Genomic DNA, 125,041 nt, shown 5'->3' with positions numbered 1-125,041 from the left:
AACATGGGCACTGGAGTTTATTTTGTGCCAGTCCATCCTGTTGCAGTAAATATTCCCCGCAGCCAGGTATGCTGGGCTTTTATTTTTATGAAACTGAAACATGTTCATGAGCTGTTTGTTATTATCGTGACAGAAGAGCTATACACAGGGAAAAAATGCCATGGAGGCATGCAACCACATTATGCCTTGAAAACAGATTTATTTGTAGAGCACCAAATCATAACAAAAGTTACATCAAGGTACAAGTACAAGCTACATATCACCAGATTAAAGAGTTTTACTTCCTTTCTCCCTGACTTGCTTCAGGTATTTCAATCAGGTCCTCAGTATTAAACAAAGAGCACACTTTGCCCAATAGGTGGGCCCTGTACTATTCTGTACACTTTCTGTCCCATTTTAAAAAATCACTGTAAATGACAGTGCCAAGCATCACCCTCCTCCAGATATGGCACGGTGCTTATGGATATAAACTCTGGCTGGGAATGTCTGCTGACCTTTTCCTTTCCACGCTGATAGAGTGGATGTGACTCTGACGCGAGTGTGCTGTGCTGTGCCCCCCGGCTTTGTACAGTAACCTTAAAAAATCTGGTATTTAAAACGCTGGGTTATATCGTACGAACACTTGAATTCCAGGAACTGTAACACAAAACCAGCGCAAAGTGGAGCGCTGATAAGAAAAACCCTCACCTGACACAAGTGCTATCAGCGAGTGGATATGACCAACAACCCAATCTCTCTAAAACACTTCCTCTGTCATGCCTATTTCTTTGAAGTGCTTCAAAGTTTCATTGAGCAGGATTCATCCCCCCATGTCGGTATCCATAGAAACAGATTAGGGCTATTCCTCAAGAGATAAGAGGAGACATGGGAACATGAAAGTTGTACTGTATGTGTGTGCGTGTGTGCGTGTTTGAGGTAAGTAGTAATCCACGGGTTGGCCTTTACAAAATATATTTTGCCACCAATACATCTCAGCTGTGTTTCCATGGCGACCTTATCCAGTGTTGAGGAGGGAGGTAAGGAAGATTCATCGAGAATGAAAGGAGATAATGGTGAAAAACTTCTAAAAAGAACAAGACAAGAGGTTTTTTTTAGCAAAAAAAGGCAATGAATGGAGAATGTGAAGCGTTTGGGGAGGTTAACATGCTAATCAGGGCATCAAGGAATAAATTTACAGTGTAGTAAATGTATTTATTGCACAACAGGTTTATTTTGTTCTCGTGTAAGTGCTGAGGCATCCATATGACTGCCTGCAGACACCTGAGGCAATTACAACACAGGCTGTACGACAGGCGAGTCACACAAAGTGTATGTGCATATCCAGGCAGGTGCACTTCAGTGAAAGAGTGGTGAGGCATGTTGCTAAGCACTGACAGATACTCAGCGATAGGAAGGGAAAAAGGATGGAGGGAGGAGAAGGAGCTGGGGGAGAAGAGAGCAGACGGATGCGGTTGCACAGTTTTATTTCACAAAATTCAATTTTATCCGCATTTTCATATGTCTTGAAAATGAATTTAACCCCATTAGACGCAAATTTTCTTTTATTGCCATTATATTCTTTTATGCCATTGTATTTTTCATTGTAAGTCTGTCATTTTTCACATATTCAGTATCAACACAAACTAAGTGAATTCTATATTTTCACTTAATAGAGACTAGAATGAACTAGAATGAAAATACAGGATTGATCCCATTTATGTTGTTATGCTTGTTTATGCAAGCAGCTGACAGCAAGGCCTCTGGAAGAGGCAATAATGTGCAGCCAACAGGACTGTCATATGTACAGTACAGACCTGACTTTGGACTTCAAAAAAGATTTGAATGTGAGAAGAGTCATACTGTAAGCAGAAGGAAACAGCTCATCTGGTTTAGTTTGGAGGTCACAATCTCATTAATTAATTAGCACGTTGTGTGTTGCTGGTTGTGGGAGCCCGACAACCTCGCAATGACTGATGTGCTGCTGTCCTGATCCTGTAAAACTCATTGTTTTCACCTTTTAATTTGAGTAAGAATCAAATCCAAAGGCATAGTCGCATAGCACGCAACATCCATTTAGGCACATGCTGTTGTTTTGAAGACGAACGGGATGTTACTATCAAATTGGTGCCATTATGGTCATTATGCTAAGCCATGCAAATCAACTCTGTGCTCCAGCTCAACATACAGACATACGATTGGTTGTTATGTCAAGTACTTTCAGAGCACAAAGCACAACTTATAAATGCATATTGTCCACAACGGCGGTGCCAGGGGGAAGCTAGGTGGTGCTGTAGCTCCCCCTATAATAGCCATACCACCCGCCTAGCACACCTAAGAAAAGTCTGTATATATGTATATGCTTATAGTCACATAATTAAATGCCCCAAAATTCACCTTCTCTTGAGTGCTGCACATCCACCTGCAACAGAAAATCTCTGGAGCTGCCGCTGATTGTCCAGGAATTAAAGAACCAAACCGTGTCATAGGGAACAGCATGGAGGACAAAAAGCAGATGACACACTGGTATGTGGCAATAAGATTAATAAACAGAGAAGAAAAGGTATGCAGAAAGAAGCAATGTGTTGAAAAGGTGTGCCGGTGATGTTAGCAAGAAGAAGCAGTAGCAAAAACTAAAGAGAGTCAACCAACACAAACTGACACACAAAGTTAATTAAACAGTAACTAAAGAAATATATTAAGTTAAAAAAAGTCAAAGTGTCCAAAATCGGTGATAAACAATTAATGATTAATTATTCTCTCTCAGTGCTGTAATATAAATGAAATGATCCTTAATTTGAGTTTTAAAGTAGATTTTGATTAAACCAACGCTGATTGTCCAGGAATTAAACATGCATTTTCAAAAGGTTTTTTGGTGAAAAGTAGGACATATAGTCACAATATATTCAAGTTTCACTGCTATTATGGTAATATAAGCACTAAAAAATGTTATCTTAAAAAGTATATCGATAAATATATTCACATTCAGAAAATGTGCTAAATTCTTCATAGTTTATATAGTATTTCACAGACTGACCCTTAGTCAGAATTCATTTTAATTGTCTGTGGATTCAGCACAGTGCCCACATATAAAACTGTGATGTCCAATGCATGTGTTTTTCCATCCAGCTGTAGATGGCTGCATTACGAAAAAGACAAGACAAGAGGCTCTCATTATTACAGCAGGGGTCATAAAATCAAATCTCATCAGGCGTTATTGATTTAATGTTATTTATTACTCCATATTGATGCATACTGGCCAAATTAAGTGTGAGCACCTGGGAGTGTGAACGGTATTATTTGTATTTGATGCATAATTAGTTTCACTTGCCAACAGAGCATCAATTATGTAGAGCGGACTTTTAAAAACAGCATACTAATGAATTGGTGAGGTGTGTTGAACATCAGACTCACAGTGGTACAGGAGAACAAGCCCATTCAAAGACAGGAGCAGCAAGCCAGACACAGAGCTGTCATTTTTTCACTTTTCTAGAGCACTGCTGTGACACAAGACTGATCCATTATAAAGTTGCAAAAGTGCAAAACATTATTTGCCTCACTCCCTCCCCTGGGGGGCTGCCGGCAAGCTGCCAGATTCCTAATGGCAATATTTAAAATACTGCCTGAATTTTTATTGTGAAAAGACATTTCTAGCAGTATTTTGAACTCCAGTGAGTGAATTGCCGAAAGTTCGAAATTCTGAAATTAAACGTATTTCTGTTTTTGTTTGATTCATGCAGAACGGTTTGTAAAAAAAAAAAAAACATGACTTTCACATTTAAGTTGACTTTTCAAGAATTGATTCTACTGTATGTCCAGACTGTCTGTGGAAACAGCCAGCCTTGAAAATGTGAGCCGATGAGCCAATGCCAAATGATTTTCTGTATAGAGATTATCTTGCTCATCAGGTTCTTCGGTCAGGACCCCAACTCAGACTCTAAGTGAGAGGTAATAAGATCAGAAAATCTAATATGCATTATACTTTCAGCTGTCTGCCGTTCGCTCTCATTGATATGCAGCATTACCCTCAGTCAGGACTACGAAGACCACAGACAGATCAATCCATCATACATAATACAGTAGACTGTGTATAGAAGTGGACATGCGGACTCCTTAAGCCTGCAATTTATCTAGTACCCATGAGTGGGCGACTCCACTGGTTGTAAAAAGAGGTCAGATTGTATTGAAGCCTATATGAAAATGGTCTGATTTGGACTCACTTTTATTATCAGCTAGGTAAATGTTTTTCTAATGAGTTCATGGTCTCTTCCTTCCCTCCCGTTGTTCTTTAGTTTCTTCAATACAACATGATGTTTTTCATTTTTAAAAGGGTGGTCCCATTTTTTGGAAAATGGGTCATAAAATCAGAATTTGCATTACTGTGTGGCTACTGTAATGAAAGTACACACAATCAGGACAGAGTACAGACCAGGTCCGATCCCTCACTCCTCCTCAGTGACCTTCTCCTCCAAAAATGGTTTCTTCTGGTTTAAAAAACCAAAACTTTCCCACTTGAATAGCACTAAAATGTTTTGAAAAGTATTCATGAAGTTATGTAATAGTAATTTGTTGAATTTAGTTTTTTATTCAATTTATTTTTCTTACAAAGTCATGCCCGAAAAATAAGAGCATTTCAAATTTGAAATAAATGCCATTGTCTGCGGACTTGTGCCTGAAAATAAACAAAAGTAGGTTTCATTTGTGTGTTTTTTTTTACTCGCCAAAATCCAGTGTTTATCCCTATTGTCTATAAACAAAGGTGTTAAATGAGTTTCTAAATTTCTCAGAGCTTTGACGATGAGCAAATTGACAAGACACAAGGTTACACCCAGCTTCAGTGAGTCGCTTTTGGATACATGAAATGACGGGTTAGCATGCTAAAGCCATGTAGAAGACAGGTGAGGGTGGAGGGAGGTTCAGTATCGTAAGACTTGATTGGCTGGAGTTAGGGAAACAATTAGGTTCAGACTGAAGGATAAATGACTTCAAAGAACAAAAAGAATCTACTCTTAAGTCTTGGACTTGAACGCTAACTCCTGTTCGTCTCCATGAATAGACTTATTACTTGGCAGACCTTCTCTGATTTTGTCAGCACATTGGCATGTATCATGGTGCATTACAGCCAAGTGTGGGAGCCACTCATTAAATTTAAGGAATGATTACACTTTCATTTAGTAGTTAATCATTTTGAGTTCTGTATTAATAGTAATATTGCTTTGTTTCATTTTTAAATGGTTGCCTTGATTCCACTGGGTCTTTGTTCACGACGGTGGAGTTGTCACCAGTTGCCAGCATTCATCCTAATTACATGTCCCCAGCCTCCCATAACAGCGTGTTCATCGAGCATCCATGAAGACAGAAATTAAGCCGCTAAAAAATCTGATGGAACAAAATAGCAGTAACAGATCTGAGGAGGACAGATAAATTGTGAGGCAGCAGTTTTTTGGGGATAATGCCTGTGGCTATGCTGTGTCTCAGGTTGTTACTGATGACCTTTCAAACGTATGCTGAAGTAAAAAAAAAAAACAAAACAAAACAAAACAATGCTTTCAGATAAATCGGACAGAAAATTCAATGAACACAAATGTTGTCAACTGTTGACACTGTGGATCGCCTAAATTACTTGCAGTATGTTTAGATTTCTCTGACTTGCAATTTTCTGCACATTGACAGGATCACCTGCAGTTACCATAGCAACACCTCAACATAATCTGGTTTCGTAAAAACTGAAGTGTTTCAGTAAATGGGTACAGGCTTCCCTCGGTGATTGCACACATACTTGTAATTTAATCAGAATCTGCTAAATGTGATCTTGGAAACTGAAGCAATGTAGAAAATCCTCTAGCAATGAGTGGGCTATCATAGCATGGACTCAATCAACACCTCTGTTGTGGGTGTAAAAAAAGGGATATACCATCTGGTGTTGTCTGCTGAAACGTTGGCTTGTAACTCAGGCTAATTAGGTTTACGTGTTCAGTGTCCCTTTGCTTCTCACTGACTGCTCTGGGTTTATAGAAAGCGGAACATTTCTTTTCTCATTCTCTTTTTTTTTCTCTCTAATGGCAAAGGGTTAACTGCACTCCGATGGTCTAAAATGCCCTGAATTTGCTGAGTACATGTACACTGTGTGTGTGTGGCCTGATAATTAGAAGAGACTGACTACGTGTGTGACTTTGTGTGAAAACAGAAGACACACACACACACAAGAAGCCATTCACCACTGGGAGATACACTCAAAAAAAAAAAAAAAAAAAAAACAACAACAACAACGTTCTTTTCGGTCTTTGTGACAACCAGTCGTTTCAGGAAAATTGTGGCAATAGTTTAATTTAAATAAAGTGACAAGCACATCAACCAGTGCAATTCATTTTTGTGTTTTGAATAGTTTTTGGGTGAGGGTGGAGATGTCTGGCTCAGAGGAATAATTGATTACTTGATACAAAAGCGTTACTTATTCGGATTAGCTCCTTGTTGGTTTTGTGGATCTCATTGGAATAACTATCGACAAGAAAAATATTCAACTCTTTGTGTCTGATTCAACCCTAACAACCTCCGGCTATAGAATCAAACTTAATTCCTAGTGCAGAAAGAATGCAGAAATAACACACTAAAATTCCTGTAACTATTACTGTGAGAACACTTGCTCCTCACCCACAGGAAGGTGGAGACACACACAGAGTCAGGGGTATGAGTCACAGAGCAGGGCTGGCATACAGATGACATATAGAATGAAGGATATTGGAGAGTAAGGACATTTCGATTTGAAGAAAGCCAAGAGGTGAAGGTATTAAGGGAATTGGCAAATACAAGGTGAGGAGTAAAAGGAGCAGCGAGGGTTGAGCGTTAGGGACGAGACAATTTTTTATTTTTTTTGTCCTGTGGAACTTGGCAGGGTTTTATCCTGAGATGAATCATCCAGCTGTCACTCCCGCAACAACCAGTATAACCCGCCAGTCACACACATTCATTTATTTACATGAACATTCATGTTCAGTTGTGCACAAACATGTGCACTACTTAGTGTGCTCAGGCTGTGGAGATGGTTTCATGCAGAAGGTTTTACATTCTGGGATGTCTTTTGACTGATTAAAGTCTAGAGTTATGTCACATATACAGTAAAGACACAGTAACAAATTAAACACCACTTTAAGCCCCGCAGACGCACTTCCAGTGTCTTTATTATGTACACACACACACACAGTGGGCTGTGCTTCGAAAACACAACCTCAAACCTCATCAATGGACCCAAAGACCAGAGCAGCTTCATCATATTATTTCCAGCGGTGATTAATGTCAGTATCTCCACAGTCGTTCACACTAAAAGGCTAATTTTACTTTTGGCAAGTCAAAGAGCTTCTTACTGCAGCTTTGACCTTCCTGCAGTAGCTTTGCTTGAAATCCAGGTCTTCATTCAGACCCTTTGGTGCATATCTCTCCCTCTCACACTGTCTCTCTCTCGCTCTGTCTCTCTATTATAAGGAATGGCCAAAATTTAAACACAATATGTTTGCAGTGTTGCCAATATTTGAACAAAACTACAGCATTTAATATAACATACATCACTGCAACTGGCAGGGCTGCACCAGCTATCCATAAATGTTTTGTCAGTGTCAATTTCAAATCAGTGACAAAATCTTGTTGCATTATTAAAGGTCAAACCACAATCCACTCCAGTTACTATCTTTTTTTCTAAGTTTATGTATATTTGAATAGTGCCACCAGGCAACGTTTATAGTGATTGAGAACAATGCAAATAGCAACTGAGGTGGTTCTTTGAAATAGAAACTTGCATGAGAACAGACAGCTGTTGTCTGTGTGCGTCTGTATGTCTGTCTCAAACTTTAATTTCAATTTTATTTTAAGATTCTTTCATTCGTCCAAAAAAATGGTGTAAAAATGTGCTTTTATTCCTCTTATTTCAGATTTTTTTGGTTTGTTTTCTTCTTGTTAATGCCATTTTGACATTATTGAAATTATGTTCATCTTTAAAAATAAAGGAACAAACCTAATGAGCACCTCGATATTCAAAATATATACTAATATAGATTTTGTTTTAACATTGTTTTGGATATATTTTTTTTACCTTGTCATTGTGGGAGATTGTAATTTTTGTCCTGGATTTTACAGCAAGATCATAATGTATTTTATGATGATAATAATTAAAACTGAAATTTTTAAGATGCAAGCTCGAGCTTTTCCCCTTTGACTTAATTTATACATTAAAGTAGGTGTTAATATTATTGTGGTCCAATTCAACATCCTGAACTACAACAAACCAAACATGGCATTTTTTTATTTTTATTTTTATTTTTATTTTTTTTCAAAGATTAAAGAGGAGAGGACAGGAAAGAAAGAAAGGAGAGAGGAGAGGAGAGGTGAGAAAGGAAAGAGAAAGGAGAGAACAGGAGAGGAGAGGAGAGAAATGGAAAAACTCTCCATGAACCTCAAAGAGGGCAAAGCATCATGGGAAGAAACCTTCCCAGGTTCAGGTTGACATGAACAGATGTTTTTGTTCTTCTGGATGGTGGAGTTCTGGAGCTGGGCTCAGAAGAATTTTCGGTACCACTTCTTTTTCTTTTTGGTGATTCTATGCTCCAGTTCTTCCGGCTGGATCTTTTGCTCTTTGTCCTCCAGACTCTTCATCAGGTTGTCTTTGATCTGGAGACGATGCTGAAGTTCTTCCTCTTTCTTGTTTAAAGTTGTTTTGAGGCAGGTGTTCTCTTCTTGCAGGGAAGTTTTCTCCTGCTGAAACTGGACACAGTGATTCTGAAGTTCTTCCTGCTTCTTGTTCAGAGTTGTTTTGAGGGAAGTGTTCTCTTCTTGCAGGGATGTTTTCTCCTGCTGAAACTGGAGACGATGATGGTGAAGTTCTTCTTCCTTCTTGTTCAGAGTTGTTTTGAGGGAAGTGTTCTCTTCTTGCAGGGAGGTTTTCTCCTGCTGAAACTGGAGACGATGATGGTGAAGTTCTTCCTCCTTCTTGTTCAGATTTGTTTTGAGGAAGGTGTTCTCTTTTTGCAAGGAGGTTTTCTCCTGCTGAAATTGGAGACGATGGTGGTGAAGTTCTTCCTCCTTCTTGTTCAGAGTTGTTTTGAGGGAGGTGTTCTCTTTTTGCAAGAAAGTTTTCTCCTGCTGAAACTGGAGACGATGATGGTGAAGTTCTTCCTGCTTCTTGTTCAGAGTTGTTTTGAGGGAGGTGTTCTCATTTTGCAGGAAGGTTTTCTCCTGCTGAAAATGGAGACGATGATGGTGAAGTTCTTCCTGCTTCAGGTTCAGATTTGTTTTGAGGGAGGTGTTCTCTTTTAGCAGGGAGGCTTTCTCCTGCTGAAACTGGAGATGATGATGGTGAAGTTCTTCCTGCTTCTTGTTCAAAGTTGTTTTGAGGGAGGTGTTCTCTTTTAGCAGGGAGGCTTTCTCCTGCTGAAACTGGAGATGACGATGCTGAAGCTCTTCCTCCTTCTTGTTTAGAGTTGTTTTGAGGGAGGTGTTCTCTTTTTGCATGGAGGCTTTCTCCTGCTGAAACTGGAGGCGCAGATGGTGAAGTTCTCCCTCTTTCTTGTTCAGATTTGTTTTGAGGTGGGTGTTCTCTTTTAGCAGGGAGGTTTTTTCCTGCTGAAACTTGAGATGATACTGGCGAAGTTCTTGCTCCTTCTTGTTCAGAGTAGCTTTGAGGAGGTTCTTCTCTTTTTCCAGCAAGGTTTTGTTTTGTTGGAAGTGACGCTCTGTCTTCACCTGATCTTGTGCCTTTTTGAGGGCGGCTCGGACTTCAGTGGTCTCTATTCTGGCTTCCTCCAGCTGGACTTGATGGGACTCCTGGAATTTCTCCAGGGCTGTCTTTGCGTCCTCCTTCTCTTTCTGAAGTGTGGCCTGAGCGTTGTCCAGCAGGGCTTTCAGGCCACAGATCTCAATCTCCATCTCCTTCTTCTCCTGGCTCCAGATGTTGTTGATGCCATTTTTGGCATCTTGAACCATGTCCAGGAAGTTGGTTAGTGTGTCCTCTTGGATTTCAAGAAGGACCATCCCGTCTTTGTTACTCTGTGTGAGTCTGGCTTTGCTGTCCTTCAGCTCAGATCTTACCTGTGCTTCGAGTGAGTTGAGGTAGAAATCTATTTTCTCTTCAACGTTTTCCATTTCTGATAGTTCGACCTTTGTGTGGCGCTCTCAGGTGTTCACTGACTATCTGGCAGTTTTACAGAGTTTCTTCAGTATGTAAGGTAAGTATGTAAGGTTTGATCACAAAGTCACAATGATGCTTCCATTCATCATCATCACAATCATATGACATCATATGATATATGACATCATCAGGAATTCTACGCCTTCATCTGTTGTTGCTATTGGAAACAAGTTTGTTTATATAGAATTGTCTAAAGATCTAAGATGGATGACAAATTGATACTCCAGGGAAAACTCCAGGGAAATTTTGATAGGCTGAGCAAAAGTCCTTTTTTCCCCGGACAAATCCACTTTTTACGTTCCGTCCGGGACGTCCAGGGGGTTTTATAGATTGATGATTTCCTTCTGTGTGTGTATATGTGTGTGCTCCCCCTCCACCGGTTGTCATTGTTTAGGTTAGCATGTGTGACCTAAACTCCGAGAGGCTGCCCTGTGGGCGGATCTCCAAAACTCACAACAAGAAAGCAGCAGACAGCCGCGGTGCAGCGGAAGCGTTCAAGATGCCGAAGCGCAAATGCGCGTTCACAGATGAACTGCGAAAAACATTCCCAGTTTACCGAGCCGGCCGGGACATATAGGAGGCTGAGAAACATAAAAAGGCAGTGCGAGGTGAGAGTAGTTCAGCAAAGTTGACTAAGTTCTTTTCGAAAGGTTGATTTTTTTTCTAACACAGAAGATACATTATTTCTATCATTATTTTATTCCAGAGATTTTACATTTATTTCACACATACACACACACACACACGATGTGTGAGAGATATTATTTTGTAATACAAAAAATATTCTATCCATACATATAAACTTTAAATATATTAAAATTATAAGGAATCTTTGAATAAACTGTGAGTATCATTTAAGTAGGCTGTGGCCGGACCTAGTGGATTTAAAGATGGATTTATTTCCAGTGTTCAGAAGTCACCCTGCTGTAGCGCCGCCTGTTTGCAAAAAGGGCTCAAACACGACACACCTCCGGGTAGGCTAATGTAGCCTTCTGCTAACATCTAAAATGACAAATGATTTCTCAGAATTAGAGAAGAAATTATTAAAACTAATGACCATAACGTTAACCGATTATATTGTTGAGCTACAATATCAAGGACACTTTCGTGTTTATGTGTTGAGAAACGTTAACGATGTCACTAAAATTGACAGTGAGGAAAACGCTTATAGGCAGCGGGTTCTCTCCGGTCCTAGACTGATAGAATTAAAATAAAGAAATAAAACAAGGATTTAATCTCGTGATCAAATGTTGAGTAATGTAGCCGTCTTATTAAAAAAATAAGAAATAAAGAAAAAAACTGTGAAGCTTTTACGCTCCCGAGTTCAGACTGACAGAAAGAAAGATATACACACGTCTGTCTCTTTAGAGTTGGGGGGGGGGTCCTGATTGTCCCTTCTCCTCCCAATCCCACACACTTGTGCATCGGCGTAGGAATCGGGGTGGGAGACAGGCCCATTTGTCCAACGCAAAAATTATACCGCGGAGGAGGAAAATATTTGATTTTGAAATTTTTGACTCACGTGTTTTTATTTTGAAAGCGCAACACAGCGACACGTCACTGGCCCGCCCCCTCTCTCACCCGCTCTGAGGAGAGAGACCGCAGCCTGTCTAATGACGGGAACGCCTCAGAACGTTGCCATGGATATGGCTTGTTTACAACGTAATGTTAGTTTTACGTTCATATGTGTACAGAGCTCCGGACGTCACGTGACTTCTTTTGTTTACGCCGCCATTTTGGCAGTAAATGGAACAGAAAATAGCCGCGGATTTTAAGTCTTTTGAATTCACTTCTCACCTTAACTCGGATGAAATTGATCTTACATTAGAAAATTAAGTAGATTGAACATTACCGACTCGTATAATGCGCCCGGGGTGCTCTTTACTCGTCGGACGTCCCAGACCTGCAATATCCGAGACATATGTAACTGTTGTGATAAACCTCCCCTAGTCCTACACAGGGGACTCCCTAAGGCCATACAAAGGTCTGCATGGCTACAAATGGACACAGTCTGGCTTTGTAACGACTCTTCAGCTGTGGAAACTACCAGCTAAAGAATGCTGTATCCTTACTAGAAGGGTTTGAACGTTAAAACTGAGCTCATGGGCAGTGTAACAGTTAGCCAGTTAGGCTAACGTTAGGTAGCCAAGGTACCGTTATCTGATGACAATAATATATTGCATTAGAGTGCTTTTCCATCTAAAAATATGCTCAAAGCGGTGTCGGAGAGGGAGAAGGGCTACACAGCTAATCACAACCAATGTGTAACACCCACCTGGGTGATGCCAAGGCTGATGTTAAATTCCTAAACAATAGATATGTCCTAGCTGCAGAAAAGTAATCAATCCCCCCCCCCCAAAAAAAAGAAAAAGAAAACCTGTGGTGAGACTCATCAATGAGTCATCTGTAGCTGATACTGTAATCTACTTTAATAAATCAACAATTTTTTAACTAATGTTCTCTCCTTATCGTTGGTATTAAGCATGTATCTGAATATCATTGATTTCCAGGGCTGTTATCAAGTGCAGACCCAAATGCCAGACCTGCCACAAATCACAGCAGTGAAACATGGGTTAGTCATAGCAAACCCGCCAAATATCAGAGGTTGGAATTAGCTCAGGAAATATCTGGTCAGGGGAAACCTGTTTAAATGGATGACGTGCCCTCACCAGCACCAATCACTGCTATTCAGTGGACAGGCGCAGCTAATCAAGGTGACCAAGAGGTGCACTCCAACCACAGGAGGGAGAGGGGCAGACCCACAAAGCACATACACTTTGTGTCACCATTCTAAAATCTGAGAAGGGCTGACATTTTCAGAAAACATGAACTGCGATTGTGTTATAACCGTAGTAGCTATCAAAAAGCCTGTTTACATCAACGGAGTTCAAAGTCTTGTGACCCGTTGAAACCTTGAACCATGTTTCTGTGACAAAGTAGTGTGGCTCCAAAGAGGGGTGGGTTTGATCCATTTTGGTTCCAACAGAGGTCAGCTCGGGACCTGCGGTTGCCACGGTGATATGAGAGTCTGCTTGGTTCAGGAGTCAAAATCCCCCCCAGAATGTGGCTTCTGACAAGGTCCCTCAATACTGCAAACTGTGAGAAATATGTAACCCCTGTCTAAAAAGCAAAAACAGAGTCAGTGACGGAGAAGCCGGCAGATTTTGAGTCTTTATTTGAATCAGATATTCTTTAAAATTAGTGAGTGAGCTCAGTGCTGCACACCTGTGGCACTAAATTAAACAGTGAGCACATGAAAACATTGTTATTCTCCAGCATATGCAGAAAGGGAAAAGACCAAAAGGTAGTTGTATTAACATAATTCCAGTGATGCCTCATACCACCATTCGTAGTTTGGATCTGAATATTTGGACAAAAAGTGCATTTTAGCAAAAATAGATTCATAAACATTTCTTAAACATTTGAAAAGCCTGCTTTTTGGTTTGACAAACACAGCCGAGTAGTATATTCTCACAGTAACTTACATCTGAGTTAACCAAAATTGTAAGCACTATTGCTCATCTATTTGCAACTCTCAATGGGAGACCAAACCATAAAATGCCTTATTGACAATTGGAAGCAGAAGAAAAACAACTGCAACAAAATAATGCACATCTTGTACAGAGCTTTTCAACCTGGCCTTGTATGAAGCCAAACAATATGTGACAGATGATGATGCCTCCCTCGCTGTGGCATAAAGCTTCAGTATTGAACGCGACTTGTCACAGGAGGGGAATGAGTGTATGTTAGTGCATCCATTAGCCAGCTGGCCACGTTGTTTTTTCTACCTGGGGGGTTGAACTCACAGTGGAGGCCACCTTGATAATCACTAGTATGCACTGAGGGTCCACGTGCACATCGATTAGCTGCTTGGTCAATATGTGTTAAGTTTGCTTGGGTTGTCAATGATATATCTAATGGCTCAGGTGGTGCAAAAGATGGCTTTAGGAGATGATCTAGAAATCTATTTCATGTTTTCCTTTGGTGTTGCATCAGATTAGTTTGATATGTATTTCATATTTTGCACTTCACCTACTTTCAGTAGCAGAAATGTATATGAAAAAGTAGCTGCATTTCCACTGTTATATGAAATATGAAATACGATCACAGCTCATAAATATGCAACCATGGTGGTGTGCTGCACATAACAGAATCATTTTATTATAACTACATTGTCTACATTGTTGATCTTCAGGTCAATCTTTGTTCCTACCCTCACGTATGGTCTTGAGAACTGGATCATGACTGAAAGAACGAGATGAGAAAGAACAAGTACAGACGGCCGAAATGGCTGGCTTCTCCCTTAGGGAAAGGGTGATGAGCTCAGTCATCCAAGAGGAGTTCAGAGTTGAGCCGCTGCTGCTTTGCATCAAGAGGAACCAGTTGACGTGGTTCGGGCATCTGGTCAGGATGCCACCTGGGTGCCTCCCTTTGGAGGTGTTCCAGGTCTAGCTGAGAGGAGACCCCGGGGCAGACCAAGGACCAGGTGGAGATTTCTGCTTTGGTCTGGGAATGCCTGGGGATCCCCCATTCAGAGCTGGTTTGTGTGGCCAGGGAGAGGGATGTCTGGGGCTTCCTGTTGACTGACTCCAGATGAAGATGGATGGATGTCTGAGCAAAATGAACTAAATGCCACACGCCCTTTTATCTGTTTTGTTGCGTTCACTTTCTGTCATTGGATTCTCCAGTAAGCCCTGCCCCACTCTCCTTAGTCTTAGCCTTAGCTTTTTTTGACCACTCTCCTGGTTTATCTTCCTATTCAGCTACAAGAAGACAAAATAGCCTGTGTTTTCACAAAATATCAAAAACTGTATGGTTGTCATGAAGCTATAGACCCAGATATCTTCTTTTATAAGTAATCTTTATATGTTAACATTTATTTCTCCTGTATAGTTGGACACTTTTGGAGTTTATGGCGATGGACCCACTTTTGAAGCCTTCCTTATTGAAACATTCAAACACTTTTTAGCACATCGGTGGTGGCTTCATTATTTAGTAGGGTAAAGTTGCCTAGTTGCTTAAAAAGAAAACACCCTTCCTAAATTTTTGAATACCGAATATCTCTGTAGCCACAAATTTCTGTAGAAGAAAGAGACAAAGTGGGCCTTTCACACAATCTCTCTTACTACTTCCTGTTTTTCAGGGGGCGGGTTGGGAAACTGAAGTACTGCAGAGCTGATGGAAAGCTGTTTCTGCTTCACCCCCATATGACGCACCGACAGTTCCTCCAGGAGAACATGCCAGATGTGTTGTTTGAAACCTACCTGGCAACAGCTGGAGTCATTCAGTCTCCTCTGCTCCCTGCTGCACTTATCACAACAGATGACATGGTGGAAACCTCCCTCATCCCACACCCTGTGGGAACAGTTCTCTAAATGGCCCTTCAAATGGAGAGAAGTGGCGCTGTCAATTGTATACTGGAGCATATTTTGTTGTTCAGTTACCAGTCATTATGTTTCATTTGAAGTAGCTGTTCAGTCAGGGGTTGAAAAGAAATTGTATCTGCACACAGTCAACAGATGTCATTCTACTTAATGGCCCTTGATACAAAATGTGTTACACACATTTAAAAACACTTTTGTTATACTTTGATACTTTGTTGAACGTTTAACTTTAGATCAGCTCAACTTTTCAACATGCACGCAGTACGTTCATCAATGTTGTATAGCTGATGATGTAACACCTGCTTGCTGCTGGTGGACACTGAATATCTTTGTAAACTGCCACGAAACGATCCTTCAATTCACAAATACAGTGAATTGGCTAGGAAGGTTGGTGAAGAGCATGTATGAATAAAGTCCAAGTTTAATTCAAACTTCAACCTGGACCGTCTTCACGAAGGATTGGATTTTACTCATTAACATGAAGCACAGCGTCCTCTGCCTTAATGTTGAGGCATTTAGCCCCTGACGTTAAATCAGTTGATGACCACACGCCTTCATAACCATCCTCCCGCCAGCCCAGTCCCTTTCCTGGCGCAACAGAGCTGCTATATTTAGATTCAGGAGCCAGAATACAGTAGCTAAGTAATCACCCTCATCCTGTGTGAGTGATGAACTGCTCCCAGATTCCCCTCCAAGGCTCTATGGGGGGCTGAGAACCCTCTGCCAAACACTGTGGTGGCCTGTATCAGCTGGCAAAGATCTGCAATCAGAGGTTCATACACACATTAACGAGCACAAGGTCCAAGGGCAGTGAGTGAAATAATCTTAAACGTGCTCATAGGTGAGCACATAAACCCACAGACACGCCAGGTGAAGTTTAGACAAGCACAGATACCTGGCTGTAATGTTCGAATGCTGCTACCATGATAGATTTTACCTTGAGTTCACAGCCCACACATAATAAGTTTTCATGATCAAAAGTCATGATAATTATCAGAAGCATTCACTTTCATTGGAACATATGAAAATAGGGGAAAATACATCAAATACAGGCTTTGTGTCCACATGACAAGCTGGTTCAAATGACAAGAGTGCAAAACCATTTGAGAAAATTGTGGGAAATGTTCCCCTTTAAGATGACTCAAGATCTCAATCTACCCAAACTTGGTTACCACGGTAACAGTCCCCTCCTCTTTCTCACTCGCTCTCTCTCTCTCTCCATCTCCAATCTATTTTAATTAAAGCGTGCGAGATGCCAAAGGCCAGTCAGCCTGTCTCATTGCTGCCTCCTTTACTCTGTCCTTTCATGTTTGCTCTGACTCAGATGGACGTTTTCCACCCCATCATTCACGAATGTGTTCACAATTTCCCTTTGTTTAACGCCCATGTGCGCCGACTGATCCATTTTTAACACCATCCTCCTGCAGCACAAGTTAATGTACAGCAATCCTTTTATTCGGCTGTGTTTTGGCAGCATGAGGCAAATAAAAAAGCAAATGGTCCAAACAAACAGAGAACATAAGAATGCAAAAGTAGCAAAAATCTTCTCACTGATTTGTCATTGAGTCTATGAAATGAAATGTTTTTAAAAACCGTGAAAATAATTGCAATGTTTAATGGTTTGTTTATTGTTTCTGGAAACATGACCAAGAGTCTAACCCCCCCCCCCCCCCCCCCCTTTTTTTTTTTGTCATGTGTTCAGTCCACAACATTTTCTGGGCTTTTGCAAAAAAAAAAAAAAAAAATCAAAGAAGTTTGACAACAGCAATAATTATGGACAAAAAAAAACAAAAACCCTGAGAAATAGGTTCCAAGAGGCTAAAGACAGATTTTTGTGTGTTTGCCACAAAGAAAGCTATGATGCTATTTATTATTAGAGAGATTTTAGATCAATTAAATCAATCTTCTCTCAGATCAGCTAATCCATTCTTCTTGCATTCATCACTAGTTCATTTTGTGTTTGGAAACTCAAACTAAAACAACTTCAAACTCAAACTCAAAGCATTCCTTCTGCGTTTCTTCCTCGCCATTCGATCTGCAGCTGTCACTTAAAAAATCTCCTTTCCGACAATTTTGCTCAAAAAAAAAAAGAAGAAAAATCCCAAATTAAAAGAAGAGTAAAGGTTTAAGTGACACTCAGAGCCTGAATATAAGATGATTATGATAATCACATGTGCAAAACAAACTGTTTTGCCTTCTAACAACATGCCCTCCCCTCCCCCGACATCCCTGGAGGTAAGATAGGAGGAATTAGATATCAGACCACTCATCTGTCACATCTTGTTCTTTACGCAAGCAAATTCCAGCTAATTAATGTGCAGAGAGAAACTTGGAAACAGCTGACCTTCTCTAGCTTAAAAATAAGCCCCACAATCCTTGGGGTTGGCATAACTTCCCAACGAGATGTCCCGATTTCCAGCACATAAATGTGTATGATAATTACTGCAGTGCAGAGGCTAATTGGGCCAATGCATAAAAATTCATTAAAATGTCTCCCCTGCTGGTATCATCTTCAAATCTGGGCCTCATCTGTTGGAAGGATAGGTGTCCTAGCAGGTTCCTGAGAGAGATACAAAGGATTTATTCTCAGTTAATAACCAGAGGTACCACGATGTCTGTCAGAGCAGAGCACAGACTCTCAAAGGTCTACTGGGCAGCATATTTTCAAAAGGAACATCTCATCTTTATGACACCATTTGTTCTCGGAATTCTTTCCTGCAATGACAATGTTTTTTGACAACCGACGTCCATGTGGCAAAAGGTCCTAAAGCTCTATGTGTGTGTCTGGACATAGAGACACAACTAAAGGCTACGAGGGCCCATAGGACGTGGATTGAAAATGGTTTCCATAGTGAACTGCTTAGTATTGACTTCTGGTAAAGATTAAGATCCTCTGTTTTTCGTCCAATCCCTGTCCCGTGTGTGTGCGCGTTTGTGTGTGTGTTTTTGCCTTTTATTACATGTTAAATGAGCCAAATGAGCAGATAGTAATCAGCTAAAGGGCAAAATGAAACACAGAAACATGGAATGCAATAGAGTCAGTCTGTGACCTTAAGCCAAAGTGAGAATGCATGTTTGTTTTCAGCCCACCTGAGTTCTGTATAACAATCATGCACCAAGGAATGGATAGTTTTTCTTGAAATAATGCATAATTTAACTTGTAGTCAATGCCTCTAAGATGAAATAAGAGCCTGGAAACAAATTATGGCTAATCAAGGATCTCAAAATACACTGAGGATATATATAACTGGGGAGAGAGCAAAAGCGAAAGGGTTAGCAAGAGACATATGATGTGAGTTGTGACAGGGGGTACGGAAGAAATGCCTGACCGGGTCATTTATGACAGGTGAAGAACGGGTTGATGGTGAGGGGAAGGAAAAAACCAAGTTGAAGTGGGGGAAGAGGAGGAGGAGGAGGAGGAGGAAGGAGGAGTGGGTGCTTTGGAAGGACATATAAATGAGCTCCTGCCTCTACTTGTTATTACTAAGAGATGAACGGACAAAACACATCTTTTTATCTATTCCACATGACCTGCGCCAGCCTTTTACATGGAATTATATATTTATTTCCAAAGGAAGAAGGAAATATCTGAATATAATAATAATATCTGTCTGTGTACATGATATCTAAAATCTTACAATGGCAATTGGGCTAAAAAAAAAAAAAGAGCATGTCGTGTCGAAGGCTCCTCTCTAATCAAAAACCTAAAATGTTGGGCACCAGACAGACAAGGTTCCAAATCGACCCACTTCAGCCTGTTCAGTCTGGTACATTTTTTACCTGACACAAGAGAACTTACACTCTATCGCTACCAAAAGAACATGTAGCAAAAAAACCAATCAAGGTTTATTATCATCTTCATTTTTCAAAGATCAAATTCCCAGGCAGGGCAGCACGGCGGCGTAGTGGGTAACACTGTCGCCCTCAGAAATGCATGTTTGTCTCTAAACTGTCTGTAGGTCTGAGTGTGAGTGTGAGTGGTTGTCGGTCTCTGTCTGTCTCTCTGTGTTGGCCCTGTGATGGACTGGTGACCTGTGCAGGGTGTACCCCGCCCTCACCCAGTGCGACCTGGGATTGGATGCAGAATCCCGTGACCTGGAAACGGAAAAGCGGTAGAAGATGGATGGATGGATGAAATTCCCAGGGGTAGCCTTCCAAAGAAAACTTCTGTAAAATAAATTAATGCAAAGTGTGTGTGTGTGTGTGTGTGTGTGTATGCGGAAGAGTGAATGTATATCATTGTGTGGGAGTTGGGGAGAGAATGAGTAGTCTTCATTTCAGCACAGTTTCGGGGTGAGGCGTGTGTGTTTTTTTAGTCGGAAAGGAAGATCCGAAGGTCAGGAGAGTGTGGGTTGTGGGTCTGAGCAGGTGTCCGACTCAGAGAGTGAGTGGCTGGCACAGGACCCTCAGCTCCAGGGTTTCACACACCTCCCTTTCAGATTCTTAGGTCAGAGTTCACTTCAATTCCACCTGTGTTTTTCTTTCCCCTTCTTTCCTCCTTTCTTTTACGTCCTCCTTCCATTCCCCCTGTTTGCGTTTTCCCTCTTCCGCTCAGTTCTCAGGTGTGCTACATTTATAATTTCCCTTCCCCCTCATTACCATTTAGGCAATTTCCCGTTTCCTGCTGCAAGCATACACTTGATATAAACAGCAACTTGATAGGAGCTACTTTCTTGTTGCTCGTTGCTCAATTGCACAATTCCACACTAACCCGGCTCGGTCAGTCAATCCTATCTGTCAGTTTCCACCACCTTCATTCATTTAAAATGCTGCCCTCTGGCAAACGGGGAAGACTTTTCCCTGTAGAGGCAGGAGATGCAGACACACATTCATTTTTATTTTCCGTATGAACTTAGATAGGATTGGTAGAAGAATTGTATCGTGCCCAGTGGATGATATATTCCTTTTCGTGCATAACTGTAATCCTTAAATCTTAATCAAACCTCAGCGCAATTATCAGCAATTATAGATAAGGAGCCTTTATACCCCCATAACACATAATTGGAAGGTGGTGTTGTAGTTGAGTACTTACTGTATACTGATGACTTTACTGAGAATTTTGGTTTCAAAACCCACCTTCCTTTCTTCCTTTAGACTTACATACGACTTACATATATAATCTGTTACACACTTACATCTCCATGCTACATTGTATACAAATGACATACTGGTCCATGCTCCAAAGGTTGTGGGCTTCATTGCATCCCGGCACTCAACTCAACAACAACTTTGCTATTTACTTGTCTTTTCCAGCATCCTCCTGTAAGGAGATGTACAGCTGAACCTCAGCTGAAGAGTCAAGCATAGGGATGAGTGCTGAGTTTGGGATATTACTTATCCATGAAAACATAATTTTGTTTGAAGTCGGCTTCTTGTTTCGTGGAAGAGGTTTGTAGAGGAGCCATTGGCACATTCCCAACTATCCACCCATACAAAGCTCAACTGACCTTTGCAAAATAATCCCATTCCCTTTTGCCAGGATGCAACTTCCTTCTTATTTGGTGCTTACGACATTAGAAAAAAAGACTCCGAAGTGTGGGGAACGAGATATCAGCATTGCAATAGTCACAACCCATGAGTGGGGGGAATAAAATGTAGGTCAAAAGAAGTGAAAGGAGACAAGTATACTGTAACTGAGAGCTGAAGTGAGGAGGGAGATAAGGAATGAGGAGGCAAAAGACAGTGATCAGATTAGCTGCAGGTGAAGCAGGTGTTCACTCCTTCATCAGATCTGTGCTTCATGCAGTGTGAAAACAGCAGAGGGATCAATACAGATGACAGATAGCCCTGGACAGCCTCCAGCTCGGCCCTCAGGTTGCCGCTTCAATATTCTGGCAGCTTTCCTGAAAACTGAAAACGCACATTGAAGATGCTGAAACATTGAAGAGAGGCACCCCAGAAGTCAAAGCTCTGCCACTGTGATCATATGATGTGAGCGAAGCCCAGAAGTTGTTTTATTTATTTATTTTTTTTTTTTTTCCATTTTTAATGGTGCCACTCGGGAACACACTCAGGCAAAGTGTGCATTACTGCCTCTGTATAATTGATGTGTCACATTCACCACACAGAGCTCTAACTGGGTTGGCTGCGTAAAAGGATACGCTGCACACTACAGAGTGAAATGAATGTATTCTGCACCGCAGGCATACCCACAAACAACACACACACACACACACCATGAACACTCACATGCACAAGAAGATGCTTCTGTTACCACTGTATAGTTTCCTTTCACCACCTTCCACTCTTGGTGCTCAGTGCTCATTAACGCAACTCTTAACCAAACCTCATCATGATTTATGGATATTTTAAATGAGCGAGGAAATGCTGCAAAATTTTACAACCCCGAAGTGCCGCAGGACCATAAGCTGCTCAGAATGTAGGGTTGTGTATGAACACACAAACAGAGAGGCAAATGTTTTGACGACTGTATTTTTTTAATTCAATTCATTTCTATTAAAGTCCAACTTTAACACTTTAATGAAAGTTGTGCCTTTTCGTGCATAACTGTAATCCTTAATTCTTAATCAAACCTCAGCGCAATTATCAGCAATTATAGATAAGGAGCCTTTATACCCCCATAACACATAATTGGAAGGTGGTGTTGTAGTTGCATACTTACTGTATACTGATGACTTTACTGAGAATTTTGGTTTCAAAACCCACCTTCCTTTCTGCAGTCAATTGGGGCACCAAGATACACTAAATATTTTAGAGAGGACTGAGATAGGAGAAAAAGAGATGAAATGTGAATGGTCTCAGATTGGATTTGAACCAAAAGGTTTTCTGCAGTTAGGGAATACTGACACTAAGGGAAATAGACCGTCAGGTTTTTAGATACACAAAACAATACAAAAAAGAACCGAGTGTTGAAAATACAGATTTTAACATCAGACCTCAAACTCCAGGACAGCTCAGTTATGGAAGCACAAGAATCACCCATCTCCTTTATTTTATGGAGCTCATCAATGTTTCATGTCCGTTTTTTGTTTTTCTTTTTTGGACTTTCCTTTTTGTTCTAAATTCATGAACTAGTTTGTGATATTTCCAAACTAAGTATTCAAACCCCTTCACTTTTTGATTCAATTTTATATGGACAAACTTTCCATATTGCCCAACAGTGAGCTGATGAAATAAAATTTTCATCAGAGCCTGTGCAATAAGTGAAGGTGTTGGAATACTTTTTGAAATCAATTAGACGATGAAAGGTAAAACAATTTTTCATATTCAGGACGATAACATGGCTAAACATTGTTTTCAATTCTGTGGTGTAATCTAGCATTAATAGTTACAGCAGATTGCTTAGTTATAAAGTAATATTGTTGTTTCATTCATAAATTACTTGGAAAAACAATTTGTAAAATTTTTCATACCATAGTCACTGAAAGTTGGAATGCCAGCAGAATGATGACGCATGTGGCTCAGACCCTAAATTAACTTCTCATCATCTGTAGATGAGTTTTTCATTTACTAGAAATAAGTGTGTTAAAGCAAATCCACACATGCACACACACACACACAGAAAGACAGACTCACCCAAACCAGGAACATTTAATCCAGCTGAATCCCAGAAAGTGAGAGTAAAGTCTATGCACTGTTAGGGCTGGTTGGCAATATTAGCGCTGGTCTATTTTGGCAGGGGGGGGCAACAGACAACTGCATCCTCCTGAACACATTCAATTTCCAAATGAGGAACCTTCATCAAGGGACCTGTCTTGTATATATGCACACACAAACACACTGAAATCACTTGTGGAGAGTGTGATGTGTGATCAACTGTCCACAGTGCTAATGAGTTGCTATTATAGGATGCAGCTGGGTGACCTGTCCCTGACTCTCTACAACACAGCTATGAGCGGATTATGCTAATGCACATGCTCAAAAACAAGGAATAGGACAACAGTGAGTTATTTTGATACGCTTTGTTGCACTACAGGACACATTTGATCAAAAGTGGAAAGTTACAGCACTTTCTCTGGCGGCCGCATCAACCTAGTCTGAGCCAAAGAGACCGCATGTGTCAATTTCTCACATAGAGTTTGTTTTTCCTGTGATTGTTGAAGAATAAAATTAAGCTAGAGAAAAGCAAGGGGGGCAGTAAAAGTGAATTCTGCCTCTAATCTGATTGTCAAAGCATTGGCCCTAAAATCAAACTAATTGTTACTCACCAAAGGGTCCCTCAAAACCAGACCCCGTTAATTTTAACGAAAAAATGAGTTCATCTGGTGGATTACTTGTGAATTTCATCAGCACGGTTCTCTTATTCCTGTCTCTGGTATGTTGGCAGCTACAGTATGACTCAGCGTAGATGACCGTCTTACCACCTCCAGCGGTAATCACTGGAGGTCCCCTGTGCTCTGGGTGTTGCCTGGAGCCCTGGTGGCTTGGTCCCGACCTGCCTGCAATCCTGGGCCGAGGGGCGTGCTGTTCCAGCCCCCCACGTCAGCTACGGTCAGCTACCCACAGCGTCCAATGACGAACCGTAGCATACGCATACAAACACATACACAAGGTGCACAACTGATACATAATCACACACTCATACATGAATTTTAAATAATATTCACAAACCTCATTGTTTCCGTTGATGTTGTTTTCTTACTATGGTGTCTGCATTTTTATGCCTGGATGCCTTCTGTTAAGCATGCTGTTGCATGTCTGTGCTCACCAGTTTTTCCTCATTCATGGCGTTTCTGCCATTTGGTTTAGGGAGGGACTGAGTGCTACATCTCAGACAGTACCAGGGTGCAGTTCAATGTCTCAAATTTGGAATGATGGCAACAAATAAAATCTTTCAGAATTCATATTAGTTTATCAACTGAAGTACTAGAGTCTCAGAGGGGGGGCTTGTCAAAAAAACTTCATGACACCTAAAGAAGACCTCCTTTAACCATCTTCAAAGTTTTTGAAAAATGAGTGCAGTCTCTTGTGCTGAGGTCCAGCACCTTGTTAATTTAGCCAAATATCATAATTCACATGCCTACTGGTGCTTTAGGTTTCCCTGGGAGAACAGTTATAGTTAAGAGCTATGAGCATACTGCATACATAATGATGCTCTGGGTTATGTTTGCTATTGAATCATTTTGTGCACAAAAGAAGCCAAACTGACCATCACCATGCTGCGATTTCTACACATAATAAAATAATAAAATCTGCGTCAGGAAACCTTAGTATTATCCACACAGTGTTGGTAATTTAGGGTTAGTACTTAAAAGAACCTTTTCCCATTTGTCTAATATTTTAAGTGGAATGTCCCATAATGATCTGATGGAAAAGTATTTAAAGAGCTTAAGGAAGAAAATAAAATGAATCCGAACCATAAAATTTGAGAGAATTGCCAGGATGATTACAATCGGTCATTGAATTTGTCAACATCCATTTGTCTTGTGTCACTTCTCGTTGGTTTGCATGCTGATATGATGTCCCAGGGCAGGCCACAAAATGGCTGATGTGCTGTAGCATGCTAATGAGGTGGAAATCCAATTTTTCAGGAGCCATGGCTGCAGGCTCTCAACGTTTCAGCTCTTTAATTGGAATGTCAAACCAGAGGTATGTGTGTGCATTAAGGGAATGTGGGTAACATACTGTTTAAAAGCACCCAAAGGCACAAACACACACAAAAATGATTAGGTGATACCAGGACTATATTTTCAATACAGTCATCATTCAGGGATTACTTTTATGTCAGATCACAGAAGCCATGTCTCTTAAAAATAACAGGTTGTTTAATTTTTTTTAGAAAACAAAGACTTGGTTTGGATTTTTTCCTGATCTCCTCTGTAAGTAATGATATCAATGCTGCAACCAAAGTAATCAAAGAGCTCCAAAAGCTGCAGAAGCCTGATGGACACCAGAGCAGTCAAACTGACTAAACAATAGAGTTTACAACAAAATGTATCACTTTTTCAGTCCTTTCATTGTATCACTATAAATAGAAACAGATTAGTTTTATTTTCATATTTTAGTGCTGTCTGCTCAGTAAGGCTTATGTAGAAGCAGCTGCAGCCCAGGAACAGCTCAAATCATTAGTCTGAGAACTCATCTAAAGCAGCCATCAGGAAACTACATCACAGCATATATTGCCCATCCTCTGGCCAGTGCTGTGTCGTCTTTGATCACTGTGTGGGCCAAAACTACATTATTGTGAACACATGGCAATCAGCTATTGTTTTAAACTACTTGTGTCGCAACCAAGTGCAGGTGTGTGATGGTATAGTGTATTACAAGGTCCCCAGGCCCAGCACAGTGACACACTGATTGTTACAAGAACATGCTCCCAACATGCATCATCACAAATGTAAATTTACACATTGATCTGTTTTCTTCAGGCTGTTTAACTGAGCCTGCAGCTGCTGGAAAACGAATTTCAACATAACGATTTTCAAGTTAAATCGCCTGTTCTCTGCCGAGGAAGAACCACTGCCAGAGGGGTTTCATCTTATCAGCACATTTTCCTCTCATGGTTATAAAATCAACTTCCTGTTTCCCTTTGAGTAAACATCATCATTTAAATCTTTAACCCTCTGTAGTGCTAAATGTGTATGAATATGTCAGTATGGTAATAGTGACAGCTTTTTGTAAATCTCACGAAATGTAAGACTTGACAAATGAGCTCCCAAATCAAAGTGTCAAACCCAATAACAGCAAAATGGTCACTCTGGCACATGTAAAGCTTCATGATGGGTCCTCTCAATGCTGACTGCTTTACAAAAGCACATGAATGTGAACAACCTTCAGAGGACGAAATCTGTTTATACAGCTGCCTTCCATCCAGGACGGGTGCTCCGTAAGAGTGAGGAAACGGCCACAAATCCATCACACCCCTCTCACAACCTGTTCCCACCTCTCCCTTCTGGACGGCAACACAGGCCACCGTACGCCAAAACAAGCAGACACAGTTTTTCCCTCCCAGGGCTATCGCTCTGATAAACACAGTACAGTACAATACAGTATCGATAACCCTCTGATACCAAACAGATGCTGTAATTCATGCAAATAATAATGTATGTAAAAAGAAAATTAATGGACTTCGATGTACATACTCATCCATCCCCTGCTTATAGTTCTTACTATTTTTTCCAGTACAATCATGCTGTCACAATGTACAAGCCATCAGTGTTACTGGCAGTATTGTTATTATTTCAGATTCTGATATTTTTAGATGGATTTGAATGACATTACCTGTTGGTCTCAGCTTTGACAATGTGCTCCTCAAACAATGATGTACGGTTAGCCTGTGGGCAGCAGTGCGGTAGAAATATTTATCTTTTGCATGATGTTGAGTGAGGTGAGGCGCCACTGTAACTGAAAGTACATAACCAACACAAGCTGTGGGGCACCATGAAAGATAGCATGTCGACTTGCAGCATGAGCACATAAAATCAGTCCACTGCAGCCACAGGAAATACCAGCCAGGTACCCAAAAATAGTTTCATCACTGCAGTATCATCATAGTGTAGTTTATATACTGTATCTGTACATATGAACATTGCATCACAAAGAAGAATGGTCATATTTAAATACTGCGATATTTGGGGCTTGAGGCAATAACTGCAAAGATTGTACTGTTAAATCTTTTCATCTCCAGCTCGAGATGACTCATTCCCGCTGCACTCAACTCATCAATATTGCAAAGCCCTCCCTCTGCCTGCTAACAGGCCCAAGCCACATTACTAATTTAACTTTTATTTTTCTGTTTTCTCTGCCGTCTGAGATGAGTCAAGGTTGTGCATGTGAAATAATGATGAGCTGTTGGTCCTGGGAAACGGCAGGAGTTTTAAACCACGCTGTCGAGCCATTGATTCATTGCCTGTTCGCATCCACGACAGCCATATGAGACAGTTTAATTCAAAAATGTAAGGTGAAAAAAATGAATCACGGAATTATAAAAATTTGAAAGGCTATTTCTTTACATACTTGAACAGTATCATCAACCAGCATCTCCAGAGTTGTGGATATCTGTTGCTCTTTTACGCACATAGTCACTCTCCGCCCTTCGTCATTGTAATTAGATGGCCTGCATTTGTTTCGCTTGAATTGAACCTGTACTTTGAGGCCACCTCTTTAGAAAATAAAAAGTTACAGTCCAAAGGTGAAGTATTATTATCGATCGGCGGGTTCGTGTGATTCCTCCCTCTGTATTGAAAAGTCGGCAAATACAACACTTTTGATGCCATCGCTGAGTTGGCTTCCACCAATAGTGTGCGCGTGTGTGTGTGTGTTTGAGGTTACCACCTTGCAGCCTTGGTGTATTCTTTACTGGATGCCATTAACTCACCCTGGGCCTGTGGCCAAGTGTAATCTCCTCCTACAGTTTGTGGTGCCGTCATATATTGTGTGTGAGCAACAGTCGTATCAAATGCTACTCATGTCATAGTACTCCATGATGAATTATAAATGTATTATGGATAGTAAAGCTTATTATTTATGTACAGATATATCGTAGTGTTAATATTTCAAGTAAAAAATAATTATAGCTTCAAACGAAGAGTGCAAATGTAGTCTGCATTAAAGAAAGTGCTCATTTGCGTTGGAACATAAGCTTCTTTCCATCTATCTATCTATCCATACATAAATAAATGGACACACTTTCACATTCTGACTGGTCCTGTATAGTGTATACATACATATTTGCATATGGTGGATCATTTTATTTAGCTGAATTTCTAATTCACAACTGAAGAAAACCAAAGAGTGAACCGATGAGTGTTTTCATCTAGTATATGAGCAAAGTGTTTTCACAGCCACGATGCCAAAGACATTCACAGTGAAAAGCCTCATTATATCGGGGAAACTTTCATCGCGACGGGGGTGAATCTCGCTCGTAGGTTTATTAGTACAAATTTCAAGGATGCGTGCAGCTGAGCGTAGTGATTCATCACCTCTGGATCAGTCACAGCTCCCCGCCCTCTTCCACACTCAGTGAGTCCTCCGGGGTTGATCTTACAGGTGAGAACATTCTCCCCTCACACCTAAAGGAGATTAAGGGGAAGCATTAGAGTGTGCAGTCAAAGCATTAGTGAGACTTGCTACGTGCATTAAAACTAGCCGTCTTAGTCTGGTTGGATTTTGGTGATTAGCTCTATGAAATTAAGTCTCGAGAAACTGAAATATGAACCTCTTAAGACATTTTAGAGCCTGACTGGGTCCATGGACCATTATGTTGTCACTGCTTCTCTTAATTAGTTGCAAAATTTTGACTACAACCACTTTTCTTTTCCAGCCTTTTTCTTTTTTTTCCCCTTTTACAGCAGCTTTGTGTTTCACGCAGTCACGACTCACTACAGGAAGTTCTTGCATATTTATAACAGCTTGTGCGGAATGGCTTCCAGGAATGATTTTCACTGGGATTGGAAAAAAGAGAGTCCCTCTTCCTTCAGAAATAGCTGCAGCTATAATCCTTCTGTCTGAACACAGGTGATGTTAGTGGCTGCAGGATTAACTGTCACACAGCAGGCAGGTGCTCAGGGGAAAACTACTGATAAATCATCTGGTCAGTGAAGTTTCAAATCCCCTCTCTCATTATGTGATCACCCTCTGCTGAAAATGCCAATCTAATATAGCGTGGACAGACATTATTGAATTAGTTAAGCTTGTCAAATATTTAATTTGGCTAATTGTGATTGACCAGGGAATAATAATGTTTTCCCTATTGGGATAGTATATTAGCATGCACTTACATGTATTACCAATGGTATGCATTATATTGGGCTCCAGCCAGAAAGCAGTAGAAGATGGATGGATGGATGGACTGTTTGTCCTTGATAGACAGTTCTATTAATATTCTGAGACAATTACATATGCATGTGCAGTCAAATTATAATTGCAGTAAAATTGTATTCATGAGGAAAAATCATATCACATGCAAAATGTATTTTAAGCAGTTAATCTCTCCTCAAGGCGATTCATCATCAGCAGACGAGGTTTGGTCTGTAGTAACAGCTATGGTGTGTAAAGTGCAAGCATTGGCACCAGTTTCAAAGGCCTCAGATGAGATCATCTGACTCACATTATTTTGATAGGAGCATTAGAAAATGTAAAAAATTTCCTTGAAATAGACTGACTCAGTATTTCTACAAAAACTGATGGCTTTAGCTGATGTGGAAGTTGACTTTTTGCCCAGTGACTTTAGCTTTAGCTTTTTCTTTTCTTTTTTTTTCTTTTAGCCTTTGGCCTTTGGCCTTAGGTCCCTATTTTGAAGTTTGAAAATGAGCGTGCTGGGGGACGCATTAAAATAAAAGCACGATTTCATGTTATTAGCTATCTCACCATATTGGAAAATCTGCCAGATGCCATAATTACCAGAAGAACACCAAAGTCATCAGCTACAGTGACATTTTCTCCTTCTCTGACTGGATTTCCTGAAATTTGTCATTTGAGATTTAAATAGGGTTGCATGCATTAGGAAGCTGCCAAATTAGGGTGAAAGAAAAATGTGTGTTTATTGTTAGCAACAGCAGTTTTGGGTCCTGGAGATACATCACATCTTACAAATTATTGGATGTTTTTGTTGGGACATCAGAATTGTATAATATGCAAATTTCTCCCAAACCCTATGCTTTTAAATGTTCCCTTAAATTTATTGGTGTATAGTAGTGCTATATTTATTCTGCCACAAACCTTCAGATGGATTCACAGATGCCTGTCATCACAGACCGTCTACAGCTGCACATTCCAACCCACAACCACAGTGACCCTGCACAGATTTATGTTACTTTAGCACGCACATAGCCAGACATATTTCAAATGCAAGCCAAATGGACAGAGGTGAGTTTCTGCAGAAGGTCTCGCTGAGTGAACACTGCAGATATATGAACTTGTCCTCCGACAACCTCAGCATGAGCGGAGACAGCGGTGAGTGAGTTCCTTTGAAACATGGAACTTTTGCTCAAACTCGGAACACTGTGTGGACCTCGGCCATGACTTGTAGTCTAGTTTGTCCTACTGGAATTGGTTGGAGAGCAGGACTGAAGTCAAAGCAAGCTCAGAAACTGATGGGAAAAAAAAAAAAAAAAAAAAAAAAAACACACATAGTGATATTATGTTCAAACTTTTGATTGACTGAACTTTTGGGAAAAAAAATCGATTTAGATCAGTTATGATCTACAAGAAAGAGCTGGTGACATTAATGGTACATTAGTTGAATGAATGTCAGGTCAGGTATTAGGATTGCACAGTTGACAGAAAACACCAGCTATTTACACTTTGGTGTAGGCACCTGACAGCAAAATAAGCTTCCTGTTCAAATAATTATATTGGATATAATGTATTAAAACAAACGTCACGTTCCTTTTTCTTTCTTTTTTTTTTCGCTGAATTTCTTAAAATGTGGAAACTTTGCTCTACGCTCAGGTTGCAAATCCACAAGTAAGGCTATTTGTGACAAAATAGCCTTACTTGAACTATTATGTGCGCTTTATTGAAACTCAGTGTTGGAGGCAGAGCTCCCCTGCGGAGCTAGTTTCTGCTGCAGATACAGGTGAGGTTCTCGGCAACAGTAGCACCATTGTGTTTCCTGAAAAGACAGATATCCAATTACATGTCCAGCTCCATTCATTGATTTTCCACGTGACCTGGTGCTTGGGTCAAATGAAACAGTGGAAACTTCCCTGATAGGCACCAATAATGTATTTTTGTTTTCTGTTTTTTTTTTTTATTATAACCACCAGTCATGAAAGAACACGTAGTTGGTGATTAATTTGAACAATAAAAAACTAAATGGGCTAGAGCTCTTTCAGTTTTCATTGGTGTGCTTCTCTTTTTTTTTTTTTTTTTCTTTTTTTTGGCAGTAGCTGCAATAAGCATGATCCCAAGCTGTTTCCTAGCAACGCAATTATACTGAAATGGTCAATAAACTGCATGTAGGTCCTTGAATGCACCATATAGGTATATTAGGTTGGCGTGTTTGTGTGTGTGTGTGTGTGTGTGTGTGTGCACATCTCTGGTTTACTGCTGACAGCAGCAGTGTACTGTGAGGTGGAAAACGGACCCCAAGCATTTCAGCTTGGTAATAAAAGTTTGCTCTGATAGTGATGCCTGCAGGGTGCACTGTAAACACTGAAGAGCCTGATGGTTACTCTCAGGAGACTGCTTCTCGAGACACAAACCTGCTGCTCAAGGTGTTGATGCGATGCGTGGAGCGAGAGTGGGTTTGTGTAGTTGTAAATTTTAACACATGCGTCAGATTCACTCCTTTGAAAGAAAATTCAAACCTTGGTTAATTTAGCAGATATTCTGAATTGGCACGATGAGCAATATGCAAATCATATTGTTTTTGAAAGCATCTTACATTTGTGTTGGCAAAGACTAATCTGAACGGAACAATGAGAACGTTAGTGGTTGTCTTTGACAGATCCAAGCTCATAAGTACTGTTGTTCCACGACTGATTCCAGTAACATTTCTCCCATGGATTTGAACTACTCACTTGTTGTGCTAGGAGCACTGCCAGAAAAAAGCCTTAGATAACAATCATGACTGAGTTCTTTGTGTCTGTCAACAAAAACTAGGAACTAGCTATTAATATTATTATTTATTTTTTTTTTTGTTTTTTTGCATGAAAATAAAAAAACAGTATATATTGAAAATCAGGCTTAAATCAGTTTCTAAACATTTAATTAGCCATAGCAATTGTTCATGTTTTCTTGTCATCTTGTTATCATTGTCACTTTATCACATTTATAGGCAATACAGGAGTGTGCACTAGCTTGGGTGTAACACTGTAATCGACATGGAAGTGAAAATTATAACCTAACCTGATGGACTGATAGAACTGAAGAAAGACATTTCTTCCTAGTCACCAATAATATTTTTCCCATAGATGAATAACCCACATCAGTTCCAGCACCCTTTTCCCTCCACAGGCAGACTGTCTTAACCTCTGTCTTTGCAATCCCAGCTTACTTTATTTTTTTATCCTTCATCAGTACTGAAATCCTCACTGCGGTTTTGTCCCAGCTCTCACCTTGTGAGCGCTAACAGTGTTTTTAAAGCTGGTCTGAGGAGGAGCACGCTCAGGATGAAAGAGCACCACATAAAGTCCGACTGGAAATTATACTGACAGCGTTTCCTCTTGCCGCACAGCAAGGGACACTGATATAGAGGATTTCACAGTGAAGTAACTTTGACATAGGAAAACCTGTTAGATTTTAGGCTGTCATCAGCTGAGCTTTAGTGGGAAACACGAGACAGAATATCAGAAACATTTTGCCCCTTATTAAGATGTGTATATTTCTGCAGTTCTTTTCCCTGGAAACACCCCTATAAAATTTTATTCAATCTGCAAGTATACAGGAATTTTGCTATGCTGCCAAATCAGTTTGAAAATGAAATTTGATTAATTTAGTTTCCACTGTTTCAGCTTTATTCATCAGCTGGACCATAAGACTTAGTTGACATAGTTATATGCAGGTGCATTGTTAACACACAGTGTTTTTTTTCTTTTCCTCCTGTTGCTCCCTTTGCTTTATTTTCCTGATTTGTTTAAATAGAACACAGAAATACGCCAGGCAGAGATGTGAACCTTGTTTTGAAGAATTCAATTGGTACTTGTCATTTCATTCATGCACCGTCATCACTGGCTCATTTGTAGCACTGTGCAGCTGTACTCTGTTGACTTGTACATCCGGTCCTACTCATACAACCTGACACATCTCAATACGTCAACCACTCAACCTCAAACTTCTCGCTCCGTTGATTTAACGAAGATGCTGCCTGAAATTGTTGAGAGTTCCCAGCGTAGGTCTCATAAGAGCACGTATTTTTACCTCCACATGCCAATATTGTTTTCATCTTCAAACTTGCAGTCCTCAGCCCCCAACTGACACTGTGTCAAGCAGCAGCGCTGGAATCAATTCATCCAGACTCTTCCGGACATGTAAACAAACTCTGAGGAGCAAGGAAGTCATCCTCATAAGATCCCTGCTATGAATCTGAAACTGAATAGTCAGGAACAATCTACACAAATCCATTTGCTGCGTTTCGGTATTCATAGAGAATAACTGTGCCCATAGAGAAATGTGCTATATGACACATGATGATGTATGTTAACAATAAGGGGATATAGGCTACAAGATGTAGTGGTAGTATCTGGTTAACTTTTATTCAAAGTATCATGTATCATATAATGAGACCAGATACATGTTGCCTATGTTCTGTCCTCACTCTAATTCAGGACAACAGTATATTGTATCATTTTATATTTGTAGGCTTTTGGATGGATAACATTGCATAATAGTTCCAATCTCCCCACTGAGGGCCTAATGAAGGATTAGGTTATTTTATATGAATGTAAGATATGTCTTCACGTGTTTTAATGCTACATGTATGTAACATATCTTGAAACTTAATATTTGTACATATATGGTTTGAGTGCAGAAAAGCAAATCTATCAAAGTCTGGCTTATGGTGTGCAGAGGGATTTGGCGGTAGACTTCCCTGATGCTCACGACTGGCAGCCAATCAGTTTCCCTCTCAGGGCACGGAAAGAATATGCCAGAACGTTGTCCATTACAGATGCTAGCTGATTTGCAATTCTAGCTGTCCTTGCAATGTAAAGGGGAGGCACCTGGGAGGAAAACTGGCTGGGTGACCCCTCGCCGAGCTTGATTTCTCTCTGTCCCAGGGTGATTTCCCTCTACAGCAATCAGCCTCTCTTCCTTCTTTGTCTTTCTGGGTTCTGTGTTTCTGAGTAATGTTGTTGTGTTTACAAATACAAAGAATTGTGTGTACATTCTGTTCTCTCCTCTTTTGTTAATTTGCTTTGATTGCGAGGAAACACTGCATCATTGCCACCCTCTGAACTCCTGTATTTAAACGCCTGGGTGTCCCTCAGTGGTGAAGGACATAGAAAGCAACAGAAAGGTGAAACACTTCTATAAATAAGTAATGAAATAAACTGATTGTGGCTTCTGTCATTTAGGAGTGCGAGTCTTTGTCTGAAGCGGCTCCTGACGCGTTATCCTACTTCAGCAAAGGTCAAAGCGGTCTAATGAAACTCTCCTTTGGGGAGTGCAGCTCCACACACCGCGAGGAAAGTCTTTCTAGAATACTGAAATGAAGGCCAGCTTTCTGGGCCGCTGTTCCCCACAGTGACCATCTCGCCTGGGGAAGAGGAGATGGAGGATGCAAGGCGACACGCCCGCCGCACGGTTATGCAAGAGCAGAAAAAGTGCAGCAACATCATTGAGCCCTGGCTCGGAGGAGGGAAAGTGCCAACAGTACACAAAAAACAAAGGAGCGAGAGAGGGAAAAGAGAGGGAATGGGAGGAGGGGGTAATTCAATCACATCAGCGTCCTCGTTCACAGGACAGAGAGACAGAGAGCCAGAGTTATGAACAACTAATGAAATAAGCAAAAGCTGACTCAGATATTTGTCTTCTTCATATTCTCATGGAAACAACACTGAGGTGAGACAAGAAGAGGAAAGAAGGCGTGCGCAGACACAACACCAAGACACAAAAGAACTCAACTGTACCGCACCAACTCCTGCGTTCCTTTGGATCAAAAGGTCACGGGTACAAGTTGAGAGAGAACTTCCCCAATCCAGCTCCCCATCCACCCCAGTCCCTTTGAGCTGGGCAGAGCATGCATGATCGCACAAACATACACACTATCAGGCTTTAAACACACAATACCGCAAACTTCTCCTGATCATCTACACTTCCATGATCCTGCCCCGGTGCCTCAGGTCTCTTGTTACCCTCCAGCCTGAGATCTCTCTCCTCCTCGAGATGTAACAACACTCACGGACACTCAACAAACCACTGAAACGTTACACAAACGTGCAAGTAATGACGCTCCACTGCAGAGACTTGCACCAGCCGCCAAGCCTGTAGTGAGGACAGAGCGAGGAACTACTGGATATGATGTGCAGTGTATGGAAACACTGCACATACATATGTTGGAAACATGCGCCTGTGTTTTACTTTCCAGAATTAAAGACGAATGACGTTCCATTACTGAGAGTTACAATTTGAAGCCTTTGTAATCATAACTACATTAAACAGCAATTAATTACTGAATAAACAAGAGCTCCCATGATAATCTTTCAGCACAGCCATGTGTATTCTGTCAGTAAAGGTGTTTCTCCCCTGTCCATAGCCTTTTTTCTTTCTTACTACAGCTCTGATGTCTGGGCAGCACGGCAGCAGAACGGTTAGCGCTGTTGCCCCACAATAAGAAGATCGTTGGTTCTGTTCCCGGCCTGGTGCCTTTCTGTTGAGTTTGCATGTTGTCTCTGTGCCTGCGTTTCCTCCGGGTACTCCGGTTTCCTCCCACCATCCAAAGACATCATGTTTGGGTTAACTGGTGACTCTAAAATGTCTGTAGGTCTGAGTGTGAGTGTGAGTGGTTGTTGGTCTCTGTCTGTCTCTGTGTGTTGGCCCTGTGATGGACTGGTGACCTGTCCAGGGTGACCCCGCCCTCACCCAGAGTGAGCTGGGATTGGCTCCAGCATTCCCCATGACCCGGAAACAGACAAGTGGTTGAAGATGAATGGATGAATGTGATCTCTCCTGTCTACACTGCGCCATCCTCCATTTTCACACTCTCATCTCTCTGCTTCCCTTTCCTCAGCCATTTCACCTGCAACGATCTTGGACTTTTGGGAAAGTATGTTAGTTAAAGTCAGCTATAACATTTTTGCAGTTGAGAAAAAGCATAGGTCACAGAATATTTAAATGTTTGATTTTTCTCAATATATACATCTTTTTTTATTGCCACTGTGTTGCAAGAACTGCTAAAACTGTTGACATTATATTATATATTTCATTCTGCAAGAGAACATGATCACCATCCAATTACCTGTGCAGACATAAAACGCAATACACAACATCAACCCATTTGTGCATGATATGAAATTCATGCTGTGCATGGCAATTGTAATTCCACTCCTTTCATCCTCCACTAATATTTTACTATGCATTTTATTTGTCCATCCTTGCTGTGAATCTTTCTCCTCATTTTCATTTACATGCTTGATATGTTGGCAATAACAACATTTATAAATGATTCCTTCTAATCACGGACGTAACTTTAAACCTCTGATGTGCGCCAGCCCCCTCCTTGTGTTCACAATCATTATGTTAAAGTGGGTGTTAGTGTGCTTTAAAAAGGTAGTGCATCCATTGTGTTGCTCTGATCTCTAGCTACACCAGACACACAAGTAGAGGAGAATGTGAGGGTGCACAAATAAGCCACGTCAACAAAATACACATTTGGTTAAATGACTAAGAGCTAATTAGACATGATCATCAAATGCTGCTGAGGTTAATTAAGAAGCTGACCATCCTTGCAAAACGTAGGCATCACATTCCTGCTCTAAAATGAGTCAGACGAGATTGTCTGAGGAGACGGCTGCTGTTCCAAGCGCTCATCTGCTCCCTATAGGTGCATGTCATTTTTGATTTTCCTGTTGGGGTAGTACTAGTTATGCAGGCCAGCTGTCCTTTCAGTCAGCAGCCAGACATAGTCCAGAGAGACCACCAAGCATGAGTCATCTCCAACCTTTGGAGTTAATAAAAAAAAAAAAACCTTCCCACAGCTCTCTCAAGTTCTGTGAGGTGTGATAAAGTACAGCTGATGTCTGGCTCAGATGTGTGTGTGTGTGTGTGATCCTCTGAGCATGTGTTTGTGTGTATGTGTCAGAGCTGGTACTCCCATCACAGATAAGACGGAGTGCGTCACAGTTTGTGAGGTTTGCCTCTGACGGATGTGCATGCGCCTCCATATGAAAAATAGGTTAAAAACAGTTAGCTGACAATCAGCCTGATCTTTGGGCATTTCAGAGTTCTGCAAAATAACTATCAGGTGTGTGGAGCACTTAGAAGACTGTAACCTTCCTCAAGTTGACACACGCATTCAACATAAATATCACATTTCCATCAAATTTTTTATTAATGAATGAATGAGAACATTGAAAGATGGCTCCTATTCATCGCTACAAAACATCAGGTGGATTCCATTACAAATATATAGCCATTTTAAATGGGCCGTTTCCCACTACGACAAAAAAAAATGTCCACACAATCATTGTTTAAAAAAAAATCCTCTCAAGAGCATCTGAATCAAACCAGCAATGACATGACTTTAAAGCCCTGTTGGCTAATCATAAGGCCTCATCACTGGTTTTGGTAGGCTAACGACAATATAGCAAGGCAAAGGTTCAACGGTGAAGATGAAGCTCATCACAGGTCACCTCTCTATCACAGGACAGCCAGATGCATACAAGAACTCACACAGGAACGTCAAAGTCCCCAGTAAACCTGATGTGCAAGTCTTTGGGCTGTTGGAGGACGCCGGAGAAGACAGACACAGGTAGAAAGTCACAAACAACAAAAGCCCCAAGCCTGGGCTTCAACCCCAAAACTCTCTCTGTCTGAGGCAAAAATGCTAACCGTCGACACGTGCTGTGAATTATACTGTATTTTCCCTCTTTTCTCTTTGTCTCTTATGAAAAGACATTCAAATTTCACAGTCCATAAAGCGGAACATTGAGATCGGCCTAGACCGTCTGAACATCTTCAGACATCTTCGGGTGTCATGCAGCTAACTCAGTATTCAGTGGCATAAAATAGAGCTGTGCTGCAGATTAAATAGTATGGCTGCGTTTCCAAATGAGCACGAGGGCCAGGCCCCTGCAGCTTTTCTTAAAATTGTGTAAGACGAATACTTACTGGGCCGATGTGTGTCACATGATGCAGCTGGATGCTGCAGTACCGACTGCGGCCACTGCGAGGGCGAAGGTTTCCACAACAATGCGCTGAGCTCCTGGTTGTAGAAGGAAACATTTAACCTGATAATGGATTTGGATAGAACTTGAATTCGTGTTTTTTCTTCATTTATGCTGTGTTGCAATAAGCAAGGGCATAGTGGGTTATTTTTGTGTATAGTGGGGATTGCAGCTGGAGTAAACGCTCTTGTTTGTGACCCCTGTGAGGTCCTCATCGCCAATCACTGTCAACAGACATGTGGCGCAGTGAGCTAGATTATTATACACGGGGCTGGGTGCACCATCGTTCTCTGCTGTGGCACACACACATCTATCTGTCTCAGTGTGTGTGTGTGTGTGTGTGTGAGACAGGATGAGGAAAAATAGGAGGAGGGCTGTGCGCAACGTCGGTGCCAATAGGCGCAGCGCTATCTAATTAAACCCCTACCACGTAATCCAGGCGACACCATCCCCCCCCATTTAAATCCACTCCACCGGCTCACACCGCTTTAACACGCTGTCCTCCGCTGCCGTCCCGTCCCGGCCCCTGGAGGAGAGAGGAGAGGAGTCTCCGGCAGCAGCCGCTCCGCACCGCAGCACATCCCGCGCTATACTAACATGGTGTGCGGGGCTCGGCTGCTGTAGCCACCAAGCGCCGCTCAGTCAGCCGGTCGGTGTGAGTCTGTGTGTGAGTGTGTGAGTGTGCACTGAGGAGCAGGCGGAGAGGCGACCGGCCGGACGGAGAAGCTCGAGCGGTCCAGCACCACCAGCCTCCCGGAGTGAAGGTGGGGGCAGGCAGGGGAGAAGCGTTGTAGAGCGAGCCCGGCGTTCCTGCGCGCCAGCCCGCGGTGAACCGGAGCAGGGACACCCCAGGAACAACAAGCCACCCCCCCCCTCCCCCCCTTCGACCTCATCCCCCAGCTGCACCGAGGCTGGATCTGCTTTATCGGGTAAGGGAAGGCGGGCTGACAGCCGCCACACACACACACACACACACACACACACACACCGCAGATGTTGATCCGACACAGATCCATCGGCTTCATGTTTTCTCTCGTTTTCCCTGGGCGTTCCTGCGGCTTTGTTCACCCGCAGAAATGGCGCGGATTCCGGCTGTGCGTTGACAATAACCCGCCGAGTAGCCTTCAGCACAGCCGGGAGTGTGTGATCTGAAAGCCCCCAACGCACACACAAACACACACAAACACACACACAGACACACACTTCCTGCACTGAGTTTCTTTGCACCGAGACAGATACTTTGCGTTTCCCTCTCCGGATCACAGTCATTGTGTTTCAGCTAATGGGCGTTCAAAAACTCGCAGAAATATGAAAAAAGAAAAAAGAAAAAGAATGAATGTGTTTTTAGCCAATGGTGTGACAGCGGCACAGGCCTGTCCTTTTTTTTTTTTTTTTTTTTATGAATGATCTCAAAGCGGGACAATCGGAATGAGAGGAAGGTGGTACAGTAGCTGGACCGTGCAGGTGTCCTGCTGAGTCTCAGCGAAAATAGGAAGAGGAAAGCAGTTATTATTTCTTCTCTGGTAATTACCCAGGCTGTGTGTGCGCTGAAGTACACTGAGCCTAGTGGACCTTTTACACGCTGACAGGCTGTGGGATTGTGCATGTTAACTTTAAGCAGTGAGTTTATGTTCTTTTACTCCCAGAAGTGTAATGATCCAACGCCTTCATAGACTCTATGAATTATGTATTATACATAACATATGATTGAACATTTCATCCGTACAGATTGTGTGCTGTGTGTGTGACTGAGTGTTGGCTGACAGTGAGTGATGGGACTACATAAATAAAATCAGAGACGGGCCAGTTGGCTATCTGCCTGTACAACGTGCCATCTTTGATGAGCTGTCGCTGAGCTGTGTACGACCTCCGCTCTCCTTTTCTTTGACACAGCAAGCCAAAGCACAACAGATTCAGGCCCTGTGCTACCGTCAACTGATGCATTTGGCCCGCCGTTTTTTTTTTTTTTTTTTTTTTTTCCTAAACGACACCCAAACTTGGATATACTCCTTTCGTGTAACTGGTTTCTGTCAGGCTTGGCATTCGCGCACCAAGAAGTGTGGACTTGTGTAAAATGTGGCCCAGTATTGTGGCTGTTGTGGGGTCTGACCTTACGCCAGTCGGGAGTGTAGTGCACAGTGGCCGCAGGAACGGAGACACATTTAGCTTAGGTCGCTCGGGTTCCACTGTCCCCCTGCTGATGTTTTGGTGGGAAGAGGCAGTGTTTAGCCTGCATGCGCTGGTCTAGTTGTTACATAAGAAGATAAATGTTTTTTCTGGTGCACTACTCCCTCAGTCACTCTGGCTCAGAAACAGACTCGGTCGCACACACTCACAGGCCCACTCATAACTTGTATACACATTAGCAGAGGTTTTAACCCTGAAGCATTAATCATCCTTCAAATTATAGATATAGTAGCCAAGGTCTGTGCCATTGTGGCAGGTGGTAAGAGAGAGGGAAGTGGTTTCATTATCATCACTTACTCTCTGTTTCATGCCCTTCTCCACTGTGTGCAGTGTACTGTTTCTGTTTTTTTCACCATAGGCTCCTACAGGAACAATGCAGCGTTGCTCTTATAGACGACCTTGCCATTGTATGATGGTGGAAATTCTTGACAAGATGCCCCAACTGCACGACTGCGCGCAATACATAAGTGCACAACCTCAAAGTCACTTTGAATTAGGTTTGTTCATTTTTTTTTTTTTTTTTTTTAAATACTATCATGTGAACATAGGCCTGCAGTGGATCATGGGATACAAACACAGGCACAACACAACGGAGGCCCCCCTCCCCCATTTTCTTCCAGGAAAACAAGTGAAATCTTTCACATGAAACCATGAAGCCTCCAGGCTTGTCTTAGCAAATCAGCTTAGTAAATGGTAATTTTGTTTGCTTTGAGCAAAATGTAGCATTACATCTTAAAAGTGACATTTCTGACTGAAGGTTGTTACAAAAACCTGAAGTCGAATTTCAGGACTACTGAGGCCATAGTTTCTCAAAGTTTTATTACCTCGACATTTTAAGGGGGGACAGTCAGCTCAAAATTTAGCCCACAGAGGCAGAGAAACCATGACTGCGACATAATTGCATCTTTCACCTGACCCACCCTGACTGCATGAAATACAAAATCATGTATTAGATGCAGTCAGGGATGTTTGTGAAAAAAAAAATTGTCTCAAGCTTTTGCCAAAATAACCCCAGAGAGTTCATCACTCGAAAATCTCCTTAAACGAGCGCAGAGGGCATTACACAACTGCTTTCACTTATTCCTCATGATGAGTAAACTGAAGTTAACTTGTTAAATCTGAGGAGTGTTTCCTGGTCAGCCTACTCTCCGTGTGGCTGTGTTTTCATACGTAGGGGAGCGAGATGAGCATGATGTGGCTTGCGTGGATTGACACAAGGTCTGCGTTTCCCATGCGGGCTGTCAGTCCTATAATCTGCCCTGATCCTACCGGGGAGGGGCATCTCCTGCCCGTCGGACATGCAGTCTGATGATGCCCATGATAAGGTTGACGGAGAAGCAGCTCTGCGGGGGTTGAACATGCTGGAAGCCAAACCAAAGATTTTGAACCACGAGGTGATGCTCGATTGAGAATAGCATATGAGTGAACCCTGAGATAGTGATCATTTGCTTTTAAATGAGTCTGAACAAATCAGAAGTTTATGCAACGTGACAGTAAGGTGGTGTAGTTACTCTGTGTCTCCGGTGAATCCAATCAAGTGCAGTGGACTAAAACGAGGGGGGGAAATGGATGAAAGAAATCATGAAAAAGCAAGCCATAAAACAACTCCAGAGTGGTGGTTTAAAAAAAAAAAAAAAAAAAAAAAAATGAGTTCACTGTTCACCTCCTGTCCTCTCCTCTTCTCTCTTCTCCTCTCCGTTCCTCTCCTCTAGCCATTAGGACGCTGAAAGGGCAGCCAATTACTCCCAGAGCTCGGCATGTGGTTTGACTAATGAAGTCAGGGGGAAGAAAAGAGTGTATGTGTGTACGCAGCTCTCAACTGATAAGGCGTGGTGGAAAACACACATTCACCACATACTTTACCGGTACCTGTTGAGATCAAATCTCAGAAGCATTGCTCTTTTTGCCATCTTTCCCTTCCCTCCCAGGGCCTAACATTCCTCCTCTCACCTTCTCACAATATTTATTCCTGCACCTCTCCCACTTGGTCATCCAATCCTTTCTTGCCCATGGTTGAAATGCCTTTAATCTTCTTTCATTATGATTTATTTATTTTTTTTTTTTTTTAGCTGTTCTTGCATCGCTCGGCCCATTTTAAATGGCTCCCAGAGTAGTAAGAGCTCTTTAATTGGTCCCTTCACTCTAAGATTCTATACAGTAGGCATAAAAAATATTTTTTTTATTTCATGCTAATCCCCTCACTCTCCACTCCTCAAGAGTTTCACTCTCAGTTCTCAACCCTTGCTTGCCCCTTGAGCATTGAAATAACCACCAGCTGTGTCTCCGCCTCTGCTGGAAAAATATAAACAGAGTGGTGGATATTGTGCTTGTAATTCTATTTGTTGAGATGTATATATTTTGGCGAGTTGAGTTGTATTGCCACAGTGAAAAGGGTGAGGTAAAATGGTCAGGGTGAAAAATTATAACTTGCTTCATACTGTGACAGCATCAATTAAAGTCAGCACTCACCCTTTCCCTCTTCCCCCCCAGCTGCCTCTCTGGGCAATAGCAGAGGGCCAATCAGAAATAGAAAAATCGATCTGGCGCCGGCTGGCTCAGATGCATTTACAAGCAGCTGTAATGACTGCAGACTCATTTCTCTGCTGCTGGTGCAATCATGTAGCAACCTATTATTATTATAGAGCTGTGAGCTAGGGCTGGGTGATATGGCTTAAAAATGAAATCTCTTTTCACACCCAACTCGTTTTATGATTTGAATATATTCTTTATCCTTCTAAAAACAAATTAAAATGACAAAGAAATGATTCAAAATAAGTTTTGGTTTTATTTTCATTTATCTATTCTTTTTATTTTCCCTACTGGCAAAAAAAAAAAAAGTACCTTTTTGGAGTTGCCGTAGATAGCATGCTAAGATGGCGGAACCAACTGCATATTCATTGCGCTTGTGCGAATCACATCGGATAACAACAAACTCAGCTTGATCTGAACTACGGGAGCCCAAGGTGAGCGTTGCAGTGGAAGGTAAAGAGAAAACTGATTTTCATTCAAAAGACATCTAACCTACAAATTCAAATTAATCGATTAAATCAATTTGAATCAATGGTTACAGTAGTTACTGACTAATTGGATTGGCATTCTCTGCTGTTTATGCATCAGTGCTAAAGCTGCTGTTTACTGGAATCTCAGTTGGTCATCAAGGGTGTTCCGTGTCTGACTGACAGAGCTGGGCAGGCGCACAGAGAGTAAGAGTTATTAGACTGTGGACATGACTTTTGTTTCTAGCAGCATAAAATAATCAATTTAAAATTCTTCCGTAAAAGGGCTTGTAGTTTTCTGGAAATCAAACAAGTTTGTTTACATTTAGTCTTTAATGCATTTCCTTTCTCATAAAGCATGATATTTTTAATATTCTTAACTGATGATGATTGTGTCCATGTTCACTGCCTAATAGTCCACCTCTTACATCCACCTCTTTGTTTTTGGATTTTGTTTTTTTTTTCACAGCTTAGCAACACAAATGTGGATCAACTTATATTAATTGATTGATAAAACAGGCTCTGGAAGCTAATCCAGGCTTTTTGGTTAATTTAAAAATTCTTGATCAGACATTGAACCCCACCCGCCACAGGTGCTTACATCCGGTTGACCAGGAGTATGAACACGGTTAATGAGGAAACTGAGCGAGTCAGCCTCATGTTTGAGCCCAAGTCTGGCCCTGACTGATGACACATCATAACAGTTAGAATAACAGGCACCAGGTTTGTGTCATATGGATGGCTGAATCCATTTTATAAGACTCTTTGGTTCACAGCAGTTCAATTATGCAGCTTACGTTCATTCATATTATGGCTTTATATTAGATAAGAAACATGATTTTCGACAGGGCCGGTCTTGAAGACAGACGATAAAGGAAGTGCCAGCTCCGACCAAACGCTGCTCAAATAAACTGTTTACATAACTCTCAAAAGAAATGATGCTTGGTGACAATATGTGCTCTCAACTGGAGCTGATCAGTTTAACTCATGGGAACATCTTTCCACTGCATGCCACAATTAACTCGACTCTTGTCTGTGGAGCAGTTTATTCTCTGACAGGGCAGTTTTATATAATTGGACTGCCCAACATAGCTAAAACGATGGCTCCATTTAAGACTCTCCGGGTCCCTGTTCCCTCAAAGGTCAGGACTGTCAAATCAATTTGCAAGTTGGCCCGTGTTGTGAGGATACACCAAAGTTGAAATGAATCACTGCCAGTCCGACAAAATACATTTGGTATAGTTTTTGGTATTATCGCACAAGAATTCATTCTATTTACTCACTAATATTTATTTAATCGTTGTTCCATAGTTACCAGGACCAGCTGTAACAGACTCTTAAAGCTGCATAAGAATGCCCTGTGATGAGAAGTAAGGAAGTCAGCTGAATCCATCTGGGATGTTCTCATTTGTTCATTTTCTTTGTGTTGCTGTGATCTTGGCTGACCTGTCAGCAGTGGCCTGATTTTGCTCAGTAGGCAGAGAATTCACACTGTTTTTGTCAGAATAATACTGTTTACCCTGATTAAACACAGTATAGTTTCATAAACCCTCCAGATGTGGCAGAACCTGGACTGGAATTATGTTTAAGTCTGAGTTTTGAACAGGATCACATGAACCCTGCACTCAGGTCAACAACCCAATCTCATTTTCCTCCATGTTTCTCACCGCCTGGGAGGAGCAGGTTGGTTGTCAGCAGTAAAAAGCTTCTGTCATGTGCATATGGTAGATCCTTAGCAGAGTACTGTTAGCAGATCAAAATAGAGTAGATGGTAGCTCAAGTGCAAACACTGACGGAGTCCTATGCTGTCACCGTTCAGTGCTGTGCTGCTGCGACTACATGGAGGGGAGAGGAGCTGGTAAATGGACAAAAATTAAAGGGGAAATAAATGAAAGAGTCAGGTACAAGCGTCGAACTTGTTGAGCTTTCCTAAATACCAGTATCCTAATTCATGGGTTTCTACCTGTGTGGGAATTACACAGAAAGGTGTAATTTGTGATACAAGCAACTGTTAATCATGTATGTCTACAAGATCTACGGTAACAACTGTAAACACAGCTATCCTTCTGTTTGACTTCATCAGAGGATATCTTAACTGTTATTATGACCCTGTAGACAGCGTTGTCTCACTCATGTTATATCCTCCATATTCATTTGGCTCTGAGCTAGCCGATAATACACAACATGTTGTTTTATATTTGGCTTAATGTTTTTCAGTAGCATTCCACAGAATACGTAGATCACAGTATAGATCAATAATGACAAACTGATAATGGCTGATATCGATATGAACTGAAAAAGCCCAACATAATTTGTAAAAAGGCAGAGATGTTACATGTGGTCGAGTACAGACTTTAGACAAAATCCCCACAATTTCAACAAACAAGAATTAACGTATAAAACTTTGTAACCAAATTAGGGCACAATCTAGTAATCCTAATTAATGGTAAAATGTGTAATGAATGACATCTAATTAACGGCATTTTCAATTGTGGCGCCTGTGCTGCCTCACATCAAGGCAACTGTGGTGACTTTACACTTTAGAATCTGTTTAGAACAGCTTTTTCACATTGTTCTTTCTTCACACCCTTCACATAATTTTTCTCCCATCGATGAGTCCAAAAATTTTTTTTTTTTTGGCATTTAGCAATCCTCCATTTAGCATGGCAGGCTAGTTTTCTGTGCTTTTACACTAACAAAGAGAACAACAACATGAACAGGGCGTATATGCAACGCAGACTTTTTCACCAATATTCCATTTTTGTCAGATGGTCAAAAGCTAGTTTGCTGCAGCGTGGAGATAAGACAAACAGGATTTACGTGGTTAATGATTACAAAAATATTGTTGTAAAATGCTTCTGTATGTCCTTTTGTATGATGCATTTTCAGTCAGAAATGAATTGCAACACATATGATACACAATGAACATCTATATATATATTCATCAATAACTCCCATCAGACATTCAGTGGTGATGAACTCTTTGCCTTAACTGGTTGAACCTTCTTTGGCAGCAGTAGGCCCGGTGGTAACCGCTGTCTTTGGGTCATTCCTAAGCATTTCCATGGGGTTAAAGTCAGGCTCTGACTGAGCAGATTTAGGCTTTGTTTTTGTTTTGTTTTTATCCATTCTGTAATGGATTTACTCTGACGGTTAGGGCATTGACCTGCTGCATCACCCGGCTTCTATTGAGCTTCAGCTGGTGGCCAGACACCCCGTGGGTTTATCCCATAGGATCCTTTATCCCCTTCTCTGATGGCAAGCTGTCCAGACCTGAGGCTGCAAAGCAGATCCCTTCACAGTAACTCAGAGTTCGGATAATGTTTTCATGCTGCTATACGGTGCCATTTGTTGTGCTGCATGTTCTCTCCAAACACTTCAAATTAAGTTACATCAGTCCACAAACCACTTTCCCAGTGGTGTTGTTTTGGAGACTGTGCATCGTTGATTCCTAAAAAGGGATTTTCATCAGTCTGGCTTCTTCTTACCTCAATGAATATTCTGTATTGCGTTTTTTTTTTTTTTTTTTTGATTAGTCCTTGAACTAAATAATTTTTCCAGCTCCAGACTGATGATATCTGAGCTCTAATCTGCACCTTCATATTGGTTTCATCTATTTGACTTCACGATCAATATCCATTATTGCAATATTGATGAAGGCCATATTTATGTATAATACAGCTAAGGGTTAATTACTTTTTCTTCTGCTGCTGTTTATGATTCAACCTGAGTGAAATGTTGTAATAGTCACTCACTCAGTGATGTTCTGGAGGTCTTGTTTAAGCATATTGCACTGTGAACTGGTAAATTATGAAGTGCTAAAATAAGAAAATACAACAAAAATTTTCCTCACCAAGGTAAAGAATCACACATCCACCACTAGTAACCCAAAGCCCTGTGGTAGAAATGAGAAATGAGAGGGAGGCTGCTCAGTAGCAGCAGACTGATGTGTGAACTTCACAGCTGAGCCTGCAGGAGACAAGGAGGGAGGAGGAAGAGCAGGAGAGTCTTTGAGCCAGAGGAAGAGTTGTCTTAACGTGTGATCTTTCCATCTGAGCCCAGAGCGAGTGCCACACGCCAGCACTGCATAAATCACTGCATTGCATTGTGGGGGTATCTCCATCATACAACTCGCGGGCCTCTGCCACTGCAACACGATCACCTGCGAAAGGGAAATTCTCACTGACTTTTCTCTTTCTCTTTACCTGTGCAGGAAGTGTGCAAAATTAGACAGATGTAACATGGCAAGGTGGTTGTGCGGCGTGGCTTCCTTTTCCAGTCACTTCTCGGAACACCTCAATGAAGCATGACATTCCCACGCTCATACACCGCATGTCCCTGCCTCATTCAGTACCTTTTCCAATATGTTCTTGACACTGACTTAACATTATGCCAGCTCCACTCTTTAAATACCGTCACAGTGTCTGACATTTCCCGACCCTAACCCTTCAAAAAGCCTCCTTTCAAGCTGAAACCTGCTGCAGATGCCGAGATGTGTCATCAGCTGCATTAGATCAAATCTTCCCAGGTCAGAGAGAAGTTGCACAAAATAAGCAAGGCTGGCTGAGAGTTAGATTATGGTTCTGCCAAAGCGAAGTGGAGACTAAATCCCCTTTTATGTAAGTATTTTAGAGCGCAACGTCCATTGCCTTATACTAATGTGATGACTTTTAAGCAAGAGCACCCAGGCCTGTTATTCCAACACACACAGATTTCACTTCTGCTGCAGGGATATAAATCAGCGCCCCAGTCATTGTAATCACCAAGTGCAACACACCAAAAGGATTTGTGGATCTTCTCAGGCCAATTTTGTGTTACGTAAAAACTATGATTTAATGTACAGGGTGCAAAAGAACGGCGTCCAATTGGCTGAGAAATAATATTTGTAACTATTATGCTATGGGAAAATGTACCACAATGGCAAACACACACCAACAGTCCACCTACACATACATGGATTGTAAACACAACCCTGGCCAAAGTTGTGGTTATTTTGATAGACTCATTCAAAACACTTTGAGTCACTTTGAAGGAAGCGTGAGGGTCACTTGTTGGATGCGAGATGAAGTGGAGGATAGGACCATAGACTGTGCTGGTATTTTTCAATCGCCTGCAGTATAGATGTGCTGGGTGGAAAAGGGAGTTGAGCAAATCAGGGAGTGTCTGAAAATGAAACGGAAAGACAGAGGGAGGAAGACAAAATGGAAGAGGCAGAAAGGTTGTAACCTTGTCATCTGTGTGTGCTAGCAAGCAGCTGGAAAAGACTGATGCCACCGCCTCCCCTCGTCTGCTTCGTCACACCATCAGCGCTTTGTCTTTTGTTCTTACTCACCATCCTCTCTGTAGCATTTCTACCTCATCACAAACGCTGGTCTGCTTCTTAAAAGAAAGAAAAAGAACAAGCCTGATATTTGTCCTGCGTCACTTCATTAAGTTCGTGTGACTCACAAAAGGTTTTGTCAAATACTGCAAAATCCACTTCTGGTGACTGTCTCTGGGATAAATCGTTTAGTCTGAATGAAATGTCTAAATACTTTTAGTGTTAGCTAAAATATACGTAGTTTCAGGTGAGTTATTCAAAGAGTTTTGTTGTTTTTTTTTTGGTTTGTTTGTCTTTTTACAAATGTACAAAGCAAGTATGTGAAGCCTAGCACTGTCACACATCCAAAGCAATCGACTACAAACAGGAAGTGGCTGTAGCAAGAATCGTACACTCTATCATGGCTCTGAAAAGAACAGAACCACCTATTAAATGCAGAAGGACAGTTTGACTGCCTTAGAGTCACATCGGTTGCTGTAGAATTAAAAATGTTTTGCTTTGGTGGTTTCTTGAATGAAATGCCCCAGAAGTATCTAAGCAGCAGACATGATGCGGACTAGACATATGCTTTCTTAGCTCCTTTAACCTAGAAAACTCTGGGCTTTACTTTAGAAAAAGGAGGAGAAAATGTCATTCCACAATTCCTCGCCTCTGCAACATTTTAAAGCAGCGCACCATCTTATTTAGTTTCGCTAAATAAGATGGATTTAGTTTCGCTATAAGCAAGACAGGGAAGGGTTATTTCTGAAAGTGACAAATTCTTTCAATTAGTGCTAAAACACTGGAAGAATTGGTTTTAGGAATTAGTTTTTCTTACTAATATGTTCTGTTTGATGCCAGAAACTGAAGTTATTTACTGATTAAATCTGATTTTAAACATTTCGGAAAATATAATTGTCCATTTTCACATTTCTGAATTATTATTTTGATATTGCCAGATCAATTTTTTCCCCCCACATATCTCTCTTGCACTCTCTTAAAAATAAAAAATACATTTTGGAAGTAGTGTTATTAGTAGCAAGTAAGGACTCCTTTGTTTGATGTGACCCATTTAGATTTAGCATTGTAAATCTGCACTAAAACTTAAGTGAAGCTTGACCTCACAATCAGCTTTGTGCTTCTTTGAAGTCTAAACCTTTGTTCTTGATCATAATAAAACAATGGCAAATGATCATTTTAAAAACAAAAAATTGTACTCACTTAGGATAAATAAATGTGAAGTGCCATAGCTCATCAAACTGTTAATGGCCATGTAGCTGTCTGTCATTTTTTTATTTTTTTATTTTTTTTACAACTAATTTCCCATCAGAGAAGAATCCTTGACCTGAATGAGTGAATAATTGCCTCCAGCAACAAAGGAAGGAAGTTCATGCTGGGAGAATAATTACCATCCTCATCTTAGGAAGTGTGTGTCCCTTCCACAGTGTGTGTTTTTGCGACTGTGTGCAGATGGGTGCATGTGGCTCCGGCGCAGCATGCTGCTCTGGGACATGAGCTAAAATACACGTTGGTGCCTCGAAAGCCCTTCACCCTGGAGGCCTCTTGGTGGAGGATGTTGCCTTTTTCAGGGCCCTTTGAGAGCTTAAAATCCAATACAGTAACCCTTTAAGCGCTCAGCGCATATGGGTCAATTCACTTCCCAGGCAACGTGATACTGTTGGCAGGTTGAAAGAAGAGAGGTTTGATTCAGTGTCCTGTTTAACCTTCCCTTATAAAAGCATGTACACTGGAATAACAGCTGTCCAAACTGGCCTTCAGAGAATACGTTTTCTGATGATTAACTTGCTGAATGATAGCATTTGCATTGTTGCTGAAAGCTGGAACCCTTCGTGGTAATGTGCGGGGTATTAAAGACTGCCTGCCCTCAGCCTCCGTTATGCCTTTGATATCTTGTCCAAGGAGCCAGGCAGTGAAACCAGGACATTGTGACTGCTCTCATGTGTCCCAGCACACTATGCATCTGAACCTACTTTTGGGTTAGTTTAGTAACAAGGAGAAAGGCCAGGGGGCTATGTTCTAGCGGTCCCGATGCCAGTTTACATTGGCAGGAGCAGGACAGAAAGATCTAGTGCAGTGACGCCAGGGGAGCTCAGGCAGCACCAAGCCAGGCCCAGGGCGTTTAGCAAAGATCAAGGGCTGTTGAAAATGACAAAATGACACTGGAGATGGTCTGAGGAGATGGAGGAGGGAGGGAGGAAAAGAAAAAGGAGCGGATAGTAAGAGGATAGGGGAGACGGCTGTTGTGTGTCAGCAGATCGATTGCACCTAAAGATGGAACTATATATGGATTCTCCTCAGCAGCAGGAATAGCTGCAGTGTTGACCCCTGAGCATACAGATTTGTTTAGTAATCAGTTTTCTCAGACAGAATGTCAATTATAACTTCAACAATTTTATGTGTGTCCGGGAAGAGGCTGAATACACTTTTTTTTTTTTTTTTTTTTTTTTCCTTCACACTAGCAATTGTCCCCAGTTGCACTTTATTGTAAAAACAGAAACTACAGTTGGAATGAAAGCCAAATTTCATTGGTTCAGTGTGTGTGTGTGTGTGTGTGTGTGTGTGTGTATAATTTATTCATGATTAAGTGAGGAAAAAACACCCGAAAACATTCTATCCACAGACTGTCTGTAAAAGCAGATGCAGACTGGGTCTGGAACGTGAACCTAATGGAGAAGAGTTTTAAACCTGCAGTCTATGTAATGGCCATCTGGGGGCGACTCCTCTAGTTGTAAAAATAAATCTGATTTGAATTGAAGTTTACGTGAGAACGGCACCACCTCTCACTTAATTTACTGGCTCAGTGAATGCTTTCCTAATGTGTTCATGGTCTCATTCTGTAATTTTAAGTGTTTTTTTTTTTTGTTTTTTTTTCAGTTCAACATGATGTTCATATTTTAGAGGAAAATAGACCATAAGGCAGGGGATGGATTAGGGCATGACTACTGTGATTGACAGATTGTACTACACATGACAACCTACCTGACGATCAGGTCAGATCCAGCCGTCACTCCTCCTCAGCTTCTCCTTCTCCAAATATAGTTTCTTCTGGTTTCAAGAAACTGAAATGGCCGACGGAAATTTAATATACTTGAGGTAGTTCAGTGTTTCACATTCAGCTTTTTGATCATATTCTCAGATATTGTTTATCAAGGTGTTCACACCCAAGAACTAATCTATAGTCATAAAAACTGTGTTGTGTGGTTTAATCACATTTGATAGACACTGATCTGGCAACAACATTCAACCGGCCTTGGGACTGAAAAGTATTGAAAGACATGAGCGAATTCAAACAAGTTTTATTTATCAAACTGACACTGATCATCAGCAGCGGAAGCAGCATAGGAAGTTTTGTTACAAACAGTAAATCTATCACAAAATGCAACAAAAAAAAAAACAAGACAATGAACGACACCATGAATCTGAGAGAGATTCTTAATTTGGTTGATTTATGCACAGTATGAGCATGGACCCCATATCAATGCTGAGAGCTGCTCCAATAATCTTCCTATAATCCAGCCTTCATCCACAGGATTACCATGATACCTGCACTCTACGGCTGTTAGCATGAAGCTAGCTTCATATCAGGGTTCAGATTATGATTTGGATTGAATTCAGTAGGAATGTGGTGTAAGCTTAATTTTTTTTTTCTTTTTCTTTTTCTTCAAAAAAACAACACAATGGTTTATTACTTCAGCCAGTGGTAAAGGAAACAACGACGGAATATTTTAGTCATGTTTGGTCTTGTTTGGGGCCGAGCAGCTAAAATGCAAAGACAAATGACAATTTGTTGGATTATCTCAAAACACAGAGCAGTACATGTGTCTTCAATGGTCATCTAAAAATATCCATGTACTCTAGAAGATCTCACACACTCTGGGACAAGCTCAGCAGCTGAGGTCAAGCTGTCAGGGGGAGCGAACTTGTGTCTGTACCCTCCCCGTGGGAGTCAGGCTACTGCTGATACCATAGGCTGCCCGTTTGAGCAGCTGAGTTTCCTGTCTTCAGTTTGCTCAGTGTGCACCAGACTCTATGGATGTTTTTTATATATTATTACACCCGGGCCTTGTGTGGAGACGGAGGAAGGTAGAGCGAGTGGGACAGTGATTATCCATCGCTGTTTCCTTTTGCTTTGTTGCATCTTTGTGCTGCTCTTATCTCTCCTTCTCTTCATCATATGGCGTGATCGCCTAATGTAGTAGCTCGACTCCCTTTGATGCACCAACTGTGCAGACACTCGACTCGTCTCCTCTAACCTTCCCTTTCCGCACCCTTCCCACACAAACACATGGCGCGCTACAGTTGGGAAGCTAGCTCAAGCGCCCTCGGCCCCCCCCCCGCCCCCCTCCTGCTGTGAATGCACTGACAGATGCACCGCTGACCTGGGCCGTATGTCTAGCGAGCGCCAGTCTTTCTCAGAGCAGCAGCACCAAAGGAAATGCTTAATTTCCTGCTGCAACCAAAACAATGCGGTGGTCTTTATGAATGCACACCATGCTGTGCTAGTGTCCTGCTGCATTCACTGTATTTTTCTGAGTGTTCATCTTTAAAGCATATTGCTTTTGAATTCGACTCATACTGGAGTTCAGTGTGCATTTGTTATTGTCAAATGCAAATGTCCAATTTAATTGAACACTGCAGAAATGCCTCGCATACGTATGAATGCAGCAGATAAAAGATTGAACTCTTTAATGAATGTGCTGGCTACACAGCAAATTTTTTTTTTTTGTTACCAACTGTGAGGAAGATCTTCACAGTGTAAATATTTCATAAGGATGTGCTTCAAGGAGCCTTTACACAAGTCCCTCGTCTTGAAAAATATTATTTAAATATGACATCAATGAATATCCTCGCTCCCCTCTGGCATGACTGGTTTGTATTTCTCCCTTGCCATATGTGTGCATCATTCATTCTTGCATGCTGCCCTATTTGCACATGTGTATGTTGTGTATGTAAAGATCAAACAGCCCAAGCAGATAGTTTTTTTTTTTTTTTTTTTTTTTTTTCTCTTTTTGTGAAGGACATCATTTCCAAAGAAGAAAGCTGTGTGCTTTGCCTGATTGGGGAGCAGTGGCATGCTACTGACGTGATCCGAATCTTTTAGCTGTATCTGTATTCAGGTGCTGCACAGACGGAGACACGGGTCCGTGATTAACAGGAACATGAATGATGTGTCCAGTGCCAAGAAAGCTATTAACACAAACTATCTTATTCCCCACAGACACATGTAAGGATGGATTTATGTGTGTGACTTCAGGGTGCTGGATGGATCTGGATCTGTATGGTGCTGTATGGTGCTGCTTGGGTAATGGATACGTGGCAACACTCGCGCTGCGTGGAAGCGTTCGGTCATATTCTGAAGATTGTTGCTTCTGTGTGACCCAGATGGAAATAGCTTTGCCCTCCCTATTATGAATGAGGTCAGGCTCCTCCCAGATGGAGGTCAGAGGTCAGAGTTCACCCTAACCCTGCTGCTGATGTTCTGCGGGGCCTGAAGGAAAGGTTTCAGAGGCTCCAGCGGGAGATTTGTTTGGTATGATGCTGGTGCTTTATCGCATGCTACAGGATGTCATTCTGTTCAGAAATTTTCGGTTTTGTTGTTGCAATTCCAACCAGCAGGTGGCACAAAATGGCTCCCCGGTTCCAGAGTTTTTCTAACCATCTTTTGACAACTGGTGGAATAAATTCATGCAGCAATTAAGAGGCCAGTTCTCTCTGACATTTTATGCCCGTTATTAAGTGTGTATGATGTAATAATAAAATTGTTGCTGCAATAACGCTGAATGATTGATTAGAATAAAATAAATTGATGACTATATTCACTTTATCATTTCAATAGTTTATATATATTTCAATGGTTTGTAGTCCAAACATTGAATTGATTACTTACATAAGCAATGGAGTGAGTAATGATGAAAATAATAAATAATTGCACCTCATGAGACTAACTTGTTGAACATGTTTGATCCATGTGCAGTAAAAGATAATCCAATATTCAGTGTTTTTGAAAATGGAGAGTCCTTATTCAAGAGAACAGGACAGTGCAAATCCTTTTATCAATTTTATTGTAATAATCTCTTTTTTTTTTTTTTTTTTTTCCATTGGTAGTTATCTCACCACACTCAAAAAAGACTATTTGGGCCCCATGCTTTCCTGTCTGTCTGTCTGTCTGTCCTTCATCCTGCTTCTGAAGTCAATAACACATAAGCCTTTTAAGCCCTCTGCATTTATGTGACCTTAAATGTTACTTCATCACATCCTTCTCTTTCCCTTTCACATTAGGCCTATAAAAGAAAATGGAAACTTTCTACATCATGCTGTGCTGTCACTATAAAGTGTGTGTGTGTGTGTGCATGCATGCAGGTGTGAATATGGGAGTACCTGTGTGCTCCCTGTTTGACAGAGAGTTATTATCAGAATTTGGACATGCTCTGAAAACACTCTGAGTGCAGCAGGGGAGACAGAGCTCCACACTGAGGACCAGTCCTCATTCTTATTTTTAACCACTCCATTAACGTCTTTTTTCTTTCTGACTCCTTGTGTCTTCATCAATCCCTCCAAACTTTTACCTGCTCTACAACTCATCCTTGCTGTTAATTCTGTCCACATGACCTTTGATTGATCAGCAGCCTCTTTGTAGGCTAAAAGTGGGACTAAGGGCAGAAAGTGGGGAAGTTGGTGTAAGGAAAAGCACTCTTTAGAAGGAACATGGCTACACATAGCATTTAGTTAGTTGGATGTCCATGCAGTTACAGTACTGTGGAATTTGTAATTGCTGACGTTAAACTAACAGCTAATGTTTGTACTTTCATTCTTACAAACATTATTTTTCAAAAATAATTTTGTCTTTGCCATTATTCTTCTAAAGCACCGAAGAAGAACTGTCCTGCAGCTTTTCACTGGAGAGTCCCACTAGAAACAGGCAATGTGTACAATACGAAATGCTGGAATGTTGTTGTGCAGCATTGGTGTTGCCAATTTCCTCACAGGTAATAATGGAAATCATTTGAAGCAACTAGCTTTTGATCATAGTGTAGCAGCTTTTAACACGTGGAAGTTTAACAGCCACATATTTTTCCTGACGTCGGGGGGAGGCCAAAGCAGCCATGTAGAATCTGACTCCAGACCATTCTGTGCTTGCTGGTGCTCTCCACTTCTGGATGTATTGAGGAGTTGTACTGTCAGAAAAAGTAGGAATGGGCAAAGAAAAACTGTTTTTGTTGTTTTTTTCTTTTTCATATGGGGACAGTCAGATCTGAAAGGCCATAGTCCGTCCACTCATAGGTGGAGCAGACCTCTGGGGTCAGTGATGACTGTAGCTCTTGGGAAAGCTGGGTTCAAGGATGCAGCAAGTAGTCAATTGATCTTTCAGTTGAACAATATTTGGTCAGTCATCAGTTAATTTGAAACTGGCTTTGATTTAACATAAATGCAAATTTTCCATTTTTGCTTTGCATCATGCTCTTTGGAAGTAGAGCTAATGTCCGCTGTTTCCGCTGCTGATTCAGGGCAACACAACCTTGCAATGAACCAGTCAGGAAAGTGCCACCAGAGGGTTCCTATGTTTTTTGCCAGTCAAAGGGGCAACATGGTGTGCTGGTGATCTTCGTTTTGGTTAAACATCGAAAGAGTCAGGAACTTGCGATGAAAATTTTTCACTCCTCGCTCCATCCATGATTTATGGATGACACCATAACAGCGGAGGAAATTACTGGCAACAAACAACAGAGGACCAAGTACAAGCTCACGTTGAAAGCATGCCCACGTGTAGCCAGGTATATCATGTGACTGTTTTGTTTTGGTCTTTTTACACCCCACAATATTCCGCTCACTGCCTCCGTGACATGAGTACTGAATGTCGTAATCATCACTCCATTAGAGAGGAAGAAAAATGATCTGCAAATTTTCAAATGAACACGAGCTCAGATAGAGGGCTTTCATTTCTCCCCAGCGTGTGATGGAAAGAAGCGTTAGGTCATCAGGATGGGAGTTCCAGGAGAATAAAAGGCAAATTGCAGGGTGTAAAAATGGCAAGGGAGATAAAAACATGAAGAGTAGCAGGGCTAAAAAGGAAAGAGAAGAAAAATGGATGAGCAGTGTAAGTCGTCTGGCTTCTCAGATTGCTGTGAAATAAGAATATGCAACGGGGGGCTGAAAGCACTTGAATGAAGGGGAGAAAAAAAATCAATGATGCCTGCTGTTTTTGTTTTGTTTTTTTTTAGCTGCCATTTTATTCACATGGCACCATCTCTGTGTGCTTGATTCTAGTGCCGCATATCATTTTTACCCCATCCACCCTCTTCCTCCACCATCCATCTTCACTCCATCCCTCCTCCTCCCTAATGACCAAGCTGTTGGCAGGCGATATGAAGGCAGTATTTTCTCATCTTATAAGCACATTAAACACTGGAGAGGAAAAAAAAAGCCTGTTAAACTAGACGTCAGACCCGCCTAATGCCCTCTCTCACTCTCCCTGCTTCCCTCACTCCATCTCAATCTTTCCTCCAATGCTTTCTGTGTCCCCTCAGTTGGACTGATGCGCTTTAACAGGCCCTTTATTAAAAACCTGATATTGGTCCGCCAGTGTCTTCTGCCTCTGCAATGGTGCCAGCACCTCCCGAACTGCAGCAAGTCAATACACTTTTAATATCCCTCATTTCACGTGGCTGCCTGGACGAATCATTCCAGCCCGGTGTGAGAGGGTTTTTACGCAAAAGTCTGTAAAATCTGCAGCGAACCCTGCTTCAATCCTCCTCCAGGAGAAAAGAAGGCAACTCACTGAGTTAAATTACTTTTATGATCCACTGATGTGCTGTAAGGTGCTTCCGAGTGGTTTCTTGGCAATAAACTGGCCTCATAAAAAAAAAAAAAAAAAATCCAATTCTATTGTTGGCACAGACTTGCATCTACTGGCAGCTTAAATGACAAATTCAACACCAGGCTCTAAGGGTTTTATCTTAAAATTTGCACCACGTAGATTCTTAGCTCTCACTATTTAATGTTACACTCAATCCTAAACAATATTTTACTGCATAATAAATCCTCACAGAAAATCAAAGTTTAACAATTAAAGCTTTCACCACAGAGATCTAGATATTTTTTTTTGTATTGATTGTATTTCGTAGTTACTAGTTTTTTGTTTTTTTTTTTGTGTATTTCAGTCTTCAAGCCGTTTTATAGTTTGAACTTATGTCAATTGAAATCCCTATATTCATCGTGATTTTTCCAGTGCTCTGTAAATCACTTTGTAGTTTTTATTTTCAAAAGTCCATAAGTTACTTTTGATTATTTCTAAAGAAATAACATAAGATAATAAGATAACATTTAAGTTACCATAAGAAAAAAAAAAAAAAATCAACTCATCTGGTCGGCCTGTGAAAAGCTGACACGTACCATCACAGCCTGTTAATTTAATGCACAGAGATGGAACTGACAACACCCCCCAATCGAGCTGAATAACAAACAGAATTACTATTAGCAGTTTTTAAATTGTGATTCCATTACCTAACACTACTTTTCCTTGGATCAAGGACAATGAGCCACAACTTTGGAACAGGAGCTGTGTCTGATTTGTCAAAAAGAGCTGTGTTTTATTAATCTTGACTAAAATGTGATGATCATACACAAGCGGTCGTCTTTGGAAAAGACTTTCAACCGCCAAATCACATCATTTTCTGCTGGAAGCACCGCTCGTCCTTGGATCTAATTTTCTCTTACCTTTGCCCTCTGTGGTGTTGCATCATTGTGTGTCTCTCTCCTCTCTCTGTTTTTCTACCCTCCCTTCCCCCCTTACTGCCATTCTGTGCAAGGATCACCAGCCCAGGGGTTGGTGACCTTCTTAGTACCACTGGAACAGATGTTCATGGTACAGAGTCTGTGAATGCCTTGTGGTTGGTCGTCCGCCTCTGTGTGTGCGTTTTGTGTTTGTGTGTGTGTGTGTGTGCGCGCGCACATTGACTTATGATGGGTCTGGACAACGACTAACAAGCACTGTGCACTTAGACTGTGGAGATGGATTAGTGTTTTATGGCTCAGGATGGACAGATGAACGATAAAGGGATAGTATGAACGATTTGGGTTTTGGGGGCCGTGGGGGATTAAAACTATAGCTGGTGAGAGCAGTAGCATTTTTATGATGCTACGATTCAGGGATCAATAGGGAGGCATCCAGGGGAGATTTCATTGGTCAAAGCCAGGTCAAGGAAAGAATAAAAACAGGGAGGGAGAGATTACACCTTCACTTTCTGTGAGTTGGTTTCCTGGGGCTGTGTTGAACCCGTAGAAATGATCACCTCCTCTGGCAGATGGGGCTAATCCTCATTGAACAGCTATTTTCATTATATGTTCGGGTCAATTTTTTGATAACGCTCTCTTCTTACACTAATTGGGTTGCCATTTAATGCTGTTTGTAGAGAATAACTTGCGGTAGCAGTGGCTGCTAGCTGTTAGCTTTGGAAATTTGGCTAAATTAGGTGCACAGACACATTGCTGTCTTGACATGCACCTTTATAAAAAAAAAAAAAAAAAAAAAAGCAGCTGCTGACTTTCTGGGTTATTTGCTATATACTGAAAATGGATGGCATTTGTCCAGTTGGCATGTAGCTCAAACTGTGTTTTTTTTTTTTTTTTTTTTTTTTTTAGTTTTTTTTTTTCTCCACAGTACTTGGTGTATTTGTTACATAATAGAAGTGCAGTTACTATTTTACCTGCAAAGGCTTGCATCCCTCTTATTTTATTTAATTTATTTAATGTAGCTCTGAAGGATGGAGCTGTCTGACAAGCTAAAGCACTGACAACAAAGTTCACTTCAACTGTTTTTTTTTTTTTTTCTTTTTTTCTCAGTAGACATTAATATACACAGTGTACTAATGCATAGTTTCAAGAAAGGCTAATTGGTCTGATTCATTTAAAATCAGCTCTTATGATCACTCAGCATAGATTCAGCATAAATGTCTGTTGTCTCATGTACACACTTTTCCTTTTATGCACTTACTTCGTTCACTTTTGCCTCAAGCCAATTAATGCGAAGGACTACTCAGTTCTCTCTCTCTGAGTGCCATCAGGAAGCATTAGTTGCTGCATTTTAAGCATCTTTGTCTTTCCAATTGAATGTCATCTTCTTCTCCATGTTCTTCATGCACACCCACAACCCCACCAACCCACACAATGACACACATAAAGTGGCGCAGCCTGTTTGTTTTGCAGCTGTGCTCTCCACCTGACGATCGGGCAGTGTTGGCAGCTATTATTAATTTCTGCAGGTATTGAAAAGTGGGTGCATGTTGGGTGTGTTTTTCAAAAGCTCATCTGAAGTGCAGTGCTGCACTCAACCTGCTGTAACACAGAAATTACCTACTGATTTTATTATAATAATAATAATAATAATGAATGTTATTTATAGAGCACAGCGTTACAAAGTGCTTTACAAGGCAGCAAACAGTTTGGAGTACAAAATAAAAAGCTACACCACTGAAGAAACAGAACAATAAAACATGAAATGGGTAAAAAGATTTAATTCAAATAAAATCAGGAAAGGATAAAAGTATGTTTATAACAAGGGATTTAAAAACATTACTGACTCAGCTCTACCTCTGGAACAGCCAGCAGACCTTTGTCTAAGAATCTCAAGGTATGCACTGGCACATAGGGTATTAAAAGGTCAGAAATGTAGCAAGCGGCAAGACCATGAAGACATTTAAAAGTAATCAATAAAAATTAAAATCTGTCCTAAAACATATTGGGAGCAAGTGTAAAGATGCTAAAACAGGTGTGATATGATCCTGCCTCTTTGTCCTGGTTAAAAGTCAATTTATAGACTTTAGCTCAGGCAAGTAAAAAGACTGTTGCAATAATCTGGGCAGGACGAGATGAAAGCATGTAAATTGGTCTGTGCGATTCCAAGTTAAAACCTTAACTCTCTAATTTTGGCAATATTTCTAGGATGATAAAAACATGATTGCACATACTTTGGGGTGTGCTGCTAATAATTTAAAGTGGAATCAAACCACGCACTGACAGACTTGCAACAGACAGCACCAACAGATGGCAGGATTTGTTCCCTCATGTGCTGGGACCCAATGACAATGACCTCTGTCTTATCAGAGTTCAACTGTAAGACTGTTCGCCATCCATTTCTTCAGGTCCATAAGGCAGTTGGCAAGGGAACTAAGAGATCCAGGGTCGCTGGGTTTCACAGGCAGGTGTAGCTGTGCGTCATTGGCATAAAAATGAAAAACACCATACGTTTCGGTGATCCATCCAAGAGGGGGCGAGTATAATGAGAATAAAATTGTTCCAACAACTGACCCCTGAAGCACTCCATACTTGACATGGGAAAATGAATAGACATAGTTGTATTGTGACTGAGACACAGAATCTCCTATTTGACAAATAGGAATCAAACCAATTCAAGACTCAGATAATCCCACCCAAAGTCTCAGTCTGTCCAGCAGGATGCCCTGATCGATAGTGTCGAATGCTGCACATTGTATATGTAATCTCACCACTGCAGGCACTACGCAGTTACTAGTGTCGGCTTTTGTCCTTGGATGGCGTATTTGGCTTAACGCTGACCCATTAAGATGGGTGGTTTAGTGGTATTTGACTTGTTAAAAAAAAAAAAACAAGATTTGTTGTGAACGCTGAAAACAGCTCCTCACTATATTAGAGGAAATTATGGGAAATATCCCCATTTACCACAGTAAACAATTAATCATTGTCTGAAGGAAATTGAAATGAGGTGTATGCTGTTTGTTTATTAGAAGAGAAACAGAAGCACATAAAATGAGATTTTCTTGTGTTTGGGGGAAGGAAGAAACATTGAACAGTTGGAAATGCAAATTATACTGAGGTACAGTCTGGACACAAGCTCTTTATTCCAGGCGGGAGAGGGCCGTTGTATTGTTTCCTAATCCTCAGTGAGTGCACCATTCACAAGTCCCCAAGCGGAGAAGAGGAGATCATAATTGATGGCTACACTTCTCCCTTCAGTAACCTGGGAATAGGCTGGAAGCATTACTGTCAGTGTACAAGCATTTGCTCTAATGACTTCAGGATGAGGAGCTTAATGATATTAGCAGAGGAAAGAGACCGCTGGGTGTATGGATTTTGCCTGTGTGTATGTGAAGCTCTCACCAGGCCGTAATAAACACCCGCGGCACTCGCACCGCCCACCTCCACGCACCACACATACTCTCTGACTTCCAGTTAATATAAACACAAACAGTCCTATGCTTGTTCTCACTCCACCCCCCCTAGCTCAAACTGTAACCCTAACCCCCCCCCACCAGACACACACAGACAGATATTCACATGAAGTTGGTGGCGTAATTGCCTAGCATGAGTGTGGAAAGATTGGAGGTCAGGAAGGTCAGACAAGTCTCATCAGGAGGTGCACGAAGCGTGGTGGTACTGTATTTTTAATCACCATTCACACACACACACACACACACAAAACACACATTATCTGGTACAATAGTGAAGCAAAAGTTTGCTCTTCTTTCTGCACAAAGCTGGTGCAGTACATATGAACAAGTCCTATAAGGATCCACATATACAGTGCAGGACAAAAGTTTGGACACACTTTCCTATTTATTTGAATGAGAAGGTGTGGCCTATACTGTATGTTTGATAGGTGTCAGCAATAGAGACAAATTTTGGAACAAATGAAATTCCTACTTCATGCACATTTCTATCGATAAAAATAAAAAAAAATCTATGAAACCACACATATTTTTACTAAAAGAGAAAATTTGATTATTTCATTAATTTATTTTTTAATTATAGCCTTCTATTAGATACAACCTTCAAACCATAAGATCGTTACCCTGATTTTCAAATTTACCAGGAAATAAAGGCTATCTTCAAGTTTAAATTGATGAGAGTTTTATGATGCTCTGCTAATTTTGTGGGACTTGAGCTCTTAAATTTGCCCTTTGATGGAACTTTGCATTGAAAGTAACAAATACCACTCCCATACCACTCTAGGGAGAAATTTGTTCCCATTGAACAGGCTCTTTCTTTGTAGGTCTGTTTCCAGTCTTTATGCTAAGGTAGGTGAACAGGGTGGGCATATTTCCCCAAACGGCCTTTAAAAATATTGTCATATATTCTAATCTGATAATTATCCTCTAAAAATCCCATTAAAAATGCATAAATGGCATCATTAGTAATGCGTAAATGAATGGAATTTAGGGTAAAAAAAGAAAAAAGGGAGGAATAAAAAAAAAAAGAAAGAATTAAATTTGGTTTCCTTCTCTTCTAATACGTTGTTGCATCACTGCAATCGTGTTTCATCAGGCAGTTTGAGTAGAGGGAAGATTAGGAAATCTGGACAACCACACATACACACTCATGCCACGCGCTGATTTGACACACAAACACACAGCTGGCCAGATAAACTCATAAATGTGATCAGCGGGCCAACGGTTGGCGTAACAGGGGTGCGCTTGGGATTATTTAATGTTTTGCAAATGTAATTCAGCAGTTTAAAGAGTTGCTGAGTTGCATAACATCTCGTGTCAAGGGAACTGGGCTACAGTGCTGTGACAGGGCTCATTTTGATTTCATTAAAAAGAGGCTGAAAGTCATTGTGGGGCTACACAGAGTCGTGTTGTCAATTTGTCCCTTTCTTGTATGAAATAGCTTTTGGCAATTTAATTGGAAGAAGCAAACCCCGTTTGTTGCAGAACTATTGCTGAGGAGTCAAATGTCCTTACTCTTGTTAATTTATATTTCCTGATGCTCGGCTCCTGTGACGGGCTGCTGTTTGCTGACCAACCTGTTTTCTGTTCTCATTTGTCACCAGAGTTCATCCTCCTCTCTCCTCAATTTCTGCTGACGTCCTGTTTTCTTTATCTCTGACTGACAGGTGTGAAAGGCGGCCTGGCTGGAGCTACGGTTGCTGCTGTTGTCAAGGAAACTGAGAGCCCTGTCCCGTTACCATGGGGAAACAGAACAGCAAGCTGCGGCCCGAGATGCTGCAGGACCTCCGAGAGAATACCGAATTCTCTGACCATGAGTTGCAGGAGTGGTACAAGGTACAACTCACAAAACCAGCAGTAGAAAAATTATATTTACATTTAATGGTGTCCTGGGCCTGCTTTAGGTTTTGGGTTCTTAAAATGTTCAACTTCTGCAAAAAAAAACAAAACAAAAAAACATCCACGTCCATCAATCAGATCTGTTGGGCTGAAGTTATTGACACTTTCAGTGGGTAACATCAACTGCGTTAAAACCTGCATACTAGCGTTGTCACACATTTACACCTGTCAAGTTTAATTCAGTCAGTCAGGTTGAGCTACAAAAATCTGTCAACACTTGCCAACTTATATCAACACTTAATGACAAATGAAGACTCTGCCGAAACATAAAGAAAGTACAGAACAGTATCCCATGCTGTAATAGAAGAAATTTTTAAGACCAGGGTCGTCTCATAAAAATGGATCTCTCAGAGCCCTCCTCCCTCAGCAAAGTCATGTTTCACCAGTAATTAGTAATACCAACAGCCGCAATGAATGTGATGTTTGTTACTGAGCATAACCCAGTCTGGTAATCCACAAGGAATACTGGATTAGATCTTGGTGTGATGAAGTGCCCCAGTGGACTGACTGCCGGAATTATCTGATCTTGTTTGCTGATGTTTGTGTAATGGCTATATGGCTTTATGCATGGATTAGACCTACTGAACAGCTGTGTGAGCTGTCCTGAATAAGGGCTGTACATGTTAAAACGTCACCCCCCTGGATTGCGACTTAAGCTTCGCTGACCCCAGGTCCCCTCACGCTGACAACGGTCATGATGGTGTTTGCTCTCGGTGGATTAACAGCTCCAGCAAGGTGGAGATGTCAAAAATTGCATAGTATATTCACCAGGATGTCCAGGGGCCCGAGGTCTTCTATAATAAATCCAACTTGTCTTTTTTGCAGGATTTATTGGCACTAAATCTGAGTTTCAAGTCAGAAAGCCAGACTACATTTAGTGAAATGTCAGAAACACAGACCGTACATCTTTTTCTCTGATCAGAGCAAAGTCGCATTGGCCCTCCAACAGCACCTATGTTTATAATGATAAAAATTAATTCAAGGCTTTAAATCAGAACAATGACTTCCCACTAACTCCATCTTAAGTCTTTGTAAAGAATGGCTACATCTCTGCTAAACGCATAGAGAGACTGGCACGACATTTCCCGTTCGCAGTGCTGCTTTGTGAATCAACTGACTGACTGATCGAATGACTGAACTATGACTGAGATGCTTTTGAAGAAGTACTTTGTCACCTTAAAATGGAGTATGACATGAATGAGGCATTTTTGCTGGCCATAGTTTTGTTACAGAAATTTGAAAACTAACTAACTAAAAGGTTTTGTCCCTGTATGGTAAGCGTTTCAGCTAATGTAAAAATTGTATCCGTGATGTGTGTTGTATTGTTCTGGAGACCATTAAATGAACTACTGTCACCCTTGTCTTGTCTCATATTGTCAACCAGGGTTTCTTGAAGGATTGCCCCAGTGGCACCTTGAACGTAGAGGAGTTCAAGAAGATTTATGCCAATTTCTTCCCCTACGGTGACGCCTCCAAGTTTGCTGAACATGTCTTCCGAACCTTTGACACCAATGGAGATGGGACGATAGACTTCCGGGAGTTCATCATTGCCTTGAGCGTGACATCTCGTGGCAAGCTTGAGCAGAAGTTGAAATGGGCCTTCAGCATGTACGACCTGGACGGAAATGGGTACATCAGCCGTGAAGAAATGCTGGAGATCGTTCAGGTGAGCAAGGGCTGAGTTGAGTCATCTGGATTTGGAAAGGATAATGGGCATCTTTAAGGGCCGCTGTTCACCTCAGAGACAATGTGCGAACCAAACACGACAGTATATATCAAAAATATCAATCAAAATTACCAATGCCAAACACCACCGATGAGATATTTCAGCTTGAAGCAAAGAGGTGGACTGACTGACTGACTGACCAAACAGAGGCTGAAATGTCCTGAGGTTTAGTCCCTGGAACACCAAAAGAACACTTCCAATATCCCATAATTGAACCAATTTCATTTTCCCCCAATATTTGGAAAATAGACTGCCATCATTTCTATCTTTAGCTATGATATCCTCAATAACAGTCCTCAAACCAAGCTTTTCAGAAACAGTTAGGGAGCAATTTAAAGTAAAAAGTTGGTCTATATTTATTCCAAGCAGGCACTCACATTCTACATGGACCAAAATAGAGTTCTTAGTAAAACTGTGAAAATTATATATTTGTTTCAGTATGCATAGGGAACTAAAATACAAATAGTTTAATGGTCATATTTAACGTGCTGATTGCAACACTGGACTGTACTTCTACAGTGACTCCTAACATTTGTGCGACGTGTAACCCTTTCACTGTTAAAGAGGAGAAACAGAGAGACTAATACACTGAGATACCAGACTCAGGACCTGACTGTGTGATGTCCCTGGGCTTGTTTCTATATCCTGGTGGAGACTTCAGTCTGAATACACACTAACCCGTAGAGACTTGTGTCACTGTGGGGATGAATGTCGGCGTCCCTATGGGTAGACACTGCTTAAGACTTGGCTGTAGGGTTAGGGTAAGGCATTCAATTGTGATGATTAAGGTTTGGTTAACGGGCCGTAGGATGTATTATGTCAGTGAGTGAACCCCACAGGAATAGTGCAACAAGTGCAAGTGTTTGCGTGCGTGCGTGTGTATGTGTTTCTGAGTTCTCATGGATTAGTGAGTTAAATTTAACTGGAGTTTATCCCTGAGTGTGCAGAATGCTGGGATTATCCACAAGATCATTGAGGTTACGCACCGCTGGATGAGAGAGGAGGGGCCCATTGTGTCACTGTAGACTGAGGGAGACAGAGAAATTGTTTCAGGGTAGTCAAGTTTGTTTCATAGCACATTTTCGGACTTCACCTTACATGCCCAGTTCCGACAAGATTTAAAGGAAAATATTCTTTCCAGCTGTTTCGAGTGATTGAAAAGTGCTTCCCCAGCTACTTACATAGCAATTTGAAAGAATATTTTCGATGATATTTAGACACAGGTGTTTAGACACACCTTCTCATTCAAATGAATCGGAAAGTGTGTTCAAACTTTTGGCCTGTACTGTAGTACACTAAGCCTCGTTGTTATATGGCTCAGTATTTTTCAATACATAACCTGCTAAACATCCTTTCTGAAGGTACACAAGAACTTCCATTTTATAGTCCAGGAGATAAAATCTTAAAGCTGAAAAGCCCAGACGAGCTCAGACAACCTCGCCTCCTGAGGATGCTGCTGTGAAACTGGCCTATAGTTGGTAAGGTGACTGTAGATCTGCCCCTGAGGCCAGTTCCTCCTTCACAGCTCCTCAATGCTCAATTGCGAGGTTAATATATTGCTATCGGGGGACGGAAGGGGATTGTATCAGTCAACAGATAAAGATGTATCAGATCAATACTCTAAGCCTTGCTTGTAAACTCCTCTATGCTGTTGGCATACAATCTCTGTCAGTGTGGTATGATAGTGTGTTTCTACAGGCATATAGACCCTGCGTGGGTATTTGTGGAAAAGCTGCCCAGGTTGCAGCTCGCAGCATAGGGACTAATAAATTTAAGTGAATCATCTGGACTTAAAAAAGTGTGTATATCAGCATCTTGAAAGCTGCAGGGACATTATTTTTTAGTTCATTTTTGTTTTAGTTCTCCCCTGCTGAGACTCCTCAATAGCTCCCAGTTGGCCTGAATACACTTGTCTTTCTTTTCTCTCGCTCCGACCCGACCATCCCTGTTTCTCTTCCTCGCTCTGCTGCTCTGCCTCTCAGGCCATCTACAAGATGGTGTCATCAGTGATGAAGATGCCAGAGGATGAAGCCACGCCGGAGAAGAGGACAGATAAGATCTTCAGACAAATGGACCTCAATAATGATGGTGAGGAAATGGCAACAAGGAGGGATGAATATGCTGAGAGGAAAAGACAGGAGGGAGCAGCAACAGATAAATATGAAACTTCAGATTTTAATGGAAACAGGATATTTGAGAGAGTATAGAACTGCATACTTTATTTTTTTTTTTTTTTTTTATGTGTAACAAGCATTTGGCCATCCATCATAGTCTTTGTACACTGTGTTTATTTACAAAAATGACTAAAACAGATCAACTTTTCATTGCTTGAAACTTACAGGCCTGCTAAATTGCCCGTAAAGTAACTCACAAGAGAACGGCAATACGTTCACAATCACATTGCCGACATGTTAGTAGGTATAACATTAAGTTCTCCACCATCAACTTAGTTTGTCAGTACACCAACATTTCCTAATTAGCAATAACCACTAAGTACACCAGGGGCTGCAGGGAATGTCAGAATTTTTCCATGGAAGGCATTTCATTTTTCCCTGTGTGGAGCATAAGCGTGTGTACTGAAGTTCATGGCTGTTAGATGATGGCATTGCAGGAAAATTCAAAGAGTCTACAAAGCTATCAGTCTGAATATAGTGCTAGTGCCAAATGTCATGGCAATGGACCCAAAAGTTTGACAGATGTTTCTAAAAATCCAAAATAACTAACATTTGACAGTGCTAAATGAGAAGTTGGGCTCTCCAAATTCATTATGGTTCATCCTTGGGAAACAAAACCTTTGGACCAAAAAGTTGGATCAACCAGCCTACAGATCCATCTATACTGTTCATAGAACCGCAATGGTAGCATGGCCAGAATACTGTTAACCAAAATCCAAGACCAAAACCTACAAGATAAAATAAACAATTGTCCAGTCAAACTTTTTTTTCTTTTTTTTTTTTTTTGGTCAAGTAGAATCCTTGACAGCGCATGATAAAAAGCATAAACACTTAGGTTCTTACTGAAGCTGATTAATTGTGCAAGATCCTGAATATATAAAATTAACGTTGGCAGTAACCAATGAAGAGTTCAACATGTATTTAGATAAAAATTCTAATGATGCCTTTTCAAACTTTGACTTATTCAAATAAGTATTTAACAATGGAAAGATGCAGTGCTGCAAAAATGATGTCTGTTTTTCTTATTAGCTCTTTCTGCGTCTGTTCTGCAGGCAAATTGTCCCTGGAAGAGTTTATCAAAGGTGCCAAAAGCGACCCGTCCATCGTCCGGCTACTGCAGTGCGACCCCAGCTCGGCCTCCCAGTTCTGAACTACTGACCCACTACGACTGCTCCTTCCTCACCCTCTCTGTTGCTTTTGAACCAGTCACTCTAATCATTGCATGATGGTTCTCATCTCTCATCTCATCTTAATTTTTATGTTGTGTGTAAGGATGGAAGAATTTTAAAGAGGATAAGTCATCACTATCATTTTGCTTCATTTTTATATTTGGGAAAAATGATGATGGGACACGCATATATTTAAAGGTCAATCATCAGAGGTGTCTGCTTGGGTTCCTGAATATCTCTCTCTTTCTCTGTAAGGTCTGATTCCAGGGAGTTTGTGACAAAGGGTTTTTGTTTCCTCTTCTTATTTTTGCAGGGTTGGGATTGCTGAATTTCTCCCCCAGAAACACATGTACTTCATGTATATAGTGTATGTCGATGTATATCATAGGATGAAGTCCATTTGTCTTCATGTATGGTGCACACTTTCTGGCACTGAAAGGCAGTATTATGTAGCGTAGCTTCCTGGTCTGATCTGAATGGGGTGTTGGTTGGGGACGGTGTCATTGAGATGTTTTACTGAGAAACCGAAGCCCTGAGATCCCATTTGGCTTTTATCAACATCTACTCGCATTCTTTTTTTAAGTGTTTTTTTTTTTCTTTTATTTCTATTTGTAAATTTATATTGTTTTCCTCCTTCATGTTTTATTTATTTATTTCTAATCTTATTGTGCTTTTATTTTGATATGTTGTTTAGGATTATCGTGTTCTCATGTTCTAGTTTACAATGACAGAGAGAGAGAGAGAGAAAGAAAATGTGAGTCAAGACTAAACATTCTGGGATATGTGGTTTTTGTAAAAGTTGGAGAATATGAAAACCTAGTGAAATAAGGAATTCCCATAATGCGTCTGATCAACGACACCAGTAGCACATATCCTTTGAGCCGCCATGTGTTTATAAAGTATGGCTGTGCATTTGGTCTGAATGTGTGTGCGTGCATGTGCATATGCACTGTGTGCTTGAGGCTAACTTTTACAGTATTACTATGTTGTGTTGTTCCTTAATTTGTAAGTATTTTAAAGTTCTTTACCAACGAGCAGTAAACTTAAGATAGTTGTGACTTGTGACTATACTGCATGATCCTATGAACCTGATGATGACAACACAGATACAGTTGATGCACAGCGGTATCTTTTTGTAGCTCTGCAACCTCCTACACACCGTACCAGGCAGAAATGACTTAATATTTGTCCTGCTTTGGGATCAACCCTGATCCCACTCTCTTTTCCTCACGACAGACAGGAACTCTCACTAAGGGCTTGCTCGTCACTCTCTATCTGAATGCTTTTATAACCTCCTGGATTAGTCTGCCTACAGAGCAGTAAGATGAAGGGACATGTGTCATGAGACAGGAGCAAGTTCACATACTTGTCCTGATTGAGATGTTTAGGCTTTTTCCAGACAGAAACCAGTGGCAGCGTTTATACGAGCACTTCTGGCAATCCTTGACATACTGTCAATGGATGGCTGTTCCAGCAAATAAGATTAATATGTGGAGGACAGAGGAAGTGAATCAGTCTCAACTTTAAACCACTTCACTCTCATAAAAAAAAACAAGATTCAATAATACAATTATGCGCAGATTATAAACAGAGCCACTAGTTGCAACAGTGCCAGCATCGCCTTTACATATTACGTATCTTTTGATGGGCCCCCATTGTCAGATCACTATTGCCATCCTCTGTTTTGACGATTTAAAAAAAACAAAAAAAAAAAAACAAACACACACACACACACACACACACACACACACTTCAAAGTCTGTGACGTAGCTAAACACTTGTCAGGCTAAAATAAAATTAGAAGTTGACGTTTGTGGTGATACATTCACACCAAAATAAAAATGTTTAAGAGAGGAACTATTGTCTTGATGTTATAACTGATGACGTATTTTCAGGCATAATTATTCTTGGTTTAATGGACAAGAATCTTAAGGCTGTAAGTTCACGACCACTTGAAAAGCAGTAGTGGATATGTTAAAAAAGAAAACCAAAACAATCAGTTTACTGGTATTTCTTTCTTGTTATAGGCTGATACTAAAAATACGTGTGTATTTAGCAAGCACTGGACTTGTATCAGTGCAGCACTTAAGTACAGGAATTACGCATTTAGATTTTTTTTTTTTTTTAACTTGACTAAATTTACCATTATTTCCTTTTTTAGAATAAGATGCAATGTTTAAAAAAAATAAATAAAAAAATCTATGTCTATAAGTTATGTTTTAGTTTAACACTGAGATGTAGCAGGTAAAATAAGCTCCACCTTAATTAACTATTACTTAAAGTTACTGCATATGTTGATGCATCAATAATGATCCAATATTGGAGTATAACATTGACAAAGGCGATTCTCTGTAGAAATTATGTTTCCTTATGATATTTTAAGTAGACTTTATTGCCGATATTGCTGTACATTTAACTTAAGGAAAGAGTTTGAATTCAGTTTTTTTCCAATGTTTAGTGTTATTGTGTCTTTAACCTAATGGTCTGAGTACTTATTCCATCACTGGCATTTAGCAAAGCTGAAATGTTGAATCTTTAAATTTCACCATGGCCTTTAACGGTCAAGGACGTCGTTTCTATTCTACAATTTTTTTTTTTTTCCTTAAGGTGTGAGGATATTCCTTTTAAATGGGATACTGACGCCTGCCTGTTAAAATTCAGACTAATTCCTTTATTTCAGGTGGGTTCGCAGCTCCACAAAGCAGGGTATACATAGGCTTCAGTTTACAGTGTGGGAGAGAGTGTCTGCCTGCTGTGAGAGATTAAAACGAGTAAAAATACTACCTCACAGACTGAAACTGTGTGCAATGGTGGCAAAATGAACTGGCAATCTGAGCCTTGGAGCTGTGTTGGTTTGGCTGCATCCACACGGCATTAAAACTCGATTTAAGGTGAACCTGTACCAAACATTTGCACAGGAGCTTCAAAACCAGCCACACCTCTGCTTTGGAAATCCTACGGTGCCACTGCCCTCTGCTGATAGGATGAGGAACAACAGTTTCTACCCCTTGGCCGATTACAGTTTAACCCTTTTCTATTGTCACTGCCTCTGGTAAACTGGTACCTTGTGTTGGATAAATACTCCTCACACACACACACACGCACACACACACACTAACCTTCTTTCTGCCCTCCTAGCTTCTCCTTCCTTCCTTCCTATTTTTCTGTTGCATGAAAACCTCACACGAGGATGTCATGTTTGATCCGTTGGACCTGAAATAGAAATATACCTAAATGTTTCAAAGCTGCATGTGTGGTCTTTTTTCCTCATTTCCGGTTCATGTATGCAGTGCATTCATTTAATTATGGTCAAGGCTAATGTCTTGTCTGACAGCTCAGCATTACTGTCATGGATCTGCAGCCTGTCAAGGCACAATGCTGGCTTTTATAAACACACACCTGACAGGAAGTAAGTGTCATTACATGTCTACATGTGAGTGTAACTTGTCGTACCTGTCAGGTGACTATAGCCGCTGCTATTAGCAAATATTTAAATAAAATGTTCTCAGTCGCAGTTCTGATAGCATCTGAGTCTGAATAAAAACTTCATTTATTTAATAAATACAAAACTTTACAGCAATCGTTTTTCATGAAGTTCGATTTTCTTGACCTGACTTTTTTTCTACTAAATTCAACATACATGCAAATCTGTTTCATTCTCTCTTTTAAAAAAAAAAAAAAGGGTTAAAGGTTAATGGTACATTCACTCACTGCGGTGCTTCATTTCTGGGGACAACTCCTGGATTATATGCATAAAACCAAAACATAGTAGTACAAGTCCTGCTAAGTCAAACTCCAGACAGGCATATTTCCCAATGTCAGGTTTAAACTCTAAATGAAATAACTCACTGGAAAGTGACAATTGGGACTGTGTCCACACTGGCGAAGATTTGTCATATCTTTCTATCCTGATATGAATAATTTCGCTTGCGGGAAAAAGCAACACACACACACACACACACACACCCTGCAGGAATGTCATGCATTAAGTTTGGTCTCAAATAAACTGCACTGGTAAATTAAATAGTCCTTAGCTTTGACAAACTGACAGGAAGCAGGATAGTGAATATGATGTTTGGAGCTGCATGTACAGTTCGTGGCCTCAGTTCTGACCTGTCAAATTTGGCTAAATCCAGAGGCTGGACCTTTCCAGCGTACCCCTCTTCAGCAGTTGGTGTTGCTCTGGTGCCCTTTGGTGGCTGCCAGCCATCGTCTCTGGCCTTTGTCTGCCTGACCTTTCTCCATACGGTGGATGAAGAGGCTGCCTTTCTGAAGGAGGAAGACTGCGGTGCTGACGGGGAGGAGGTCGCTGCTGCCGTCTTGGGGGTGCAGTGGTCCGTCTCGGAGATTCGTGATAGCTTCTTGGTGGTTGAGTATGTCGAGCTGGAAAATCATCCGAAGATCTTGGAGGTTCAGTATAGCGACAGGATGCAGCTGTTTCTATTGGCCTAACCACATTGATCTAAACAAAACACACAGGAATTATTTTGGGGCAGTTTTAAGATGCTGTCCTAGCTAACAGGACAGCAAGTGTGACATCTGTAAGCGTACGTGACTAACTATCTCACCGCTCTGCCATAGTCTCTGTGTATCTTTCTGTTGGGGCAGCACTGCAAACCCAGGAATGAAATGCAGACAGCAAAGCACCGGGCACAAAACACCACTTGGGTGACACAGGTCACAATCAGAGGCAACCAGAGGATCAGAGTGGTACTCTGTGGGGTGGGATAAAAAAATTGAGTCAGTTCCAAAGCCCAGCTGGACCATATAGAGCACAAACGGCAGCAAGGGTGCTTGAGAGATGCACATAAATCGGGTAATGATGTAGTACTGTTTTGTTTTTGTTTTGTTTTTGTTTTTTTTTAACACAGCTGTGGAGCACAGGGGAGCTGGCACTCTGAATAAAATATGCAGAGGGGACTGTATAAAAGTAAAAAAAGCATAGAAATGGAATTCATGGGAAAAAAAAAAAAAAAGCTACCTTTCGCTCAGTATGCTAACTACAAAGACAGGGAAAGCTTTAGTTCAAAGATTGGAGCTTTCTTTGGGGATATATGCCGAATGCAGGAAAAAAAGAACAAACAAGGATAAATAAACGCTGCATAGCTGTCATTACTGCCCGTAAGTATCTCTCAAACCAGAAGCCTGAAACATTTTGCAGGTAAGGTAATACATTTCCCTGGCTGCCATATCTGAGATCCCCAGCTAATATGCAGCTCTGATTGAACAACATGGTTTTATTATTGGTATTATTATTATTATTATTATTATTAATTCAATAAATCCAAAGTAGAGCACATCTTAAATAACACTAATCATAACAAAACTAACTGAGCAGTTTGAGTGTAAATTTCACTGTTAGGGGTGGGTCAACCTTTATTATTTCATTCAAATAAGTCTGGCTAACCTGAGGGGTTTGTTTAAAACAGGATAGCTTAACTACTTTGTCTTGCTGATTTTTACTCATTATTGTGTAATGTTAAAGTCTACAGACCTCATCAGTAACCCAGACTTCAACGCTGGTGACAGGAATGTATGCAAAAACTTTAAGTCCAAAATCAAATATAATAATTCAATATGGAATCATTTAATGTTAGCTCGTGAATCGGTGTTACCTGTGTGTGAGTGTGTTTGACTGTCTGGCTACAAGAGCTTCAGCTTAACCTCGTGATCACTGCCAGGACAGTGAATAACACCATGCACTGTAAGCAAACAGCATGACAGCAGTCTCCTGTTTAATAATGTAACGGGTCACGTGTCTGCTCTGGGTGAGCGAATATAAACAAAATAGCTGTTGGCATTGTATGACCATTTAGTGCTGTTTGTGCTATTGATGGGTAAAATCTGACACCTACGCAACTTCACCACCATTAACCTCTTGTGTCAAGTTTTAATCCATCTTGAGACAAAGGTCACTTAACTGACAAATTGTAGACTACAAGATAAAAAGCCAAAGAAGAGCTGATGAAGCTCTGAGGCTGAGCTCGCCTGACAGTCCATCTGCAGCACACTGGAACAGGAAAGAGCCTAAAGTGGGCTGACAGGGTCAGGTCAGTATTTCTGCCCCCAGCCCATGGGCTGCAGAGTGTGACTGACTGAGTGACACAAAGGACAGAACTACGCACACCAGGGAGTCATGCCATCACGCACAGCCACACGGCTCCGCTGTGATTATGCTGCAGTGACAACAGTCAGCTATTCAAAGAGCCAGCAGCTGCAGAAAAACTAACAGTTTGCACTTTGATCTCAGCATCTGAAGCACACACTCTGAAGCACTCACATAGATGCGTGTGGGGTCAAAAGGACACTCATTGGTGATGCTGGAGTAGCCAATGGCGTCAGGGAAGCGGCAGTGAGTCAAGAGGCTTCGCCCACCGTGAACGATGGCCGCCACCATAGACACAGTGAGTCCGATGGCTGAAGCTCCCGCCATCATTGATGCCGCAAGACTGACAGAGAAAAGGGACCATGTCTGTCAGAGACACAAATAAAAAAATTCAAACAACACAAAAAAAAAAAAACATTAATAAGGAAAGAAAAACACAGGTGAGATGCAGCTTCAAAGCTCCCAAACCTGGGTATCAGCAACAGGAAATAGCAAGGGACAAAAATAATAAAAACAATAGCAAAAAACAAACAACAGTCTGATAGAGAAATTATAGGAGATTTGCCAAATAAGAAAATGCAATAATATACCAAAAGTAACGTTTAAAAAACTAACAGGATTACCTCAGTGATGAAAATGCAGTCCGTACAGTGGAACCACATTCTCCAGAAATAAAACTGCTCTGCAAGTTGAAAGGGCGTGTGACATAGACCTGTGAACCAGGTCTTTGTCTTTGTCCAAATTGGCCCACCTTGTTATACGTTGTACATCCAGATACAAGCAGCAGCAATGTTGTGTTAATGTCCAGGCCAAAATGTTTTACTTATCTCCTGTGAGTCTCCAAACTTAATGGAAGTGCAGAACTAAATCACAAAGATAAACATCTTTGAAAACATCACACAGACTGAGGATTCATAAGTTTATGCGTGGTTTCTCGTGGTAGTTCATGTCCAGGCAGGAATAATCTGATATTGGCATTCAACAAATCCAATGAGAAGACGTGATTGGTCAATTAATCAATTAGTTGACATTCATCAAATGAATGAACCATTATATTAACTAATCCAATTTAAGTCAAGCATTAAATATTCTCAGGCTCCAGCTCATATATAACTTAGGTTTTAGACTTTTGATCAGGCAAAAAAAAAAAAAAAAGACATTTATTGTCAGCAACCTCAGCTCATTTCATCTGAAAAATACAATTTACTTAAATTAATAATAAAAAAAGATTAGGTGCAGTGCTACTGATCCTCCTTCAAGCATTAACTGTGTATCCAACCATTTGTATCACAGAGCTCCATTATCCCTCACCTACTATTAAAACCACATCAGTAAATTAAACCACCGCACTGGGTGATTTTTATTAACATGAATACATTTACGGTCATTATTTTTTTTTTTTAGTAAATCCTATACATACAACCTACTGCTGTAACTATACTGTAAGTATAGCATAAGCTTTAGTCAAATTACCCACCAAAGTTATCATCTCTGAATGATAACAAATGATTACATTTTCAGGATGCAGCAGCCCAACCTTTAAGTAGTTTACAGAAGGTGAGATGCAAATTTGTACGCTTTTAAAACTGCTTTGTGAAGATGAGTGAGTAATTAAACTAAAAGATGATAAGAACAATGAGAAATACTGTAATCTGCCTGAGAGATTAGGAACTGTAGTAGCCAGCAGATGTGACAAAGAACTAGATTAACCCGAATAAGGGAGTGGTGAGATGACATGTACAAGGAGGTAAGCTGGTGCTTGATAGCTCTGCGCCAGTCCAGGTCACAGCTTCTCTCACTAACAAAGGAAACCAGGAGTGGTTTATCATGGTGGTTTGGCCCAGCTTACTCACTCTCAGATCACTCCCTGGTCAGTCCTGTCTGGGCAGCTTGACAGCTGACTGAATAAACAGAACTGCTCAACTGAAGTAAGATGATAAAAACAGGGTATTGCAGCTCTGTGGCGCTGGACCAAGACACCTGATCAGCATGTAGGAGCTCAAACTGATTTTTTTATGTCCTCTGGACTATACACACAGAAAGAAAAGTGAAGAATCAAGAGTGGAAAAAAAAAAAAGATAAAATATCAAAGAGAATGCAGACATATGTGGTGCAAGTAGATAGAGTCATGAGAAATCTGCCAAAGGAGAGATAAACAAGAGAGGAGACTAGAGAAAGCAGAATGTACTGTACATACCTATGTTTATTACTATTGCAATTAAAAATGTTGATCTCTTAATAACTTATGGAGAAATGTAAAAAAAATAAATAAATCTATTTAATAAGATAATTGTAAGTGATACTAACCAGGCCCCGGCTCTTCTTGTTTTTGGAACAGACAATAGCCAGGATGCCAACAACAATTCCCTGGAGACAGAAGACAGATATTGTCTGTGACTATATGGGGACAAACAACATTATTTCCTCCTCCATGACCAGCAAATTAAAAATTACCCAAAAGGATTTCACATTATGTATTTCTCATTCAGTCTCAAGACAGTAAAACAACGCAGTCAAAACCTAATTCCTGCCAACAGTTCGGCTGTGCTATTTTTACAGGCATTTCAAATAAGCGTTTAAGTGACTGTGTGTCAGACCTAACAAAATATCATCATGAAACCGCCCCACTTTATGTGCAAATCAGCTTGAAATTGTCACCTGAATCACCCACTGATTCAGGCAACCATATCCTCAATCTTGGTTTCATCACATTATAGAATCTTGTTTCAACCTTTAGGTGCTTTTTATGTCTCTCATAGAGGAGGCTCCTATACTTCCACACAGGCTGTCAGAAGCTCAGTCACAGTGAACATCAGGGTTGCTCTCACTGAGGCTCTTTTTCCCCCCATTACTCAGTTTGACTTGGGAGCAAGTGAGAGGCTGACTCATGCTTACTCCAGGGAAAACCTGGAGGTAACGGAGCTAAATTGCACGTGTCTGAAAACTTACGTCAGTGTGATCTTTCTGTTTTTTTTGTTGTTTGTTTTTTAATCATCATCATCATCATGTGAATGAGCATGTTGATTGAGCAGAGACAAAATTGACTTTAATGATTTTATGTTAAAGCTGCAACAGGAGAAGAAGAATGTGAACAAGAGTACTTTCTAAATGTACTGCATATCTGAACACACTCACCACCAGGCCGGAGGTGAGCGCCACCACGTTGGAGATGGCATACTCCATGGCCCGGGCCTGCTTCTGAAGGTTGATGTGCCTGAGCACCACACCGTGCACCAGAGCTCCTAACAGGAAGTTAACATGACCAATCAGGATCATGCCCAGTCCCATCTTCATCAGGGCCTTTGGTTCTTCCAGGGTGGAACAACACACTCCTGGGGTAGGAGGGTGACAAATTAGTTGGTGCTCTAGGATGTGAAATATTCCCTTAAAAAGTCAGAATAAAGCAAAGGGAGTTGAAATGATTTCCGATAATGATGCATCATCCATGCTGGCCATGTGGTATCGATCAGAGACAGCGGAGCCTGGCCAAAAGGACCACAAAGTTGTCGCTGGCATTAATGATTAGCTACTTGTACTGTCCTCAATGCACGTATAGAGCTGACTGGACAATATACAGAACAGAAATCCATTTTAAGTTGAATTAAAGTAGAGGACACATGAGCTAAATCAATCATCACTTCTTCTAGATTTATTGGATTCCAAAAATTAATAAGCATAGGCAACTTTTTCAGTTTGTCAGTTAATGTCTAAAAAAAAATTACAATTGATTAACTATGTAGTCACTGTTTTTCCCCTTCTATTGACCATATGAAGAGTATCAAACTTAAAAAAAAAAAAAAAAGCTGGAGGGGAAAACTTGTATCTAAGACTTGCATTCTAATTGTAATCAACCCAAGTGACAACCAAATCTGTTGAATATGGCCATTTCCCCGAATCTGGTCAATTCACCTTAGTCACACTCCGGTATTATTCACACGGAGCCACGGACGTGAAATAAAGTTTTGTAATGTGGTTGTACAATGCAGGGCACATCCCCGCGTGTGTTGTGACAAGTACACGTGCAAGTGACAACTTTATAGGCGACAACTGGCATTGACGGCGTTCAGCCTGTAGGCCGAAGCGGCTCGGTCTGCTCGCTGTTCCCACCGCCGGCAGAGAGTTCACCCTCTCCTGACTGACTGCCACAAGTTAACACAACACAACACAACACACACGTAGACACAAACAAACGTTTGCTACCTGCTTCGGCCATCTCCGTCAGGTCGCCATTCGTTTACACAGAGAGGAAGTATTGTTGTGTTGATGGTGGAGTCTTCTTCACCGCCATCCCTTCTTGTCCTGCTCCACGCCTTCAAAATAAAGCCTCACCCCGTCTCTGGATACGATAACAACTTCATCAGAAAGGATGTCATAGAATGTAATACGCTCACTATCTTTCCATTGTGTATTTTTTTTTAATTTAAGTTAGATGAATTGCACATCTTGAGAAAAAGCTTACTAGTACAATACTTGAACCAAAAGAACAAAAAGGTTTGTAAGATGTAGTAAATCAGTTACATTTAAAGGTTTTTGTCCAAAGTTTTCGTCATTCGCTCCTGCAGGCTGTTACACTTTATCAGGTGAGGCGTGCCATGCTTTTATTCTGAAACCATAACAAAGCATTGTCCATGACAGGTAATCTTTATACAAATGAGCGCACCTGCACCCAATAATGTCCCCGTTTTCTGTTGTTTTTGGTGAGTCCTTTTTAGTTTTTGGGGTTTGAAAAAAAATAATAATAAATGCCTTATTGTTAGTTAACCTTTATTCAGAGATTTGCTTTTTGTTTGAATACATATAATGTTCTATTATTAAAATATGAAGACATTGTTGAGATCATTTCAGAAACAAGATTTAAATATTCATGTCACCAACTTTAACTTAAGGTTTTAATATCACATAGGCCATTTTTTTTTTTCATAAATTGTACTTTTTAAGTATAAAATTAGATTTTGGAGTTACGTCATGAGGAATCATCCCTGTCATGTTTTCTACAGGCTTCATACCTTTCCGTGGCGGTGTACAATAGGCATTTAGTGCCACCAAGTGGACAACTGGAGATTCCTGTGTTTTACTCCAAATAGAAAAGAAAAGTTTCTTCTCCGTGCGTTGACAGTCTCAGAATACATAAAAGAAATATGTCAGTTTTGCTCACAATGGTCACAAATCCCATCACCCTTTGATTTAATGATACATTTGCTCACTTGGTATCTTTGAGTTCTCTTCTGGTACAGTATTATATTTTATGCATATGGGAAATAATTCCAACAGAAGAAGGGAGAGAGTGTTTGTATCAAGTGTACAATAGCTATTAGAAAACTCTTAAGGGACAGGGATAGATAAATCTTTCCATACCTGTCTTCAAACAACAGCCACATGCCATAAAAAGTTACTGGTTGCTCTAGTCTTTGCTCCTGCCTTGTAGCGAGCACGTCATAAAAACTTGAGACAAATCCCCAGTGCCTCTTCTGTGCATCCTGGAGTTCAGTAGTTAAGTAAATATGACCGATCACAGTGTACATTAGGATGCAAGAGAGGAATTGAAGGCGTCACACTCCACGCCAGGGTGGCTCTTTCTTGTCAAAGTGTGGATGGTTCCCCGGTGTTTGAGATTGACCACCCTGGCTGCGATCAGATAAAAAACCTCACAGATGTTGAGCAACACACACAGGACGGACGCCCCCACCATGAAGTAGGTGAAAATGGTCTTCTCAGTGGGCCGTGAAATGTAGCAGTCCACCAAATTGGGACAGGGGCTGATGTCACACTGGACCTTCCTGGGCAGCTTGAAGCTGTCGTAGATATAGTGGAGCAAGTAGAGGAATGTGATTTCGAAGGTGGTTTTGACAAAAAGGCTCATTAGATACGTCCACCAGAGACCACCGTGCTTTTGGCCTGGGTTGTCATACAGGTGAGCACTCTCGCCGTGCTTGGCCTGATACTTGCGTTCCCGCTCTTGTCGGTAGGCCACGTGTAAAACCACCATGAATGATGGGCAGGTGACAAATATGAGCTGGAGAGCCCACAGGCGAATGTGAGAGACGGGGAAGAAGTAGTCATAGCAGATGTTGGTGCAACCTGGTTGGCGGGTGTTGCAATCAAAGTGTCCCTGGTCATCAATCCAGACACGCTCTGCAGCCACCACAAAGACCAACACCCGAAAGACAAAGACCACCGACAGCCAGATGCGACCAAAGGCAGTGGAGTACTTGTTGACTCCACTGAGAAGACCCTGGAGAAACTTCCAATCCATGAGTTCAGCTTTGAGTCAGCCTGTAGCTCTTTGGCGACTGTCTTTAAATGTGGTGGGAGGGAATCTAACCTGCAACCTTAGAGCACAGTTAAGATACGTAAGATACAAAACCCCACAAAAATTAGCAAAGTATTCTGTAATGTGTAAACATTTCAATGTACAGGGCTTTCCTCTGTGATCAAACATTTCACTGAAATTCCAAAACTTCAAAGATCTTGACCACTTCTCATGATTTATAAATCTGCTCACATTTGCTCTTCGAAGAGAGATGCCTTCAGTAATTGATAAAACTGATTTCTTAAACGTACAACGTACTCAGTGCCAGTCACTTGAGATCCACACCGAATTCTTCCCGCAGTTTTAGCTTTGAAAAAGTTGGAACTGAATACAACAGCCTTAAAATATTCACTCACTAAACATTACATATTTACGTCAAAGCTTACCTTAGGCACACCTTGTTCTGGTTTTCTGCTCGGGCAGTTGTGTCCGGTCTTGGAAAAAGATTCAGAATAAGAGTGAGTTCCAGTGCTCACTTGAGTAATCTCTCTCCTACAGTGGGCGTCCAATATTGACTGAGTACAAGAATCAACTCTTGGCCATAATCTGGAGGTGTGGTCACTTTTGGCATCCAACCTGAGTTCCCTTTAAAACTTCAGCTTCCCACTTAATTATATAATTTTCATCTGCATCATTTTATCTTCGAGCTGACACACAGCAAAGAGCTCCAGGAATAATGGATCTATAATGGCACTTGTTGAGCAGTAAAAACATGTTTCATCTAAAATACAGATATCAGTGGTTTGAACAAATACGGAATTCTCTGAGTGTGATGAAGATAAAGCTGATACGGTGTAATTACAACTTTAGCAGGCCAGCAGTAGGTATGTTTGTCTACTCTAATCAGCACGTTTCCTTTACAGGTGACTTTGTATCAGTTCCATTAAGTGGCTGCAATTTGCAGATATGCTCCATTGCAGCTTTTGATGAATCACGGTTAAACAGAACCACCACCTAACATTTGTTTGAACAAGATCTCTGGGACCTTTAAACTACATCTGTGTTATGGAGAGCCAGTGTCACAAAATCATACACAATCTTTTATCTGTTCAAACTCTCAGGTGAGAATGTCTAACAGTCACTGCCTTATTTGTACACTCGGTTTTATGATACTAACCTTTGCAAAGCACCTTCAGTGTGTTGTCCTGCTTTCAAAGGAATGCAGGATCTGTTTGACTGTTGCCAAAGAGGTGGAAGCTCATTAAGCGAGTAGTGACTTATCAGCTTTTGTCAAGAATGCTACGCCGCTGATTGACTGCAGGCTCATTATTTTGCATCGAAGTTTTTTTGTACGGCATGTTGCTGTTTTTCGGATTACTTTTAGACATGTTCTACTCCACACTCTGGCTTTAGGTTCAATTCACTCTATACTATTACACACACCATGCTTAATATCTTGGAAAAGAATTTACAAAAATAGCAACAAAACTGGACAAGACTTTGTGGATGTTAGATGGGTTATCAGTTTAATACCCAAGACATCCAAAGCTTTCCACTTAAGAATAAAAATGGCCAACAGCAAATTACTTGGATAGTTTATTTTAGATGATATAAGTGATATCTGTCTTTATTTCTGGAGTAGGTTCATCAAATGTACGCTTACAAGCATATTTGTTTAATATACACAGTGCAAGTCCTGAAAATTTATTTTGTGGCCATAGTATTTTAGAAATGAATACCGATACATAATCATATCAACAAACAACATCGCTTTTAATAATTAGATCATTTCAGATTACAGACTTGTGAAAAAAGTATTATATACGTTCAGCTCCACAACATTACGGGACAAAAACATTAAATACATTTGATGCAGAAATTATATGAACTCTGTAAACAGCAATTCCTCATATTTGTTAGATTTCTGTCATTGAATCTGCCCACCAAGATCTTTGCTTTGTTCTCATGTTAAACTCATGATGCTGTTGTATCTCAGGAGACTGCTATGCTGTAAGCTGGAGCTGAACTCTCTTTGCCCAACTCTCCATTGCTACTGTCGGCCATCTGTGCTTTTTCCAGAACATGACCTTTATAAGAAGAGTTTTCCTTCCCAGTCAGAGGAGTTCTGGTCATCATGAAGCCATTTTCTCTCACGGAGCGTGGTTCTCCAACACAGCACTCTGTGAACCTCTTTCCACACAGATACAAGATCTCGCAGAGGGTGAGGAAGATACACACAAAGCTAGTGACCACCATGAAGACGGTAAATATTTTCTTCTCTGTGGGCCTGAGAAAGAAATGGTTAAAGACTGATTCTTTTAATTAAAGCAGCAATTTTTAGTAAGTCAGACACCAAGGTCACCCACTCAGATCTCAGGGTCAAAGATGCCCTTACCTGGCAATGTAGCAGTCGACAACATTTGGACACGGGTATTCAGTGCATTTCACCAATGGGGGGAAGAAGGTCGCCTCGTAAATGTAGAACAGCAAGAAGACAAATGTTGCATCCACTGCAATCTTGAACAGCAGGCTGAAGAAGTAGGTCCACCAGAGACCACCTCGTTTCTTCCCTGTGTTAGGATACAGAGGGACACAGTCTTCCCCGTGCTTCAACCGGTTTTTGCGCTCCCGATCTTTTCTGTAGGCCACATGGAGCGTCACGAGAAGTGACGGGCATGTGACAAAGATGAGCTGAAGAGCCCAGAGTCGGGTGTAAGAGATGGGGAAGTAATGGTCATAGCAAACATTGTGGCAACCGGGCTGACGGGTGTTGCAGTCAAAGTCCTTCTGCTCATCACCCCATACTTTCTCGCAAGCCACCAGAAAAACTAAAAGCCTGAAAATGAAAACAATAGCAAGCCAGATCCGACCAAACGCTGTTGAATACTTGTTCACCCCACTAAGGAGGCCCTCAAGGAAGGCCCAGTTCATTGTGTCGTCTTAAATATTAGGCTGGACCCCCACGAAGAAAAAAAAAAAGAAAAGAAAAAGCTAAAACTCCCCAGTAAATTTGGCACACACTCTGCTGAGTGCTCAAATACAAACGGCTCGGACTAACACTGAACTGAGCATATCAGGCACAAAGGCTCTTTAATATAGTACCGTACTTATTACCGCTGCCTTCTTGGCACAGGTTGAAGGGGAGGGAGGAATACTGAGCAAATCAAACAGACTCATTCTTCAGCTACAGTCACCAGCGGAACTGATGATAGCAAACACCTTGAACAACAGGCAAGGGAAAAAAAAAAAGAAAAAAAAAGGCGTTTTTCATCAGCGATTGTGCCATATTACCTCATGATGCAACCTTTTCTGCTACATGCTGAACCAAACAAAGCCAGGATGGTGCTTCCTTAGTGTGTCGTCTGAGCATGCTGTATATAAGCATGTAATAAGCCTTACTATCCAACATAACACTGTCTGTCATGCCAGCTCTCCAAAGAAAAGTAATTCAAGAGCAACTGGACTTGGTTCGATGTCGTTGAAGATGTTTCCCCAGTTCATGCCTTCTGACTAGGTAAGGGTAGTCTGACTGGCTGGTGATGACACTCAGATATATAGCCTCAGAGGGGTTGTTGTCCATGCTAATGAGTGTCAATGACTTCTGTAGAGAAATGAGACACTGACATTCAATAGTGTGGATAACGGCTCCTTTGAGGCTATATATCTGAGTTTCATGACCAGCCAGTCAGAAGGCACAAACTAGGTAGCCTCTTGGATGAGAAGCAAAATGTTTTCAAGGATATACAAGTCCAAGTCCAGTCACTCTTGACTCAATTCTCTTTGGACAACTATGACCTGGATCAATGAGAACCTTCACAGACACTGGGCCAGCTCTCTTTTTCTCACAGATTTCTGTCCAGCTTTGTGGCGACTGCTTTCTTAATGACAATTAAGATGGATAAAAAAAAAAAAAAAACATAATAAAATCCATCTTTGAGCTAGCTTCATCTACTCTATCTTTCTTTTTTTAACAAAATTCATATTCTTTACTTTTGGACAAAGCTGTGCTCCTTCAACCACGTTAGTAGCTGCATGTTTCCAGTTTTTTTTTTTTTTTAAAACACCATTCCTTGCATGTCAGATTGACTGCTACACAGAGGATAAATGTTCATCTCACTGTAAACTCACAGTGTGCCACAACAAAATAATTTTATTTGAACTTGAGGGATCAGTCTTTTTGGTCTTCCTAGTCCCTGCGGAAAGCCAAAAAAAGCTGGATGATTATATTAATCCTTCAAATCAGCGTTCTTTAATTGACACTGCTTTCACTCGTGCTTAGAAAAAGAGAGGGTCACCATTCATCAGACTGCACATAAAGAGACAGGGACACTTGAGTTGGGCGGTGCTGAGTCAAAGCAGACACTTTTACCGACATACTTTAGTTGAGCTGTCAAAATAAAAGGTTGAACTTTTTAGCTTCTGGGGGGAAAACAAAGAGTACCACTGCAGATGTCTAAATTAGATTAGCACATTGAGGTTATTTTTTAACTGTCTCAAACGATGCTTTTTACTGACGCGTCAGCGTTTTCACTCCAGGCTTGGTATTTTATAGTAATTACAGTACAACCGGAAATCGTTATCGCGATCGGCGCTGGCTTGACTGGTGTCGGGTGAGGGGGGGGGGGTCATAAATTGAGACTGAATCCCCACACTTGCATATTCTTATTTCCCCACCGCACAGCCGAAACACAACATGACCCTGCACCGTTCACCCACCGGTCGCTAGTTAACCGTCAGCCCCGGACCGAGGAGTTACTTTTTTTTCCCAACCGGGCCGGGTGGACCGATACTTCCTCCACAGTTTTCGCCACCGTCCCCCCTCTCCGTCCAGCCGGCTGCAGCGGTCTCTCCACAGCTACGGGGAGGTAAGAGAGCCGCTCCGCTCTGGGACAACCCGGCGCTAGCTGTCGGCTAACTTTGCTAGCTAGCGAGCTAACTCGTTAGCAGCTGGCTGAGTTCCAGCCCCCTCGACCTAATGCACAAAATGTCCACCCACCGCCATATTTAGATCTAACGGTTTTGTAGAGATGAGTCTGTCTAAAATACTGTTACACTGTCGATGAGACCTAGCTTCAAGTTTTAGTTAAGTTGATAAGCGAGACCAGGCAGACTGCACCGTCAAGCGGATTGCTCTTAATAGTTTTTTCCTGTCACTTTCAAAATAAAAGCGTACCGTGACTACACGGTTCATTCTGTTGGCACTCAAGTGCGACTAATGGAATCTTTAGTTTCTAATTAACTTTGTCAAAGGGTTGCACTGTAACCATATTAGTGAGAGAATCAAGTGGAAAGTATCTGTTGAAATATATATATGTATGTGTGTGTGTGTGTGTGTGTATATATGTATGTATATATATATATAGTGAGAGAGGTTGTCACTCTGTTGTGAGCTTTTACAGAATGAATGTTTCAATCTATAAGCTGATGAAATAATATGAATTTAAATTTTTACTTGTGTCCCAGTGAATATTAAAATGATATCTTCAATTTTATGATGACGAAGGAGTCAATGAATTTCAACACCTTTCTACTGTTTTAAGAAGCCTTTGTTATGACGCCAGGGACCTGCGCCTGTCACATTGTGCCATGGAGGTGAAATAGGCTTTTTTGTTTTTGTTTTTTTTTCCTCTGCCAAAACAAACCGTCCCGCCTGCTCACACAGCTTTGGGGCTTTTACTGTGAACATTTCATTGCGGTACTTCCGCTTTGTGCCGGCCTGGTGCTGGCGAGCTTAACAGGACGAGGATCGGCGGATGAGAGGCTGCTGCTCGGGGGAACCACGCAGAGTTGACGGTGTTAGCTTAGCCACTGTAGCATGCTCGCGAGTCCCCGAGCCGCTGCAGGTTTGCCAGCATGCTAACAGGGGCAGCTTAACCGCAGCACACTGCAGCGCTGCTGTGCCCCCCCCCCCCCTCCTCACCTCCTCACCTCCTCCTCCAGTGCAGGTCCGGCCGAGCTGAACTCCGCTGAGCCATGCGACAGTGGTGTGTCCCCGCTGCGACCCCACGCACCGAGCCACTCCCGGGGCGCCTGTCTGTGTCTCCCCCTCCGTCAGGTAAGAGTGCCCCGATGACGGGACAGGCTTTGCGCTGAAAATGATTGGAGATCAGTCTGACTTAGGCAACTTCAGCTCTGACGGCTCTGCCCCCTACACACAACACTACAAACAGGATGTTCGGAAAAAGAAATGTGCCAAGTTAACTCCGTTTTCTCAACTAAGACAGTGATTGTAGAGTTTTGGGGCTTGAAGCCTCCCACTTATCATTGTTCTTCTGCTGAGGGGGATATCAACTTTTTGCAGCCGCGGCTGTTGTTGCCCATAACTATGCACTTTTGGTAGATGGCTTTAACAAATCACCTATTCCAAAGTTAAGCATGAGTTTCCATACATAATTCATAGATTTCAATTCTGATGGGTCGTGGTAAATTGGTAGAATTTACCATAATAATGAGTTAAAAACAATATTTCCTCTCCTAATCTCCTAATTTTGTATATTTAAACAAGACTTTTAATGCTAAGCTCCTGACAGCCCTGCACAGAGCAGGCAGGTATAGAGAGTGAAGTGGTAGATGGATGTGACTGGGCTGAGGGGAGCTGAACTTAGGCTATGCATTCTATGGTGATCTTACTTTAAACCACCCTGGACAAATGGAGCAAGGTTAGTCCCAACGCTCTGTGCCAAGTGTTTTGAATGGGTGCCAAATTTTTGAATGACCCAAGGGTTCTTCAGAGGAGAATGCAGTCTGTCTCTTTTCCTAGGTTGAGTTTTGTAAACCAGCCTGGTGTCAGTGCAGAGGCATTTCATAATAACAGAACTAAAATAATTGAGTTATTTGCAGTTAAAGTGTCGGGTTCAAGATAAATGAGTCCGGACAAAGGAGAGTTAGCGTTTGAATTCAGCTTCGCATGTCTTTTTTTAGTTTTTTTTATTTGTTTTCATCTATTAATAATCCTCCTATTGTTTATCAGTTTGTCTGCAAGTTCTGAAAATGTCTGCAACATATTATCTAAATTTAAGGTCTATCAAAGGTGCTGAGTAGAGATAAATATAGCTGTATATGTCCTTGTAAGACTTAATGAAGTCTTGGGTTGCTGTTTATCTAGTGAGGCTTCAGCACAGCCACAGAGCCCTTTGGTGTATTAATAGAGCTACAGTTGGTTCATATTAATCACAAAATTAGTCTTGTGTTTCTTCCAAAAGCTAGTGTCAGGTTCACTTTGGCAGGATTGAGACACCTCATTGTGGTTGCAGATGCCAGAATGGAGTGCTGTGAAGTGGAGCCACGCTACACCATAGAACAGATCGACCTCCTGCAGCGCCTGCGTCTATCTGGCATGACCAAACCTCAGATCATACACGCTTTGGAGTCCCTGGAGAGGCTCGACCCAGACCACCGTCCGTCACACTGTGACTCTCACCCGGCCCCATCCAACAACACCCCCACCACAGCTGCCCCTGCCCCATCCTCATCGTCATCGTCATCCTCCTCCCTCTCTCTGGCGTCTGCTACCACGCAGACCTCAGGCCTGGACGGTGCTGCACTGTCCCCCAGCCACAGCTACGAGGCCTCACCTCCGCCACTGTACCCTCCCAGCGTGGCAGTTCAGAGGTCATTCAGTTACGACATGATGGGAGAGGAGGAGTGGGACCTGGAGGAGAAGGTGGAAGAGTACATGAGGTGAGAAAGGAAAGAGGCAGAAGCTGGTGCTAATTGATATTTGAGAGCCAGAGGAGAATTAGTGCTGGGTTAGGATGAGTTGAAAAGAAAGACCAGAAGAATAGTAGAGACAAAGAGAGACTATTATAACATCAGATAATGACAGCTTCTGTCCCCAGTGGTACAGAGTTGTCCTCCAGAATTTTAGTGAAGTTAATTCAGGTCAGGTGTTTAGGGATGGCTGAAAAAAGAGAAGCATCAGTGAATAAGGTTAGTCAGAGCAAAGGCTTGGGCTTTAACCACAGTGTAAATGGTTCATATGCCATTATGGGCTTTTGTTGCTTTTACAGGAGAGACAGCAACCTGGTGAAAGAAGAGATCAAAACTTTCCTCAATAATCGCAGGATCTCTCAAGCAATCGTTGGCCAAGTGACAGGTACTCTGCTCTTCAAAAAAGCATGTTAAACTGCCCCAGTATCAGATGTCACGTGCTTACAGTGCAAAAACGCAGATTTCATACTTCATACTAAAATTTACAGCCTCTTACTCCAGCTCACCGAATAGCAATATGAAAAAACAAGCATGAATACATCACAGACATGACAGGCCAATACACGCGTTTGCAGTTCATTTGAAAGTGTTAACTACAGTAATGTATAAAGATGGTACAGTCTCCTACCTCTTTGAACGTAATGAAATGGAAGGGAAAGTCACTGGTTGAATAAAGCCCTTTTGTCTGTGTGTGCAGGAGTAAAAGGGAAAAAGTTGACTATGCTTTTATTAACAAAACAGTATAGATTAATGTTGATGCAACTAACATTTTTTCCATTACTCATTAATCTGCTGATTCGTTTTAATTTGCATTTTTACAATTAATTGATTAATTTTTTGGCCTCTAAATGTCACAGACGAGTGAAAAAAGCTAATTACAATTTCCTGTTGCCTAAAGTTGCGTCTGAAAATATTTGTCTTTCAGGTTTTCATTGAACCATTCTTTGAAACTTGGATAAAACTATGAATTGGTCATGAATATAACAAATAATTGGTCAAAATGGTGGATTACTTTTCTGCCAATCAACAAATTGCAGTTATCCACTAATTTTAAGTGGATAACTGCAAACTTGGTCCCAGAAATCACCATCCACAAGACTATACTGGCTGTGGTACTCGTTTTGTCTGAGTTGGTGCTGCTTCACTTAAATCCTAATGAATATTTAATAGTTGAAGAAATTTTTTTGCTGTATAATCATTCACTGTTTTCATTTTGACATTTGGGTTACAACTTGTAGCTTTTATGCAATGATGGTGAACATTTGACATTATGCCTTTGTGTCATAGATTTTCAAAACTTAACAATTAACAGTAAATAATCTTATGATGAAAAAATGAATAGCTTCAACATGCTATTTAACATAAATTCTCATAAAGCAAGGCTGTACCTTGGCTGGGTACAGCCTATCTGCCTTTCAGGCAAAACCTGTTCTTGTACTTGGTCAAAGAAGAAGAGTAATAATAGATGTAAGTAGTTGGCAGGTTGGTGCTGGTAATGAACCAAGAAAGAGAGAGAGGTCATTTAGCATCAAATCCGAAGTCCTTAATTTCAGTAGTGACATTTGTTTGGCTTCATTTTCTTAACAGTAGCATCCCCCTGCAGGCTCATGGCAGATCTTAGTAGCACAGAATCTGTGGCTCCGCCATGAAATAAATCAATAATTTTAATTTGTTGAGATAACATGTCCTTCCGCTTCATGCATGCAGGCATCAGCCAGAGCTACATCTCTCAGTGGCTGCTGCAGCAAGGTCTGGAGATGAGTGACTCCAAACGCAGAGCGTTCTACCGTTGGTACCTGCTGGAGAGGAATAATCCAGGTGAGATGATGCAGAGTGAGGAATGTGGAACAGGGTGTTTATAGAGCAAGATAAGGAGAAGAGAGATCAGATTAAAAAGATGATGGATGTTTGGCACAGGAATTCTAATGATGAATGTTGATCAAGGTTGAATGTCAAATTAATGATAAGAGATAAGATCCTGTAGGAAGGAAGGCGTGTATTAAAATAATACTACTTCTTGTGTTTCATGAATGTGAACCGCTGCCTGCTAACCTTCCCCTTCCATCTATACCCCACCCCCCTGCTCTTGCATGGTAAACCCACACACCTCTGATTCCTTGCGCTAACTCCATCCTGGTCTTCGAGGGCTGTGAGGTCAAGGAAGGACAAAAAAACAAATCTATAATTTCAGAGCAACAATAAAGGTAGTCCTGTCACTTGAGATGCCAATCAATAATATTAAGGCTTCTGGTTTGGTAATGAAACTTTAGTGGTTGAATGCGGTTGTCTGTACAGGCTAGTATAACAGATTGGGTTGGTGGTGACCTCCACGTGTCCGAGAATAAATGGGCTTTATATACCTATATAAAATCTTAAATGTTTTAAACTATTCGCCACAAAATATGCTCACTGTTTTTATTAGGGTGTGCATTCACGATAACTTATTTCAGAAACTGACAATTTTACTGATGAGTTCTGTAAAATGAACAAAGCCACTGATTGACCATCTACTGCCCCTGCTGTCTCCCTTCATTTTGATCCTTTATTTTTTTTTTTTATCCTCCCTGCGCCACCCAAGCTCTTCCTTAGCTCCTCTGTAGTTCTCAGCCCTGATGCTGGAGGTACTCTGGTGCTGGTTTTCATTCCTACATGGCTAACAAGCAGGCTATTAACAATGATACTAACATTAACGTTTCTGTTTCAAAGCCAAAGCGGTCATAGTGCTTTGCTTCTGACAAAGACTCCCTTTGACTTTCCCCACCATGAAACCCAAATGCAACAGTCAAAATTTTTATTGGCAGAAAGCACCAAAATATATTTAGAAATTTTTTAAGACTGAAAATCACTACACAGGTCTACAGAAGTGTGTCGGTAAACTTAGTTTACCCTCAGTCTCCAATGACACCAGCTGAACCTGTCACCAATCTAATCCATGGCTGTAGCCTGCCTGACCATTGGTTTTGTCCTGACTAAAGGGCTGAGGTGGAGTGAAAGCCAGCACAGCGTGAGTTCCATCCCCAGGGCGAGGGGAGGGGACAAAGACGGGACGGTAGCAGGGGCAAGTGGCAGCCTCCCCAACCCCAACACCAACCTCAACCCCAACCCTGTGTGGAGCAGGCAGAGGGAGTTGCTGATGCACTTGCTGCCGTGGTACACTGCTGCTGCCGCAGCCGCCCAAGCCCAGCCAGGTAACTGGTCCCCCCAATGCCCTGGCTCCAGCAGCTTACAACAGGGTATGCCTGCACATGAGCTGATTTGCATGGCCTTAAAACCAGAGCTACTTGGAGACTGAAATGCCTCTTACAATGATAAATTGCTTTTCCTTTTTCAGCAGTGATCAACTCCTCCTAATACTAAAAATTAAGCAGCAAGTGTAAATCATTCTTTAATACCAGCATGATAAATTAGACTAGTGGCACAATACCACAAATATAGTACAGTGCAAATAATGAACTGTACCAAACTGAATTGTACACATTTATACATTTGTCCACTTTGATTGGATTGATGTTTCTTTGCAACAGGTTGACACATTATAAGTTTTTGCTAAATGATATATTTCATATTTTAACTATGTAACCAGATCTAATTAATGACTAGTTTGGAAAGGGCCAAGAACGCAGGACTTCACATATAGTGATGGATATAAAAAGAGAGAACTCAATCCAAACCACAGCTTATTTCCTGGGACAAACTACAACTGTCATGCGTCGCCTTCAATGACGATGGACATATTCCCCGGCTCCACTTTCTTATACATGGCTTTATTTTAGCTGAATATTTGACGAACGTAAATTTTTCATAGATCTATTTTTCTTTCTCAGTTTATTAGCACCATCCTCACCACCGTGAAGGTCATTAACAGATAGATTGAGAATCAATTATTGAATTATTAAGTGAGACAAACTTTTAGTTTCATCATAAATGTGATAATGTGTATGTTTCTTTTTAAACGTGTTGCCTGTGCTCCTCTCTTCAGGGGCCACCTTATCAATGCGGTCCTTGGTGAAGGAGGAACCTGATTGGAGGACGGGGATCATGTCTGGCGACAGAGCAGGGCTGGTGGGTGGACCGCTGAGGTTGCGCAGAGGAAGCAGATTCACGTGGAGGAAGGAGTGCCAATCAATCATGGAGAGGTGAGTGAGTCTATTTTAAAACCAGATCAAAATGAAGCACGTTAGAGAACCTGGTTAAATCCTGTTTTTGTTTTTGATGGAAAAAAATCAGCGACCCCTATATTTGCATAAAAAAATCACCACTCAGAGAGAGTTAGGAGACAACAAAATGTATTTTATTCAGTTATTTTTTTCCAGTACGTTCTGCTTTATTTACAGCTGTAGTGAGAGGGAGTTGCAAAGGGCCACAGGAAAAGCAGCTAAACCCCTACAATTGAGAACATGAGCCAGTGAGTGTTTGACATTTCGAGATCAAAATGCCATAGCAAAAAGAGATTGGTTGTTTACATTTTAGTGTTTGACTGGCAGTAAAAAGCAAACATCAACTCCTTTTTCTGGATTTGAGTTGTGTGTTTGCACTCAACTATGAAAAGCCAATTGAGTTCAACCCAGCTTTAAATGTTGAATTGAGTCTGAACTTGAACATGTGAGTTCTCTTGTATAACAGGAATGCAGCTTTCCTTGATGTAAGAGTCAGTATTAATAAGTTTCTTTCGTGTCTGTTGTGACCTCCTACCTTCAGTGTGGTAAAGAAGCAATCGCTTCATGATGCAGTTTTTTTTTTTTTTATATTAGCTGTATTATGTCCCTTGTCTCTTTCCCAGACGGTCCTTTCAGACAGATGCTGAGAAAGAGGAGCAGGCATCCCTCCACCCGATGCTTGCAATTGATTTCTCTGTGTGGTTGCTGTAAGTGTAGGGCTGCAGACTGGCCGCTCACGGTAATAAGACCACACAGGGCCTCAGACAATACTCACCAGCAGTGCCCTCAGATTACGCAATTCCACTGCAGTGCTGATCCTTATGAGCTAGTTTAGACCCAAGGACGATAAAGTAGAGGTGAAGATAATGTGGAGTGTGTGTTTGTGTGTAAGGCAGAGTGAAAAGGATAGGGCTACTCAGAGGGGTAAGAGGATAAGAGGGCTGGAGGAAATTGATCCCTGTGTGTTTTGTAATGTCAGATAATGATTCCCTTTCAGCCGTGAAGGGATTTAAAGCAGGTAGACATGAGCAAGGGAATAAAGGTGGATGCAAAGATTTCTTTTTTTATCTGAAAATTTTCATATTTATGAGACCAAGAAAAGATTTCAGGATGTGAAGCTTTAATTGTGTTTCATAATATATTCCTTTCAGTGGGGCTCTTTCCTCATGCTCCTCCACTGTATAAATATTGTCCTTTCACTCCACTGGTTCAATACAAAGACAAAAAGTTGATGAGGTGTAAAATGAGGGCGTAACTACGCTGCTCAGACTGGTGCCATCTTCTAATAAATGTGGAGTCTGTGATGTAATGTGATTTTTTTTTTTTTTTTTTTTTTTTTTTTTTTAATAAACGCTTTCCAATATTTTGGCTGTTTTTGTCTCCCCCAGTTTCTTCATGGAGAACCAGTATCCAGATGAAGCAAAGCGAGAGGAGATTGCCAGTGCCTGTAACTCTGTCATCCAGAAACCAGGTACTGAGGCGCATTTTGACTATCGCAGCCTGTTCCTGTCACAACTGACCTGGGCTCTCCCCACTTTGAATAAAAATCGCATACTGCATACTTGAGTCATAATATAATTAATGGAAGACTTTAAATGGTGTCTTTGTTCTTTTCCGTATCTTTGCTTTATTGCTATTGGGATAAATGAGTGTATTTTCTTTTGTCTTGTTACTCAGGTTGTAAGCTGTCTGAGTTTGAGCGTGTCACAGCGTTGAAAGTGTACAACTGGTTTGCCAACCGCCGGAAGGAGATGAAGAGAAGAGCGAATATTGGTGAGGATCTGATAACTTAGTCTATGGCAACCGTTGTTTTAAAAATCTCCAACCAGATGTTATCTTACTCTGAAACATTCTTGTAACTTGGGAATGTGCCAGTGTTAACAAGAAACAGATTGTATTCTATCAGTTGTACTAAAGTGATTAGTTGCATCTACAAAGAAGGAAAGTTAACATGCAGGCTACAACAGCTGCTAGCAAGGGCAATTATCAACTATCAATAATACTTATATTTATGCATGCTGTTCTCACCACTGCCAAATGAGACTAATAAGACTCACCCATGGAGCTACTGGATGTGATTACAACATTGTTTTTAAACTAAAACAAGTACAAAAACTAATTTGGATTTGAGATGAAAATGTAACAGAATAGATGTGCTTTTTCAAAGTGATTAATGCAAAGAGCCATTGGCCATGTTTGCTTCTATCTCAACAGTTCCCATGTTCCATTTAAACTGAACTTTACTTATACTTGTGTACCTGTATCTCCACTTTGTTGAACACAACTAGAGGCTGCCATTTTGGAAAGCCATGGAATTGAGGTGCCAAGTCCAAGCTGCCACTCAAATGGTGAGGAGGGAGAGATGCAAGAGTTTGCAGATCAGGTGAATCATCGATTCTCTGAGCAAGTAAGTCGGCATGGAGCCAATTCCACAAGTCCCAAAGAAGAAGCGGGAGTATTAAGATTCATAGGTCCTGATCACATCTCTTAAAAACTGTTAATTCAAACAATGTTTGACACCAAATCTGGACTGTGTGTATTACATCTAATTCATTTGCTTTTGGGTTAACATTCACGTTTTGCACACAGAAGAAATTTGCACGACTTGGCCACACCCTGTTGCAATCACCTCACTGAAAATAACAGTGAGTCAGCATCTAGTGCCAATGCTGCTGAATGAAAAATCATTTTTGTTGTTGCTACAGCGTTTTGTGACACTATTGGATGTTTTTGTTTAGGCATTTCCAACAAGTTCAATACTGCTGTATTCCATTCAGGTGTAGTAGCCATAATAAACGTTGAGAGTTGCTGTTGAGGGTGTGCTTAAAATTGCCTCCCAGTGTTATAGGTCGAATTAATGGCACCACTGCACACGTTATGACCATCTACCACTGACTTGAGCAATTGCCAGAGGTCACAATGGCAACGACAGAAACTTGAGCCAGATGTTGGCTGGTCACAGCAGGCAGGAGGCCATAAACACCATCCTTAAATCTTCCCTAGCCACTTTGCTAACCTTACAGGCTGACCAATCTGAAATCTGCAAGTAGAAACGTTGATACTGTTTGGAGCCTTTTGAGACCTTAAATAATTCAAACTCAGCCACGGACAAAAAGGAGGCATTAGATACAAACATGATGGCCATATTCAAATTTTCTCATATATCTGCTATATATGTGCCCACAGGAAGACACATCTTCCCAAAGGATTGTTGACCAACAAGACCCCTCCTCATTGGCTACTACAGAGGTGGCAGCCCTGCCAAGCCCCACTCCTCAGGCCCTGGAACAGAAAGAAGAGGATTCAAAAAGGGAGACTGTGGATGAGGAGTGACCAAAGCCAGTGTAGTTTGGATCATTGTGTTTGGTTTTATAAAATCAGATGAAATAGGAGTACAGTAAGTGACGACTCCTCCATCCATGTAGGTCCCTTGGGCCTTTAACACCCAAAAATCAAAGGGAGAAGGGTGCTGAAGCTCGCTGAGGTGCCTCTGATGGTAAGGAGGCCACTGTATTTATCAACAGTAATCTTGCTTATATTAACGGCAATATACAGTATATAAATATATACATATATATATCTATATCTCAATATATAGAGCATTCCAAGATGGTATTAAAAAGCCTAAATTCCTTAGAGGAGAGTTATGTAAATGATACCTCGCCCATGTTAAGCTAAGCCTTTTTTGTTGTCTTTGCTACATGCTTTCTTTTAGCTTTTTCAGAGCAGTTGTTTGTTGGACTGGTGAAATGAACGTGCTGAGCCTGCAGGTCAGGTTGTGCTTGGTGGGGATGAAGTGTAATATCAAAGATCTAGTTTGTGGTAACAAGACTTCCCTCTGCTTGCTTGAAAGTCTTTGAACCCATCTGGTTCATGAGACTCGACCTCAGTCAATCAATGGATTGAGTGAAGAAGTTGATGCATCAATGAGTGCTGTCACTATCAAACCCGTGAAGCCCTGAGGGACAACTGGAATCTCAGGTAATCCCAAAAATGGTGGATAAAGGCATTGAAGAAATGTACTAGGTTTCTTTGTGTCTTAACCTTTGTTCTCGTCATAACTGTATTTAACCAAAACAGGATGTGTTATTTATACCTTTTTTATATTAGCAAAACAAGCCTAGGACAATATCTATCCTAATGTCTCTTTGTCATCTTCTTTGTTATACTGAATGCTGCTCTTTGGTCGTTTTTGTAGTTTGCCTTCATTTCAAAATCTGTCTCAAACCTCAACTCAGCCAGTGAAGCTAGACTAATTAGATAAGTCTACTCAGATTTTTTTCCCCTTTATTTTTAAATGTTTGAAAAAAACGCTAAAAACAAATGTGATTTAAAAAAAAAAGTTGGCCTACATGCTAAAAGCACCTTCTCACTATTGGAATAAGATAAAGCTTAAGCTCTTGTGAGTTGTTTCGACTGCAAAGGTGCACTTCAAAGCGGATCTCTTTATAATTGAAAAAGGGGAACGGCAGACTCTTACCTAGTCATGTACATAACCCAAAAATATACATGTCTATGGGTGCTTTCCGTCAAATTACATTAGCAGTGTCTAGAAACTTATTTGTCAGACTTGAAATAAGAAGAGCTGATTTAAACCGTATATTATGTAGTCCCTTATATTGACTGGCCCAAGGCCACCAGAGTCTCTCCCTCTAATGTTCATGAAATGGACAAAGACGCTTGTTCTCAAATGGCCCCTGAAACAGGGCACTACCATGTTACCTCCTATTGCCAAAGCTATGCCAAGATAGAGATGAGCTACAGAAACCTGTCCTTAGGAGCAGGATATGACAGTCACAACTCTAGAGATCTACAGTATGTAATAGATGTTTATTTGCGCAGTACAACACTAGCCAACTCTAGCTTACCTCAGAATAACTGTGTCATGAATGTGTTACAAGCTGACTGTCGTGAAACCCTGACAGCACAGCAGCCATTATTGTGACTGTTTATGATATGGACAGTGTTATGTAGCATTTATGACGGCGGCATTTGCCCTGTGTTGTTAATGTATTCTCACCTCAGATAGTTCGCACGTCCATCTTTGGGCGAGCGAACACCCCAAAGCTGTGCACCATTTCTGACAAATATGCTCCTCTCTATCTGCTTTTATCTGACAATGACAAAACAATAATAAAAGTATAAACAATCAGCGTGAGACATCTTGGTTTCTTGTGGGTGATTTCAGGAATGTTGAGCTGGTCGAATGCAATTCCAGAATTTTACATTGTCGCAGATTCCAGGTAGAACTGTTATCAGTGTAATATATAATTCCTTTATAATTGAATGCTTGACCAAATTACTTAATAAAAGGATTTTTGCAGTGAAAGCTCTGCTGTTCTTGAATGAATTCAGTGCTGATCTCGAAGTGTCAGTGTTGTGTGACTGTATTTGGTGAAGCTGAAGGACGAGGTGAACATTACTGTGACTTTTGTATGGTTGTATCTGAGCAGGAACTGATACTGTCAGCAGAACTCATGACCATTTCAGGGAACAGTGAAATTGATTAATAGCAGAGTTGTAGTTGTATGTAGCATCAAAGTTGAACTAATTTTCACTGGTAACAATTGTCCGTGTTGCCATTCATAAATTACCGTATTTTGAACAAAAAAAATTGACTGCACTTGATAATGACTCAAGTGTAGTGGCCATTTTCTGTACACAAGGGGGCAGCACTGTCCATCTAAAAACCAAAAATGTTTTTTTTTTGCTATGGCAAGAATAAAATGTGTTCAGTCATTTTGGTGACAATGAGCCTGTCAGTCTTTTTCGCTGAGATATGGTGAACTGAGCAGGAGACAGCATTAAATGGCCGGAGTTACAAAATGACAAGGAAGTACAGAAAACTGGAATGCCATTAAACAGAGCAGTTTTCTAGAAAGTAGTCGGCCATTGACTGCAGCCTATATTTAAAATATATTCACTTTTTCATTTACTTCCTGTCGTTACCTTCAGATTTTCTTAAAGGGTTGTTCCACAGGTCTTTGTCAGACACTCAGTGGCTTTGGTAGTTCAGCTTGGTGGCTTGTCACATAAAACATGAACTAAATTTTTTTTTCTCAGGTACTATTAGGTTACGTGGCATTATTTGTCTCCCCTGAGTCTTTATTAATGATTAATTTACATTTCCAAAATTGGCTGCCAAGTATGGCCATGCCACATGAATTTCCACTGACAATGAAAATTTTGATAACGTTAGCGTCTAAGTTTGGCTGTGCAATATAGTAAAATAAGGAAACTGTAATAGCCTGAAAAGTTGAAAGCATTTTTTTTTTTAAAAAGATGTCTTTTTTTTTCTGTGTGTGTGTTTGTTTTTATTCAATTGTGTTTCAGGCATTTCAAATATTCCAAACAAAGGATGCAAAACAGCAGTTTAAAATTGGAATTGCTTATTTGATTCTTATTTCAAAATCATTCTAAAATGATTTTATGGGCAAGGGAACAAAGAAACCTATGTACTAGAAGCACATATTTATCACAGCTACAAGACTTAAAAATCCAATGGCCTGCCTTTGTTTACACTCAGACCCAGTGTGATAAAAATGTTAGCGTCCTGTTGATTTGTCTTCTGCTTTGTATTTTCACAGAAATGCTGAGGAGAAGCTTCACAGAGAATTACATGCGAAAATCCAGCCGAATGCGAAGAAGAGTGATGGAGGAATGACATGACAAAATTTTACATGAGCGTAAAAGTCGCCAAACACTTTGAAATGCACAATATATGTGACTAAACTGTCAAACATCCTAGAGAGCGGAGATGGTCCTTCAAGTTCTGCTTCCCCAACATCCATCTGCAAGAGAGGAAGACGAGTGTTCAGAGCCACCGCCGAGGAGTCCCGCAGGTAACTGACTAACATACAACTACATCAGGTCCTCTGAACATATCAGTAAGTGTTGTGTCTACAGCAGGAGGAGGTGGTGTCAAAAACAACTGTCTGGATTTCTGTATTTTAATCTTCAGGGAAAGATTAACAATTAAAATAGAAAAATAGTCCAAACTGCCATTTGAAAATCGTTTTTGACCGTAATATAGTTGCATTTTGACACATTTTTTGAAAAGCTTACAGTGTTTGCAATCATTGCTTGTTTGCTCCCTTTTTTAAGTTGAAAATTCTTTCACAAAATAAAATTGACAACATGATAGATTACAAAAATAATACGTGACGTGTAATGGACAGATTGTAGGATGGGGGTTGGTGTCCGTAATGCAGAAAACAGGCAGTCTGAGTTGCAGCTCGCTGTTATTTCTACCATATCATGTAAACAGACTCCTCTCTGGTGGTTGTAGATGTTTGACATCGATTATACCAACAAGTGCCCCCCCCCCAGGGAGTTTCTCTAATTTGTGGTTTGCTCACAAGTGCAGGATTTCTCAGCCCATATGCGGCCAAACATGGAGGCAGATGGGTGCTAAGGGGGTTATTCAAAACAGACTTAAAACAAGATGATTCATACTGGATCGCTGCTGAGATAACAAAATCCAAACTCTAGACGATAACGTCGGCGCAGGAATGGAAGCACAGTGACTCAGACTGAAGGAGCTCAACAGGAACAAAACATAGAAACCTAAATAAGGGAGCCAGAGATGAATGGACGCGAGTGAAACACGTTAGAGCCAGACAAGAAATAACCTAATGTATGAGTGATACATAACTCAGCCACAGAAATCATTTCACTCACCAGCTCGGATTCATTGATAAAAAGCAGAACCCTCAAACCAACCCAGCCTATGTTCTGTTCCATAATTCCTCTGCAGTGGGGTTAGTGTTTAACCAAGCAAATAAAATAAAATATCACAACATGCAGATTAAGATTTATTTATTTTTTTATTATTTTTTTTTTTACTGTTTTACTTTTTTATACTAAATTCTCTGCATGTGTTATTTTTTGTTGTTGTTTCAGTGTTATATAAATGTTCTCCTTTGCTCCCACTGTTGTGTCTCAAGCGTACTTGAGTATTTATGAAAAATATTTTCCATACAATTAATTTTCTCTAGTTATTTCCTTTTCCCCATAGTCTTTGTCTATTTTCTTCCTTTGCATCAACATTAGCTTGGTATTTTGTTGATACTTGTAAATCACAGCTCTGATTATGATTTATTACCTACTATAAATCCAATTGACCTTAGCATGACCACTCAGGGCCTTGCAGCTTGTTTGCGCACCGCCACACCACTTATCTGCGACATGTTGTCACATTTCCAAAGTAAATCTTCTTTTTCAAAGAAAAGATTTGCTCGAATGCTGCCGGGAAATCATTACGTTGTTTCATATTTGTGTTTTCCAACTTGATGATTTTCAGTCAGGCTGGGCGTGTGGATGATAGAATGCAAAAAGGTAAAATTAATAAGTTTTTAGGAAATTGCCGTTTGGAAAAAGACTGGGTCTTTACTGCCCACGGACACATTGACTGATGTAATGTAATGGCATTGTGATAATTTTCCCCGAATGTGCTGAACATTTGGCCTTGAGGCTGAAATGTGGAGCTACTCCAGATGTTTTGAATTCAGTAATTACAAGAGTTTTGTGTGGGTGTGTGTGTGGTCATATGTGTACATCCTCTGAGTCTTTACCATGCCCTTTACAGGTTGTATCCCAGTAGAATGCAAAATTAAATTTCAGCCTGAGCTTTGATACCTCCCATGACCCACATGAGGGAGACATTGTTCACATTTAAAGTTTTTGCCCTAAATTTTATAAGGAGTTTGCACTGCTGTGCGCCCTCGCAATAACAATGTGCATCTAAAGATTTTGGACTTCGGTGAAAGAAATATTGATCACCTGTGTAATTTACGTTGCAAAATGTGAAAATGTTTCCCACAGAACCCCTCACACTTGCTTTCGCCTCCTCAAACTGATTTAAGGAATAAGACAACATGATGAGGAAATGTCAGTGCTCACACTGACATATTTTACATCTTAGTGTTTTTCTCGGTGTCTGGCGCTCCGTAGATAGTCCCGCTACAATAAAACCCCAGCCATCTGGCATGTTTTACAGCCTGAAGCAAACTCGGTATCCTACAGCGCTACTGCTTTTAAATGAGCCTTCGTCAGGTTAGTTCTGCAGTTAAAAAGGCTGACTTGGACTGGATTACAGTTGGGATAAAAAAAAAAACCCAAGTGGACATTTTAGGGCAGAAGCAGACAGACAATAAAACAATTCATGCGGAAAATTATGATTCAGTGTCACTTGAATCAAGTTGATTTACTTCGGAATCAAACAGAAAAAGTGTAATTTGCATAAATCTCTTAATCATATCAGACAAAGTGGAAGAAGATGATGGACTAGATACCACATCATATGATCTTAGCCTGAACCAGGGGTCGGCAACCTTCACCTTTTGGGCGTGGTTCCCGCCAAATAAAACCCACCTGGAGCCACACAACCTGCCGAAGCTCAGAGAGTCACCAGCCTGTCGGCAACAGGTGGCACAAACAAGGTGGGGCGCATATTCTGATTGACAAAATGTTTTATTTCAATGTTGCAAGATCACCCTAAATCTCCAGAATCACGAGTATTACATTGACAAAAAAAGAAGGGAATAGAATAAGATGTATTTCAATTTAATAGCTATCATTTATTCACAATATTTCCTCAAAGTCACAGGGAGCCACGGCAGAGGGATGCCGACCCCTAGCCTGAGCTGATCCTTTGTAAAAAGCTGACAGCACAGTCCTCTAAGTATCTGAAGTGAACTGGAGCGATTACTCATGTCTTAAAACAATACAAAGTGAGCTTTTTTTTTTTTTTGCTTAAATACTGAAGAAATGATTCCCTATTTATAGATGTTTCTTTGTTAGGGACACTTGATACATGTGTAGTTCTGAAACGTCACAACAGCTGTTGATCTTAGATACAAAATGTAGCATCAGTCACTGGCCTGCCAAATACTAGTCTGCATGAAATGGCACTGTCTGAGTTTTCTCTGGCACACGGCTCAGTTGTCGGTAATTTTCGCTTCCCAGGAGTTTTGCCCATTCGTGCATTTACAACGCAACAAGGTTATAATATTTCCTCTGACCGATGCTACATGTATGTCTCTGGATTAGAAGTTACAGTGACTCGCTATCGGAAAGTGAGACCGAGATGGACAGAGGTGGAGGTTAGCTGACAACACACACACATATCATATATATATATATATATATATATACATACATATATATACAAAGTAGTTCTTAAACTCTTAACGAAGGCTTTATCTTTCCTTATGATATCATTCCTGTAAAATATGGCTTTTGAATTGTCCTCAGAGAGTTTCATTGCTTTGGTCCAGTACTGTGGTTCCACATTCGCACTGTTCGCTAACCCAAATATAGGAACAAACACACGCACACTCACTCATAAACACGACACAGAGGTGTGTTTTGGCATCGTCTCGCTTTTAGACCAACGTGGCTCTTCTATCATTCATTCCCTCAGAAGTGTTTTTCATCCCCTTTTTCCCCGTGGAAACCAGAATTCATGACCTGTCACCTTTTTTGCTGACTGCACAGACCATCCGCTGCCTTGGTAAACGATTTCCCAGCTATTTTAGCTGCCTCACAAAACACTTGATGACACAAGTGGCATGAAAAGTATGCAATTCAATTTGTCAGTGGTTATTACTTTGTAGCGCAGACAGTTACAGTTATATTTTGATTACAGACATTTTCTGTCGAGTTGGCTGCCACCGTTTATTTCCTCCCTTTGGCAATCCATTAAACGTTCCCTCTTGTCTCATCTCAAATTTCGGCTCATTGCAAAGCTCACCTTTTAGCGAGGTGATCGTTCGTGTGGCGGGAGAAAGGAGGTGAGAAATGGAGTGGGGGGAGGGTGTTGCGCAGAGGAAGATAAAGGGGGAGGAAGGGAAAGGTTACCTTCAGACTGGCAGCAGACTGAAGACTGTGTGAATGTGAGAGAAAATTTTATCTACTCCAATTCCCTGGCTCCTCTTCCAGCTTGTGTGCATACAAGTGTCGCAGTTTTTATGTGTGTGTGTGTTTGAAAGAAGGCATAAACACCAGCCAAAAGGGTCATTTGCCCTTGACAGAGTGACACAAGAGTAGATGAGTAAGAACCTTTTTACCACATCCTGCTTCACAGGCCAAATAAAAGGTAGAAACACAGACAGCATGCTGTGCCCTGAATCTGTCACGGCCTCAGTCCCCATTCCCCCCGTCAGATAAGAATTTCCACAAAGGACTTGTCGCAATCTCACCACAATTTCTTTCTTCTTTTTTTTTCCCCCCTCTTCTTCTTCTTCCCCAATCTGTTCTTCCCACAATGCAGAGTGTCTCTCAGCAGCGCCTTGCAACTCCTCAAATGAACATGAACAGGTTCAAATAAAACAAAATTAGTCTCCTCACCTCAGAGTTAGTTATGTGTTTTCGTTTTCATCCTCTCTCACTCCTGCTGTCTTTCTTTCTGGCCCCCGTAACTTCTTTTTACTCTTTACTCATCATCCTCCTCAGTAGGGTTTGCAGACTGCAAAAAAAAAAAAAAAAAACTTTCATGTTGAAAGAAATCCAACCTGTGGTTACTGAAATACCAAACTACCAGCTGCCAAATGTTAAAATAAGACACCTATGACAGCTACACATATATTTTTAACCTTCTTTTCATCTAGGGAATGGTTTTGCTGAAAGTATCCAATGTATGCTATACTTTTTTTCTTTTGGACATTCACAGTGTGATCTGTCCAGTGCAAAATCAGTTTCCCACTAGTGGCTGCTGGATGGATCCCCTGCAGGCTGTACTTTTCCCCCCAAAAAGCTTAATGCATTCACTTTCTTTACCCACAATGTCTCTTTTAGTCCAGAGTTTTTGAGAGCTTATTTTACTCTGCCTGTTTTTTTTTTTTTTGTTTGTTTTACTTATTATTAGCGCCATTGTTTCCTGCACTTTAGGTCAATATCCATGCCGCCCTGTCACTTCCCATGCGCGGCCCAGTCCCTCATTCCGTTTGTTGGGATTCCTTTTTGTCTACCCTGCTCAGTGGATTCAGTGTTGTGATGTGGGATGGATCTACCTTTTTCTATGCCAGTCTCTTTATTTGCAATCTACTCCCAGATAGTCCTGACAGCATATGTGTTAGTCCTCTGAAGGAATGCTTTGCTGTGTTTACCAGCTAGTTGCTGACTTTTCTGTCTTCCTTTGGGGCTGTGGACTCAATTTTCTTCACTAAAATCTGTTGTTTCTCAAGAGCTATTAAACTGAACCGAAACAGTAAAGTTTCGGCTTAACAAACCAAACAGCTTAAAAATACTAAAATGCACCATAGAGCTGATTGGAAACACTTATTGGGGTGATAATTCTCTGTCAGGCTATCACTCTGAACAGAAACTCTCACCTTTCATTTGACGATTTGACCCATTGTTAATAAAAAAAATAAATAAATAAATAAGTTGGCGCAGTTGTAAGGCATTATACAATGTCGACAGTGTAGCAACAGAGAAAATTTGGAATGATCCCTTTAATGGGAAGGTCTGTAACACCAGAAAAAAATTCACAGAAAATAATGTAAAGCAAAAGTGTGCTTCAGTCTCAACGTAACGTTACAACAGTAATCACATGTCATCTCCTAACAACATAGCCATGATCGGGGTCCTGGAATGTTATTTCAAACAACAAGTTTATTATTAAAGTTGATGGACCTGTTGATGCAATCAGCAATCAGTCAGAAATCACTGAATTTACCCTCGTGGTTGCCATTCCGCCCATAGATTCAAGCTTAGCAGGCGCCACTCGCTCGTATTATTTCACGTACAGGCTGCCTCACTGTTTCATAAGGATTTAGGCTTAACTGGCAGAGGACGCACGAGATGAAGCACCTGAGTGTGCTGAGCTTCATGTGGTATTACTCTGCCCCACGGCCGATAAGACTCCATCTCTGCCAGCCTCTTTCACCACGTGCTCATCCCTCAGTGAAAAAGATTGAAAAGGCCGATTTCCTGGAAAATTTCAAAGCAGCAAACAGTATCACCAGCTAGGATGGCTTTTCACTTCTCAGCAAGTTTTTCGTGCCTAATGTTTGGGGGGGGGTTAAGACAGATACTGCAGTGAGAGTGTGTGCGTGGAGGAGAGGGTGGTCTTGTGAGGGAATTTATTCTCCTGTGTATTGGAGTGTAAAAGATGCCAGAGTGCTGTCTTTCACTTTATGTGATGTGAACTAACCACATGATGCAGGAAACAACCCCCCCCCCCCCCACACACACACACACACACTCTCACACTGTAACTCCTGCCCTTTTACCATCACGCACATTGTGACATCCATATAAATATACCCACTCAGTACATTATTACTTTAAGAAAGGCCATTACGTTACACTCCCGCCGATGTCACTTTTATGTCCCCTGCTCTGCCATTTGAATGCAAATGAGACTGAGTGTATCCAGAGTCACAGTCGACACACGCAAAAACCAACAACTTGGAGATCAAAGCTTGTAGGTACCGGTGTGCATGAGCTGATTCCTCCTCCTGCCTGGAATTCCTCAGCCCCGTCATGTTTTTCTTGGGGAAGGTGAAACAAAACAGCGGTTCAGCAGTTGCCTACCTTTGTTAGGGATTGAGATTTTTTGCAACAACTGTTTCCCTACAGATGTCTAATTCCATGTCGCCGCCAAAGGCCTGAAACGTATCGACCACGGAAAATAAAAAGGAACCAAGATGGTTGGAAGACACAGCGGTGCATTCTGGTTATCGACAGATACAGCAGTCAGGGTCAAAGAGCTAAAAAGCATGGCCTCAGCTGAATCCCAGTCCAAATAAACTCAGGGATGAAACTAGAGCCAGCGTGGGGATGGCAAAGTGTTTTGCTCGCAGGGCCAAGGAACGTGGCGTCTGACTGATATCAAAACCACTGTGTGTTGTTTGATGTTTTCCGAGCAGTTCTTTGGCAAAAGCACAACATTTTGGGGATGATATACGTATTTTCAATCATTTCAGCCACTTCATTATCCAGCAGATAGACGAGAAAGCCCTGGTCAGCCGTGTTCTTTTTGGCGCCCCGCGGAATCAGCTTGACGTGGACTGAAGTTTTCTCTGCTGTCGCTCCACCTCAGTACTAACAGGACAAAGTCATTTCAAGGCAAGGTCTCACATTTTCTGATGTACTTGCCAAGAGTTTATGTACTCTATCGATATGCTGAAAATGAAGCCGTAACCAGCAGGCAACTGTCTGCTTGTCTTTTGAAGGTCTGTTCAAAGGTAAGGCAAAAACCAGCCAGGCCCCATAGGGTTCATTAGTTATTAAATTATATCATGACTGAGCTGTGGTTGTTGTTGGGGAGGGGGGGGGTGTTACATGAATACCTGAGATTACCTGACTTCAGATTCAACAGCGTTTAGAAAAAGGTGACAGAGATTTTGTTTCTCCCTGTCTCCTGTCATTATGCTAAGCTAAGCTAAGACAGCTCTTCCTCTAGTGTCAAACAGCACACAGTCATGAGAATGCCGACTTCTCATCTAACAAGAGAGAAAATGTGTGTATTCCTCAACACATTAGACTAAAAAACATTCCATCCATTCATTTTGACAAGACAATTTTGACAAACGTTTGACTTGAAGAAAAACAAATTCAGTTTAATACATTTTTTCTTTTTCTTTAGAGCCCTTTGCTTACATCAACAGTTCAAACACACTGAGACAATAATAATATGGCAGTGGATATTTGGTTTGACTTAATGGCTTGGAATTTTTATTTATTGGTTAATTACTAAATGCTTAGCTGTTTTTACATTCTATAAACATTAAAAAGACACATGTGACATCTCGGATGTCACCGGTGTGTAAAATGCAAGAAAGCATGTTCATACTGTACTTCTCTTCATTATGCCGAGTTTGACCGTGACCTTACACAGACATAAAACACGGGATAACATGAATAAAATGTAATCATAATGCTTTTGTTTACAGTTTACTTTAAACACAGGAGGGAGTTTATAGTCATATTTTGTCATTATTCCATCGTGGTCAGACAAGGAAAGATGAGGCGAGGGCCACCACTCATGATTCTCCATCTCCTGAGTCTCTGAAACTCCAAAAATTATTGCGAACTTTATTGCTTTACTAATCACTTGGCAAAAGCCAAAGTTATTGAATTTACAGCAACATGAAAGAAAGGAAATCTTGTGACTTATTTTAATTCTTGTTTTCTTCATCCATGTCGAAATGTGGCACAACCCACAATGCGACTTACTGCAGCTATTCAGTCGGAAATGATGGTGTGTTGCGCCGGGCTCAAGCAGACATGACATCCTCAGCCTGGACTAAAGCTGACTCAAGTACCATTGCTAGAGGACATTTGTCAGACTTCACACTGCTCCCTCTGGAGCCACAAAAGGTTTTAGACAGCTTATTTTCGCATATGTAGTTATACTCCCCCACAGACTTTGATGTGCAAAAAACTCGCTCGAATCAATTAACCTCGATATTGATTAATTTCACGTCAGTTGACTAAATGATTAATAGCTTCTGCCTGAAGAAATAGGTAGTGGATTAATTAGACTTTTTTCAACATCAACAAGCTAAAAAAACAAACAAACAAACAAACAAACAAAAGAACCACTGGTGCTGCAAGTGAAAGTTGAATTCTGCTATCATGACAGCACTGGCGTACACCAGTTGCAATAAGCATTCAGAGGAAAAGATTTGAAGCTGAGAAATGGAATCCTGCTGTTTGTACTGCTTGTTATTTGGGCTGTGGGCTTCTCCTGTGTGCTGATCTGGTCTGACTTCTGGCTGTATGCACTGCACACATTGAGCTGACGCTCTTCTTTTCTGGCTGTGCTTTTGGCTTGCTCCTCTATAGCTTGCTACGAGAGGAAGGCTTTGCCCTGGCATGCCCAGCACATGAGTTACATCTATGTTGAAACTCAATATAACATTAATTCTCGCGTGTGTGTGTGTGTGTGTGTGTGTAAGGGTGTGTGAGGAGTGACAGACTGGCCATGTAAGTCATATCCAGGAGATATATGAGATTTGACGCTTTTTTCAGAGATGGAAGGAAGATTGAATCCTTGTCGTTCTGCATGTGTTGTCCGTTGGTGTGTGTCTGTCTGCGTGAGTGCGCGTGTGTGCGTTGTCTCCGGGGCAAAGAGAAATGATGAGAAACTTAAGTATCGAGTTATGATCACATCCAGTCTCCGAGGATTACAACCATTTCTTCACTCTTCATGTTCTCCTGTTCTCCGCTCCCTCACTCTCGTTCCGTGTCCCTCTCTGCATTCCTCCGTTGTCCTGCTTGACCTTGTATTATTCTAATGATTCTCATTAGTGTGCGACTTTAGAGACTTCCTGTAGTAGGCACTGTGCTAACTGCAGAGCCCCAGCTGACCTTGGACAGAGTCAGACGGTGATGGCTCATTTAAGCACAACGATGTCGGTCCTCAGTTGGTGTGTGGGAGGAAGAGTGGTGGTGGGGGTGGTGGGGGGGGTTGTGAGCACGCTCTGGGACCTGGTTTGTCTCCTACACAGGTAATTAATACGCTTATTAACTCCTTGGCTCATATCATAATCGAAACCACAAGAAGATAGTGGTGTGTGTGTGTAGAATTCGCTTAGTGTTAACTTGCAGGGTTGAGCCTGATGTAAGCAAGGAAATAGACAACAAAATGCCCGAATCAGTGAATCCTGTGATTGAGTCTGATATGTTTCAGGCAGGTGGATGTGTGGGGTCATTATGGGACGGCAACGTTTGGACGGCTGCCATTTTTCAGCCTGCGCTGTAAGTGAGGACATGGACGATGTCAAGGTTTGTGTGGAAAGAGAAAAAGGTCAGAATATTGTGCAGTGAAACCTTTTCCTGTTGTTTATAAGATGAAAAAACTGAGAGAAATCAAAAGATTGATTGTTTTCACATCAGAAGTAGAAATTAAGGGTGATATCTGAACGCATAAAGCATATAGCATGTACCTAATTATAAGTTTGGAAGGGTGACTGGAGGACGCTTTCACAAAAGGACACGCCAGATGAGATTGCCATGCTAAATCAGGTAAAATAGATTATGGGATGCCGTTGCAAGTTTAACCTGAAATGTTTCCAGACTAGTAAGTAAACCGGCTATTAATGCTAATGTTGGCCACATCCATCCATCCATCCATCTTCTATCATTTTTTCCTATTTCTATTCTGCAGGGGGTGCTGGTTCCAATCCCAGCCAACGTTCCAGGTGAGAGGTGGGCACACCCTGGACAGGTCGCCAGTCCTGTTGGCCACGTAACAATAGTTAACCATTGAAAGTGTCAGGAGTGAAAACTCATGATTAAAATAAAGTCAAAATATGTAAAGCTTTTTAAGTTAAACCAACAACAGCAGCTCAAGTGTCAGGGAAAAAGAACTAAACAGTGTTTCACTAATGATGGCCAGTAATGAGTTCATTCCAGGTAACTAGGGCTGCCTACGCGGCTTAGAGGCCAGATGTGTTGCCCGATTTTCTTCACCACGACAAATCACCTCCTCTCATACAAAAAACGTTTGTAACAGGATTCAATTGAATTTTGTTTGTTTCGTTTCTTATTTTTCCCATGAGCAACTGTGATGAGCACATTATGCTTCCTGCGTGAGCTTCACAATAACCGCCACCCCGTGTTTCACCCGACGAATGCTTTGAAGTGGCTTAGCCTGAGGAGAGTTAGCAGCTACCAGTCACACAGTGATTAATGAGCTGATGTTGCATTCCATTCTACTACATAGAGAGGTAATGTAATTATTGTAAATCCACATGATTAATGTAAATACACATTTTGGCTAAAGAAGTAAAAATGTGTGCTTATATATAAATACACTAGTATGAGCACGGCATTTGATTTCACGACACACATAAAGATTTTAACATGAAAGGATAAGCACTCAGTACCAGTTAAATACACATGCAAAAGAATCGTATGTTGAAAACTTAACATAATGATTTGCAAGGTTAGAGGACAAGAGATATGATCAGTTTAACATTCACCGGCAGGGCAACAGCTAAAAGCAATTTCACAGTGAATGTAAGTTTATCAGAAAGTGTTCAAGCATCAAGCAAAGAGATGAAAAGCATTTGAAATGTTGGTTGGTGTGTAGGTGTTCTATGCAGCTGAATCAGAACTTATCGTTTGATAATGTGCTTGATACAATCATTTGATATATTCACAGGCATTTATCAGTTTTCCACTTTGTCTGCTCTTGTCGGTGGGTTATACTGAAATGTGCTCTTCTAGCTGAAGGAATGTCAGAGGATTTAATGCACAGTGCTTCACAGAACATTGCAACACTATTGCACAAAAAAAAAAAAAAAAACAACTTTCTTTAAAATTCATCTGAAGTACACCCTTGGCCACAGAGGTTGGATGGTCCGTCTGACCTCACTACTGTAGGAAACACTGCAGGTACTTCAGCGAGCCCATTGAGAATGCAGAGTTTTAGATGCCTGAAGCCACATCACACCTCATCACGCCAGGCGTCTCGATCCAGGTGTTGTTTAAGTCAGCAGGCCTCACCCTCAGCTCATGTGTATTTTTATTCAGGCATACATGTGTGTTGTTTGTGCCACGTGCGTGCTTTTACTAAAGGCCAAAGCAGACAAATCTGACTTGACACTTAAGGAGGACCTAGTAACCTCAGCGTGAGGAGAGGGTCAAGCCTGTCAAGCAATCAGATTACCCAAAACGACAGGGAGGTGGTTTGGTTTATTGATATGTGAAAAGACAAAAAAAAAAAAAAAAAAAAGAAACCAAACAACAAAAAAAAAACTCTCCCTGGGGGTTTTGATTGATGGCCTCTTGGATGTTCATGGAAGCCAGCCTCATCTAAAAGAAAACATTACATATGATTTTGTTCATGCATGCCTGGGGAGCTAAGCAGCGAGTGTGACATGATTTTTCTGATGTGGAGTTGGTCAGTCAGTGGGCAGAATGTAAAACACTGCGAGAAATTTATAGTTACCTTCCAGACACGTTTTAGATTATGCGGTGGATCAGACCAAGTGTCAAGCCACTGTGATATCACACATTGCTTTGTAGGCTGCCAGTTTGAATTTGTTTTGTTGAGGTTATTGTTTTAAACCAAAAGAAACCATCCTTGCTGGGGAAGGCGGAGCTACGTAGGAATGCTCTGTAGTCACCATGTGGGGTACCTGGTGATGAATACCCCTAACCCTCTTTTATGTCCCATTTTCCTCAAAATTGGACCACCATGAACATTTGTTTTTATTGAAGACTCAAAACTAGAAACTGAGACCATTAGTCCATTAGGAAAGTGTTTACTGGACTAATTAATCAAGTGAGAAGTAGGATCATTTTCCATTTCCTTTTTGAATCAGTGGAGCCGCAGCTTTAAAGCATTTAAAGCACTAGTTTCAGTTTTCAGTTGTAGGTCAATATTTACTCTCAGTATATGGAGCAAACTCTGTGTCCTGCCCTCCACTAAGGTTTCCACTGAGTGGGCGGGTAAAAGAGCAGTATATCAAGATGCTAAGGAGCGCTATGAGACTTCAGTGAGCAGTTTGTGTACCAAAATCTGGGACTACAACACTTTTGGTAACAGTGAGCAGACTAATTTGATAACGCTGTTTGCGAGCTCGCAGCTGGTAGCGGCTGTGCTGATGCAAACTCTTGCTCTGTGTACTGAGAAGCTTCCGGGTTTATTTTGCAAGTTGATGTGACAGCATATTTCCACAGGGAAGCTGCAGGTGGTAAATAGGGGTTTAAAACAAAGTCCTGTGGAAACGGATATTGAGATTATTAGTCCTTTTGCTTGTTTTACAGTAATTGAGCTGTAAATCTCAAGCCTTGTGAATATAATTGCTTTTTAGGGAAATCGTCACTTTGTCTCATCTTGATGGAAAGTTCATGTTGCTCTCTGCTTATATTGCTCATGGTATGGCTCATATATAAGAACACCATATGGACATGCTAACAAGGTTAAATGCCTGATTTTCATTTGAGGCAGTTTTTAACATACACAGTTTTATCCTTTCCAGCAGCAGTTGGTGGATAAAGCACATTACATGGCTGTGGAACAAGAGCGAGCCAAAAATGTAAATGTAGCGGGAGAGAGCCAAATGTCACAGGGATGTGCTTCTTCACTACAGACAGCTGCAGAAAGCTGAGTCAGAACATGAATATTGTTCTAGGGGAATGAACAGGAAAATGTCTCCTCCACACAGTTATAAATTCCCATGAATAATCTTTAGTGATAGGTGGAGCAAAGAGGTGATAAATTGCATTTCTCTCCGCTGGTTGAGTGCGTGAAACATTCAGTGCATGGGGTAATGATGCAATGGGTGTTGGGTGACTGGTGACGGCGACAGCGGCACTTTCTTTTTTTCTTCTTTGTGTTCAAAGTTGTGGCGCCTTTCATTAGCGGAGACGAACCAAACCATTTCATTTCCACACACGCTCTCTCATATACCTCCGAGGTTGTGTTTGATCATGCATCTTTGGCTTGTGGGTAGATGTTTTTTTTTTTTTTTTTTTTGTCTTTACTGTTTACATGAGCATGTGCGCACATACGCACACGCACACATTCATGTCTGCATACGAACAGCCACGCACACACAGACCTCGATCAAAGTCAACCCTGAAAAGTAGCTCAAAGGTAGGATTTCTCCTCCTTTACTTTTTCCTTAAAAAAAAAACAAAAAAACAACAACAACAACAAACAACCAACCAACCAAACAAAAAAGAAAAAAAAAAGCAAAACAGAATGGTGCTTTGGAGAAGCACTATGAAGAGAGATATATAATTTACAATCACTAAAAACTGAATGTGGGATGAGTTTCGGCTGGTTTTTTTCTAAATGCCCTGAAGGTAGAAAGCAGGTGAAGGGGGTAGATTTTTTTTAGAGAGCTTTCATGCCGGAGAAAGGCCTCTGATCTCCATCTTCAGCCAACCTTTGAAGGTCTAAATGCATTTCTAATTATTGGAGCCTGAAACCAAGTGGTGAATCCTCCATTGGTTTCAGAGATTATTTATAGCATTGTGCTTTCTAGATACTATTCAGTGGAGAGAGACAGGAGGGACCACTGTCTGACATATGAAATGGGCTGTGAGCCCTGTTTGATGTTGCTGTGTCACTGAGCAGCAGAGATCCGCCCGTGACGCCCCACCTGTTGTCGGTAAAGGGAAGCTGAACTGACAGCTCATAAATTGTTCAGAAAGTGGACACATTGGGAAAGAGAGCGCCGTTTACGCTTTGAAGATGATTTACAGCACACGTTGAATACAAATTGCGGCATATTTCATGGAAAAATATAGACATCTGTTAAAGCTTCTAATAATTTGGATTACTGGATTCCCACTTTACACTGAATGGCACAATTGAAAGGAGGCAACGTTCGGTTTTCACTGCTAAACTGTTAGCAACAGCAAACTCCAAATCCATTTCTGATTCAACAAAACGCAATAATTTGAGATCTGCGATAGCTCCAATGCCTGGAATCAGGTGTGTTGTGCTCATGCACACAGAATATTGAAAGGACATGGAGCCAGGGTACCACAGCAACATGTAAAATGAAGCAGTTGATGCAGTGGAGTTAGAGCACCCTTTTTACTTCCACAGTACAACATTTTATTTTTTCGAAACATCTCTTGCAGCATTTATTCCTGCTGTGTTTTTAAACACCACTGGGCCCCATCTTAAGAGCGTCTAAAAACACAATTTTAGTCTTCAAATGTGTTTTTAATCCACCAAGCACTGCCTTAAAATAGCTGTATACTCCCCAAGGACCGCTTGTCAGATGGTTGAATAGCTTTAACTTTCTGAAACCTACAATCACACACTCACACCCACCTCTTGTAGTGACTGGTCAGCTGTGCAAAGGTGAGAAAGTGAACCTCTCTGTCTGCCTTTCTTTTTCTTGAACTTACTACACAACTATTTCCGGCACTTTTTGTCTACACGTCTGAATGCAACAACACAAATACCTTCCAGGAGGGACTAGCTGAAAATATTCACCATTATCTCCACATTTAAACTATTTTCCTGTCTGAACCCTTTCTATGTCAGCCAGCTCTTCACCTCGACTGCAAGTGCAAATACAGTGATCCTATCTCCCTTGCTCCCTCTAAAATAATCCTGTTTTCCTACCAAAACAATGCCATAAGAAAAATGGGAAATATAATTATGTACGCCACACAGGGCATATAGATACTCAAATGACCTGCTCCATGAGGACTTGAGGAAAATTGTGCTCCCACGAGGAAATGGAGACTAGTAAATTCTATCTAAGATGAGTCTTCAACACAAGTCTGTGGAACAGCCTGGCCTCAGAGTACCTCCTACAGCATCTTTACTGTTTGCTTACTGAAGACATAGAACCAGGACAGAATGCAAACAGTTACCTGAGTGATCTCCCAGACGTAACACTGGATATAAAAACTTAATGAGCCACGGGGCATTATGTGAAGATATATATGTGTCTATAAAGACCTTATTGGCTTTTCATTTGGGTCCAATGAAAGTGTGAAGGAGAGAGAGTAAGGCTCTGAGTGTAAAGCATGTTCCACATAAATCACACACAAGTGCTCACTTGAACACGCACACACATACACATGCACACAAAACAATAATAAAAGAACTCAGAAAATAACAGATGAAGTCCTTGAGCATGAGTAAACACACTCAGCTGTTCTTCTGCCCCCTGGGCTCAGAAGTACCCCACTTACTTTCAAAGACGAATAACACGAGTCACGTGCACATATCAGACAATATCACACTTTCAAAAGTATCACCCAAGTGTAGGTAGGTAGGTAGATTGAAGACAGCCAACTTATAATTAAATGGACCTGTCCCTGTTCTATCATTGAATCTAATGCTAAACCGTGGGCATTGTGGATTGTAATTGTGAGTGATGAGAAATTGTTTCCACTTGCCAAATATATGTTAAGCAGGTGACACAGTATTACTGTAGTATTACTGAAGTATTACTGAAGTAGTTCCTGACCATATTACTGATATATGTTTTCTCCTGTTATTCAACAGAACATATCATAAAACCTCTCACAACTTATTAATCAACTTTTGGCCGTGAGGAGGCAGAAGAACACAAACCACACTTGTAAACACACGGCTGCACTTTTACGTTGTTCTGGCTAATGTTTTATCACCCTTAAAGACACAGGGTGACAGTCAGTAGAGTTATGTTACTTGCTCGTGAGGATGGTAAGTCTCTTTTCTGTAGCTTTGTTGATGTGCAAAATAATTGGGTTGTTGGTACATCGTAATGTAACTTAACATTTCTTTATCTGATAGCTAGTTGCAAACTAAAAAAAAGTACAGAATGCTGAACACCAGCCTGCAATAATAGGTATAAGAGGGATATTTAAATGTTCTAGAAAGGGGAGGAAAGCTACCTGAACTAATGACTGAACTCTCTGTGGCCGTGTTGTGGCAAATGGAGGAGCAAGGTTTTAGGGATAACTCTGGTTCTACTGCATCAGCTTTCTTCATTCCTGTCTGTCTATCACGAGTGTGGCAATGTATTCACTGAAGGTCTGTTTTAAGTGCAAAAATATTGGTGGACAGATCATGGATAAAAGTACCTTGGTTGAGGATGAAGAGTGGTTGTCGTCTTGGTGAAAAGAGACCTCTTTTCACCAAGACTGGTTCTGACTTTAAGAAAATCAGAAACGGTCATGACAGACTGAAGTCAGGAATTTTACTGACAGTAGAGGACTTTTGTCAGTTGACCAGAAATACACTGCAATATTGTTTTTGAGAGTTTGTTGAAAGGATTGATGCTATAAATTTTCTTGAGACAACAGTATTCTGAAAATAGGGCTTGATGAAAGTGAATGATACATTAAAGTCTAAGAGTCTAAAAGTGTGCGTAGAGAGTTGGAATTGTCAAAGCTAGTAACCATCTTCATGTTACTCAGTTGATTCAAAAACTTTGTTTCTCCCCCTCCTTGCCATGATCTAGTTGTAGTTATATTTGCCCAGATACAAAAACATCCATCTGGGAGATTTGCCAAATCTTTGTTTGTGGTGCTCACAACACGGAAACATTTCGTAATTCGAGAACAATCCATCCATCCTGAAGCAATGTCCTGATCTGTGGACCTTGTTTTTACCAATGGAATACTCCCTGGACAGATACATTTTGGCAGGTGAAGCCAAAACTATTGGAATTGCAAGGTATTGTTAGAAAACAGAAGCCTTATTTACACATTCAGAGACAGAACAACATTAACATCCCTTTAGGAGTCAGGTTTCTAGCACTATTGTAAATGTAATTCACAACTCACCGACCTCGTACAAATTCTCGTAAACACAAAAAACGTTGATGAAAATGAATTCCCTTTTTAAAGTTATATTATTGGTCTATATATTAAGCATGAATGAATCATTATTTTCTTTTTTACACTAAATATACTATATGCCTTGCTAGACACTTGAGAAAATGATTGCGAGGAGGGATGAATAACATTAGATCTAGTTTTTCTTTTGTTTATTTTCTTTTTCCACTTGCAAGCTGTTTTTATTTTTATTTTTATTTATTTATTTTTTTGGAAGAGCAAATTTATATTAGTCTCACTAGACTTTGTTCTATATTTCAGAGGAAGAGGTGACCTTCCCCAGATCTGTGCCTCAACACAATCCTGTCTCCGAGTTGAAGCTGTTATAGCTGCAAAGGGTGGACCAACATCATATTAAACCCTGTGGATTTAGAATGGGATGTCATTTAAGTTTATATGCAAGTCAAGGCAGGTGAGCGAATACTTTTGGCAATATAGTGTACTTCCTTCCACATCTTGGCTTGTTTTTCCCTGACATGCAATCTCAACTCTTAGACCTCACACAGAGATATGTTTGCCTTTCCAAGTACTGTCCTGTCAGTTGAATCTAACACGGGTGGACCAATGTGTAGAAATATCTCATTGATGACTAAATTAAATGGATGGCACTTGCACTAAATTTCAAGTCATCGTACCTCAATAATTACATCTTTCTTATGAGGTCTTGAATGCCATTTGATGGTGATTTTTCTATATTTACAACCACTTCCAACAGAAAAAAATATGAAGAAATGAATAGCATCCATCAAAACACAAACCACTTATTATCAACAAATTTCTACCTTGTAGGCAGTGACAGCAGCAAATAGAACATCTGGGGGATGGGATGAAGGGAGAGCTTGTATTTTGTGGTGATTGGAAGATGGGGGAGGGAAGGGTGGGGAGTGCAGGAGGGTGGGCAGAGGAGGGGATGGAAGAAGAGGGGGGTGGTTAGGGCGGTGTTACAGACCTAAGCAGGTGTGACATTTCTGAAAGCTTTCCTGGGGAAAAAAAGGGTTTCTCTGGCCTTGTAGTGATGCTAAACTGAGCGTGACCCTCAGACTGAGCTCAGCCATTGCTCTGGCTTTCTTGCCTAAACTGCCCAAGATCAGGAAAACCCTCCACTGACAATATGTGCAGGATTTAAGAGTACAAATCCCTACTCTCTTTTGTCTTTCCATCACTTTCATTTTACCTATCACTCACTCACTCACTCACTCACTCACTCACTCACTCATCTTCTTCCGCTTATCCGTTTCCAGGTCACAAGGGGGTGCTGGAGCCAATCCCAGCTCACATTGGGTGAGGGCGAGGTACACCATGGACAGGCCAACACACAGAGACAGACAAAGACCAACAACCACTCACACGCACACCCAGACCTATGGACAATTTAGAGTCACCAGTTAACCCAAACACGATGTCTCTGGTCAGTGGGAGGAAAGTGGGAAAGAGGAAAGTACCCTGAGGAAACCCACGCAGGCACAGGGAGAAAATGCAAACGCCACAGAAAGACCCCAGGCCGGGAACGGAACTCGCTACCTTCTTGTTGTGAAGCCACAGCACCAATCACTATGCTGCTGTGCTGCCCCATTTTACTTCTTTATTCTATTTATTGTTCTGAACAATGAATTGGTATCCAAGTATTGTAGAGACAAAAAATGTATATTGTATTATGGGCCTCCACTGTTGTGATCATTCCCACTGTAGTTGTATTAAGGTACATTTGTTTTCATTCATATTTGTTTGATTTCAGATATCTAAGTAAAAAATATATGGATAAAAATAATAATACTTATATATATATATATCACTGTAAATAATACTAATTTTACTTTTTTTTAAATGTAGGATGACAATATTGCTTACTTGATCCACCATTTATGCTGCCAGTCCAGATTGAAATATATCAACATCTACTTAGGATAACTGCAGAGGATAAATCTTACTCACTTTTATGTTCTTGGAAGTTTTACAACAGTTCCAAAATGAGGTAGACATTTTAGATTTTCAGGCTTAGTGTCTAAATGAATTGCCATTCAATTTTAAATGGGCATGAGCAGGAAAACTGAGTCTTTGCCACTTTTGGAATCTTAGGGGCATGAAAATGGTCAAATGCAAAGATCTGAAATCACAGAGGCTTATATAAGCCTAACCCCAGTGTTTACCCCTTCCCATCTGCCCCTGTTTACCCCAGACTGTTGCTCTGTATGTTAGGGGACAGGGGAAGTCCACACAAGCAGAAGGCAAGAGAGCAAACTATTGGATTGGAACTCCTCCACCTGCCAAGAGAAGTAACTCTTCCTTTTATGAGCCAATTGAAATTCAGCTCACAAGCTATCCATTCTGTCAATGACAAGAGGAGTCAGGACAACCTTGCAACCCCCAACACTAATAACACTGTAATGGTCAGAGATAGATCACGCTGAACGCTGATAGTTAGAGTGGGTCTTCGGCCTCCCATGAGTGTTTATTGCAGACAATTTTTACCTTCATTTGTTTTGAACAGATGCATGCCCGGGTACACCTGCGGTCGATCGTAATAGTTTTCACTCCAGCAGCGGACTGACAAATGACCTGCAGTTTTTTACTCTTTGTTTAAAGAGCATCCACCTGCAGACAATGCATAATACTGTATATGCTTAAGAGGCCAATATACAGGAAATATTCTGCTCTTGGTTTGTATTCATGAGACCAACTATAACCTATGACCCCTCATGCTCCACTCCATGGCTTGACAGGTTCATTACCACCGTTGGAATTGGAGGAATCAATCTTTGAGGCGTCTGTTCACAGACTCCTTCTTGCTGCACTTTCCACTTGCACATAAGTGTTTCTAAATCAATAGAAGTGGAGAGTAAAATGGGGGATTAGAATAACAACGGTCTTCTTCTGATAGACCCAATTTCAGCAGCGTGGCCCACTCTCTGTCATGACTGGCACTACCACTAAGAGGCAGCAGAGAGCCTGGAATGAGAGTCCGCCCAACAATAGGGAATTCTGCCTGCACTCAAATCACAATAACCAATCAAACACTGTAGATGTGTCATCATCATTATCTTCCTCCCATCTGTTAAAGTGTACTATACATATATATATATATACATATATCTTTAATTCAAAAAACTATCTAGCCAAATTAAATTTTTTCTATTTTGAAAATGCGCTCCACAGTTTTCAAAATAAAAGCCACTTGACGATGAAGATTAAAGTATTGATGCAGCTCTATAATTGTCGGCCGACTGAGCTGGCATTAGCTACATCATAGAGCTGATCCTATAGTTTCAAGGCACTTTAAGTTAAAGTAACAATTACAGACGCCTATTTACTTGTAGTTTACTTCTCTGGCCGATGCACACACATAAATGTGTGTGTGTGTGTGTACATAAATCATACGTTACCATATTATCACCATCGTAAATCTCACAGTGGGGTAGTCTCTGCTGGAGGCGGCGCATCCACACTGAGCACAGGAGGCGGCGTCAGTCCGGAGAGTTACGTCTCCTCTGAGCTCACTTCCGTCGACTCGGGTCGGATCGCTCCTCTCCAGCCTCTCGCCGCTTTTGTTCTCCCATTTCCATCCAAGCAGAGTTAGCGAAGAGACGGAGCCGGCCGGCCGGGAAAGCCACAGAAACGCAACCGAAGTAGCGGACTGGTGTTTTCGCAGAGACGCCCCGGTCGCCACATGCGAAGCGCCGTCTGCACAGAGGATACGCGGCACTCCGTAGTTACATAACCGGACTACTTCTTTTCTATTATTGTTGGGGTTTGTTTTTTTTTTCTAAGCCTTCCCCCCTCGTTGTTGTTGTTGTTCTTCTTCTTCTTCTTGCACCAAAACTGACTCCCCCCACTCCCCCACTAAACTCAAAATGGAGAACGACGACAAATACCTCCCCGAGCTGCTGGCGGAGAAGGACAGCCTGGACTCGTCGTTCACGCACGCCATGAAACTTTTAAACGCAGGTAAAGTGGCGTTTGGCGGAGGTTGTGTTCACTGTCCCTGTGCGGGTTTATGGGTTGACTTTTAAGAGGCCACGTAGCTGGTTTGTGGACTCACCTCCAGCAGCGCCGTGTGTGTGTGTGTGTGTGTGTGCGCGCGTGTGCGGGATCGGGACGCGGGTTGCCCCGCAAACAGCACCACGGTCACTAAGCGCGGTGTTTTGGCTCGGTGGTGAACGAGCTCGGCACACCGGCTTCCCGGAGGAGTCAGCCAGGTGCTAGGCAATGAGTCGCGTGAGATTTGAAATGGCCTGACACCGTTAGCCGCCACAGGAGTCTCACTTTCAGCTTCTTCGCAGTAATGTCCGCTTCCTGCCGGCCAGCGGCAGCGTCTCTAACCTCTTCCCTTCAGGAAACTTCGTGTTTAACGCTCTTCTTTCAAGACTCTGTAGAGTTGTAGTTGTTGTTGGCATAATTCACTTGTTTGTTTATTTTTATGGGCGACGGTATCCGCGGCCGGTTGGGTCATGCCGCTACTCTGAAGCCGTGCGGCGGCACGGAGGCATGGCGGCGGGGAGAGAGGGAGACCTTCACGTCCCTCTGTGAGTGTCGGTCCCCGCTGAAGCGTCCTTGAGAGACTGCAGAGTTGGCAGTTCCTCGGCTGCTGTGTATTAGTTGTGCTAGGGAGTAATGGCAACGGCAGCCCGCCGTTATCCACTTGTTTTTATTTTCTTCATTATTTTATTTTTTTTTTTGGCTTGCAGGGTGGTATTGACAGTATGCGTTCATACATTTTTATATTTGAATACATTTTAGAAACTTCACCATTAACGTCAGAGGATGATGTTTGAACTCCTGTCCTGTCGTGACACTGCAGGATGATGAAACATAAAGTATCATAAATCAAACATAAAGTCACCACTGAGGACCCTGAGCCTTATAAAAGATTAACAAAACATCCTAAAGGCATCACCAGCTAGCCAGTATGAACTGTGCTGTTTGTCCCAGTGGTTCAGTCCAGCTTCTTCTTTGCATCTCAGGTGACTCTGTTAAAGGTTAACTGGGTCTCATTGTATAGCAGCATCTACTCTGAAACTGAGAGCAGGATTGATTCACAAAATAAAGTATGTCACAGTGTTGTGGGTTGCATTAGCAAAACATCCAGCGAGACCCCACACCCGCACGCAATCTCTCCAGTCTGCAGCTGGTGGACTGTAGTGTAGCTGACATGTTTGCACATGGCGCGCTCGGGGGGCTGCCACAGCCAGGAGAGAGGAGGTGGTTTGAGATGGTCCTGTTGGTGCCGTGCCACATGGAGGAGGTGTACAGAAGAGCTGGTGGCTGCTTCTCTGATTGCAGCCGTGAAAGCTGTAATTTCGCAAATCAAGCCTGGAAAGGTTCTTTTATGACCATTATTTTTGATTGGAGTAGCTCAGCAATTATTTTCTTAGTTTTTCAATGAAAAATTGACAAAACTGAAAAATGCTCATCAGTCTTACCAAGGCAACCTCTTCAAATGTTTTTTTTTTTTTTTTGCCCAATTAGTTCATATAAAGCCAATGGTACTGAATTTACCAGAAATGTTCATATTGAAGAAGCAGTGACCAGGTAATGTTTATCGTTTTTGTTTGAAAGTGGCCTGTAGCAATATTGATTATACAGAAATACAGAATATTTTGTAGTTCAGTGGCTTAATCAAAGGAAGGCAAGCTTCATTTAACACTAATAGTACAAAACGAAACGTCACAGACACTCTTATCTTTTATTCCTCTATAATCAGTGTTTTTTGGCTTTCATTTAACATTGACTGTGCTTTGTGAATCAAAAGAATTGAAGACGTCTATGTTGAACATTTCTTTTATGTCTGAGATTCAGCTCTTAATTAAGTCTTTTAAAAAACATTGTTCAGCCCCATTGTAACAGAGATACAACTCCACAGCTTTAACTGCAAATCACCAGCTTGATAATGTCCTTCCCATGACGACGACGATGTGCTTTGCCACCTTGACACCTTGATGTGCTTTGCCACCTTGACTCCTTTTTGATTGCATGAACACTTTGCCTGAAACGATACCTCTCCCTTTCTAGAAATTGATAGAATCCAGAAAGGCGACACTAAAAAGGAGGCAGAAACATACCTGGACCTTTTCACAACAAAGAACATCAAACTTAAGGAGCGAGTTCTCATACCTGTCAAACAGTACCCGAAGGTGAGCGTTCTCTGCCCCTTGTTTTTTCCCACTCCACATCTTCTCGCTCTGTCCTCATTTTCAGTGTGAACCCCTCTTGATTTAATTTATCTTGCAGCCGGGTTTCCATTATACAAAGCCGTGGGGTTACTTGAAGTCTCAAATTACTACTCTCAACCTCGATCTTTAAGCTCCAGAGTATAATTACAGCTGATACTGGCATGTTTTAAAATATCACAGAAAGGATCAAAATGTTAATGCTGCTATGGTTAGAATAGCTCTAAATTCAGTGCAGTTTATATGTTGTTCACTAGAATGGCGCTCCAACACTGTTTGGATGTTTACGTGTAGAGCAAAGTCTTATTTTCTTTATCGTGTGACTTAAGGTGTATTGATCCATTTCACTTCAATGGGTGATGTTGACCTAATGATGATGGATCATGGTAGACAATGTGTAGATTTATACTGTGGCTTTCTGAAACCATTTGTTTAACTATCAGGATTTTATTTACCGTACCTCTTGATGTTAATAAAAATGAACACGCCACACTGCTTCAACTGAAATAACTAAGCTCTTAAGACACCCCCCCTTTCTCTTGCCGAGCATCAGATCAATATGATGTAGGAGTCTGGTCTGTTAGGGTAGCACGGCCTTCTGATCTCTGAGATTTGGGTTTAATTTGTACATTAGTCAGCTTCGTCAGGAATGGCAAAGATAATGAGGGTATTCCGATTGCAAAAGCTACTTTTACCAGTCCAGGAGGAACTGTGTCCTTTGGGGCATATTTTTTACTAAATGTGTTTGTCAGTGACAGTTAATTGTAGGGCACGTCATACACAGAGTAATTTATGTAGTACAGAGATTGAGGAGGTATTGTCGCTTTTGATCAGACTTTTTTCTCTGGCTCAGTGCTTGGATGATTGCTGTAAGTAGTAACTGATGGTATTACTGCCCTCTGGGGCTCATATTAACCTTTGGTAAATCTACTACTTACGGTGCTTCTATGCGCAACATGACTTCAGTCAGTGGTTGTGCCTTCCCTCTCTTTCTGTTAAACTCACTTCTGTTGTGATAGTCTCCCTAATTTTGTTACTCTTTGTTTTGTTATTAGTTTAATTTTGTGGGAAAGATTTTGGGACCTCAAGGCAACACAATCAAACGTCTTCAGGAAGAGACTGGAGCCAAGATTTCTGTGCTGGGCAAGGGGTCCATGAGGGACAAAGCCAAGGTAGAAAACAAACACACACACACAAAGACAAACACATCTGGTGTAACACACCTGTAAGAAGGGCACTGAAAGCCATAACACATCTGGCATCAACTTGCAGGATAACTTGGTTGAACTAAAATGTAAAGCCAAGGGCATCCATGCACTGCACATCTGTTCCAGGAATCTTCAGGTCAGCCCAGTAAACCTATCTACCAGTGTGATCTGATTATTAAGCTATATAGAGACAGGGAACACCATACCTATGCCTGATGCCCGCAGAGGTTGAAGAAACGTGATTACTTCTTGCA

The 125,041-nt window shown here is 41.2% G+C and overlaps 6 protein-coding genes across 9 annotated transcripts in view; 3 read left to right on the top strand and 3 right to left on the bottom strand.

The window, feature by feature from the left end:
* Nucleotides 1-38,743: 38,743 nt before the first annotated feature.
* Nucleotides 38,744-70,681, top strand: LOC115051523 (hippocalcin-like protein 1). The gene is made up of 5 exons (XM_029514959.1): nt 38,744-39,190; nt 63,631-63,799; nt 65,247-65,528; nt 67,571-67,676; nt 68,815-70,681. Exons 2-5 carry the CDS (start codon nt 63,704-63,706, stop codon nt 68,910-68,912), a joined length of 582 nt encoding a protein of 193 aa, XP_029370819.1. The 5' UTR covers nt 38,744-39,190; nt 63,631-63,703; the 3' UTR covers nt 68,913-70,681.
* On the bottom strand, nt 70,682-79,367 carry tmem54b (transmembrane protein 54b). 2 transcript variants are annotated; one of them, XM_029514958.1, is made up of 7 exons: nt 79,238-79,367; nt 78,173-78,369; nt 77,345-77,404; nt 75,212-75,403; nt 73,500-73,646; nt 73,045-73,393; nt 70,682-72,144 (listed from the first exon to the last, which is right to left on the bottom strand). In XM_029514958.1, the coding sequence occupies exons 1-6, from the start codon at nt 79,248-79,250 to the stop codon at nt 73,058-73,060; spliced, it is 945 nt and encodes a 314-aa protein (XP_029370818.1). In that variant the 5' UTR covers nt 79,251-79,367; the 3' UTR covers nt 70,682-72,144; nt 73,045-73,057. The 2 variants fall into 2 exon arrangements, with proteins under 2 accessions (XP_029370818.1, XP_029370817.1); XM_029514957.1 differs by lacking the exon at nt 70,682-72,144 and having other exon boundaries at nt 72,593-73,393.
* Nucleotides 79,368-80,558: 1,191 nt separating this feature from the next.
* On the bottom strand, nt 80,559-81,290 carry LOC115051460 (gap junction beta-3 protein-like). Its single transcript, XM_029514857.1, has one exon. It carries the CDS (start codon nt 81,288-81,290, stop codon nt 80,559-80,561), a length of 732 nt encoding a protein of 243 aa, XP_029370717.1.
* Nucleotides 81,291-82,981: 1,691 nt separating this feature from the next.
* Nucleotides 82,982-84,454, bottom strand: LOC115050798 (gap junction beta-3 protein-like). 2 transcript variants are annotated; one of them, XM_029513868.1, is made up of 3 exons: nt 83,683-84,454; nt 83,460-83,574; nt 82,982-83,393 (listed from the first exon to the last, which is right to left on the bottom strand). In XM_029513868.1, the coding sequence occupies exons 1-3, from the start codon at nt 84,216-84,218 to the stop codon at nt 83,280-83,282; spliced, it is 765 nt and encodes a 254-aa protein (XP_029369728.1). In that variant the 5' UTR covers nt 84,219-84,454; the 3' UTR covers nt 82,982-83,279. The 2 variants fall into 2 exon arrangements, with proteins under 2 accessions (XP_029369728.1, XP_029369727.1); XM_029513867.1 differs by having other exon boundaries at nt 82,982-83,574.
* A 1,439-nt stretch (nt 84,455-85,893) lies between these two features.
* Nucleotides 85,894-98,449, top strand: LOC115050797 (homeobox-containing protein 1). 2 transcript variants are annotated; one of them, XM_029513865.1, is made up of 11 exons: nt 85,894-86,152; nt 87,228-87,342; nt 88,541-88,967; nt 89,297-89,382; nt 90,705-90,815; nt 91,973-92,185; nt 92,977-93,133; nt 94,543-94,625; nt 94,832-94,927; nt 95,443-95,561; nt 96,341-98,448. In XM_029513865.1, exons 2-11 carry the CDS (start codon nt 87,261-87,263, stop codon nt 96,485-96,487), a joined length of 1,521 nt encoding a protein of 506 aa, XP_029369725.1. In that variant the 5' UTR covers nt 85,894-86,152; nt 87,228-87,260; the 3' UTR covers nt 96,488-98,448. The 2 variants fall into 2 exon arrangements, with proteins under 2 accessions (XP_029369725.1, XP_029369726.1); XM_029513866.1 differs by lacking the exon at nt 91,973-92,185 and having other exon boundaries at nt 96,341-98,449.
* A 22,460-nt stretch (nt 98,450-120,909) lies between these two features.
* Nucleotides 120,910-125,041, top strand: part of khdrbs1b (KH domain containing, RNA binding, signal transduction associated 1b) — a 10,503-nt gene continuing 6,371 nt past the window's right edge. Inside the window, exons 1-3 of the mRNA XM_029513912.1 lie at nt 120,910-121,357; nt 123,422-123,543; nt 124,635-124,751. Of these exons, the coding sequence (XP_029369772.1) occupies nt 121,264-121,357; nt 123,422-123,543; nt 124,635-124,751 (333 nt within the window). The 5' untranslated portion in view covers nt 120,910-121,263. The remainder of the gene's footprint in view (nt 121,358-123,421; nt 123,544-124,634; nt 124,752-125,041) is intronic.

The sequence above is a fragment of the Echeneis naucrates genome, chromosome 11, assembly GCF_900963305.1.
Source record: "Echeneis naucrates chromosome 11, fEcheNa1.1, whole genome shotgun sequence".
Lineage (NCBI taxonomy): Eukaryota > Metazoa > Chordata > Actinopteri > Carangiformes > Echeneidae > Echeneis > Echeneis naucrates.
This window is presented reverse-complemented; position numbering and strand designations above follow the sequence as displayed.

Excerpts from the sequence above, each read along its gene's own strand:
- LOC115050798 (XM_029513867.1), bottom strand. The coding sequence starts at position 84,218 with ATGAACTGGGCCTTCCTTGAGGGCCTCCTTAGTGGGGTGAACAAGTAT. Across the intron at positions 83,575-83,682 it reads GTCGACTGCTACATTGCCAG|GCCCACAGAGAAGAAAATAT; the intron begins GTAAGGGCATCT and ends TTTCTTTCTCAG.
- LOC115050797 (XM_029513865.1), top strand. The coding sequence starts at position 87,261 with ATGCGACAGTGGTGTGTCCCCGCTGCGACCCCACGCACCGAGCCACTC. Across the intron at positions 94,626-94,831 it reads CTCTGTCATCCAGAAACCAG|GTTGTAAGCTGTCTGAGTTT; the intron begins GTACTGAGGCGC and ends CTTGTTACTCAG. Across the intron at positions 95,562-96,340 it reads ATCATCGATTCTCTGAGCAA|GAAGACACATCTTCCCAAAG; the intron begins GTAAGTCGGCAT and ends ATGTGCCCACAG.
- tmem54b (XM_029514958.1), bottom strand. Across the intron at positions 73,647-75,211 it reads TTGACCCCACACGCATCTAT|AGTACCACTCTGATCCTCTG; the intron begins GTGAGTGCTTCA and ends CCCACCCCACAG. Across the intron at positions 73,394-73,499 it reads ACAGAGACTATGGCAGAGCG|ATCAATGTGGTTAGGCCAAT; the intron begins GTGAGATAGTTA and ends TGTTTTGTTTAG.
- LOC115051460 (XM_029514857.1), bottom strand. The coding sequence starts at position 81,290 with ATGGATTGGAAGTTTCTCCAGGGTCTTCTCAGTGGAGTCAACAAGTAC.
- LOC115051523 (XM_029514959.1), top strand. The coding sequence starts at position 63,704 with ATGGGGAAACAGAACAGCAAGCTGCGGCCCGAGATGCTGCAGGACCTC. Across the intron at positions 63,800-65,246 it reads AGTTGCAGGAGTGGTACAAG|GGTTTCTTGAAGGATTGCCC; the intron begins GTACAACTCACA and ends ATTGTCAACCAG. Across the intron at positions 67,677-68,814 it reads AATGGACCTCAATAATGATG|GCAAATTGTCCCTGGAAGAG; the intron begins GTGAGGAAATGG and ends TCTGTTCTGCAG.